General features: G+C 45.4%; 2 protein-coding genes and 1 long non-coding RNA gene across 7 annotated transcripts in view; 1 reads left to right on the top strand and 2 right to left on the bottom strand.

The window, feature by feature from the left end:
- Positions 1-8,039, top strand: part of LOC140530083 (uncharacterized) — a 19,416-nt gene extending 11,377 nt beyond the window's left edge. The window contains exons 2-5 of one of the 2 annotated variants that reach the window (XR_011975789.1): positions 4,487-4,568; positions 6,554-6,696; positions 7,168-7,318; positions 7,701-8,039. This is a non-coding gene — a long non-coding RNA (uncharacterized lncRNA). The remainder of the gene's footprint in view (positions 1-4,486; positions 4,569-6,553; positions 6,697-7,167; positions 7,319-7,700) is intronic. The other variant, XR_011975790.1, reaches the window with a different exon arrangement.
- A 26,944-nt stretch (positions 8,040-34,983) lies between these two features.
- On the bottom strand, positions 34,984-93,332 carry LOC140530082 (vitamin D3 hydroxylase-associated protein-like). Of its 4 annotated transcripts, XM_072649317.1 has the most exons (16): positions 67,050-67,173; positions 61,468-61,842; positions 50,119-50,232; positions 49,695-49,844; positions 49,106-49,239; positions 48,313-48,519; positions 43,546-43,586; positions 43,173-43,297; positions 41,292-41,417; positions 40,243-40,340; positions 39,725-39,824; positions 39,451-39,494; positions 38,723-38,762; positions 38,184-38,292; positions 37,065-37,210; positions 34,984-35,202 (listed from the first exon to the last, which is right to left on the bottom strand). In XM_072649317.1, exons 3-16 carry the CDS (start codon positions 50,125-50,127, stop codon positions 35,002-35,004), a joined length of 1,530 nt encoding a protein of 509 aa, XP_072505418.1. In that variant the 5' UTR covers positions 50,128-50,232; positions 61,468-61,842; positions 67,050-67,173; the 3' UTR covers positions 34,984-35,001. The 4 variants fall into 4 exon arrangements, with proteins under 4 accessions (XP_072505418.1, XP_072505419.1, XP_072505416.1 ...); XM_072649318.1 differs by lacking the exons at positions 61,468-61,842; positions 67,050-67,173 and adding an exon at positions 93,159-93,332; XM_072649315.1 differs by lacking the exon at positions 61,468-61,842 and having other exon boundaries at positions 67,050-67,969.
- A 17,088-nt stretch (positions 93,333-110,420) lies between these two features.
- On the bottom strand, positions 110,421-123,940 carry LOC140530081 (fatty-acid amide hydrolase 1-like). Its single transcript, XM_072649314.1, has 16 exons — positions 123,758-123,940; positions 122,344-122,544; positions 121,265-121,378; positions 120,452-120,598; positions 120,124-120,257; positions 119,708-119,914; positions 119,019-119,059; positions 118,385-118,509; positions 118,002-118,127; positions 116,786-116,883; positions 115,718-115,817; positions 115,407-115,447; positions 113,794-113,833; positions 112,676-112,784; positions 111,334-111,479; positions 110,421-110,801 (listed from the first exon to the last, which is right to left on the bottom strand). The coding sequence occupies exons 1-16, from the start codon at positions 123,758-123,760 to the stop codon at positions 110,673-110,675; spliced, it is 1,761 nt and encodes a 586-aa protein (XP_072505415.1). The 5' UTR covers positions 123,761-123,940; the 3' UTR covers positions 110,421-110,672.
- Between the last annotated feature and the right edge of the window lie 19,810 nt (positions 123,941-143,750).

Genomic DNA, 143,750 nt, shown 5'->3' with positions numbered 1-143,750 from the left:
CTGGGAGCACAGAGCTAGTGGAAGAGAATTTAGGCCTAATGGGGCATCTTAGGGACCCACCCTCGCCCCCCCCCCCCCACAATGCTAGGAAGCATAGCCAATGCCTTTCTCCAACATGTATGCATTTACAAATTCCCCTCTTCTCTCTCTTCCTCTCAAAAAGTGGAGATGAGGGAGGAAGGGGTCAGAATAATTACAACATTATTAAGCGTTAGGTGTTCAAATGTTAAGGCAGTGAGGGCACACAGAGTCCTAGATGTAGGGTCAGGAAGACCTGAGTTCAAATCCTTGCTAGTTAGTCAATCCTGAACAAGCCACCAAACCTCTCTTGGCCTCCATTTCCTCATCTGTAAAATGGGATAATGATAGTATCTACCTCACAGGGTTGTTGGGAGGACCCAAGCACTCTATAAATGCTAGTTGTTCTTGTGGTCATGAAAGTATTAAGATAGGGCAGTAGACCAGGCAATAAGTGCCTGGATAAGAGATCTTCTGGCAGGTGGGACATGACATCAGTTATAGAATGAAAGTCTATCTGGGACCCTGAGTGATGATGGAGAATGTGGAGCGGAAATGGGATCCAGAGGTAAACAGAGAATCGTTTGAATGTATCAAAAGAAGGAATCCCCTCTCTGACTTTTGATGGGCGATGGGGGTGGGGGGAAGGGTGCTGCAGAAAAGGGAGTTCTAGCTCCTGAATGTTCTTCATGGGAGTTGTCGGCTTTGGGGTAGGGGTAGAGGTGACCTGTAACCAAGGAGTGACCCTGTGGCTCAGACAGAAAGGCTTTGGGGTTCTTGTGACCCTCAGTCAGAATTCCACCGAGGCTAGGGATGGATGGAAGAACTTAAACCAAGGTTAAGGATATGATAAGATCAGAGAGGAGCCGCTGAATGGGACTGATCTGGTTCCCCATGGCTTCACACCCTAGCCAGGTGGCCATGCTCTAATTGGGAGATGATCTTGACCTAGGCCTTCCCATTCCTTCTGTCTCCACCCTCTACTCTCCCAGGACTCAGTCTTGCCCTAAACCACAATCCCGAATCTGCCTATTTGGTCCCCTTCTCCTGACACTGCTCCCTGGGAGCCATTGAATTCAAAAAGAATGGAAAGAACACTCAGTTTGGAGTCGGAGTTCTGGGTTTGAATTCTTTCTCTGTTCCCACCAGAGTTACCTTGGACAAATAAGTCCATGCCCTTCTTTGGGCCTCAGTCTTCTGTTCTGTAAAATGGTGAGGCCCTGGACTAGATGAGCCCCAAAGTCCTGTTTTAGCTCCAAATCCTACGACTCAGACATCTGCTTGCTCCAGGATATTCCTTCCTTTAGATAAACTGGATGATGAGGTGTGCAGAATAGAAACCCATCCATCCATCCATTAATGAGGATTTATTAAATGTCTGTTGTGTGTTCCAGGCATCACGTGAGACTCTGGGAATTCAAAGACAAAATCAAAGCAGTCTCTGTCCTCAGGGAGCTCATGTTCTCCCCAGGACAATACATCCTGTTCATAGATAAGTACCTTTCAAAAAATATCAAAAATAAAAACTCAGTGATTCAGCAGAGGGGGGAGGGAGAACAGATTGAGATGGGAGGTGGTATTAACAACTGGAAGAATCAGGAAAGCCCTCCTGTAGGGGGTAACCCTCGAGCTGAGCCTTGAAGGGCAAACCCAGGAGAGAAGGAGGAGTATTCCAGGCTGAGTCTATGGCTTGTCTGAAGGTTTGAAAAGAGGAATGTAGCATATGGATGAACAGACAAGCAAGAGCGCGTGAAAGGAAATAGTGTATAATCAGCCTGGAAAGGTAGGTGGGACCCACATTAGGAAGGGCTCTAAAGTTCGGACTGAAGAATTTGTATTTTGTCCCACAGGCGCTATGGTGGAGGGATTAAGGGGGGACAGGAACTGGACACAGGGAGACCATGGTGTTGGAAGGCTTTGGTAACCATTGACATAAGAAGGAATGAGAATGAGGCCGAGATTGGCTGTGTATTAGTGAAGGGAACAGGTGGAGGAGATAATTAGGCACTGAGGATGAGGACTGGCAGTCCTGCCCCGGCTGCTTCCTGCGCCAACTACCAGGACCTTCCTGGGTCAACTGTCTCATCATATCTGATCTCAAGATCCTGGCTATCTTGATGCTCACACTTCCATGCCCATTTATGACAGAAAGGCTCCCAAACCAGTTGGCATCATGTGACTGGACCCCAGGAGACGTGGTGGAAAGGATGTGGGCAGGGGTCTTTGAAGGAGAAACCATGAACTGGCTGCAAACAACTGCGTGACCTTGGAACCCTCACTTTGGGGACTGCCCCAGCTTAGTTCCTCCCTCTCTCCTTCCATATGGAGGGAGACATTCAACATTTTATTACCAGCACATGTAAAGGTAGGGATGTGGGTCAGAGATTTGGAAATTAATGTTCTTGCTTTCTTCACATGACATGTTCTGGCCCCAGCTTCATCTGTGTACCTGTCAATTGTAACTCACATTCTAGAACTTTTTAAGGTACTTTAAGGTACAGAGTACTTTTCAAATACATTGTTTGACCCTCACAACAACCCTGTGAAATAGAGACTCTCATTATCCCCATTTTACAGATGAGAAAAATAAGGTTGGAAGAGGTTAAGGGGCTTGGTCACATGGTTAGTGTCAGGAGTAAGGGTTCAAAATCAGATCTTCCTGATTCTCAAAAAGGATTTTGGAAACAAAGATCACTTTGGTGCCCCAGCCTCTTCACAGTTCCTGTGGGGAATATCTTCCCCAATAGGTGCTACCTTCTCAAAGGTGTTGTATGTGCCCCGTGCGAGATGGCTGGATACATTTTTCCACTTTATTTGTCATGTTGATTGATTAAATGAGGATTAGCAGGATTTAGAGTCAGAGAAAGCAGAGAGGATATAGTTTAGGGCTCAGTCTATGATCCAAATTAGGGTCAATCTGTGAAGAGCCTCTCCCTTGACCTACTGTGATAGCCTCCTAAATGTTGTCTCTGCTTCCAATCATTTTCCTCTTCAATGGGCCCTCCATTGCACTGCCATAATCATTTTCCTAAGATGTGGGAAAATTGGAATACTAATGCATTGTTGGTAGAGTTGTAAACTGATGCAACCATTCCAGAGAGCAATTTGGAACAATACCCAAAGGGCAATCCAACTGTGCATACCCCTTGAACCAGCAATAGCACTACTATGTCTGTATCTCATTGAGATTATAAAAAAGGGAAAAGGCCCCACATGTACAAAAATATTTATAGCAGCTCTTCACGTGGTGGCAAAGAGTTGGAAACTGAGGGGATGCCCATCAATTGGGGAATGGCTGAACAAGTTGTGGTATATGAATGTAATGGAATACTATTGTGCTATGAGAAGTGATGAACAAGATGCTTTCAGAAAAACCTGGAAAGATTTACATGAACTGATGCTGAGTGAAGTGAGCAGAACCAGAAGAATATTAAACACAGCTGCAGAAACATTGTGTGCTGATCAACTGTGATAGACTTAACTCTTCTTAGCAATGCAATGATCCAAGACGATTACAAAAGACTCATGATGGAAAATGTTATCCCCATCCAGAGAAAGAACTATGGAGTCTGAATGAAGACTGAAGAATGCTATTTTCACTTTCGTGTTTCTTTTTCATAGTTTTTCCCTTTTGTTCTGTTTCTTCTTTCATAACATCACTAATGTGGAAATATGTTTCTGTGGTTGCACACATATAACCTATACCAGATTGCTTGTCATCTTGGGGAGAAGAGGATGAGAAAGAGAAAAAAATTGGAACTCAAAATTTTATAAAAAATGAATGTTGAAAACTATATTTACATGTAACTGGAAAAAATAAAATACTTTTTAAAAATCATAATCATCTTTCCAAATCAAGGATTTGGTGGTATCACTGACCTGCTCAAAACCTTCACATTGCCCATTGGATAAACCACAACAACATCCTGGTTTCTTTCTTTCTTCCTTTCTTTCTTTCTTTCTTTCTTTCTTTCTTTCTTTCTTTCTTTCTTTCTTTCTTTCTTTCTTTCTTTTTTTTTGGTTAAAGCCTGGGTGTCCCTATTTCATCCAGACTAGAAGTGCAGGGGTCATTCTCAGACCTGCTCCCATTACAGATTGGCACAGGAGTTTGGACCTGCTTTATTGCAGACATGGGCCAATTTGCCCCTGCTGGTAGCCCCTGCTCAACAAGGCTCTCCATATTGGTGCCAGACTTAGTGAGGACACCAGACTGGCATGACCCAGTGAAGCTCAGAACCCCTGAGCTTAAGAGATCTACCAGTTGCAACCATCCCCAGTCTCTGGGATTATAGGCATGCACCTCCACACCCGGCTGAAATTCTGTCACTTAGGACACTTCCAAATTTGGACCCAACCTGCTTTTCAAAGCTTCCTTTGCATTATTCATGTTTATGAACAATATATTCCTATCGAACTACCTACCAATTGTTTCCTGAACCTAATCTTCCTTCTCTCTATGTATTCATAGAAGCTGTCCCCATGCCTGACATGACCTTCATCCTCATCAAGGCCTCTAAATTAGGGCCACTTACCACAGCAACTGGAACCAGGTGACTCTGGGGCTGAGGAATTTTGAAAGGAGGAGAAGACTTGCTTGGTTTCTGCTACTTGTTTCAATCCCTTTGTTTGGTGGCAAATGACTTTCCAAATGAGTGATGATGGAATAATACTATATCCCCATTCAGGAGGGGAAAAGGAAACCCATGCTTAGGACTTGTGTATTTGAATGAATGATTAAAGGATATTCTTTCAAGAAACTGAGGATGGAAGTGGGACACTCCCCACCTCCAAATCAGAGTTCGGATTGGGGAGATGGTGGGTAAGCTCCTGAGATGCCTTCTCAGCTTTCCTATTTTGTCTAGGAAAATGACCTTGGAGCTCTTCTTGGGAAATGGAAGATGCTCTACTGGTGCTCATGGTTTGGGGTTGTTTTTTCCTCCTTGAAGTTCTACATGGGCAATGCTATATCAGCGTTCACAGAGTAGGGGGAATGGCTTTCCTTTGCACACATACCCTAACAAGTGGATTGCGAATTATTAATAGAACTGAATGTAAATGTATGTATATATTCTAGAGCAAACAATATTGACCTGTTTCCTTCCTCAAAGGGAGAAAATATAACACATATAGCTCCCAAATTCTAAAAAGTGAAACTATAGACCTACAGACAGACAGAAAGCTTTGCAGTAGTGAACGTTGTTGGATTCTCCAATCTCTTAGAAGCCCCATCTTCCTTCAGAGATCAGGTCTGGGGCCATCTTTCTTCCTCATTGAAACCTTGCCTGTTCTCCCTCTCCCTATCAAACCCAAGTTAATGTTCTGATCCTCTCAAATTACCTTGTGTTCAATTATTTGTATACATACAGTATTCTTCCAGTAGAATATAAGCTCTTTTTAGAGCAGACCTTCTATCATTTTTGTCTCTGTGTCCCCAGAGCTTAGCACAGTCTGGCATGGGATGGTAGTAGGTCTATTAAATGAATGTTGAATGTTCTGTGGTCAGGTCTGAGGCCAAAGCCAGGGGCTAGACGAGGGAATTTCACAGAGTCATGGAGAGACAAGAAGGCAACAATTTCCTGGGAAGAAAGAGAAGTCCCCCAGATGGAGAGAAGAAAGGTTTGCCAGGGTGGGCAAGGCCTTCCCCCACTTCCCCAAACGCAGGCAAAGTAGAGCATCTAGCTACTTTCCTACAGTTTTCCCTGGCCTGGTCTACAGCTGGGATTCCTAGGCTTCCAGGCTCTGTTTCTAGAGTCATTCTGGGTTCCCAAGCTGTCAGAAGAAGACAGGTTGAAAAAAAAAAAAGAAGACGGGCTGGTCCTAAGGGACCTGTAGGGGAGGGGAGTTGATGGGACCTGTCTGTTAAGGCATCTGCTCTCACCCAGCATTCAGTAAATATTTGTTTAATGGATGGATGGATGGATGGATGAAGGAATGAAAGAAAGAATGTAGGAGGGAGAGTGCTTCTGTTGGCCCCTTGGCACCATCTGCAAGGCATAGAAGAGGTAGGACAAAGTGCTGATTTTAAAGGGAGAGAAGCTCAGCTCAAATCCAAGCCCTGGTGAAAGTGACCTGAATGCATCACTTGACTGAGAAGAAAATGTCTTGTAATCCTTCAGGGATGTGAGAATTGTTCTGATGTTATGTCATGAAGAGCCAGAGGTCCAACTCCTACCTCTCCTGAGAGCAGCTTCAAGGGTCTCAGCAGGGTGGAGAGATGAACTAGGGGAGACCCCCCCATTGGAATGTTCCCTTTGGAGGACATTAGGAGAGGTCTGAGAAGACTTGAAAAAAGACCGATAATTCCTAAACATTGGCTAATCAGGAACTCTTGGGTACATGCTATATAGGGGATACATGGATATAACAAATCATGTGATCCCTCTTGGCCTCAGTTTTTTCATCTGTGAAACAAGCAGATTGGATTCCATGACCCTAAGTTCTCTCCCTCCTCAGCCATTCTCTAGTCTATGCTCTTAGTGTTCTCCCAGACCTGACATTCCCTGTTCTAAGCTCCCTCTCAACTCTGACATTCTAGGTTCCATGTTCTCAGGTCCTTTCACACTCTGACCTTCAGGCCCTAAGCGTTTCCTTGCATCAGTGTTCAAAATTGTTGGCCGTGGGCTTTGGAAGGGAGACCACAGTCTCTCCTGAGTGGGACTAGACATCTCCAGGATTCAGGTAAAGTTGGATCAAGCTGTGGATGGAAAGAAAGTGCTTTAGTCTGTGAGTCCAACTCTGTGGTTCCAGAAAATCTCACCTCCTACATCTAATAACTGTGTGACCTTGGGCAAGTCTCTTTCTTTTTCCTCTGCCAAAGGGAGATTAAAAACCCTGTCCTCCTTCCCAGAGATATTGGGAGGAAGGCGCTTAGCAAACCCTTCAGGTCCTATGGAAAAGGGCGGTGTTATTATATCTCAAAAGAGCTGAGCAGCCGAATTTTTGAGCCTCTGCATAATGTTGAGCCCCTGACTTTGCCCCACTGTCTAATCCACCGCAGCAAATAATCCAATGCCCACTCTTCCTGCAAAAGGGGAGCTCCTTTTGGCAGCTCCCCAGACCCAGCCCCCCTCAATTCTCTCCTTCCTTCTGCCTGGACGTCAATGTGACAAAATGAAGTCAAACAGTTAATGAGTATGCTTTCCCTTGGAGGCCTGTGACTGACAGCACCCCAGGCCTCTATCCGTCCACCTGGAGGATGGAGGATATGTGACCGAGAGTGAGTGTGCACCAGTGTGTCTGCCTGATGAAGAGGAGCAGCTGGGACTCTCCCCCTCCTTCATGAGCAGAGAGAGGGCCTAGGGTTTGTGTCTGAGTATTCACCCCAAAGGAAGGCTGGGGAGGGACTAGGCCCCCTGGGGAGAATCTGGGTGATAACCTACGAAGTGCTTGGGGGAGAGCCTTGGGGAGAAGACCTGAGAAGAAAGCCAGAAAGAATCTGGGGAGAGTTGGGAGGGAACCCAGTAGTCTAACTCATGGATGACCGGAACCCCCACCATAACCTATATCCAAGTGATCACCCAGATTCTGCTCAAGGCCTCCCTAGCAGAGCTCACTGCCTTAGAAGGCAGCCTGATCCACTTTGGGACAGCTCTCTGTGTCAGGAAGCACTTTCTGACAGCTAGCCTCAGTCTTCTTTGTAGTTTCCCCCCAGTGTGTCTGTTCAGTGCTTTTTTTCTTTCCAGGGCACTTTCCGTTGTCTAAGGGAGCCCATCCTCATCACACTGCCTCACCAGCCCCTGCAGAGGAGACCAAGTTACTGAAAAGCAGAGATCAGTGAACCGGGAGAGGGGCTGAGGACAGGTGGGGCAGTGGGCAGAGCTGACCTCTGCAGGCATGTGCTTCCTGCCCTGACATCTCCCCACTGTGTGACTGTAAGCAGATCCTTTGGCCTCTGACTCCCAGTTTTCCCCTCAGTAGAACATGCATCACTGACCCTGCATGCACACACTCACTCCCTCCCAGAGACACATGGAGGAAAGTGATTTCTTCACATTAAAGTCCTCGAGAAGGGGGATCAGTGAGCATGATTAGAGTGATTATCTCACCGGGCCTGGAGAGAGAAGAGGGCGGGGGGGGGGGGGGGGGGGGGGGGAGGCAGTGAGGAGAGGGAAGCTGCTGCAGATCCTGGGAAGGGGGGAGTCTCTGGACTGCACACAGGAAATCACAAACTCAGAGATGGTCAGAGCAGAATTAGAGACCACTTTGTCCAATTGCTTCATTTTACCAATGGAGAAACTGAGACATAGAGAGGGGAACCCACAATCCCAAGGTCACACACATGCTGAGGCAGTAGCAGACCTGAGGCCAGAACCCAGGCTGACTCCCAACCAGCCTGTTACCTCTACCCCAGCAGTCTCTTTTTCCCTCCGAGTCACCCTGGGTAAGTGAGAACAGAGAGGTGAGCCAGAAAGAGCCCCCGGGTCTATGGTCAGGAGACCTGGACTCATCTTCCCCCTGATACCCAAGGCACTTCATCCTAGTCCCTGCCTCTTCTCTGAAGCTCAGAGAAAATTCTAGGAGGCGTGCTAGGCTGCCAGGAGGCTGCCAGAGAGACCACTGTAGGGCCCCCAGAGGTGCCCCCCAGTGCCCAGTAGCAGTTCACTATGAAGAGGGTGGAGAGTAAACAGCCGACCTCAGAGTCAGGTCCAGGACCCCTCACCTTCCCTTTGGACAGACAAATGCTAATGACATGACAGGGATTGACCAGAAAGGGATAAATAATTCAGATAGACTATTGACAAGCCCAGGTCCCCGCTTCATTAGCCCCCGGCTCTGGCCTCACATCGACCATTGGAACGTCCTCCGCTAAAAACAAACACCCTGTGGTATTCCAGCCTCCTGCAGCCCGGCCTTGGCCCTCAGGCCCATCCTAGCACCCCTCAACCCCACCTTGCAACAGACTGGACGTGAGGTGTGAAAACAAAGCTGGGTCCCGCGGATGTCCAGGGTCTCAGGCCCCTGTTCTGCTCTTGGCTCCGACCCCCCCCCCCAGAAAAGGGGATGACACCAAAAGTTCTCCCCCACTTCTCTCCCAGGTACTCCTCAGATTCTCCCTGGCTTCTTCCCCTGATCTTCTCCAGATTCCCTCTAGACACTTCTCTGATCTTCCCCAGGTGCTCCTTAGATTCTCCCTGGATGCTTTTTAGGTTCTCCTCCAATTCTCCCAGCTCCTCTCCCCCACTTCCCCTCCTTTCTCTCCCCACATCCTCCCCATATTGTCCTCAGATTCTTCTCCATACCCTCCCCAAGTTTTTCCAAATTCTCTCCCACATCCATTGTGCCAATTCTTTCTGACTCCAGAGACAAGAGGGAGGTCAGAGAGGAGCCTGGTCTAGCCTGTGGTTCTGGAACTGCTCCATGAAACTTTGCCCAGAGCAGAGGTGTCAGTGATGGAAGGCAAGGAGCCTTCCTGGCCTGGTCTCAAAGCCCTGCCTTCCTGCTGCAGAATTTTAAGAAAGTCATTGCTCTGCTAAGCCTCCATTTCTTCACCTGTAAAACGGTACAAAAAATCTTGTCCTACCTCCCAAGAGAATGCTGTGACACCTTGTGCATGAGAGGGACAGGAGCTGACACTGTTGTCTTCATTATTTCTATCATGGTTGCTGTTTTGTAATAGGTGAAGAAAGGGGAGGAGGAGGATGGGAAAAGGAAAATAAGGGAAAAATGAAGGAAAGGAGAGAACAGTAAAGACTTAAGAAAAAGGAAGAAATCTCCCTTTCCCCTTCCTCCCCCCAAAAAACAACACAGGAGAAGCTTTCATTTTGCTTCATTTGCTGGAAGGGATGGGGACCTGAAAGGGCCCATTTTTCCAGGGGCTCGGTCCCCCAGACCATGGTAAAGGCCAAACCAAGACAGCCAGCCCAGCTGGCTGCCCCTCAGGCACCAGGTAGCCTGTCTCCAAAGCCTGTCACCTCTCTCCATATTCCTCAGTCAGGAGCTGGCTCCAGGACCCAGATTCTGATTACTCTGTAACCACACAAGGTAGGGGTTCTCTCGTTCCTTCTCTCTTCTCTCTCCCTGCTCTCTGATCTTGCTCCAGGTCACCCCCCGACCCCATCCCTGCCTTCCTCCATTCTACTGTAATAGCCCACTTCCCACCAGAAGGCTTCCAAGGGTAACTTCCTTTGAACCCAACTCCCCAAATGCTGTCATAACTGGGGCTTTGTTCAGAACTCCTGTCCCCAATATCTGCCAGAACCTGGTTATTCTATGGGATTTGAGGTGTGTGTTCTCAGGGTCCTCCCAACTCTACCCCACCCCAGACTTCCTAAGTGGGGGGCGACCTAAGCAAACACACTCCCACATAGACAGGCTCACAATTCCTGACTCTCCCCCACTGCCCCAAATTTCAGCCCCAGGTCCCAGAGAGAACCAGTCTCTCCTGGCACAGAATGACCTGGAGCAAAGATCTTGCCTTGGAAATCCAGCCTCTTCTCAACACATTCTAATCTTCCGCTATTCTCTTGTTCCGTGGATTTAACAACAAAAATAACCCTGTAATGTATATTAAGAGGGGGGGCACATGAGGGCAGAGTCCTGTTTTCTGGAGTAGGGTGGGGTTAGAATACTGCCTCCCACAGAATAACTGCTGGGCAGGGGCTGAGGCATGCTAGGCATTGGGGAGACCTTGAGGGAACTCTGACTGGCAATGCTGCCTTCTTCCAGAGCTAAGTGGAATTAGACTCCTCTTTTGAGGAGGGTCCCGCTCCCTCCAGCATCCCCCAGCTCTGCCCTAATCTCCTAGCTCCCTAATCCGCCACCACTTTCTTAGGATTAGCCCTGGGATCTCAGCTCCCTAAGCACCAGCCTTGAAGAAAGAAGCGAGGCAGGCAGGCAGGCTGGCAGCGGGAGGGAATTAGCCAGACTCTGAAGGATGCAGCCCCTCATCCTGGATGCCTCCCTTCTGTCCTCTCCCCCTCTCCCTTCACTCTGCTCCTCTCCCTCTATCTCTTTCTTCCCCTGCCTCCTATCCCTTGTCTCTCTCCTCCCCATATCCTCATCTTCTCCCTCCTCCTTTACTTCTTCTCTCCTTTTTTTTCCTCTTCTTCCTTGGGAAGAGGCTGGTCCCCCCATATCTGAGATGGTTCTTAGTCCATCTAGCCTGGGGAGAAGGAGGCGAATCAAAGGCCTCCCTCAATATGGCTTCTCATAAGAGGACGTGGGAAGACGCACTATCTTCCCAGAGCCCCCCATACGCGTGGAGTCCCTCATGAGTTTGGCCTTCTAGGGTGAGGCAGGGGAGTAGAGGGTAGAAGGCTCAGGCCCTGTCCTAGGGACAGCTCCCAGACTAGGAAGTGACAGATCTCACCTACAGATAGAAGGAAAGGTTATATCATCTGGGCCGGGGGGGGGGGGGGGGGGGGGGGGGGGGGGGGGGGGGGGGGGGGGGGGGGGGGGGGGAGCGAGGAGGAAGAACTTCTACAAGACAATTGAAAGGGGGAAGGGGAGACCTGAGGAGGCTTCCTAGAGGAAGATTGGCGCTAGCCTGGCAGTTTATCATGGAATTCTGATATCACACACACACACACACACACACACACACACACAACTGTTACTTGACAAATATTTGTTGACTGAACTGAACTGGACTGAACTGGAAAGTTAGAGAGGGCATATACTAGGAAGCAGCTATTGTAGAAACCAGCTAGGGTGAAAGGGAAAAGGAGTTGTACCCTGACTCTACTATGTGCTTCCTTTGGAATCTTGGGGAAATTTTCCCCCTTAGAAGCTTCAGTTTTACCTTCTGTATATTGGGTGTATAAGTGGACTGAGTCCCAGGATTCCTCCCAGTTTGGCTATTCCCTATTCTAAGTTCTTAGATCTCTTCTAGCCCTGACAATTTATCATCTGTGTTCTAAAGTTCTTGCCAGCTCTGAAAATTGCTTGCTCTGTGCTCCAAGGTCCCACCCTGATCTCCCACATTCTCGATTCTACCTTCTAAGGTCAGTCAGTCAACAAGCATTCATTACTTCCATTGCCTTCTTCTTCTAACTCTCTCTGTTCTAAGGGCCTTCCCAGCTCTGACATTTTGTTCTGTATTAGCTTCTAAACATTCACTGAATTGAACTGAAACCCAAGCCCTCTGGGCCCATAGAGCACTCGTCCACCAAAGACGGTGTTTCCCCACCCATTCTGGGGCCCAGGTGGCAGATGCCGAGATCCAGCTCCAAGCTATTAACTCTAAAGCTGCTTCCCACTCTGCAGCAGAGGTGGCTGCCCCTGAGCAGGATAATTCTCCAACCACTGGGAAGGTGCCCTTAAATCCCAGGAATTTTCAGAGAACTGGCTGGGGTAAAGGGGCAACTCTCCCAGATGGGCCCTCTATGGGCTTACATCTGCCAGAACCAGGGACAGTGATAATAACGATCCCAGCTTCCATTCCAATCTTTCTCTCAGAATGATTTCTAAAAATCTACTCTTGCGATACTTCATCGAGGAAGGCAGAATCCCCATTTCATAGCCTTAGACAGTAAAAGTTAGGGAGGGAGGTTCCACAGGGCTCGAACCCAGCTCTCCTGACTCCAGGCTCAGGGTTCTTTGTCCTAGTCTTCAGAGCCATCTACGAGTGGGAGTGGGCAAACTGAGGCCACATCATCATAGATCAAAGAATACAGGACTAAGTTTCACTATTTGTACAATTAGGGGGGTTGACAGACTGCTAGATTTGAAGTCAGAGAACCTGCATTTGAATCTTAAGTCTACTATTCGCTACCTGTGTGACCTTGGGTACACCCCTTTTCTCTCTGGGCCTCGGTTTCCTTTTCTGTAAAATGAAAGGGGCTGGACACAGCGGTCTCTAGTTCTTATCCTGTACCACCTCATCATCCCAAGACTCATCCATGCCCTTCTGAGTTGGAAGGTAGGAGGGTAAAAGTCAACCTTAAGCAACTCCGTGTCTCTCATGGGTGCTAGGGTAGGAGTGAGGGAATGGTTGTAGGAGGGCCGACCTTAGGCAAATACACTCCAGGAAGGTTTGGAGAAATCCCAGGTGAGTGACAGGAAGGAATGTGAGGGGGGATTAGGGAGGAGAGTGACCAGAAGGAACCCCAAATCCCTCTAGGACTGCTTGCCTTATGGAAAGAGGTAGCCTCCTCCCCCTTACTCCCATCACAGAACCTGAATTCTATAATTAAAGACAATAATACTTTGGTTTGATGGAATTTATCCCTATCAGAAAGAGTTCTCCATCCACCTCCTCTTTAATCTTCCAAACAGTGGGGAGGAGAGGAAAGAGGGGAGGGAGCAGCAGAGATAAAAATGATCAATCTCAACTCACATTTCAATTTAAAGGTTTACAAAGAGGAAGAGGGAGCGAGTATGGTTATCCTCATTTTACAGAGGAAGAAACTGAGACTTGCAGCTAATAAATATAAGAGTGGAGACTTGAAACCATGTCTTCTACCTCCAAATCCAGCTCCCCCCCAGTCTCTGTCTCTCTTTGTCTTTGTCTCTCTCTCTGTATGTGTGTATGCATGTATGCATATATATATACACATATATCCCCCATTCTATTGGGGAGAAACTGAGGCCCCAGAGGGTCACAAGGTCAATTAAAACTGTCCCCCCAAAGAAGAGGCTGCTTTTCCAAGTGGGGAGCACCTCCCTCATGGGAGGTATTCAAGTAGGGACTGGGGTGTTAGCCCAGCATGGGCTAAACCTGTGGACTTCAGGCTCTGGCCCACCAGGATTCTGTGAGGGAGATATGTCCAAAGTCACCCAGTGAGACAGGGGTAGAGCACCTCCAGACTCTAGGGGCTCTGAACCCTCTGATAGTAGTTCTGAAGGATCTCCCAGCCTGGCATTGACCCCCGAACCCTGGGGCATCTGAGTTCATAAGTGACTAGGTTTACCTGACCAGCCCTTGGAGTCTGGTGGGATAAACAAGGAACGTACAAGGGAGAGGAACTGAGGAAAGTGGGGGCTCTACAAGGAGAAAGAGAAGGATGAGAAGAAGGTGAGAAGGAGAAGGAAGATGAGGAGGAGGAAGAAGAGAGGGAGGAAGAGCACCTTTGGTAGTAGTCAGGGGTGTTGGGGTCGGCCCTGCAGCCCTGGAGCAGCCAACGCTTGATCTGAGGGAAGCAGAGGGCATGGCAGGGCAGGGGAGGCAAAGGGAAGCTGGATGCGGTGTGGCAGCTGGATAACTGGGCCCAGCGGGCCAGAAGCTCCGCACAGCCTCGTAGGGCCCCAGGCAGGCAGGGCCTCAGGGTCTCACCAGGGCGTAATTAGCTTTCCAGGATTAGCGCCTCCCGCGGCTCGAGTCTCAGTTGACTCTGTCAAATCTCGTTTGCATTTTAAATGGGAGTTTGACAAGGTGGCCAATTTATCTGCTGACTGGGTTAATGGGTGTTCGCAGGCCTGGGAGCCGCTGCTTGGGGCAAGGAGAGGGGAGAGGGCTGGGCTTTTGCCCTCTTGCACCCCCTGCTTTCTCCTTCTGCTCCCGGATCCTCCTGCCTTCCGCCCTCCCTGAGCCCTGAACCTCCATCCTTGCGGTCCTACGTCTGTCTTAAGCGGGCCCACCGCCTCGGATCCCTGGGTCTTTGTTGCTCAGGAGAAAAGGAAGGACCCAGACGCTTAATCTTAACCTCCCGCCCTACTTCACCCTGGCTTTAGAGACACCCTTTCCCTCTAGGTAACTTTCTCTGATTGTCAATCCATGAATAAAGTGATAAGCTCCTAATATGTGCCAGGTGCCACCCACCCTAACGAACCCAGCGCTCTGAGAACTCTCAGCTCTAGAAAACCTGGCCTAAGGGGGCCGGTGCAGTCAGGCCTTCCAACCATCCAGGACTAGTCAGTTTCCCAGAAGGGTGGCCTTATTTTGTCCCACCCTACCCCCCCGCCCCCGAGACTCCAGGAAAGCAGAGGCGTGACAACCCCTCAAATCAGGTCCTTTTCCTCCAGTTTGGTGCAGATCTACGCCCTGCCGGTACATACAGATCGTCTCCACTGGGTGCTCAGGAGCGGAGGCACAACCTGAAGTCTTCGTGGAGGAGGGCTGCTCCCCTCTTCCCAGAACCAGGTCCAAAACTGGGGAGATACCCCCTCCCGGGTAAGGAAGGGTAGTCGCTGCCCCCAGGACTCCATGGCAGGGCGCTCGGAGCCACTGCCAGGGAAGGGAAGCGCAGGAAGAGAAAGGAGGAGGCAGGAGAAGACGCCCCCCCTCCTACAGCCCCCGCAGCCCCAGGCCCCTAGTTCGCTCCCCCCAAAGCCAAGCGGCCCCCGCCTGCCCGGCCGCCCGGCTAATGGGGCCCAATTACCTCCTAAGTGCCCAAATAAATGGGCGGGCTGGGGAGGGTGACAGTCTCCAGGTGATGGATTCGGGCCATCTCGGGCTGCGGGGCCGCCGGGTGGGGGGAGAGGGAGGCGGGGGCCGGGTGGGGGGGGCAACACTAATATTGTACCAGCGCCGCCCGCCCGCCCGCCCGGGCCGTGATGAATATGTGTCACTTTCGACGCCGCCGCGCACTCGGGGGCCTGGCCTAGCAAGCATGGAAAATGGAGTGGCTGGGATTAATGATATTGAAAATGATAGAGAGCAGATTGGAAATGGCTTCCCCGAACCGGCGAGATTGAAACGTACCTCACAGCTATCTGCCCGAGCCCGCCCCCGCTTCCCCCGCCCTGTTCCTGAGACACACACGCACCTCCGTGTGCGCCCAGCACTGGCGCCGCCTCCCTCTTTCTGCTCCTCATCCCCACCCCCATCTTAACCCCCCCCCCCCCAACTCCGCTCCGCTCCTGTCCCTCCCTCCCCAGGCAGAGAGCCCTGCCACACTCACAGGACACACACACACACACACACACACACACACATATCCCTCGGTGTGTGCCCCGCACCCAGCACAGTCTCGCCGCGACCCCCCTCCCTCCCACTCTCTCTCCTACCTGTCCACCCCCTCACCGCCTCCCAGCTTAGCTGCCCTCCTGTTCATCTCCAAGTAGCAGAATCCTAACACACACACACACACACACACACACACACACACACACACACACACACACACATACACACACACTCCAAAAAGCTCTCATACTGACTCAAGTCCTGGAGGAGGGAGTCTGGTTTGCACTGAGAACAGGTATGGTGCCCTTACTGGGGTGAGGGGAAGAGGATATCTGTGGGCGATCTCCCTCTCTCAGTGTATGGGTACATGCTTTGGTAACTGTGTAGGTGTATTTTTTTTTTTTTGGAGTGAGCATCATGCCTTCTGAAGCCTGGTAGAGATGAGGAATCTTAGCCCATCAGACCTGGAGCCAACCTCCTCCAACTGTGCCCTAAGCTCCTCTAGCACTTAGCACCATGTCTGGCACACAGTAGGCAATTAATAACTGTTTATTGACTCTTCTTGACTCTGTTAAGCATCCTGAGGAGAGACACCTGCTCCTCAGAGGGGGCTTCAAGTAGGATCTCAGAAGGAGAGGTCATTATGATGACCCTACCCTTAGGGAAACTGAGGTTTAAGGGGAGAGAGAGATTCCATCCGAGGATGTCTTTCCCCACTCTAGACTACGCAGTGGGGAGAGGCTCTCATCCCGCCTCCAACACTTCCTAGCTGGGGACCAAGTTAGCACCTACCTCGAAGGGTTGTTATGTGGATCCAATGAGATAACACACATAATGTGCTTTGCAAACCATATATAAATGTTAACTATTCTTGTTAAGTGGCTGGAGGTCAAGAACTGATTTCCATTATTAAAGAATCCCAGAGCTGCCTAGAGCCCCGGAAGGCCTTCCCTCTGGGCCATGACTAAAGAACAACCCACCCTATAGCCCAGCCACAAGTGTCTGGGGAGTGGGGGAGGGAGGCCCATTCATTATCTCTCAGGCAGTCCCTTCTACCACCATTACCTTGACTGCTTTGGCAGTTTTTCCTTCCACAGAATTTTAATTGCTCTCTCTGCTGCTCCCCTCTCCCTCAATGGCTTCTGGTTCTGGCTCCCTAGAACCAAGCAGTACAAGGCTAGTTCTTCTTTGGGCCAATGGCCTCTCTAATGCTTACTTGTAGACAGCTCTCAAAGACCCCTGAGAGGATTCCCCTTTTCTCTGGCCCTTTTCTTTTCCTAGTGTGGGCCATACTTGGGTTTCTTTGCCTGTGGAGGTCACACTGTCTCAGCAGTTTGGGAAGGCACCCCTGAGGGCACTACCAATCTCTTCCCCACCCTACACTCAATCCACCACCTCATTCCTGCTGTAATTGGCTTGAAAGTGGGTGGTAAGTAATGGATAGAGATTGAGTTTGGTGTCAGAAACCTGGGGGACTAGCTGTGTGACCTTGAACAAGTCCTATCCTCTCTGAGCCTCAGTTTTTTCCTCCGTAAAATGGATTTGGAGCAAAATGTCTCCAAGATTCCCACATCCAGAATTGTATGATGCAATAAATCCCTTTAAAGATGGAGGAATGTATCTGGAGCCTGGACATATCCTTGCCTCTCCCCATCCAATTGGATAGTGCTATGCAAATTGCCTTGAACCCCACCCCACCTCCACTTTGCTAGTGGAGCCCAGAGCCCTAACTTGGGCAGAAATCATGCCCTACCCTCCTCTATCTGGCACCAGGAGGCAACAAGAGGCAGTGAGGGCTGGGACTGGCATCAGATTCCCAGAGAAGGGAGAAAAATAAGCACTTACTGTGCTAAGGGCTTTAAAATATGATCTCATTTTATCCTCACAACAATCCTGAGAGGTAGGGGCTATTATTATCCTCATTTTACATTTGAGGAAACTGAGGCAGACAGTGGGTAAGTGACCTACCCAGAGTCACAGAGCTAGTAAGGGTCTGGGGCTATATTTGAACTGAAGTCATCCAGACTCAGGCTCTATCCATTTCACCACCTAGCTGCCTTTGCATTCGAGGGCCTCCAAAAACACTGGTTCTGTCAAAAGTTACTGATATGACCTTGGACAAGTCATTTTCCCTCTCTCTGCCTCAGTTTCCTCAAACATAAAATGAAGGAGGCTAGACTAGACAATCTCTAAGGTCCCTTCCAGCTCTGAGTCTACGAATTATCTTTTCCTTTCAGATCTGAGACTTACAAAATCACAAAATGCCCATTAGAAGAAACCTAAGAGGCTTCTAATCCAACCCACCTCTGAATGAGAATTCTTTCTACAACACATCTGACAAGTGGCCATCCAGTTTTTACTTGAAAACCTCCCGTGATGAGAAGCTCACTCCATCCAAAGGCAACCCATTGCCCTTTGGGGTCTATCTAACTATTGTTAAAAACTCTTCCTAGTAACTGATGAGTGACTGATCAAGTCTGTTTAGTTCCGAAAGTCCTCGTCCACATTCCCCTCTCTGATGGTCCTCAGGAAAGAGGCCCAAGGTGTTGGGATAGATACCTTGGGTCCTTTCTCTGCTCCTCTGTGCTGAACTTCCTTATCTGGGCCTCTGGGTCTTAGGAAAGAATAAGTGGGTGAGAGTGAGTGGAAACATTTGCCATCTTTCCATGGAAAAGGAACTGAACTCATCAAAAAACATGACTCAGTCAGTGCTGGTCATCCAGTTTAACCCCCTTATTTCACAGTTGGGGAAACCGTAGCCCAAAAAAGAGAAGGACTTTCCCAAGGTCACACAGTGATCCAGAGGCGGAGCCAGAATCTAGAACCCAGGTGCCCTGACTCCCAGTCCTGTGTCCATGATTGAAACAAGGTAGGGCTGTTCAAGAATGCTTTTTGGAGGAAACGAACTTGACTTTTGAAAGAGAAGGGAAGGCAAAAGAGAGGGATGGAAGGGGGAAGAGAAAGAAAAGGAGAATTATACAGAAGAGGAGGAGAGTGGAGAGGAGCCAAGGGAAGGGAGGGAAAAGAGGGAGCAGAAGAGAAAAGAATAAGATGGAAAAGGCAGAAAGAAAGAGGAGCAGGAGGAGAAGAAAAAAAGGAGGTGGTAGAAGATGAAGGCAGAACAGGGCCCTTCTCTGTCTTTCCATCTCCCCTTGCCCCTCCCCCGGCCCCTACCTCCATCTGTCTTTCTCATTTTCAGGAGCTCAAAGATGGCCTTACCCATCTGGGATCAAGGGAGGGAACTAGGGCGGCAGTGACGAAAGCGCAGGTAATATAGCCGAGTGGAGGAAAGAGACGTGGAAATTTATGACATTGAGAATGACTGAGGGGGATGGGAGAGGGGGAACTGGTCAGGCAAGCATCACACACACACACACACACACACACACACACACACACACACACACACACACTCCTCCAGCCCATGGAGACCAACCTTGTACAAAAGGAAAGGGCATGGGAGGAGAGCTCCCCATGAGAAACAGATAGGAAGATGGAGAAAGGGCCAGAGGGAGTTTTCACAGGCAGATTACTGAGCAGAATGGAAGCCAAGCCCCGACTCGGGGGACAGATTGGCCCTGAAAAGGGTAGCAGGGGAAGGTTCTGCTTCAGCCCATCTTGGTGCTGGTGAGGCCTGGATAAATATAAATCAAGTCTGCCTGGGGTAGCCTCCCATTTCTGAGGCTGGACTGCCCATGGCCCTGTCTCTTGCCCTTCCTCTTTCTATGAGTCACTGTGTGTATATTTGTATGTATATAGAGGCATCATCCAGTCCTTCCTGTGCCCTTGGGGAGCCCAGAGAATTCATACATTCAAAAAAGCTCATATAGCGGGAGTTGATCTAAGGAAATATCTTAGCCAACTCTTCATTTTACAGATGAGGAGTTTCAGGTTCCCTACCATTCAGCCCAGACTCCTCTCCTCACAGCTAAGGGAGGCCAGTGAGTGACCTGAATTTTATAGCTCCAGATCTCATAGAGAAGGTTGGGAGTGAGTTCCAGTCCTGCCTCTGGCCAAGTGATCTTGGGCAAGGCATTCTCTAGGCCTCAGTTTCCTCATCTCTAAAATGGGAATAGTAAGCAGAGGACAAAATATCAGAACTGAGAAGGGGCCTAGAAACATGTAGACGATGGAGCCAGGGAAGACCTCACTGCAAAGCCTTCCTCCTCCCTCCTGAAACAGCCCATGCCAATTTTAGATAGAATGATTGGGAAGAAGTTTGTCCAGATTTCCAGTATCAGTTGCCTCTGGGTAATTCCCTGAAGCTTTCCCTCATTCTGCCCCCTGGGGCCAGCCTTTCCACACGACAGCCTTTCTCTGAAAGGCTTGAGCACAGCGAGAAGGCTCATCCCCATTCCACCCATTCCCAAGTCTCCTCTCCTCCACCCCTGGCCTTGATGGAAGTGAATATAAGACTACAGATAAAGATGTGACCAGGAAAGGTGACAGGGATGGCTGCTTCCTTCTTTATGGAACCTGTCTTCCTGCAGGCTCCTATATTGAGCCTGCAGTCCCAGATCTGGCAGTCTGAGCCTCAGATTGGGTGTGGAACAAAGTTTTAGCATCATGGCACTGATTGACTGACTTTTCAGCCCTACTCTCACCACCTCTCACCCTCCCTTCTCTGTAGGGATGGTCAGGTAGCCCCAGGAGCTGGGTGGGTTAGACTGGGCTGGGTTAGGCTGAGCTGGGCTGGGCTGGGCTGGGCTAGAAAGCTTCCACAGCTACTGTCTGGAGCTGTTAAAAGGGATCATTTCCCATCATGTGTGAAATAACAAATAGTCAATGCCCCACCCACCCACCCTCCAGGACCACCCAGGCAGCTTAGAACTCTGGGCTCCTCTTCTTGTTTCTTATTAGGTCATGAACAAAGAGGATGGTCCTGATCAGGACAGGCATTCTGGGAAGGGACTCTGAGGCCGAAGAGCAGCTCCCAAGAGCTTGATCCCAAAGGCAGACTCTATGCACACTGTTCTTCTCCCGGGTCTAGGAGAAAGAATTCTGCTTTCCCTGAACCAGGTGCCTTCTCTCTGCATCTCCCCCAACTCTAAGACCTCTGTCCCTGCCACCATGACTTTCCCTCGAAATCTTATGAGATAGATGCTAGCCATTTAAATATCAGTTTAAGGTTTGTAAGGCACACTGAACATACCGTCTCCTTTGAGCCTCGTAATAACCCTATGAAATAGATGTTGTTACTATTCCCATTTTACAAATGAGGAAAATGAGGACAAGAGAAGGTAGATGACTTGCCCAGGGTCACCCAGGTGGTGTCTGAGAAGTTGGTCTGAGTCCTGGTTGTTCCTGTGTTCTATCCACTGCTCCACCTTGTAGCCTCTCTAGGTAATGCAAGCATTCTTATCCCCCATTTTACAGAGGAGAAAACTGAGGCTGGGAGAGGGGAGCAGATTTGCTCAAGGTCACCCGCTAACAATGGACTCTCATGCCTTCTTTGCCTCCCCAGCACTTACTTGGCACAGTGCTTGACACATAGTAAGCACTTAATAAATGTTTGTTGATTGGTCAACTGATCCTCCACCTCTGACAGGGGGAGATTTATTTGGGGCTTCCAAGGTTGTAGGAGCCCTGATAGAATAAGAACTTCTCTAGTTTTCCAAGGCTGTGGATTAAGAGGACTGACATAGGTTCAGAGTCATCTCCATCACTGTGTGACCTTGGGCAAGTCACTTAAATTCTTCAAGCCTCCATTTTCTCATTTAAAATGTGAGGTAGTTGGACTCTATGGCCTCTGAGATCTCTCCCAGCTCTCAATCTATGGACCTAGGGTTCTAAGAAATATAAAACACCTCCCTCAAAATGATCCTGTGAGGTTGACAGGGCAAGGATAATCACCCCCATTTTATGGAGGAGGAAACTGAGACCCATAGTGATAAATGGGGGGCGGGGGGAGAGAAGAGGCAGGAATCTCTCACCCAGGATCACACAGCTAATATATGTCATGCATAGGACTTGATCCCAAGCTGATTGCCCTCAGTTACTGCACCCATTCAGTGCCCCCCACATTGTTCCAAGTGGCCTTTTTTCAGCTTGGCTTCATCCAGGAGTCCTTCAGAGAATAAAGGCTGCAATCCTCAGCAGCACTCAGGAGAAGTTGGAGCCCACCTTTTCTGAATGGGGTATCTACAGACAGCCAGCTGGGGCACTTCATGTTTTCCCCAAACCTTTCGCTTTTCCTAACTTCCTGATTACTGTCCAGGGCACTGCCCTCTTCCTAGGCTGCCATCCTTGATCCTGGCACTCTCACTCCCACTCCACATCCACACTGTTGCCAAGTGTTGTCTTTTCTGGCTTGCCAAGGCCTCTTTTCTGACATTGACAACTGCTGGTGCAGGCCCCCATCACCCCAGCCCTGCACTATTATTACAGACTTCTGGGGAGGGAGGGGAGTCTACCTGTCTCCAGACTGTTCCCGTTTCAGTCCATCCTTCAGTCAGTGGTCCAAGTGATCTTCCTAAAGGGCAGGTCTGAGCATGTCACGCGCACACACACACACACACACACACACACACACACACACAGCCCCTACTATTCACTATTTCTCTCAGAATTAAATAGAAAGTTTTCTACTGGACATTTAAAACTTCACATCCTGACCCCTTCCTGTCTTTCCAGTCTTCTCACACTTTACTCCCTCTCAGGCACTCCATTCTATGTTCCAGCAATAGGGTCCTGCTTGTAATTCCTGAAGCAGTATGATCCATCTCACACCTCCATGTCTTTGCACTGGCAGTGCCTCATGCCTGGAATACCCTCCCTCCTGATCTCTTACTCTGAACGTCCTTGTCTTTCTTCTAGACTCAGCTGAAGTGTCACCTTTTACAGCCCTTTACTCATACTCCTAGCTGCCAACTCCTTCTCCTTACAAATCACTTTCTAATTGCTCTCTTTCTATCATATATGTACCTAATTATTTACATTAGATCTCCTCCATTAGAGGGCAGAGACTTTGTTTTGTTTTTTTCATCCTCAGCCTCTAGCATAGGGCCTGACACATAGTAAATATTAAATTAAGTACTCATCGACTGACTGATGGACAGTTTACACTTTCAGCATTGTGAGAAAAGCTCTTTGTAAACCTTAAAGTTTATAGGGATGTGAGTTATTAGATCATTCCCCACCATCAACAGGACATGTCTGGAGGGAGGTACTTGGGCAGGGGGAGGAGGTAAGGGAGAGATATCACTCTTATTCTGCTTTGCTGTGCACATGCTATGTGACTTTCCAGAAGTACCTGGACTTCTCTGCTCCTGAGTTTCTCCATCTACAAAAGCACAAGTGAGATACTCCCAAACATACACCCAAGGTCTTTGGCCTTTCCAAGCTTGCCCTAGCCCTGGATAACCCTTGTTCCCATGATCCTCCCTCCTCTCTCTCATTCTCAGCACTACCCTCCTCCTCCAAGAAGTCTTCTGGATTGACCCTCTCAGTTCCAGCTCCTCTATGCTGAGGATACAGGGTTTAACCTGCATTGACTAGCCCCTGGGCCCTCTAGTTACCGTGTCTGGACCCCTGGGTCTCAGCTCTTCTTGGGAAGAGTCTGCATTTTCCTAGAGCTGGAATTAATAAAGAGCCCTTTCTCTCTACCTTTCCAAGTTGGCCATGCTCAGAGGACAAAGATCAACTCCTATAATGAGACGGATTATGGGATAGTCTAACAAGAAGGAGAACAGAGCTGCATTGGGAAGAAAAGCCCATAGAGAAATGGAGAAGCTTCTGACAAACAAAAGCCAACAATAACGAACCAACTGTCAAGCATTTATTAAGTTCCCACCATATACCAGATACAGGGTCAGAAGTGGAAAAGGAAATGGGCTTACAATCTAGTTGGAGTCTACATATATGGATACAAAGTGGCAAGACTGAGAGAGCCCAACACATTTCACCAACACCAAGGTTTTCCCAGTCTTTGCCTGCGTTAAGTACAAAGCAGACAGATGCATAAGAAGACAGACCTACTTAATAAAGACACACACACACATGGGAGGGAGGGCATGGCTACCTAGCTCTTCAACTGAAGAGGATCTGGGGGTCTTAATGTACCAAAAATTTGATATAAATCAACCCGATCCAGATTGGCCCTAGAGGGCAGAACCTGGGACCATCAGGGGAAGCTGAAAAGGGCCAACTTTATATTCAATGTAAGGAGATTTCCTAACAATCAGAGCTGTCCAAAAGTGGAATGAGATGTAATTAGCTGCTCATCATTGGAGGGAATTCTAGGAGAAGTTTGTTGGTTGCTTTTCATCTCCAGTGCAGGGGAAGATTCCTTTCCTAGTGTGGGTTGGTGATAAGCTGTGAGGGCCTTCCAACACTAAGATTCTCTAATTCTATGACCCTTTCGAAGCACTTACTCAGCTTTTAATTGAAGATTTCCATAGATGAGGAAGTCACATTTCCAGTTAGTTTAACACGCCATTATCTGACCCCTTCACTTTGACAAAGTCTGTGAAAAACCAACTCCCTCAAACATAGATGGGTGGCCGTGGAGGGTACTGAACTCCCCATTATCTCAGAAGCAGAAAATGCATGACCATATGGTCAAGCATATCACAGAGAGGATTCCTGATGGGCCTGGGGAAGGGCTGGCCTAGATGCCCTTTGAGATCTCATCTAGCCCATATTCTGGGACTCTCTGTATGCTGGCCCTAATATCCCAGGGACTCCTCTGTGTGTGGCTGAGCAGGGGTGAAGAGTTCAGCTGGCCCATGGAGCAGAGCTCTTTGGGACTTGGGGTGGCTGCCTGCCAGGGTCTGTCTCAGACCCACCCCCCTATCACCCCTCCTGCCTCAGCAGCATAAAAGGTGACAAATGGTTAATGGGGGAGATAACAGGATTCATAAGGGATAATTTATCGGCCACTCCGGGGGTATAAATATATTTACACCAGACGGGGGGAAATGAAGTCACTGATAAATCATGACATATATACCAGGACACTAATGGTAGGAGTGACCGCTGGAACCACCAACATTTTCACATGGCAGGTGCCCTCCCCCTTGCCTGTCTGCCCACCCAGCCCCAACACCCCCTCTGGCTGCCTGATAATGGGAAGGAAGGCCAGCTAGGCCCTGCTAATGGGAATCAGGCAGACTGCCTGACATGGTCCTGAACAAGGCCTCAGGGATCTGGCCCCTGCCCCTGGCCCAGGGCCCAGCCCCCCCTCCCCTTACTTTCCGCTTTCATCTGGCTCCCATCACCCCCTCCTTCTCTGGTCCAAGACAGAGGGATGGATGGGCCTACTGGGGGGCTTCTGACCAGCAATCCAGAAAATCAGGACTTGGTGCCCCCAAGACACAGATCCAGTCATCACAGCACAGGGTGGATGTCTGGGAGATTCCCTTGTAACCCTCACATCCTCTAAGGCTTGGCTCAAGCAGCAACAGAGGACAAGATCAGAGACAGCTTTAGGGAGAAGAGCTTTGGAATCGAACCACAAGGACTTCCTCAGTTTGAATCCTGGTTCAAGCCACTCACTCCTCTTAGCCTCAGTTTCCTCATCTGGAAAAATAACATAATCCTCCCATTACTTTCCTTAATATCACAGGATTTTGGTCTTGAAGGGACAGTAAGATCCACTAATTCACACACACACACACACACACACACACACACACACACACACACACACACTTTATAAATGGGGCAAAAGACTTGCCCAAGATAGCAAGTAATAGAAGTTAGATTCCAACCCCAGGGCTTGAGAGTAAGTCTCACTGTCCCTGTTTTGCAGATGAAGAACCTTCAGTTAAGGCTAAGGTGCTCACCCAGGATCACACAGCCACTTAAATGTTGGGGCAAGATTAGAACTCAGACCTTCTGCCTCCAAATCCAGAGCTCTTTCCACTGTGCTAAGCTAGTATATGAAGACAAAAGATAAGGAGGTTCTGTTTTTGGGGGGAGTCTGTGACCTAAGACAAGAAGGTCAGAAATTCAGTTCAAGCTGGAAGGCCTGAAAGTTACCAGAGCAAAACAAGAGGCTGGGATAGAGGCCTGGGATAGGGAGATTCACAGTAAGCACTGGCAGGAGAGAAGCAGGGAGCAAGCACCAGGGGTGGGGGGGTCCTCTGGGAGGCTTCTTCCCTGTGGTACCACAGCTGGGCCCTGGAGCAAAGGGAAGATCCCCCAAAAGAGCAGAAGGAATAGTGAGGTGACTCTCCATTTAGAGTTAGGAGGGCCCTTAGGGGCCAGAGGGTCCAACCCCCCCATTTTCTAGAGGAAATCAAGCCTTCAGCCTGGGTCACGTCTATAATAAGGGGCAGAGCCAAAATTCACCTCCACAGTATCTGGTGTGCTTTCAGTTTTTCCTACTGCACCACCTACCTTCAGGTTTACAGAGGAACTTAAAAGCATGATGACATTTAAGTCCAGTTTTAACACTTGCATTCACAAATTTGAGTTGACCAGAAGATGAGGGAGGCATAGCTAAATATTAATTCATCAGAGAAAAAAAAGACCTTGGGGTCCTTTTGAGGATTTCATTATCAAAATAAATCACAGTCGGTAAGGTTGCTAAGAAAATTAGGTGATTTGGGGCTCATTGAGAGAGGCAGCGAGTCTCAGGCATAAGGTAGAGACAGACACAGCCTGGCCTTAGTTGGACCACATCCAGAGAATTGGGCGCAGTTCTGAGTACTGAATATCAGCTAGAGGTTATTTAGAGGATGGAAGTTGGGAAAATGGAGGAATTGAATGTATGCCTGGAGAGGAGATTTAGGGAGGCCATGAAATTTGCTCTGCTTGGCCCCAGAGGTCAAAACCAAAGGGAACACGGTAGGGAGAGGTTCCAGGAGGTAGGGTTGGGTGGATTTAGAAGCCAAAGTGAAGCAGGCTACCTCTGGATGTGGCAGGTTCCCCTTCCCTGGTCACTTCCAGGGATATTGCCTTTGACTCTAAGGATTTTTGGGTAGGCACAGGTTGGACTAGATGTCCCTGAGGTCTCTTTCTTCCAAGCCAAGATTTCTTTTTTTCTGAGTCCATTCTTAAGTGTGATTTCTAGGGTTTTATTCAGAGGGCATTGAGATATCCACTCTGATGCCTTGGGGTTCTGGGAATGGAACCATGGAGTCGATTAGCTAAATGGGCACAGACCTGGCACCAGTGGTTGGACCATTAGAGAGCAGTCACCCAGGATGCTTCTTTAAAACATCGAAGGCTTCATGGAACAGTTTAAGTAACGGTTAAATTACTTAACACTTTCACCTCCCTCCTAGTCCTCCCAAAATAAAGGCACAAGAAAGATTGGATCTAGGCCTTTCTAAGCAGGGACCCAGCACTGCATCCACTCTCCCCAGAGAAGGGCTGCAAAGTCCGGAATCTCCTCATGGGGATGGATGGCCTAGCTCACTGTGCCCAATCTCACCCTGAAGCCATGAATGTTTCTACAACTCCCACGGCCCTCTTGGCTCCGGGAAACCAGTCCTTGAAAACCTTAAAGCATTCTACAAAAATCAGCACCCTCCTTCCCCCTCCCATCTAATCCTAGGGCCTGAGGTCTCCCTGTAGAATTTGTTTAGAGAAGGAGCCCCTTAGGATTTTACGGTCAGTTAAAAAGCACCTCATCTTTCAGATGACAGACGCCGGTCAGAAAAGAGAAGAGAGGTGCCCAAGGTCACGTAGATACGAAGTAGAAGTTACTAGAAAGCCTTATCTATGGGCCTCCATCCAGATCTGGTGTTCTTCCTTTTCTCCCATGGGGAAGTCAGCATCCTCTCCTGTACAGTACCCTCCCTATCTGTAGCTACCCCGACTTTCCTTGGAAACAAAGAGAATCACTTTACCTGGAGGGGAAACCCCAGAGACTAGGATAGGATGGCGCCAGTGAGACTTCAACAGATACCTCAAATGATTCTGAAGTCAAGATCTGTCCCAATAAGACCCAGAATCTCAGAGACACAGTAAGTCGTAGAATTCCAGGACCAGGAAGAAAGCTAGAGACGTGGGATCAGAGACCTGGGATTCCCGGATTGGTCACAAGTCAGAGTCACAATCAGAATATGGGTCAGGGTTCTGGGACTCAGCATCCCAGAGGCCCTAAAACAGAGTCTCAACCATTCTCTGGGCCCCTAAGCTCTAAACAGCCCAGGGAGGACGGAAATATTTTCAGCCCGAAGGAAGACTTCTCCAACCTTCTTCAATCTTTCATTTAAAAACCTGCCCGACAGGTTCTCACCCAGTCCGGGGAGGGACTACCCCCTCCCCAGCTTCCTTCCGAGGGGCCTTGGGAGTTCAAAGGTCTCCCACTGCCACCCCTCAAAAAGAAGGCGAGTCATTCTCTTACACCCCCTTCTTTCTCCCTCCCCTATTCTCTCAGTCTTCCCGGGCTCCTTCCATATCTCCCCATATCTTGTCTACTTCTCCCCCTACTTCCCTTCATTCGCCTTTCTCTTCCCATCGCCTCGATCTCTTCTTCCATCTCCCTCCATGTGTCCCCATTGGCCCACTCCCTCCACCTCCCTCCGTTGCTCTCCAGCTCCCCGTCAGTATGGGGTGGGAGGTGAGGGGTGTCCTCCTGTACTTGAGGTGAAACATTTCCCCCTCCCCTCCAGTCAGACGCAAGTAGGTAAGGCCAAAGTCCTCCCTCGCCCTCCCCGCCCCCGCGCTTCGAGCTTGGGGAGGGGCCAGCTAGGCTGCGGGAGGGAGCGCTCTTGGTCGTCCTCCCCCGGGGCGCCGCGGTCAACTTTCATCAGTAAACCTATTACCGCCGCCTCATTTCCCTAAGCGCCCCTCTCTGCCCCCGGGAGGGGAAAGGAGAGAAGATGGGGAGAGAGGGGGCTGAGGAAGCGGGGGTGAGGGGTGTTTGAGAGGGCATGGGCCAGGCAAGAGGCCTGAGAGCCGCTGTCTCTGAGTCCCAGTCTGAATTCGTTTTCTTAGTGAACTCCCAGAAAGAATGCGTGCGAGCTCGAGAGCTTGTGTCCGTGTGTGTGCATTTACAAGGCTCGACACTGTGTGTGAAGGAGAGAGAGACAGTGAGAGAGAGAGAGAGAGAGAGAGAGAGAGAGAGAGAGAGAGAGAGAGAGAGAGAGAGAAACAGACAGACAGAGAGACAGAGAGACAGAGACAGACAGAGAGAGACAGAGACAGAGACAGAGAGAGAGAGACAGAGAGAGAGACAGAGAGACAGAGACAGAGAGAGACAGAGACAGAGAGACAGAGACAGACACAGAGAGAGACAGAGAGACAGAGAGAGACAGAGCCAGAGAGAGACAGAGCCAGAGACAGAGACAGAGAGAGACAGAGACAGAGAGAGAGAGAGAAAAAGAGAGAGAGAGAGAGACAGAGACAGAGAGAGAGAGAGAGAGAGAGAGAGAGAGAGAGAGAGAGAGAGAGAGAGAGAGAGAGAAACAGACTGGCAGACAGAGATAGACATGAGACAGAGATGTAGAAACACGGAAAAGACACGGGGACAGATACACAGACAGAGGCCTAAATAGAATCCTGAAGGGGAACTGGACCGCTGCGGAGCCGCCCCTGCCCAAGTTCTTTCATGCCCCGCCTGGTCTTATGCCCCCGCTTCTGGGGTCCCTCCGGCTCTCCCACAAAGACAGGAGCCCGACACAGCAGCCCCGCAGTCCCTCTTGCTCGCTTGCTCGGGGCGATCGCGCCCAGACGCGCTGGGCAGAGCGGGTAATTGACTCCTTTCAGTTGATAATTCATAGGTTGCATATGCGGCTTTAATGCGGGCGAGGGGGGGCTGGAGGGGGAGGGGCGGAGGCCGGAGCGGGCGGGGGCGGGGGGGGGGGGGAAGGTGGGCGACGCCCATGATGGATGGGCCGCATTAGGGCTTTGGGAATGAGATCGCGCCGCTGCCGAGGCCGCGGGCAGGGAGGCGGGGAAGCGGGAGACTAAGAGACTGGGAGGGGGAGACGTGAGGTGCTGAGTTAGGGAAAGAGGAGTGGGGCAGGCCAGAATCAGGGCGCTTCCTGCGGCCTCCAGCCAAGGCCACCCTGAAAGGGCCTGCGCCCCTGGGTTCACTGCTAGCGTTTTTTAGGCCGCTGTCGTTTTCCTGAGCCTGGCAGCCACCTCCCCAAGGCCTGACTCTGTCCCTGTGCGTCCCCGACGTCCAGCACCTTCTCCCCTCCAAGAACCCCTTGGCCTGTCCCAGTGTGGCCTGAAGTCCAGTAAATGCTCCTTTTAACGCCCGGCGCCCTGCGTTGAGGGGCTGCCCCTCTGCACCAGGCCCCGTCACCTCTCCTCTGCGCCTAGTCCCTACACTTTGTCTTTTCCAGAGCCGAGTCGAATGTGAGTACCTCAAGCCACGGACCTCTCCCTGGGTCTTTGCTCCGCCCCCGCTCCCCCCTCCCAGATCCTGGGCTGAGGCCTTGACCGAGGGTACCCTTGAAGCTGCTCTCCAATCACTGAAACTCTAAAGCAGACCGTCTAGGTGTGGAAGCCTCGGCCAAGAGCCTCTGGGTTGCGCGGTGCCACAACCTCTCATCAGCCCGGAGAGGGTGCGAGGGGCGACAGCATTTGGAGAAAGGCTCGGCTCGGAGGGCCTCAGTGCACTTTCCCTTCACAGTGCGCTTTCTCTTTCCCTGTACCCACCCAGAGGGTGGGCCCGTTGCCGTCAGGCAAGGAAGGTGCTCTGAGATGCAAGTTCGAGTTGAAAACACCAGAACAGGGTATGAAGGGTGCAGGAGTCCAGTCTGGTCCTCACTGTCTAGAACACAGGGCCTGCGGTGGGGGTGGACAACCTTTCGCTGAGAGACAGTAGCTCCTCAGAGGCTCTCGGAGAACCTCCTAGTGGGCGGGACCTTTGAAGTCTCCAGATTCTGTCCCAGCTCTGGAGGATGCCAGGGTCAAAAGACGCTGGAGAAGTGGCCTCAACACCTCCACCTGCCTTCAGGCTCCCTTACCTCTCACCCTGGGAAGTTCCTATATCTTTCTTGCGGCAGTGACCTGCGGCTCAGCCCCTTTTCCCCCTTCGTGGGCTAGAAAACACCCCCTGACCAATTGGAGGCGAATCCTAGTGAAGTCAAAAGTGCCTAAGGACCTGGAATGTGTTCTGGCCTGAGGAGAGTCTGCCTAGTGCTAGGAATTCTTCCTCGAGCTGTTTCTTACCTCAGTCTCCCAGAGTTTATTATTATTACTATTATCAATATAATCTTCCATTTCTTTTTATCACTTTAAGGTTTGCAAAGTGCCGCTGCCCCACTTTCCAGCAAGCAGCCTTCCCAAATGCACAGTGCAGACATTGTCTCTACTTTATGGAGGTGACAGGCTCAGATCAGGAAAGAAAGGGACTTGCTCAGAGGTCAGCCAGTGTCTGGTGCAGTGGGAGGGCAAAGCTAATTTGGAGTTAGCCTCAGAGCTGGAATTCTAGCTATTTTCATTCTTATGTCCTCTCCCTTCTCCAGAAAATGCCCAAGGAGACATCATGGGCCTCCCTCACCCTTTTCTCCTCCCAGTGAACTGTTTCCTTCAACAGATCCTCTTGTGTCTTCATGTCAGAGAATTCTCATAGACCTCCAGAGATCATACCTCCAAGGAGAAAGATGACCAGACAACCCCACCTCCAGATGTCGGATGGACTGACATGTAGTAATAAATGTGGGGAATGAAGGGGACAGAGATACTGTGACTTCCCAGGGTTTAAACCCATGCATTTAAAGTCCTGTGAGAAGGGAAGTGTCCTTCAGCACCTCACATCTCACTGAGCCCTATTCCTTCCCCAAGCTCTCCCAACCTCCTTAAGCCCCCAATTCCTCATGAAGCCCCTATCTTCTCGTTGAGTTCCCACGAAATAACTAAGTCCCCCAAAATTCCCTTCACTAAACCCTATCTCGTCACTGAGTCTTCATCCCTTCCTGAGCCCCCTCTGTTGCCTGACTCCCTAAATCCTCTCTCTGAGCACCCATCCCTGAATTTCCATCCCATCGCTGATTCCTCCTTCCCTACCCTGAGTCTCTATTCTCTCAATGAATCCCCATTGTCTCCCTGAGACCCCATCATCTCATTCCTGGTCCCCCATTTCTCTTAGCTCCCCTCCACTTACTGAATCACCATGGTCTCACTGACCCCTTCATTCTCACTGAATTTCCATCACTAAGACTCGAATATTCTCACTCCCATTCCTTCTTTGCCACATTGAGGCTGATAGAAGGCACCATGGGTAAAGTTCTGGACCTCAGTCAAATTATACTGACAATTGCCAGCAGTGTGACTCTGGGCAAGTCACAACTTCTGTCATCATCTTCTGAAAAATGATATTGAGGCAGGGGGTAGGGCTGGGAGGGGTACGTTAAACGGCTTTCAATGTCCCTTCCAGCTCTAAGCCATAGACCCTAGGATTCCCGCCCCAAATCCCCTTCCAATGCTCTCGGCCCCAGAGCTTATCCCTCCCCAAGCCCTCACTTCTTCATTAGCCATATGGATCACCAGGCTCAGGCTTTTTTTTGGAGGGGAATAGCCTTCTATTCCTAGCACAACTGTAGGAAGAGAGAGTAGGTCACCTTGTCCCATTTCACAAGCGCTGTTCTGGGGCAGATCTGCAACTCAATGCTGCCCCTTGGTGGCCCAAACCAGGCCTCGCCTCTGCAGAGCTGGTGGAAGCAAGGTTGGAAGAAAAGCAGGCAAAGAGGAGAAGGGATGTATGGCATTAACACCAAGACACGGTGCATGGTCTCAGAGGGGTTCAGCAGTCATCGCCTCTCTGCGCCCAGAGCCTACAGCCCTGTCCTGAGCAGGAAGATGTGACCCCTGCATTTGGTGAGGGAAGATAGCAGCCGGCTGAGGAATCTGGACTCTGTTTCTTACTTGTTGTAAGCTTGGCAGATGGTCTCCCCTTCTACAGGCCTCAGTTTTTATATCTGTGTAAAATTCTGTGTGTGTGGGAGAGGGCAGAGACTGGATTTCATCTCTAGCCCATTTAACCCCTTCCCTTGGCTAAGAGGGGAGACATGGGGACGAGAGGGTAAGAGAGTGATGAGATACCAGGGCAGCAAAGTAGAGGTCAGGGGCAGAGAGAGGGGAAGGCCCAAGCTGGCCGATGATTCACTGATTCCACTGGGCATGCTCTGAGGGGTGGGTTGGGGAAACCAGATGATGTCAGCAAACCACCAACCCTTTTAAGTTCCACCATTTCCTGGATCCCACTTCTGGTTTGCTTGTCAAGGGTGATCTTCAAAGGCAGATCCTACCTCTTCATCAGATGACCAGACATCTAGGAAGTGTATGTTAAACATACTGAGGAAACTGTGGTTGAATTTCATTACCTGCCCAAGGGAGAACTAGACCAGTTAGATCCAAATCAATCCTATGTCTGTGAAGACTCCTGGGGTCTAGGACAGCCTCAGTAGACACTGTTGTTTATTATTACAAATTGTCTCCTTGAAAGCAGACCTCCCTGTGTAGGTTTTTGATGGTGTCTCAGCATCTAGCACGATAGGTGGCTTTTCATGCATTATTAAGAATGGTGTATTGACTTATTGGTTCTATATAGCTGGATGTAACATACCTAAATGGATGTCTTCTAGGGTGAGAAGCTAGAAGGGGAACCCTCCTGTTATATTGAAGTCAAAGAAAGGGAGGTAATGGGAATGGCAAAGTTCAAAATGAGGCAGGTTAACACGATGAGGGGGGAGGGGATCAGAGTTGTTTTTGTTTGGGTAGATACAAAAATCAACAAAGTCCCTGTCGGGAATGGTGCTATGGATTTAAGAAATAAAGGGTCACTGGATCTCTCTTATCCAGAGAGCACAGGGTGTGTGTGAACTGAGCCAATCAGCTTATGACATCCAGCAAACAGCTTTCAGAGTGCCACCTATTGGCTAACTGTAAAGGGAGACATCCGAGGCTCTAAGGTACTCCAAGACCTGCTTCCTTCTACCCCTTCTATGCTCCTGGTTTCTCAGACATTCCCATCCTGTCGTAACTGCCTTCTCACCCTGGAGATGCCTCCACTCTAGTGAGCCCCCTCCTCCGATGAGTAAGTTTCTGCCCAGAACATCCATCAAGGAAAGTCAGCCATGCTCACTTCTAACTTGGCTCTCCTCCTGACGCCTTGGACTTTACCCCTTAGAAGGCGGATACCTTCCCACCCGGTAGCCATCATTTCAACTTTTCAACTTCGGTGTTTTGTCTTTCCTTATTAGAATGTGAGCTCTTTAGGTCCTGTCTTGTGTGTGTGTGTGTGTGTGTGCGTGCGTGTGTGTGTGTATGTGTGTGTGTGTGTGTGTGTGCGCACGCGCGCGTGTATTCCCATCACTTAGTAAGTACGATGCCAGGCACATAGTAGCTACTTAAGAAGTGATTTATCTATCCTAGAGATATCAAGGTTGTGCAGTGGTTAGAGCGCCAGAACTGGATTCAGAAAGACCCATCTTCATGAGTTTAAATTTGACCTCAAATTATCTGTGTGACCCTGGGCAAATCACTTCACTCTGTTTGCCTCAGTTTCCTCATCTGTAAAATAAGCTGGAAAAGGAAATGGCAAATCACTCCAGTATCTTTGCCAAGAAAACACCAAATGGGGTCATGAAGAGTTGGAGACATGACTGAAATTATTCAACAATAATTATCTATCTTAATCAATGTTCTACTTTTTTTCACCATCTATCTAGCTTCAATATTACATTTTCCATGTTCTAAGATCCTTCTCAGCTCTAACATTTTGTATTCTATGTAATAAGATGTCTCAGTTCTGGAGTTTCTATTCTATGTCCCAAGGTTCTCTCCAGCACTGACCTTTTCTCATATTCCCTCAACTCTGATGTCCACCCTCCCCTTCTTCACTTGTTGATTTCCTACTCGACCCTCCAAGTCAATTTCCAGGAAGCTTCTCCTGGGTTTTGGGTAAAAACCATTTCCTTTGCCCCTTACAGAGCAAGCTCACTGTTTTAAACTTAGTATGAAAAAAATCACATCTTATCACTCTGTGATTCTTATATCCTCTCCCTGCTAGGTGGAAACTCCAGCAAGGCAGGCACCATAGCTGATCTACACTATTATCTCCCCAGTACCTACAGCAAACTCAAACATGTAGTCAGATCTTAGTACCTATTTGCTGAACGAATGAATGAATGAGATAAAGAGGTTGCCATAGGCATCATCATCCAAGCAAGAGAGGATGAAGGCAAACTCTGTCATCATCTTCTCAGATTCCTTCACCAGCTAGAGCTGATGGGAACCAAGTTCCTCCCCTGATAAAAACAAAGGTCTTTAGGCAGCTGTTTAGAAAACTTTTATTGACCAATCCCCCTACTCCCACTGAGCTCCTGTGGGCCCTGGCACATTGGGGTCCAAAAAGAGGCAGATTCACTCATTTGTGTCTTCCCATGGACCAAGGTCTCCACCTCCTTCATAAAGCGCAGGCATAGCTCTTCTTGCCAGGGTAGAGACACGCACTGCACAGCTATAGGAAGGCCCACTGATCCAGCAATTGCCTGCAAAGCAGAAGTCTTCTTAAAGTTCTTGGGCCTGCTGCATACTCCCAGGTCCCCTCAGCAGCCCTGTCCCAATCTCTACACCTCAGACTCAGCCCTGGAAGGACCATCAGAAGTTTTGAATTTTCTTAGCATTCATCCAGATAATCAAGCCTCTAGATTCTTCTTTTTGTCTAGCTGAAGCTAAGTTTATGACAGGTAGGTAGGTGGAGAGACCACTCAATTTGGAATCAGGAGGATCTGAGTTTGAGTCCTGCCTCACACACTTATTAGCTATATGATGCTGAGCAAGTCACTTAACCACTGTCACCTTGGTTTTCTCATCTGTAAAATGGATCTAATAATAGCACCTATCTCCCAGGGCTATTGTGAGGATCAAATGAGGTAATGATTATAAAGCATATATACACACATGCACACGCACACACACTATATATATGTATGTATACACACACACACACACACACACACACACACACACACATATATATATCCCAATGCCTGGCTCATAGTAAGTGCTATACAAATGTTAGCTGTTATTAGCTATTACTTCACCCCTCTGTGCCTCATCTTTAAATGGAGATAATGAGTGTACCTCCCTCACAGCACTGTTGTAAACACCAAATGAGAGGATGCAGGAAGATTTTGTTAGCTATCATTATCTCCAGGAGGTCAGGCCAGAACGTGCCCTTGTGTCTTCAACCTTAGTTAGAAGCTGGCATCAGATATTTACTAGCTACGTGACCCCAGGCAAGTCACTTAACTTCTGTTTGCCTCAGTTTCCTCAATTACAAAATGAGGGTGAGGATAAGAGTAGCACCCACTTCCCAGGGTTCTTTCAAAGATTAAATGAGGTCATAATTATGATTAAATGAGGTAATAATTGTCCTTCCCTCCCTTCCTTCTCAAATCCATAATCTCCCCTAGAAGGTGAAGAAAGGACAGATCTTTCCTTTATCCAGAGGCTGATTCTTGTCTAATTTATCTGCTGGCAGGTTGACATAGAGTGAGTCCTGGCTCAGGAACCAGGTGACTGACCCTGGGCAAGTTATCTTGACTCCAAGCCTCAGTTTAGTCATCTGTAAAATGGGGCTGGTAATATCTGCCATTCCCCAAATGATGGGAACCCTTTCAGTTTCCAGTTCTTTGCCACCAGAAAAGAGCTGCTACAAATATCTTTGTACATATAGGCCCTTTCCTTTTTGTTTTTTTTAAATCTCTTTTGGGATACAGACTTAGTAGTGGTATTGTTAGGTCAAAGGATACATGATTTTTTAGCTCTTTGGGCAGAGTTCTAAATTGCTCTCTAGAATGGTTGGATCAGTTCACAACTCCACCAACAGTACATTAGTGTCTCAATTTTCCCACATCCTTGAGAAGATTTATTCAAAGAAGCAGTCATTAATGCTGGGTATACAGTCCTTAGTTTCCTCTTCTACAAGAGGTTAGACCATCTTTAAGATCCTTCCCAGCTCCAACATGCTTAACAGATTCCCACCTACCCAGCCCCAAAAACTCTCAGCTCACCCTCAGGAAGGGTAACATGCTACAGTCAGACTTTCAGAGCTTCTCCTTCTCTGTGGATATAGCAGGTCTCCGTAGGGAGGAGCCATTTTCAGGCCCTACTCTTCCTGCTTTGGACAACAGCTTCTGGCATGAAGCCAGGAACTCATATGTAAGCAGTTTCCATTAGTGGACTGGATTCATTTTTTGGTACTTGGATTCCCAATGCCTACAAGAACCCCATTATACTATAATCTCCTTGAGTAGCATGGGCCAGTTTCCCAGGAAGGGTCCAGCTAGCTTGGGGCAGGAGGAAGTGTGAGCAGACCATATAGCAAGGGTTCAGAAGGGCAGTTAACCTTTTTGAAGTTTTTGTCTATAGAGTCTTCATAGTAGCCACGATAGGAAGCCAGTTCTTCTTCATCCTGCGCATTCACTGTGCCCACAGGCACAACACCAACTGGGAAGTTCAATAAATTGAACAGAGCCATGTAGGACATAGTACCTGGATCCCCAAGACAGGAGAGAATCAGGGAGGAGCCTAGATCTCCACCATTCCACCTCCAAACCTTCCTCTGGCCAGGTCCCTCACACCTCTGCCTAAGGGAGCCAGGTTCTCCACCCAACAGAAGATGTGAGCTCTGATGCAAATAATCCCAAACAGTAAAATCATCTCAAAGTCATTTCTACAGGACTATGTGTCTTGGACTGGCTAGCTCTCTAGATATTCTGGAATGGATTTTGCTCCAAATGCACTTGCTTGGTAAAGACCTGACTTGGGAGAAACAAGTTATCCATGGTCTGCACTTCTAAGAACAGTGAGAATAAGATCATTTAGGAAAATAGTCCAAGTAGAATTGTGCTCCCCATCTGTATATCTCTAAGATTCCTGCCTTTCTGGTTTATATTCAGGGTGAGGATAGGGGGAGCATCATTTGGTTTGCATTTTAAAAAGTTCCTCTAATGAGAATGAACAAAGGTAGGGATTGTGACAAAAGACTTCAGAATATAGGCAGGGACTTAAAACCCAGCTGTCCCAATACCCACATGAACAAAACTCTTCCACTTATTTCACAAGATCCCAACCTTTGCTTAGAGACCTCTGGGAAGGGCTACCATGGTTCTTCCCAAGGCTGCCTTCCCATTGAACAGTCCTTAATGGCACCAAAATTTTTCTTTTAACAACTTCCTTCAACGACTTCTAATTTACATTAGGGAGGGTGGTTTAGGATTAGGTTTATGGTAGGTTTTGGGTTTCATTGGAGGCAGAGTTGGGACTAAGACTGGGGTTAAGGTCTGGCCATGGCCTCAGCCTGAGGTTGGCTTTGAGTTTCCTTTGGGTTAGAGTTGGCCAAAGGGGTAGGGTTAGCATCACAGACACAGAAGTTGAAGAAGTCACTGCCAAACCCCAAACATGTCTCCTTTCCTTGGGTTTTGGCCAAGTGCAAGTGGGTTTATCAAACTCTCAGCCTTCCCACCTAATGCTTTGCTGGTTGTCCCTTTGTCAAAGGCAGGGCCAAGAGCTGGGTACAGCAGCACATCCAGATACTGAGCTCTCCAACTGGCCATAATCTCCTTCTGAAAGTCCTGGGAATATGAGGTGAGAGAAGCTCAGGAAAGCACGGCTTGCTAATTCAAGTCAGACCCTAGAAGGACCTTTCCAGAATGGAACTTGTGGGCCACCATAACCAGGAAGGGAATAGGTTCTCTCAGAGAACAAAAAGGCCAAGTGCCTTTGATATGGGAAGTCTGTAACCTGGGGAAAGTGGGGGAGGAGGGGCTGAGCAAAGAGTTTTCCAGTCCTGTGTAAGGACTTCGAGGCTCCCTCCCTTCTTGGACCAGAATGTCCCCAAGGGCATGGGCTGAAGATTCCCCTCAAACCAGGGACTTCTCAAGGACTGGGGACATGACTCTCCTTGATTCAGAGGTGAGTGTGCTTATTGTGAGGGGATGGGGTCTTCTTCCTTCTCCTAACCCTCCCTTGAAGCCTCCCTGGGGTCTGCCCTGGTTCATCTACCTCCACATTCACATGTTGCTCCCAGAGATTCTTGGGTGACCTGGGAAGGAATAAGATCCAGGGTGTGAGATCCCATAGATTCTCTCACACCTTCTTCTTGGTCTACCAACCAAGGATAGAGATGTTCCCTAGTCCTTCAAGGAGGACCTGCCAGTCCCCCAGGGTCAGGTCTTCCCAAATTCATACTCCCCACAGGCTTCATTCTCTCTTAAATGATGAAAATGGTCTAGATGTCTCACATTCTGCCTGTACCCTCTGAAATGTCTGGGCCATCCTTGAGTGCCTTCCCTACCCCCAGGGTGCCTGCCAGACTCCCTTTGGGTTCTATCTAACCACTGTCTGACCACCTTATGGAGAGCTGAGTTCCCACCTTGGACAATGTGATCATGTCATTCTGGCTATTTGCACCAAACCCCCTCCTACAATGTGAGCCCACATACTAGGGCTACCTCTCTACCACTCTGTATGGCCCCCAAACTTTGCCCAAGCCTCCATACATAGTCTCTTTGTTAATAAATGTCTGTTGAATGAATCCTAACTATAAACTCACCCTGGACCTTCTGTCCTAATCCCATTCAAAACTCAGCATTCACCCCAATTCACACACTTATCAGAACCTTCGTCTTAATCCCAACACTGGCCCCAGTTGGTATCACTGCTATAACCAGGTGATATATCCAGGGATTCGGGGAATGCTTGGTGGAGGGAGTGGAGGGCTGCACACTCACCCCACCCCTCGTAGAACAGCTAAAGTCTTTGCTGCCCGTGTATCCTATGAAGGAGAAAAATCAATCAAAATTAACCCTCATTCTGAGACCCTAATACCTTTTCTGAGGTGCTATCCTGTGCCCTCACTGACTCAGTCTCTGAGCCCCCACTCCCCACTAAGCTGTCATTCATCTCTTCTCAGCCTCATCCCCATCCTGAGCCTCTATAGCCTTCATTGACTCTCTATCCCCCATCCCTCTGGCTGAGCCTCTGTCCTCTATTCTCAGGACTTACCACAGGCCTCTGGACCCAGGAGAGAAAGCACTTTATGAAATCCGGGAGTCGGAGAGTGGAGATTACAGATGATATGGTAGGGTCTATGATGTCCCCACGACTGGCCAACAGAGAGAAAAGATCAGCAAAGTTTCTCCAGTGCCAGTCCTCACCCTGCCTATCCTCTCACCCCTAGCCCAGGAACTGCTTCAGGACTTCCTAGCTCCCTTAACAGCACAGAAGGGGATCCAAGGAAACAGGAGGATTGGCACGTAGACCTCAGGAAGGCCTTCCCATTCGTGAGGATTATCAGAAGTACTGGAAGCCATGGCATCTATCTGTATATTTTGGGGAGAGGGTGGGGCCCAGTCACTTGACTAAGGTCACACAGTAGGTCTGTCCGGTTTTCTGGGTAACCCCACCCCTTCCACTCTCTCGCCTTGATTTCGCCTTCTGGCTTAGTGTCTAGAGCCTGAACTTCCCCTGTAGCACGGATCCTCCCTCTACCATGTCCTCATCATCCTTGAAATTCCACTCACAGTTTTTCCAGAAGTGTTTCACCCCCATCAGCATAGAGCCCTCCTGTATATAGCTTTATCATCGCACACTCAGGTCGAAAGATAGAGAAGGGAATGATCTAGTTGGCAAGAGAGAGAAGGATGAACTGAACACAGAAGCCAGAAGGTCCACCTTTCCCGGAAAAACCCGCCTCCCCCAGGGTCTCAGTCTTGCCTTGCAGTGCCCAAGCTCTTCACCCTAGCCTTCAAGGCCCTCTCTAGCCTCTTCTGTCCCTGAGCCACATCCCAAATATAACTCTCAGGCCAAACAGGACAGCCCAGTATCCCTTCAGTAACTGCTGCCTCCCTCTGTCCACCTCCATAACCCTGCCAGTCATTCCCGGTTTGGTTACAGCCTCACCTTCCCTGGTCGTGAAATCTCTTACCTGCTGTCCCAAGCCTCTGTTCAGACTTGGACTCTAAACCTGGATTGCCCACTCTCCTATCTCCTCCAGTTATCTCCTAGGAGTGTGGGGAGTGTGGCAAGTCTGATATGTCCCAACCCTGAGAGCTCTCTGAGGGTAGGAACCAGATCTCTTCTCCCTCTAGGTCCTCCTGTAGCCTATCTCATGGATGGGGACTTGGCAGGATTGGAGCAGATGGGCAGAACTGAAATAGAGGCCTGGAGTGGGCTGGGGGCTAGGCCAGAGACAAGCCAAGCTGCCTGCCAAATGAGCCCTGAAGGCTAGGCAAGGCTTTCTGGGCATCTGAGTTACTGGAGAGACAGTAGGATCATCCCCTTCTTCCAGACACACCCAACCCACTTTGGGAATCAGCACATCAGGCAAGGACTGGATGGACAGCAACAATCATATCCACTGATACTTCTGAAGGCTTTCAGGCTTATAAAGTACTTCCTTGTTTGGGCCTCACAACAGCCTAGCAGCAGAGGACAAGTCTTATTATCCTCATTTCACAGATGAGGAAACTGAAGTTCAGAGAAATGTAGTGATTTGTCCAGGGCCAGTCTCTCCTGACAGCTTGTTCCCCCCTGTACCATACTGCCCTCTCCCCCAAACTGTACAGGTTACCTGGTGTCCAGCAGCCTGAAGTTTCTTTGAGACCTCTCGGATGGCCCGAACCATACTGGGGGATGGCTGTGTATAACCATCTGTCTCTACATAACCAATTCGAAGGGGCTGGGTGCTGGAGTATACCTGGGGGAAGGAAGGAATCTAGGGATTCCCCACATTCTCTCCAAGTCCTTTCCCACATAAATGCTCCTCAAATTTCCTCCTCAAATCCCCCCAAGTCTCTCTTCCACAGTCTCCACTATCTGTTTCCCTAGGTTTTTTCCCAGGGACTCCCCCATAACCCCATTGATCCTACAGACCCTCTCCAAGGTGATAGACAGACAGGTATTGATAGACTGAGTAATTAATGAGAGATGACAGAGCAATCAATGGTGATGGATAAGGACAGATGAGGAGAGACAGCAAATGTGATGACAAGTGATGGATTGATCCAGGTGGTTAGAGATGAGGGCAGGTGATTGATCCACTGGGGACAGAGGACAAAAGATGGTCATAGAACAGGGAAATAAACTGTTTGAGTTGGAAGAGGCCTTCGAGCACCCCCATTTTACAGAGGATGAAATAGCAGCCCAGAGAGGTAAAGGAACATGTTGTGAAGTGTAACCCAGAACCCAGGTCTCTGCCCTTCTCTGTTTGGGACAAGGTCCTGGCTTATATCTACAAGGCAAATCCCATAGAGGCATTGCCTCAGGTGCTCAGTATAGGCAGGGCCAAGGCCAAAAGTAACAACAGCAAGGCTCTTCATGAGCTTGAGCAACCAGACTCAGAGAACACTGCCTTTTCACACAGTTAGCATCTTGTTTAGAGCACCTGTAAAACTTTTCAAGCTGGTGGCTTCTCCTAGAATAATCTTTTTTACACAAAGATCTCCCATGCCTCTCCTCTGCTTAGAAATCTTTAATATCTCCCTAAGGCATATTGAGTAAAGTCCAATTCCCTGTAGTTGGCATTCAAGGCCTTCCATGATCTGTCCTTTCTAGTCTTGTCCTATCTCACTGCCTTCCATATAGTTTATACCTCAGTCAAGCTGCACAGCTCTGTCCTTCAAATAGATCCTGGATTTTCCCACCTCCTGGTCTTTGCTAACATTGTTTCCAATGCCTGTAATATCATTCCTACCGCTTTTTGGCTCTTGAATTCTTTAGTAGTTTACAAGACCCAACTTGAATGGTACCACCTCCAACAACTCTTCCAGATCTCCCTCAGACCTTCCCCAGAACATTGCTTCTTCTCAGTGTCCTGTGGACTTGTCCTAATTACCTCCCAGTCCAAGGGCTCCTTGAGAGCAGGGACTCATCTTATCTAAACTTGGCATCTTCCCTCAGCCTAGCTCAAGGCTCTATACTTAGCAGGTCTTCAGACGAAGACTGGATAACTTCCAGTTGAAGATGGTCTAGGTCAGACCAGATGCCTCTGAGGTTCTGGGAGGTGTTAGTGAGAGAAGGAAGGCAGGAAGGCAGGAAGGCAGGAAGGCAGGAAGGAAGGAAGGAAGGAAGGAAGGAAGGAAGGAAGGAAGGAAGGAAGGAAGGAAGGAAGGAAGGAAGGAAGGAAGGAAGGAGGGAGGGAGCGAGAGAGAGAGGATAGGTGGACATTGATGATGATGACCAGAAAGTACAGAGACTTTTTTTAAAGAGCCAGTCCTATATCCTTTCTTCCTCACCTCTGTCAAGTAGGCTTGACTGGGGAGAAGGGAGTGGGTCTTATGGAACTCTGTCCATTAGAGCACTAGGGAAATTGGACCCAAGGAGATTCAGCCCCTACCTGAGCTCACAGAGAAGATCAACAGTAGATCCAAGAATTAAACCCTGGCCTTCTGTCCCAGGCTGTCATCAGCCTTCAGAGGTTGCTCCTTCCCCACCATCCCCCATCACCACTCACCTCCTCCCTGAAGGGCATGGGGGGCACCATGGGGTCCAACTGGAACATGTATTCAGATAGCAGCAGCCGGAAGATAAGAACCAGGCTGTCTACATCTCGAGTCATGGGGCCAGCCATGGTGATTACTAGGATGGGGAAGGGAAAGATGGTGAGAGAGAATGTAAATGCTCCCTAGCTTTCACCAGGACAGGAATCACTATGTACAGCAGAGGGAGATGATTCCAAACAGCGAGAAGGACTTCCCAGGAGGCCAGAACCAGAATCCAGGGCTGGGGGTAGAAGGGTATGATGGGTGCACAGGTCAGATTTGATTGATCAGCCAGGTATTTTGGGGGCTGGAGTGATAGGAAAAAGAAAGCTAGAGAATACTTACTTGACTTCTTCCCCTTTACAGCTGAGTTGATGCCATTATAACTATAAATTTGAACAGTTGAGGTTAGTGGTGGGAGCATGGAGCAGTACCCTAGACCCCAGTTACCCTCCCCTAGACTACGAACTGCCCCCCCCCCCACTGGAATCCATCCCAATATCTTCATGACCTAGGGCAGGTTTAGTAAAGCAACAAAGGTTTGGTAAACAGGTTTAGTAAAACAACAGTCTGCCCTCCAAATGGAGTGAATTCCTCAAATATAGAGAGAGCAAGAACAGGAGTGGAGGAGCACAGGTGGGAGGTCAATTGAAGAATGGAGAATGTTCAGTTTGGAGAAGAGAAACCAAGATGTGACCTTGTGGCTAAAGTATTCGAAGGCTGTCCTGTGGAAGAGACAAGAGCGTTGTCCTGCTTGGCTCCAAGAGGCCACAACCAGGACCATAGGGAGGAGAGGGGCAGGCAGAGAAAAATGTTTAAACTCTTCACCAGCACAAACTTTGCAATAATTACAATTGTCAACCAAGGGAACAGGAGGCGTAAGGATGGAATTCGCCCAAAAGAAGGTAGTAAGTTCCTCCTCCTTGGAGGTCTTCAAGCAGAGGCTGGCTAGTCACTTGTCAGAGATAACAAAGAGAAAATTCTTGTTCAGGTTCAGAACTAGATGCCATTGAGGTCCCTTCTAGCTCTGAGGATCAATGAGTCTATGGTCTCTGATGCATAGCTAACCAGCCTGCACTTGAAGACTTCCTGAATGGACTGATTTGTGAGGAAGAAGAAATAGAGGAGGAGGAAAATGAGGAGAAAGAGGAAGGCTCCAAGGGTACAGTCAGGTGACAGACAATGGAGTAACGATCAGAAGAAGAAACAGTGATAGTTGGCACTTCCTTCTCAGAAGTAATGAGGCAGCTGTTTGTCAGCATAATAAGGATAGAAGTCTGTTGCTGTCTTCCTAAGGAACATATTCAGGTTGTAGCAGAGAATCTTGAAGACTCATCAGAACAGATGTCTATCACCTACATCTAATGATTTATGTGGACATAAATGACACTGCCAGGAGGAATTTAGAAAGCATTACTGAAGTTTACAAAGTCTGGGGAAAGAAACTGAAAATCTTAGGGGTGTAGAAATTGTTTCCATCACTGCTTCCTTTGAAGATAAGGATTGCGGAAAAGAGATGAACTGAGGGAGTGAACAGGTGGTTAAGAAAATGGTGCCTGAAAATAGAATTTGGATTTCTGAAACACAGTTTAAAATGTAGGAACGATAGGCTCCTGGCCAGGAAAAGAGGGTCCCTAATGAGGGCCAGAAAAAACATATTTGCCATAGCCTCACAAGCCTGATCCAAAGAACTTTATACTAAAAAGAAAGGAATGTGGTGGAGAAAATTGCCTATTTAGCCACCAAGTTAGATACCATAAATTAGAGCTATAAGGTAGAAAGAGAAAAAGAACCCACATATACAAATATTTATAGAAACTCTTTTTGTAATATGTCAAAGAACTGGAAACTAAGAGAGTGCTGGTCATCCTTTAGCGGAATGATGGAACAAAATCAAGAAAGAAGCTAGCAGCAAAACTCATTGCTTTGGATATGGATATATAAATTCATAATATCTGAATCTGTAGAGAGGTATCCAGAAAGATTGGTAGATTCTTTCAATTTCTATTTTACCCTCTGGTTCTACAATATCAGGGCAGTTTTCCTTGATAATTTCTTGGAAGATGATGTCTAGGCTATTTTTTTGATCATGGCTTTCTGGTAGTCCAATAATTTTTAAATTGTCTCTCCTGGATCTGTTTTCCAGATCAGTTGTTTTCCAAATGAGATATTTCACATTATCTGCTATTCTTTTATTCCTTTGGTTTTGTTTTATAATTTCTTGATTTTTCATAAAGTCATTAGCTTCCATCTGCTCCATTCTAATCTTTAAGGAATTATTTTCTCCAGTGAGCTTTTGGATCTCCTTTTCCATCTGGCCAATTCTGCTTTTTAGGACATCCTTCTCTTCATTGGCTTTTTGGATCTCTTTTGTCATTTGGGTTAGTCTATTTTTTTAAAGGGTTATTTTCTTCAGTATTTTGGGGGGTCTCTTTTAGCAAACAGTTGACTTGTTTTTCATCATTTTCTTGCATCACTCTCATTTCTCTTCCCAATTTTTGTTCTGTTTTTCTTACATGATTTTCAAAATCTTTTTTAAGCTCTTCCATGGCCTGAGATCAATTCATATTTTTCTTGGAGGCTTTGGATGGAGGAGCTTTGACTTTGTTTTCTTCTGTTTGCATGCTTTGGTCTTCCTTGTCACCAAAGTATGATTCTGTATTCTGATTCTTTTTCTAGTTTTTGCTCATTTGCCCAGCCATTTACCTGACTTTTGAGCTCTTTGTCAAGGTAGTTTGCTTCCAGTGATGGTGGGGGGGTGTACTGTCAGCCACTTGATTCCTCCACAATCTGTGTGCCTAGAGCTCCAGAAACAGTCCCTGCTGCTGCTCCTGCAGTTTCCTCTACCCCCTCCCCCTCTGCCACCCTGGGGCTGGGGCTGAACCATTCTACTCTCCCATACCTGTCCCACTGACAGGTTTTTTCCACTGACCTTCCAATTTGTCCTTAGAATTTTGGGGTTCTGAAGTCTGGAAACCACCACAGGTGCCTGAGATCCCAAGAGACCTACTCAGGTCCCATCTGTGCCAGTATGGCCCATGCTGGACTGCACCCTGCCCCCAGCATGGGGCAATAGACACTTCCCGGTAACCTTCTAGGCTATCTTGGACTGGAGATTTGCTTCTCTCTGTCATTCTGTGGGTTCTGCAGCTCCAGAATTTGTTTAGAGTCATTTTTTTTTACAGGTATTTGACTGGACTTGGGGGGAGCACACTAGAAAATCCATGGTGTTACTCTGCCATGTTGGCCTGATGAAGATTTTTTCAAAGAAGCATGGGAAGATTTGTATGAACTGATGCACAGTGAAGTGAACAAGACAACAATTTACACAATAACAACATTGTAGAGACAAAAAAAATCTGAAAGACTTAAAATTCTAATAAATAAGATAACCATGATTCCAGGGGACTCATAATAAAATAGAGAGACAATGAACTCAGACTGCAAATTGAGACTTTTTTTTTTCAACATGGCCAATATTAGGATTCATTTTGCTTGACTCTACATCTTTTTTGTAAAGGTTTTGTTTTGGGATTTTTTTCCCCAAAGAGGGGGAAGGTGGTAGGGAGAGAAAGTAGAATTTTGTTCACTGAAAATAAATAAATAAAATCTTTATGAGACCTATACTCCAAAGAGATCAAAGAAAAAAGAAAAGGATCTCTGTGTACAAGCATATTTACAGTAGTTCTTTTTGCAGTGACAAAGAACTAGAAACTAAGGGAATGGCTAGCAGTTGGAGAATGGCTAAACAAACTATGACATATGAAAGTAATGGAATATTATTTTACCAAAAGAAATGATGAAAGAGATTATCTCAGAGATATCTGGGAAGACTTGTATGAACTGATGCAGAGTCAGGTGAGCAGGACCAGAACAATGTATACAGTACCAAAGACATTATAAAGAAAAACAACCTAATAGCTCTGATTAATGACCTGACTAACTGATATTACAGAGGACCAATAATGATCCATACTAACTGCCTCCTGTCAAAGAAGTTTTCCTTACTGTAGACAATGATTTTCGGACTCAAAAGAACCAAACAACAATGTGTAATGAGGAATTGAGAAGGAATTGTTTCATTTATTATGCTTTTATCTCCCACACCTGGTCTGGTGCCTGGCATTTAGGAGGAAGTTAATAAATATCTGTTGGTTGATTGGAAAAGAGCACTTGGTTGCCCAAGATGAGTTCAAGTCACCTCTTCCAAATAAACTGGGGAGACAAGAATTATTGTCTGTGATTGCTTAGTCACTCAGTGATCTTTACAGCATTACAGAGACCAGGAAAGATACTACAAAACTGAAGAAAATTCAATATGATCCCAATGTTGAAAAGAACATAAGGAAAGGTGTCTGCAAACTGTGACTAGTGAATTTGGTTTGAATTTCTGGTAAAATTACAGACTATATAATTAAAGGGATGGTTATCAAATGCCTAGAAAAGGAAGTGATCACCAAAAGACTTCAGCGAGAACAAGTCGTACCAGACTAACCCCATTTCCTCTTGAACTGTTTTTAATATCCTTGTTGACCAAAGGGATGCAGTGGGTATGGTTTATGAAGACTTAACAAAGATATTCTGCAAAGATATATTAGAGACATTCATGCCATTCTTGTGGGAAAGATAGAGAAGTAAAGGTTAGGTTCATTCAAACTGTTTAAATGGATGGACTCACAAAATAGTCATATGGAAGAAAAATTAGATTTGTTTTGTTTGGTCCCAGTAGACAGAGATAGAAGCAAGGAGAGATAGAAGTGGGGGTGAGGAGGGAGGTGTGCAAAGAGGCTAGAAATCAAGAAAAACTTCCTAACAATTTGAGTTTTCCCAAAGCAAAAGGACGTCACTAGGACTCTTCCTGCAAGGGCTGAAATGGCTTCCTATCAGATGTGATCTCAAGGGGCTTCTTTTTTTCCTGGTGAGGTTAGACTAGATACTGGCTGTTTCCAACTCTGAGATTCTTGGGTTCTGGATCTGGAGGATTCTGTGTACTCGTCTCTTGATTTTAAATCATATCCCCTGTCCATTACTCCACTATATCCCAGACCTCAGAATATCCCAGTGCTGCCTTGAGTGGAAGAAAGAACACTCATGTCCCAGCCAGAACTGCACCTGAGTCTATAGCCAGTGGGTTTCAGGCCATAAATGCCACAGAAGGCCGAGGGGATACGGATACTCCCGCCAGAATCCGTGCCAAGGCCGATGATGGAACCCCCAGCAGCCAGCAGTGCTCCCTCTCCTCCAGTGGAACCTCCTGCAGTTTTTTTTGGATTCTGGGGGTGCAGAGTCTCACCAAAGATAGGATTGCTACATTCAAAACTACAGAAGGAAGCAGAGAGCCAAAAGTGAATCACAGATCAGCGCTAGACCCTCCCCACACCTGAAAGTCATCCCAGAATCAGCACTATATTGGCCTTCAAGGCTCTTTGGGGCTACTCCTGGGACTTCCCATCTCTTTCAGGGATGGAGGCTAGGCTACATAAAGAAAACCAACTTAGCTCCTTAGAGTAGGACACAATAAAAAATTCCATTAAGTAAATATAACATATTACATAATGGGTCCCAGACTGTGAGAGCTGGAAAAAAAAAAACTTAGAAAAGGGAACATTAACACAGCTTAGAACCTAAATCACTAGACCATAGTTATAGATGTAATGTACAGCATTAAAATAGATTGTTGAGCAGGAAGGGATGTCAGATGCACAACAAAGCTTGTTAACATACATAATAAAGGAATGTTTGGACTAGACTATTGACTGGAAATGACCAGAAACTCTGGAGTCCAGGCGTTTCCTTTGACCAGTGGGGAGGGAAAGGCTCAGAGCACAGGACTAGGACCTCCCAGGCCATCAGGTGCTCCTCCCCCTCCTGTTCCTCCCTCTCCCCCAAGGTGCTCTCTGTCGACCTGAACAGGGTCTGGGGGATGTTCGTCTTGACAAAGGGCACTGCTCCTTGGCTCTTCAGAACCTTCACTATGGTGGCATCTTCTTCTGCAGGCTTCCCCAGGAAATAGGCCATGCCGCAGGTGGAGTCATGGCCCTAAAGAGTGGGGAGGAGACGTTTATGAGCTACCTGACTCTGCCCTCAGGAGACCTGGGGACCTCTCGACGCTCCCTCCCCCACTCTTCTGGTCCCCCCCAACCCATGCGGATACATAAATGTTCATGACAATGTGTAGCTCAAACCCTCTATCCTTTTCCTCCCAATGACTTCAAAGGGCAGGCCCTTCCCTTCACACACACACATGCACACACTCACACATACATACACATACATGTACTCACATGCATGCACTCACACATTCACACTCATGCACATACATACTCACACACACATACACATTCACACACTCATTCACATATTCACACACTCACACACACATACTCACATAGTCTCACACACCCACATGGCCCCTCCTTCCTCTGTTTATTCACCAAACCCTAAGGAAGCAGCTCCCTGTGCAAAGCCCCAGGTGAGGTTCCACTCAGACTCACCTTGTAATCATAGGGGTCTTTGATGCTGACAGGGACCCCATAGAGTAGGCCCCGTTTCTCCTTGGGCTGTCTTTTCAGCTCCTGCAGTCGAACCTCACAGTCCTCCAAATAGTCAGTGAGGCAATTCAGCTCATGGTGCACCTTCAGGGCCTGAGTTCAGAGGGGAGGAGAGGTAGCTGTGTGTGGGGTGGGGAGAACTAAGAGGTGGCCTTCCCTCAAGGAGCCTCTCCCAGCTTTTCTTCAGGAGGTCTCCCCCAAGACACAGACTTAACTCCCCACTCCTTGGCAGCACCCCAAGATTTAGCCTGAGATTATGGACCTGTCCCCCTACTGGATGACTGTTCAGTCATCCAGTGGGAGGGTGGGATTGTTGAGAGAGGTGAAGTGATTCACTCTTGACCTCACAGTCCTGAAGGCCCCTCACCTTTTCCATGTAAATGCAGAGGACACTCTCGGGGCTTAGGGAACCCTGGCGTAACTGGTGGGCCAACTCTCTGAGGGACAGAGAGAGGATGTGCTCTGGGTCCAGTTCAGGTGCCTAGAGAGGGAAAGAGAGAGACAGAGACAGAGAGAGGGAGAAAGAGAGAAAAAGAGAGGGGGCAGAGAGAGAGAAAGAGAGAGGGGGGAGAGAAAAAGAGAGAGGGGAGAGAGAGAGGAAAAAGAGAGAGGGGGAGGGAGAGAGTGAGAGAGAGAGAGATACAGAGATAGGAAAAGAGAAAAACGGGAAAGGGAGGCATCATTTGAGCTCCATGTAGGCAGATTGGGTGGAGATGAAGTCAAATTAATTAAATTCAATTAGCATATGGATAAAAATATGCAGATAAAAAAATATGACAAGGGACTGACTAGCCGCTGATTCCAGTCCTTAAGACCATGTTGATGCAATCCTCTTCTGCATTTTGGAACATGTGAAGAGATTCTGTAACTGGCTTCTGGTCCACTATGTGATCAAGCGTCAGGTGGCTGACTGGCTGTGTGTCAGAGGTGAGGTGAATTCAAAGGCATTCACTTACCAAAGTCAAGAGGTGAGAGGATCTTCATTCCTCAAGTGAGGAAGCAAGAACCAAGCCCTTGGAGGGATGAGAGGCCTCAAGCCTTTACCTTTCCCCTCCCCTCCTCTGAGGACAACATAGCTTATGAGCACATGGTTCTGTTGTTTCTGTCTGTTTTGACTATTATTTTCCTGCTTTAAGGTGAAGGAGGGTAGATATAGTTATGCTCTTATGAATGTCAAAAAGTCATGAGAGAAAGCCACCAGGAGCCTGGAAGTCCATGCCTGGATTTTCCAGAAGTCAGAAAAAACCAGGGCAACCTGTTTGACTGCCAGTGTAGCAGAGATTCCGATTCCTCCATCCATTGGCCATGACACATTTGGAAAGAAGTTTGATGGGACAAATGCTATGTAGGAATATTGTTACCTGAGACCACTCTTCCCAGGATCTGATGTGATATAGCAGAGAGTGTGTCACAAGGTGTTGAGGAAAAATAATTGTAACTTCCGTTCTTGTTATATCTTTGAAGTAAATATCCCTTTTGAAAAATTAATTGATCTTTTTGTGGTGGTGAAGAATTGGAAATTGAGGGGATGCCCATCAATTGGGGAATCCATATGAAATGATGAGCAGGCAGCTTCAGAAAAACCTGGAAAGACCTACATGAACTGATGCTGAGTGAAGTGAGCAGAACCAGGAGAACATCGTATACAGTAACAGCAACATTGTGCGATGACTAACTTTGATAGACTCGGCTCTTCTCAGCAATACAAGACAACTCCAAAAGACTCATGATGGGAAATGTATCCTGAAGATTGAAACATACTATTTTCTTTCTCTTTTTGTTGTTATTGTTGTTTCTTCTTTCTCATAGTTTCTCCCATTAGAATTCTCTAATTCTTCTCTACAACAATGTGAAAATATGTTTAACATGAATGTATATTTATAGCCTATATCAGATTGCACACCATCTTGTGGGGGAGAGAAGGGAGGGAGAAAAATTTAGAACTCAAAATTTTATGGAAGTGAAGGTTGAAAACTAAAAATAAATAAAATATTTTTTAAAAAGAAAAATTAATTGATGCCAATTGGGTGAAGGGAATGAGAGTGTTAATTGGAGTAAATTCCAAGGTTAAATGGAATTGGAGTGTAAATCATTGATGATAACAGTGGTAAGAACACACTGGAATGGAGGCTTGAGCTACCAAAATTAGAAAAAGTTACTCCTAACCCCTTTGGGGTACCCCTAGAACTCGGAGGGAGCAGTGAAGCTATCCTTACTATGATTGAGTCCAGAGTCTCTCTTTCATAGATAGACAGAGAGACAGATAGATAGATAGATAGATAGATAGATAGATAGATAGATAGATAGATAGATAGAACTTCCTATTTCTTAAATAAATATTAATGAAAGGGACAGAAAAGAGACATTCATGTGAAAAACACATGAAGAGAACCTTAGCACCTAATTAACTTCTAACCCTGACTAATCCTAACCCCAAACACAGACAATTCTGAGAGAACTGGGATAACAGCGAACACTCAAAGGGAAAAACATCAATTGTAGAGATGTCTAGAGCACATTGTTTTCCAGTAGCTAATTTTAATATGACTGTTTTCAGGACTTTGCAGGTTATTTCTGGAAATCTGTCAAAGAAATGCTTTGGGACTATTGTAGAATAAAAACTTGTGCCCTATCTGAAAAAAAAAATGTACATTTAGAGTTTCTGAACTAAGAGATAAGTCAGTATACACTAAGCAGCCCTGACTTGAGGCATTAGCAGTCAGATGACAATCAAGATCAGAAGAGCAGGAGTCAGTAACCAAGAAAGCTGAGGGCAGGAAAGACATCTGATAAACCCATGAGAAAAGCTGCTTACAGAAGTTCAGAAATCAGAAGAAAGAAAACAGAACACAGAAGCTACTAGAAATTGAGGTCAGCTAACTAGAGGGTCTGCCATTGATGTGGGGAGATGATCTGATTGGAGGAAATCTGTTGTGTGAGCAAGTTAACCAGAAGAAAAGGGAATCCTCTACTCTGGGTGAAGAATCATCTGGAGGAATGTTCTCTGATTTGTGAGAGAAGAAACCCCTCAAAGCCTTGCCTACATAGCACTTTTTCATTTTTAAAAATTTGTTTAGTATTTTAGTAAACACAATTTTTATGTTCATTTTTAAAACTTTGAGTTTCAAATTTTCTCCCTTCCTCATTGAGAAGGTAATCAATTTGATATGTTATACACGTTTAATCACGTAAAACATTTCCATACTAATTATGTTGTAAAAGAAAACATAGACCAAAAAAAAAAAAAAAGAAAGAAAGTTTTAAAAAAGTAGGCTTCAATCTGTATTCAGACAGCATTAAGGTCTTCTTTGAGGAAGGATAGCATTTTTCATCATCAATCCTTCAGAACTGTCTTGGATCACTGTATCATTGAGAACAGCTAAGTGATTCACAATTGATCATCTTACAGTCTTGCTGTTACTTTGTATACAGTACATTTCACTTTGCTCCCACATAACCCTTAACTTCCTATGTCTCTAGGTGGGAAACTTCCTCAAAGCCTCAAGCAAAAACTCATCTCCTTTCCATATTTCAGTATTAAAGAAAACAAGTTCAATGTTGCCTCAGCATCTAGCCAAGAGAAGTAACCCTGAAGATGCTGGGCTTAATGCTACTAATTTGTTAAAAGAATTTAACAGGACGTCAGTGATGCAAGAGTAGCCTAGAAACAGCTTCATTCAGCGGGAGAGAAAAGACTCGGAAGAGGAGTGGTCTAACCCAGCAGAAAGAAAGAAGATCGTTTCTGCTCTCAAAGGGTTTACAGTACATTCTAACAGGGGAAGACCACAGGGAAAAGGAATCTGAATACCGGGGAGGTGGGGGCAAAGGGGAAGGTCTCCAAATAGGGGAATTGTAGAGAGATTCTGGCAAGTTAGGAGTGGAACCTGAAGAAGCATGAAGACATGGCTGGCTTGGGCGTTTCCTTGAAACAAAGGTTCTGGAAGGAACCATCCATTTAGAGGAAAGGGTTTCTGGGAAGAGTATGGGAGATTACTTTCAGTGAGAGAAATTCAAGGCTGGATGAACTTCCAGGACAAGGAAGCTTCTGTGACATGGTATAAAAAGTCCAGAGAGTCAAGACTGAGACCTGAGGAGGAGTGAAGGCATGGCTGGCCTGGACACGTTCCTTAAAATGGCAATTCTGGAAGGACTTAATCAATAATAGGAAGGGGCAACAAGGGCAAAGAGGACTTCCAGTGTGAGAAATCCAGGAGTGAAATAAAATTGCTGGGTGAGAAATTAATGGTGTATAAAAGAGAAGCAACTGGTGGGGCCCTGGTTAGGAGAAACAGGTATGAGCATAGACATATGGCTCCTCCCACACCAGGGTTACCCTTAAGACCCTGAAAGTGAACTCTAGATGTGTTATAGCTGTACCCTGTTGCAAGATCTGCTAGTATGAGAAGATAGAGTGAATGAGCCAGCCAGAGAGAGCAGAGGGGTATAGAATATATTTTGTCCATTATAGATGTATATCTATGTATATACAAATATATATGTAACATCTAACTGCAGCTCATAAGTTGGACAACAACTTCTTTCTCCCACTTCATTCACTTGGTTTTTCCTGCGTGATGGTTAAACCACACTCTTGGGTGGTAACAAATATCTTCCAGGAGATTCTGCCATGCTCTGGAGTTGGATGCAATCAACATACCACTATCTCCAAAAATGAGTATGTCGAGGACCTCCCAATCTGTAGGGATTTACAGTCTGTGCTGTATGTCCTCCATCACAATGGTCAGCACCTTCAGTGAATATATGTATGTAATGTAATATGTCCCTGCTGTATGTCTCACCTGATGTTTATGATCTGAGGGTAGTTGAATGAGGTTATTTTGCTGTTATGTCTTTCAAGGAATCTTGAATGACATTCATGTATGAATAGGAGACACCTTTTTGGAGAGGTTTTAAGGATGCATTTTCTTTTGCTGAAGTAAATTCTCTTTCATAATCAACAGACTACAATGAGAATTTGTATTTGCTAGAGCTTTCTATCAATTGAGTTATGGTAAAGATGTTTTCTGGGATATCATTAATGAGAGCCTGCCTGTTCCCCACTAATATCCTCATTGAGGAAGCCCCCAGTGACTCATTGCTTAGAAGACTCATCCACATAACATGTACCCATATAGTAAATGCAAAATAGATACACAAGTCATTTCAGTGGGGAGGTAGAAGGGAAGCAGCACCAACCAGAGGAACTAAGGGAGGATTTGTGCAGGGTGGAGCACTTGAACTGAGCATTAAAGGGAACTAGACACTCCAAAAGGTAGAGATGAGGAGAAAGAATATTCCAGGCTTGGGGATAGCTGTACACAGGCACAGAGATGGAGGAATAAAAGGAAGGAAGGAAGGAAGGAAGGAAGGAAGGAAGGAAGGAAGGAAGGAAGGAAGGAAGGAAGGAAGGAAGGAAGGAAGGAAGGGAGGGAGGGAGGGAGGGAGGAAGGGAGGGAGGAAGGAGGAAGGAAGGAGGGAGAGAGGGAGGGATGAGAGCAAATCAATAAATGAAGAATAAATGGAAAGCCCACTAAATTTGGAGTAACAGGTACTGAGTTTAAAACTGAATTCTGCTACTTAATACCCCTTCAGTAATGATAATAATAATGATAGACATTTGTGTAGCGCTTTTAAAGTCTGCAAAACATTGACCCTCCCAGTGAGATGACCTATGAGTTACATACTTTTTTATAGGTATTATTTTCTGGGTTTTATATATGAGAAAACTGGTGTTCATAGAGGAAAAATTACTTGTTATGGACCCGTAGCTAGTATGTATTAGAGGCAGGTTCTGAAACCATGCCTCTTAACTCCAAATCCAATACTGCATTCCTATATCCCTCTGGTCCTCGATTTTCTAATCTATGAAATTAGGGGGTTGGACATGGTGATCTCTAAGGTCCTTCCAGTTCTGAATATATGGTCCTACAAATTAATAAATGAGTGAATAAATAAATTATTTTGAACGAGGAGGAAAATAAGATGGAAATAATTATAAGGTTTAAATACGTTAATGACTGGTAAAACTTAATTGGACAAATGTAGAACTCCAGAGGGAGACTTTTCTACTCCCAAAATACACATAGATCAACTGTTCTGACTGAGTTCACTACAAATTTATGTTATACAACCTTGACCAGGTCCTCACTGCTTCTAGACAATCCTACTATGCCTCCCTTATCAGCTCCCTCTCCTGCTTTTCACAGAGGTTCTTCCAAACCTTTTCATCCTCCCTCAAACTTCTATGGCTCCCCTCTCTCACCCTTTTAGCTGAGAACTTTGTCTCATATTTTACAAAAAAAAAAAAAATAGATGAGACTATTTGAAATGATCTCTCTCTTCTCCCCTCCTCCTCATCTCCTATCACTCATATGCCTTCTGCCACTCTCCTCTTTCACCTCTGTCTCACATGAAGACATGGCCTTACTTCTTACCAAGGCTGACCCTTCTACCTGCACAAATGATCCCATTGCATCCCATCTCCTCCAGCAGATTGCAACTCTATCACCCCCATTCTATCACTTATCTCCAATCTCTCCCTGTCTACTGGATCCTTCTCTACTGACATTCCTATTTCGTCCCCATCTTAAAAACAAACAAACAAACAAAAATCTCAGTTAATCCTTCCATTCATTCCATTAACTTCATCCTGTATCTTTGTGGCCAAACTCCTTAAAAGCCCATCTACAATAGGTGTCTCTACTTTCTCTGTCCTTTCATTCTCTTTTAAATCTCAGCTTCTTGACCTTATCATTCCACCAAAATCTGTCTCTCCAAAGTTACTGATGTCTTAGTTGCCAAACACAGGTGGTCTTTTCTCCATCTTCCTCCTTGACTCTGCAATTTCTGACACTGTTGATCATTCCCTCCTCCCTGATACTCTCTTCTCTCAATTTTTGGGTCATAGCTGTCTCCTAGTTCCCTTCCTCCCTCTCTGATCACTCTTCTTTTTCTGGATCCTCATCCAGATCATGCCCTCTAATCATAAGTGTACCACAGGGTTCTGTCCTGTGCCCTCTTCTCCCTTTTTTATTGGATGTCCGGAACATTAGATGTCCTTTATATATTGGACATCTTAAACCTACCATGTTCAAAATTGAACTCATTATTTTCACTTGGTGATCTCATCAGCTCCCATTGATTTAATTACCACCTCTATGCAGGCAATTCTCAAATCTATGAATTCTGCCCCAATCTCCCCGCTGACCTCAACCTCACATCTCCAACTTCCTTTTAATCAATGGATGTCCAGTAGACATTTAAAATTCAACATGTTCAAAACTGAATCTTTCTTCTTAAATTCTCCCCTCCCCAACTGCTCTATTACTGTCAAGGACAGCACCTTCCTCCAAGTCAATTCCTCAGGCTCACAACCTAGGGGATCATCCTGGACTCCTCATTATCTCTCAACCCCCACATGCGCAGCTAGGTGGTGCAGTGGGTAGAGCACCAGTGTGGGAGTCAGGAGGACCTGAGTTCAAATCTCACCTCAGACACTTGACACTCACTAGCTGTGTGACCTTGGGCAAGTCACTTAACTCCAATTGCCTCATCCTGGATCATCTCCAGTCATCCTGATAAATATCTGGTCACTGGACCCAGATGGCTCTGGAGGAGAACTGAGGCTGGTCACTTGCACAGCCCTCCTTCATTCAAAACAAAGTCAAGTGCAAGTCATGTCATCATTTCTCTGATGGCATGGTCTTCTTTGGCAACAAAGGGTGAACACCCCCCACACACATACATCCAGGCTGTTGCAAATGGCTGTCCATTTCACCTCTGGTGCATCTCTCCAATACTCCCCCTCTCCTCCTCTGACATTGCCCCACTCTGGTGCCCTCATCACCTCACACCTAGACTATTACAATAGCTGGAGGGTCTGCCTGCCTCAAGTCTCTCCCCACTCCAATCCATCCTCCATTCAACCACTAAAGTGATTTTCCTAAATCAAAGGTCTAATCATGTCCCTCCACCCCACCTCTACTCAGTAAATGCCAGTGACTCCCATAGGATTCAATATCAAATCCTCTGGAGTTCAAAGCCCTTCATAACTTAATTCTATGCCTTTTCTAGTCTTCTTCCACCTCATATTCCTTCCTATGTCATACTTTCCCTCTTTTAATTATTTCCTATTTATCTTGTATATATCGTTTGTACATATTTGTTTGCTTGCTTTTTCCCCATTAGGATGTAAGCTCCCACAGGGTAAGGACTGTCTTTTGCGTTCTTTTATCCCTTGCATTTACCACAGTGCCCAGCACACAGTAGAGGCTTAGTAAATCTGCACTGACTGATGGAGATGTCAATAGAGTTGTTTCAACAATTCAAATCTTTCATTCTAGGATAATCTAGAATTCTACCATAAGACCCTAATACTTTGCTTTTCTTTGTTTGGCCCAGATGTGGCAGTTCCTTATAATGGGGAATTCTCTTTACCAAAGAAGACTAGTCTCTGCTCAGCAAGTTACAGTTTAGGGAGTGACCTGGGACCTGGAGTCAGATCAGCTTCTAGAGTGCTTTGAGTCTTGTAAAGTATCATATCATCTCATTCAATCTTCACAACAACCCTTTGAGGTAGGTTTTGTTATTTTACAGATGAAGAAACTGAGGCAGAGAACAATGACTTGCCGAGGGTCTTACAGCCATTAAGTGACTGAGGCAAGATTCAAACTCAGGTCTTCCTGACTCTAGGTCCAGTAGTCTATCCACAGCATCACCATATCCATTATAGACAGCATTTAGAGAGCACTTTAAGGTTTGTACAATACTTTACCAATATGACCTCATTTGATCCTCACAGCAACCCTGGGAGGAAGGTGCTATTATTATCCCCTTTTTACAGATGAAGAAACTGAGGCAGACAGCAGTGAAGTGACTTACCTGAGGTCACACAGCTCGTGTTGGAAAGCTGGTTTCAGATCCAGGTCTTTCTAAGTTAGGAAGCGCTCTATCCACTGAACCATCTAGCTGACACTCTGTATCAGAGGCAGGACTAAAAACTCAAGCATTTCATATCCTACAGTTGCCTTTCTATTTACTGCTTCCTGCTGCGAAGGATATTGCTGTTGAGTTGTTTTTCCAGTCTTGTCTGACTCTTTGTAGCCCTATTTGGGATTTTCTTGGCAAAGATACTGTAGTGGTCTCCCATTTCCTTCTCTGGCTCATTTTCCAGATGAGGAAACTGAGGCAAAGAGGGTGAAGTGACTTGCCCAGGGTCACACAGCTAGTATAGTCAGAATTGAACCCAGGAAGATAAGTCTTCGTGATTTGAGACATGACACTCTATCCACTATGCTACCTAGCTGTCCACGTTGAGAATATTACCAATAGTGAATTTCAACTCCTGAGGAGAAAGTACTATATGGACATGTCACTTTTTTTAAAGAAAAGCTGATATCCTGGCCCTGTCCTGGGTATTATCTTGTTAAGTAATATCTCAAATAAAACTAATGACAGGAAGAAAAAAAAGCTTTTGCCCACATAACTGAATCAGAGGTATCATCTGCCAGGATCTAAGACTGAGCAACACTTAGTGCATCTTTAGCTAGATAGACCAATACTATTTGGGAATCTCTCTGTACATCAAGTAGCAGGAACTGCTGGAGAGAGACAGACAGACAGACAGAGAAAGAGAGAGAGAGAGAGAGGGAGAGAGAGAGAGAGAGAGAGAGAGAGAGAGAGAGAGAGGGAGGGAGGGAGAGAGGGAGAAATGGCAAGAGGAGGCATAATCTTGGAAAGAGATCTTGGATGGAATTCTAAAGATCTGGGTCCCTTCCCCTTTCTGAGCTTGTTTCCACCTCTAAAAGCAAGGGAAGTTGATGACATGGTCTCTGAAGTCTCTCTTAACTTTGATGTTCTCTGATTCTATGCGAGCAGGGTAAGGAAGGAGCTGGTCTGTTAGTGAGAGACCTCTGGTCCCTAGAGGAGGGAGGAGATAGGTTGACCCAGGACACACTAGCAGAGGGAACCCCTTTTCTCCCCATTTTCATTCATCTCCATCCCCTCTCCCCAGGGTCACAAAATATAAAGTTGGAAGAGATCCAGAAATTATCCAGTCCTACCCCCTTCATGTTACAGAGGCAGAAACTGAGACCCAGGAAAGGTAAGTGATTTGCCCAGGGTCACACAGGTAGTTTCAGTGGTGGGATTTGAATCCAGATCCTACAACTTTCTTCTGTTTCTTCTACTATCTCCTCTTCATGGCTGATCCTGAGACCAGTCTCTGCCAATGCTTATAGCTCTGAGTTAGGGCCTTCCTTACCTCTTAAGTTCCTCTATCCAATAACCCTTGCTGTCTCACTGGTCCTTAGAGATAAGTCCTACCACTCTGGACAGACTAGGACTCCCCTCCAGGCCCAACCTAGGCCTCACTCCTCTCCTCCTCCTATCTCCTTTTGCACAAGACTAGGCCCCTCGAGGGAGGAGCCAGAAAAAGCTCAGTGGGATGAGTGCCAAAGGACACTGTACAACTTTAGGCTTGGGGTCTGGTTTTAGGGGCTCTGCAGGAATAGAATTGGGGGGTGAAGGGGAGGCAGAGCCAGGAGCCCTGAACCTAATAAAGTGTTTTCCTCCAACAAACCTATGAGGTGGGTCTTGTGAGGATTGTTAATCCCACTTTACAGATGAGAAACCTGAGGCTTGAAGTGGGAAAAAGAGCTAAACCTGTGGCTTTCCAGACTCTGTTACAATCACCCCATCCAGCAATCCCAGCCATACTGTGCACCTCAGTGGTTGCCTATATTGTCTTATTTGAGCTTCCCCACAATCTTGGCAGATCAGTGCTATTATAATCCTGTGTTTCTGCTTGAGATCACTGAGGGTCAGAGGTCAGGGTCACAGTCATTAGGGCTCAGAAAGAGAATGCAAGCCTGGGCTCCCCACCCCTAAACCCCAGAGTGGTTCCATCCCCTAGGCAAGACTGACTCTTTTTCCTCTGTGCATTCACAATCCCCCCCACGCAGATGCAGCTGTTCACCATCATACACACATACACACACACACACACACACACACACACACACGGAAACATACTCCCTACAACAACCTCATTAGACCTGTCTGGACTGCTCCAATCCTGGTGGGAACAGCCCAGTCTCTCTGGGCAGATTGATTTATCCAACTAATTAGCCCCAATTAATATTAATACACATTCTTCTCCCAGGCTGTCAGAGCCTGACAGGAGGGCTTGGCTATAATCAATCTCCCCATCATGGGCATCCTGGTGACGCTACCAGCTGGGACAGCCGCATGAGGTTGGAAATAGCCTGACCTTCCTGGCCTGGGGCTCCCTGGACTTGGCTCAAACACTGGGTTCCTCACTGCTCTGTCTGAGCCAAGGCCCTCTGGGGATCCCTACCCCAGGGACATGGAGTTGGTTATAAATGCTGACCTCAGCCTGTGAGGCTCCTGGACTCAGAGGCCTTCCCCACAGCTGGAGGATCTGAGTTAGACCTAGTAAGGGCCTCCCCCATGGCAAAGATAATCTGACTACAGCTGATGAAGGTCCAAGAATACTCTGATGACACAGAAGGAGAAGGCTGGGCTGAGAAGGAGCAGGGAATGTGAGGCCCACTTGTTGGAGGCACTGTCCCAAAGACCAGCTTCTAGGCTGCTTCAGTTGGTCCTATGGGGCAGAACCAGGAACAGTGATGGCGGGGCGGGAGGGGGGGAAGGGGGGACGGGAACCAATTCGGGCTGGACATCCAGAGAAACTTACCACCAATTAAACATGTCCAGAGTCAGATCTGGTGGCCCAGAGGATTGGTCAGCTCCGCATTCTTGGAGGTCTCCAAGCAGAAGCCAAGGCCAGATGGGCCCTTGTCCAGGGAGTTCTTAGGGGTGATTCTCACTCAGGTATGGTTTGAAGCAGAGGCTTTTCAGGTTCCTTCTAGCTGTGAGATCTAGAACTTTGTGAATGTGACCCCAATATCCCAGCCCAGCTGAATATTCACATCTACCTCGAGTGGCTCAGGGGAGAAAATGATGCAGTAGAAAGAGACCACCTGGGTTTGGAGTCAGGAGACCTGATTTCGAAACTTGACTTTGGTATGGCTGTGACAAATCATTCTCTCTCTGGCCTTGGTATCCCCATCTGTAATATCAGAAGATTGAACCTGATGCACTCCAAATTTCCTTCTGGCTCTAAATCCTATGTTAAAGCTTAGATCCCTTAGGACTTGTTGCAATTAGTGCTCCCTCACCCCAGACATATCCCAAGTATTTCCTACAGGTTTTCTCCCTCCTTTGGGGTGGGAGATGTGGAAGGGGCAAGCATCAGTGGAGCCTAAGATTACAAGCCTTCTGTCTTATCTGATTTTCAAACTGAGGTCCCAAGAAGAGCTGGGAGGGGACATTCTATTGATTGATGAGTGAGGAGTCAAAGTCAGGGCTCTGAAAATGACACTCCCCTGTTCTGAGATCTTTGTTGGCTCCCATTGATTCAGGACAAAACCAGGTGCTTCCATCTGCCTCCAGCCTCATCTCGTTCATTCACTGATGATTCCCCTTACATAGCCCCTGCCCCATCTAGGTAGACTCTATTATCCCCATCCCTTATACATGTCAGATTCATCTCTCCTTCCCAGTGTTTGTTCAAATCCCCCCAAGGTCCAAAGCACTTTCCTCTTTCTCTATTACTGGTAGCACAATGGATAGAGCTCTGAGCCTTGAGCAAGTCACTTAATCTCTGCCTGCCTTAGTTTCCTCACCTGTAAATCAGAATAATAATAATAACATTTACCTCCTAGAGTTGTTGGGAGAATCAAATAAGATTTTATTTGTAAAGTATTTACTTAGTATAAAGCCTGACACATAATAGGTGAGCAATAAATGGTTTTTTTTTCCTTCTTTTCTACTATTATAGGAATTCCAGAGATCCCCTGACTTTTGGAGCTCCTTGAGGAAAGAGCTGGGTCTGTTCCTCCCCCACCTCATCTCCTGCCCTCCACATACACTCACAGGGTGCATAAGTACACAGGAAAAAGAGGAGCTTAGGGAAGGCTCAAGGTGGGGAGGAGGAGTGAGGTAATGTAAAAACCCTTGATCTTTCCATGGAGGGTCAAGCCAACCTCAGCCAATCCTTGCCTGCCCCTGCATCTTTCAAAGGTCCCTGAGAATGACTAGGACTCTGTGCCCCAATTTTCCCCTGGATAATGAACCAAAACCCCTTAACCAACCAAAAAGTAGACTGAGCCTACTGCCTCTGACTCATCATAGGGGACAGACAGAAGACACTCTAGACTAGATTTCAAGGGTCAAAACTCAGCAGAGGCTGCACTCCTAGGGGATGAGAGCTCTGGGCTAGCAGCCAGCATCTCCTGACTCACTGTGGGACTTTCAGTAAGATCCTCTTCCTCTCTGGCTTCCTGCTGGGCAAAATGAAGCTAATGATATGGGCCCTTCCCTGGGTCACAGCTGCATTGTGGACAAGATCCAAGGAAGATGATTTATAGCAACTCTTTTAATGATGGCAAAGAATTGGAAATTGAGGGAATGTCTACCAATTGGGGAATGGCAGAACAAGTTGTGGTATATGATTGTGATGGAATGCTATTGTACTAAAGAAATGATCAGCAGAATGGTTTCAGAAAAAAAAACAACATGAAAAGACCTATATGAGCTGATGGAAAGTGAAATGAGTAGAACTAGGAGAACATTGTACACAGTAACAGCAATATTGTATGATGATCTACTATAAATGACTTAGCTATTCTCAGCAATACAAGGATCCAGGACAATTCTAGAGGACTTATGTTGAAAGACGCTATCAATTTCCAGAGATGGGTAGCAGAGTCTGAAAGCAGATCAAAGATACTTATCTTTTACTTTATATTTCTTGGCGTTGGTTTTTTTTGGTTTGTGTTTTCTTTCACAAAAGGAATTACATGAAAATGTGTTTTGTGTGACTACACATGTATAACCTGTGTCAAATTGTTTGCCTTCTCAATGGAAGGGAGGGGGAAAATTTAAAACTTAAAATGTGAAAGGAAAAATGTTAAAATTGGTTTTTAACATGTAATTGGGGAAAAATAAAATATCAGATAAGATTTTTTTAAAAGATCCAGTAAGGATGATGGATGTCAATTATCATGTCTTAAGTTCTTACAGAAACTGTGCTTGTATTTATTCTAGAGAGAAGAAGGTGTAATAAAAAGAGTCTTGGACTTGGATCCAGAAGACCTGGGACTGGAACCTTGAATCACTCCCTTCCCCCCTCAGTTCTCAGTTTCCTCCTCAGTAAAAAGAGAGGCAGAATATTTACACTATTGCCTTCAGGAGTCCATCATAAGGAAAATGTCTTGTCAGTCATTAAAATCCTAGAGAAATGGGAGCTGGGAATTTTCCTTATGTCCTTGGTCAAGCCCTATCCTCTCTGTGAGCCTTGGTTTTCCCTCTGTCAAATGAGAGACTTGGTGTAAGTAGTCTACAAGGTCTTTGCCAGGGTAGAGCCAAGTTGGCAGAGCAAAAGCAGAGACTTGCTAGAGTTTTCCCTCCAAACTCACCCAAATACATGTAAAAAATGACTCTAAACAAATTCTGGAGTTGCATAACCCACAGAATAATGAAATGAAGAAAATCTCCAGCTCAAGACAGCCTAGAAGGTTGATGGAAAGTGTCTATCACACTGGGAGCAGATCACAGTCCAGTGCTGGCTGTGTCAGCACAGACAGGACCTGAGAAGGCTTTGAGGGGACTGAATCTCTGGCACTTCTGTGGTTTCCAGACTTCACAACCCCAAACCACCCAGGACAAAATGGAAGTTCAGTGGGAAAAACCTTTTGGGCTTGTGTGAAAGTAGAGTAGTCCAGCCCCAGCCCCAGGGCTGCACAGAGGGTGGAAGAGTCTGCAGCAGCCACAGCAGCAGCAGGGGCAGAGACAGCAGCTCTTTCTGGAGCTCTAGGCCCACAGATTGTGGGAGGAACAAGAAGCTGACAGTACACCCCCTTCAACCCCACTGGAAGCAAAGAACTACCTTGACAAAGAGTTCAAAAGTCAAGTAAATGGCTGGGGAAATGAAAAAAAAACTGGAAAAAAATCAGAATATAGAATTTTACTTTGGTGACAGGGAAAATCAAAATATATAAACAGAAGAAGGCAACAAAGTCAAAGCTCCCATATACAAAGTCTCCAAGAAAAATATGAATTGATCTCAGGCCACAGAAGAGCTCAAAAAGGATTTTGAAAATCAAGTAAGAGAAGTAGAGGAAAAATTGGGAACAGAAATGAGAGTGATTCAAGAAAATAATGAAAAAGTCAACTGCTTGCTAAAGGAGATCCGCCTAAAAATGCTGAAGAAAATAACATCTTAAAAAATAGACTGATCTAAATGGCAAAAGAGATCCAAAAAGCCAATGAGGAGAAGAATGTCTTAAAAAGCAGAATTATCCAGATGGAAAAGGAGGTCCAAAAGCTTACAGAAGAAAATATTTCCTTAAAGATTAGAATGGAGCAGATAGAAGCTAATGACTTATGAAAAATCAAGAAATTATAAAACAAAACCAAAAGAATGAAAAAATGGAAGATAATGTGAAATACCTCATTGGAAAAGCAACTGACCTGGAAAATAGATATAGGAGAGACAATATAAAATTATGGAACTACTTGAAATCCATGATCAAGAAAAAGAGCCTAGACATCATCTTTCATGAAATTATCAAGGAAAACTGCCCTGATATTCTAGAACCAGAGGGCAAAATAAATATTGAAAGAATCCATTGATCATCTCCTGAAAGAGATCCAAAAAGAGAAATGCCTAGAAACACTGTGGCCAAATTCCAGAGTTCCCAGGTCAAGGAGAAAATATTGCAAGTAGCCAGAAAGAAACAATTTGAGTATTGTGGAAACACGTTCAGGATAACACAAGATCTAGCAGCTTCTTCCTTAAGTGATCTCAGAGCTTGGAATATGATATTCCAGAGGTCAAAGGAGCTAGGATTAAAACCAAGAATCACCTACCCAGAAAAATTGAGTATAATCTTTCAGGAGAAAAATGGTCATTCTATGAAATAGAGGACTTTCAAGCATTCTTGATGAAAAGACCAGAGTTGAATAGAAAATTTAACTTTCAAATACTAAAATCAAGAGAAGCATGAAAAGGTAAGCAGGAAAGAGAAATCATAAAGGACTTATTAAAGTTGAACTTTTTACATTTCTACATGGAAAGATCATATTTGTAACTCTTGAGACTTTTCTCAGTATTACAGTAGTTGGAGAGATTAGAGAGAGAGACAGCACAGGATGAGTTGAATATGAAGGAATGATATCTAAAACAATAAAATTAAGGGGTGAGAGAGGAATATATTGGGAGAAGGATAAAGGGAGAAATAGAATGGGGTAAATTATCTCTCACATAAAAGAGGCAAGAAAAAGTTTTTTCAATGGAGGGGAAGAAGGGGGAGGTGAGAGGGAAAGAGTGATCCTTACTCTCACTGGATTTAACTTAAGGAAGGAATAACATGCACACTCAATGTGGTATAAAAATCTATCTTACACTACAGGAAAGTAGGGGGGAAGAGGATGAGTGGGGGGTGAGGGGACGACAGAAGGGATGGCAAATGGAAGGAGGGGGTAATTAGAAGTAAGCACTTTAGAGGAGGGATAGGGTCAAAAGAGAGTTAGTCTTTCACAACATGATTTATGAAAGTGTTTTGCATAACTACACATGTATAACATATATTGAATTGCTTGCCTTCTCAGTGGGGATAGGGAGGGAGGGAGGAAGGAAGAGAAGTTGGAATGCAAAGTTTGAAAAACAAATGTTAACAATTGTTTTTAGATGCATTTGGGAAATAAGACATGCAGACAATGGAGTGTAGAAATCTATCTTTTCCTACAAGAAAATAGAGGGGAAGAGGATAGGAGAATGGAAGGGGTGTGATAGAAGGGAGGGCAGAATGGGGGAAGGGGTAATCAGAATGGGCAGGTAATCAGGAGTGGGCAGAAGGGAGAGATGGGGAGAAAATTTGGAACTCAAAATCTTGTGGAAATAAATGTTGAAAACTAAAAATATATTAATTAATAATAATAATAATAAAAAGGTCTTTGCAGGCTCAAATAGTTTCTGATTGAACTGCCAATACCTGTGGTAGTGCACAAGGCTCCTGCCTCCTCAGAGGGTCCCTTTGTGCCAAAGCTTACCCTGTCTACTCCAAGCTGCCTCTGGAGCCTGGAAGGGTCTTGTGCAGAATTGTTCAAAGTAGAGTGGGCCTTCCAGGTTCCCTCCTGGTCCCTGTGCCTGGGGAAAGGGAGTGGAGGAGGGCAATACGAGTGTGTTTGGGTGGGGCCGACAAGGGGGGTTACCTGTTGCTTTAGCCGTTCTATTGCAGCCTCCATTTTCTTCAGGGCCACCTCTCGTCTCTTCTGGGCATCTCTGATCTTCGCCTGGGCCTGGGCTTTGGCCACCCATTTTCGAAGCAGACAAGTGCCAACCACAATGACCAGCAGGGTCAAAAAGAAAGAGAGCAGGAACTGGCTTAAATTCTGGAGGGCCTCAGAGATTCCTTCCTGGTAGGACATCCTGCAGCTAGTCAGAGGAGAGAACTCTGGGCTAGGCTGGGCTAAGCTGTGCTGGGCTGCCTGGACTATTCCACTTCTCTACTACTGCCCCAGGCTCCCTGGGCCACGTTGCTCAGGTGAGGAAGGGAGGTGTTGGACTCAGTGACTTCTAAGCTCTGATGATTTGGATTCTCTGGAGCCAAGTTCTGCAACCATGGAGCGGAAAATGATAGGGTGGACAGCGAGACTTCTGTATTGTGCCTTTAGGAGAATTCTGAACATCCCATTTATGCTTGCCAACCTGTGATGCAATCAGTCCTGACCCAGTGTGGGCTTTGCATCAAGGGTAGATCTCATCAGAGGTTGGCCCCAGGATCTGCAGGTGACAATTCCCTGGCAGTACTGGCCATCCTTATTTCTTCCCCCTCCTCTGCTGTCTAGTTTCTCTATGAGCAGGTTACCAAGTGCTAGAACTGGATAACATCTAGCCCCAGGCTGGCATTTAGGATTCATGGCTTTCTGGTGCCACACACTCAGGCTGTTGTTTGGAAAAAGGGGGGGCCCCACCCCCACAAAGGGAGGCAGAGTAGGGCAGAGTTCAGCTACAGTGAGAGGAGAGCAGCAGGGAGAAAGGAGAGAGGTAGGGATGGGGAGGACCCCAGCCCAGCCCCAAGAGTCTAGGTGATGATTGAGGGTAGAAAGGAGACTCTCCTGAGTTAATGTCCTTTGTCCTTCCATCTCCAGCATTATGCAATTGACAGAAAACTGAGGTCCCAGATAGAGAGTAGGGCAGGTCAACATCTTTCCCCAACTTGTCCTCTTCTGGGACTCAAGACCAAAGGGTTATCAGGCAGTCAGTAAATCAACAAGCAATGATTAAGTGCTTACCAGGTGCCAGGCACTGTGGGGTCCCTGGTCTCAAGGAGCTCCCAGTCTACTGGGGGAGATAACAGGTACATAACTAGGTACACACTTGGTAAGAATAAATGGACAGTTATGTCAGAGGGAAGCCACGAGAGGGTAGACACTACCTGGAAATTCACCCACAGAGTGAGACATGAGCTCCATTTAAAGAGGGAGCCTAGGAGAGTCAGTCCCTCCTCTGGTACCTTCTCTGCCCTTCCCTTGTCCAGTTTCCTTTTGTATGATGTCTTAACCCATAAGATTGTAAGGTCCTAGAAGGGTTGAGGGATGTTCATTTGTATTTGCATCCCCAGAGTTTAGCAAAATGGCTGACACATAGAAGGAACTTAATAAATGTTTATTGACTGACAAATCTGAGTCTTAAAAGAAACCAGGGAAACTGAGGCTGAGATAAGGAGAGCGAGCATGCCAGATGAAGGCAACAAGTTCAAAGGCACAATAAGGAAATCTGAAAGCATTGAGTCCAACAGGCCCATTCTACAGATGGGGAAAGTAAGGGTGCAGAGAAAGGAAAGACATTTACCTAACATCTAACAAGTTAATGGTTATAATTTCATTCACAAGTAGAGATTCTAAGAGGGAGCTGTGAGGAGAAAAAACGTTCCAGTAATGGGGTCATGAAAAATTGGATGTGGCTGAAGAAATGAACACAACAACAAATAAATCTTAGCTATTCTTACTACTGTTCACTTTAATGCTATCCACTTGAGCCCCCTTCTGATGTCTTTTCCCCAATATCAGTCAACAATACCCCTCTTACATTATTGATGACTCATTATTTTTTAATCACCCAGGATCATTTAATCAATTAACTTTTTTAAAAGAGCTGTTTTCTGAGAAAATATAAAAATACAAATGTATCCCCCCCAACTCCCGAAGGATACACTCTCAGCTAGACCACCTCAGTCTCTGAGAAAGTAGGATCCACCTTAAATCAATATACTACAAAGAATTCACCCCACCAAGTTCACTTCCAAATGCAACTTGCACTAGGACAGAGTTGGAATTTTGCTGCAAGAGGACACAGTATGTCAAGTTCATCTGGTGCTGATGTTGGCAAATACTGGCATCAATTCCATTTCCTGGATCTTTTGCAATACCATGGGCTCCATACCAAAGGAAAGATAGCCGAGTCAAGAGAAAGAAGCAGTGCCTTGCTGGATACTCACAGGCTATATGCTTGATGTATGGGCTGAGGAGGGTGAAAGGCCCCTATTCCACCAAGAGGCCTACAGCAATTCTTGCCTCACTCACCACCAGGCTGGAACAAGTGTTCACTTTGGCTGGTTAGTGTCCTTTTAAATATACACTCAGGTCTGGCTCAACAGCAAGCCAAAAGACTTTTTCAATAAAGAAGTAAGGTTTGCATCAGGCTGAGCACACTGCACATACTCATGAGAACTAGACTTTCACTGACCAATCCCCCATTATTCATATATTTCTATAAAATTATTACAAGATGACTTTGATGAGTCTTAGGGGAAAGAAAGGGAGAATTTGTCAACCAATTTAGATGTTACAAATCTTTCACAAAAAAATAAGACTACCTTCCTTTGAGAAATTTATATAGCACCGCAACTTGTACTCAGATTTATCCCTAGAAAGTGGCTGCTACTATGAGTTTTAGGAGACAACTCTTTTGGGCTGTACTTCTAATTAAAACTCACAAGCCCCCACCACTATGCTTTCCATTAACAGAAAATCATTAGACTCATTAGAATTTAGCAAAAACATTTATTCAAATGACAGTAGTTCATCATCATCATAGCCATTATGTAGCATTTAGGATTTGCAAAACACTTTACACTTTTCTTGTTTGATCCTAACCTTAGAGTTACTCTGTGAGATGGGTGCTATTATCTTCATTTTATAGATAAGGAAATTGAGGAGGTTAAGCAACTAGCCAAGGGTCATATAGCTAACAAGGGTCTGAATTCAAGTATTCTTAATTCCAAGACTAGAATTCTACTCCCCATGCCACCTAGCTACCTCTAATTTCAAAATGCCACCCCACCACCCTAACTCCTAAGCCTTGTGAGGTGTGAGAGAATTTTTCCCACAAAGAGAAACAGCATCCATGAGAAAAGTGGAATCAAACTTAGAGGACATTGGTAGTGAGGCAAACTCTTAGACTATGATGCACGTGTGGCAAAGACAACTCATATTTGCTGACATTATCAGTCCTTTCTCCTTATAGAGTCCTAATGTGTTTCCTCCTGGGGGCAATATTTCTGCAACACAGTTCACTCAGCTAAGTTTCCATCCACTCCTCCCTCTGTTCTCTCTGTAAGCTCAGTCACTTCCTCACTCAGTTAACTGTCTTTTTGTATCCACTGTGTTCTATGTCTTTCTACTGGTCGAGTACCTCCCCTTCAAAGCTACATGGCTAATGTGATGGGGGTGGAGGGAAGTTTAGAAAGAGAAATTCTCTTTTTTGACAAGTCTTAGCTACTTAAAGGGACTGTGGCATGGCTAATTTCTTTGCTCAGTCAATCATATTATTCCTTTCTTGGCTCAGAGAGGTGTTCAAACCTCAGGAAGTAACCATAGAGAATTAAACTTTATGAAAACTTCATGTGTGCCTACATTCCATGACCACATCAATTAAATGTGGTTAGGGAGTGAATCGCATACCTCTTCCCTTCTATTTACAAAACAAATCATAGGAACTAAGTACTTGTACGGGAACTACCAATCCTCAGCTCTCTTGGACAGCGTACACCAATCACGGCTCAGGTAAACTAAGGGGAGATTGGTAAGGCATGAACAAGATGGCGCTGGGAGGAAGGGTTCCACCCCTGTTTACTACCAGATACTTCCCGAAACGTGGCTGGAAAGTAGGAGCAAAACTTGCTTAAACTAGTTTAATCTTGCTTGAGCTGCTTACATAACTAAGGCATACATGATACTATATAAGTGCCTGAGCTAGTTTGAATAAACAGAGTTGCCTTGCATCTTGGCCTCCCGCCTCATCCATTACTCACAGCGAGCTCCTTCAGGGTCAACAGGCTCTACTGGTCAGATAAGACCTGTTGACTCGGGGTGAACAGCCCCCAAAAACCCCATTCAAGTACTGACTCTTAAGAAAGAGGGAGAACAATAAGAAAGAAGTAAATAGAAGGGGAAAATTTCTCTTTTCACCTCCTCCCCTTAGCTGCAGGGGTCTCTTCCCCAGGCAGTTCCCAAATTGCAAACTTAACAATTATAACCCTAAATGCAAGCGCACTAAACTCCTCAATAAAATAAAAGAGAAAGGCAAAAATGAATAAGAAAATAAAACCAAGGAGTTTGCTGCACACAAGAAATATGTGGAAGTATAAAGGCAATCTAGAGAAAAAAGGAAGGACCAGAACAAAGTTTACTTTGCTTCAGATGATTCTAGCAATTGTAATTAATGTTACAAAGCTGGGTTAGTATAACAGAAAGATAAACAAGAAAACATAGAACTTCAACAATCTTTGAAAAAATTAAATTCAAAAGAAATGTCAGTTTCTGAATAGGGCTATTAAATAATATAACTATTTCTCAGTGTCATATGATATCTTTACCAAAAAATTATAATGTTTTAGGAAAAAAGAAATAAAAAACATGAAAATACGTAAATATCAAACATACTTCTTATAGACTAGTCTGGAATAAAACTAATTAATAAAGGAAGTTCAAGCAAATAATGAAGACCTAGGTGGAAAATTGACATTCTAAATAGTGACAAGATTAAAAAAAAGTCACAGAAACAATAATTAGCTATGTTAAAGAAAATTATAATATACAGCTCACCAAAATTTATGAAATGCGGCTAACACAATTTTTAAAGGAAAAACTATATCTCTATATATATGTCAAAATTCTTAGGACCTGTGATTTTGTCAGGGTGGGAATTTCCGATGTGGGAACTCCCTCTATTGACATATCACAATAAATCTATAATTCATAGAGTTACCTGAGGCAACATATGTTAACAAAACAAATGACCTAAATAAGAATTTTTAAAAATTTGAAAAATCAACAAATTAAGAACTCCAAAACAAGTACACACACCAAGAAAACACCTTGAAATCTAAAGGAGAAATATCTAAAAAGGAAAATAAAGAGCATAGACCTGATCATTAGAACAAAGAACCAATTTCTAAGACTAACAAAATCAATAACACATTGACTATTTTGACTTGAAGGAGAGAAAAAGGGAAATCAAATTATTAAAATCAAAATGAACAAAATTATTCCAAATTATAAATGAAATAAAGAGAATTACCAGGATTTTTTTCACTGTTAAATGCTAAAAAACAAAAACAAAATTTAAAGGAAATGGGTAATTAGCTACAAAAAAGATAAAATAACCAAATTAATAAAATAAGAAATAATTATACTAATCAAACTATGAAATAGTCACTTGGTACAACTAGACAAAAAAAAAATTCATATGGACCAACAAAAAGCCTAGAATTTAAATAAAAAGAATGACAGACTCAAAGAAAGCCTAGCATTACAAGTTTTCACATGATATTATTGCCCTGTTACAATAAGTAGCTGATTTTAAGCATAGAAGGTAATATAATTGTCCCTACGTCCCACGTAGTTCTCTCTTCTTAGGGAGTTTATAAAGTATGAAAAATTATGAGTTCAGTTACAAATTACTCTGAGCCCCCAACTTGGAAAATTCCTATCATTTAGGCAGAGGTTAGTCTCTTTACCTAACTTTACATTTATAGCTATCTCAAATTAACTTCGGCTTCTTTGTGGTGGAAGCTAACTTACTTTACTGGAAATACTTGGATGTTGCTGTTCATCATTCCTTTTTGAAAAGGACCAGTGACATCACAGGGTGATATTGTGACTTGTTCAAAAATTGGATTTAAGTGAGACAGAGCCACACAAAGTCATCAGCCTCACTCTCTATTCCAGAGTCACAGAAGTCCAGTTTTAAGACACAAATCAGATTGACTGTCAATGGCCAGGGATGCAGTGGATGATCTTGGTCATCTATGTCTGAATAAGGTCTAAACATTCCACATTGTCTGCTTCAACCACCTTCATAACCATTGGAACAAATAGTTCTCATCTGCCCATTTCACTTGGGGGGAAGTCTTCACATGCTTGGGGTAGATATCCTCCTAAATAACCAACAGGCTTGAGGCCTGTCAATTGCCATCAACCTATTTTAGCATATCTACTGAGACAGTTTTACCCAAGTGTGGCTGCTGCCCATACTATAGCTTCTTGGAGATGTGGAGTTGAGTGGATCAGGTGGACATCAAAGGTGGATGAGCAGTCCTGAAAAAGGATCGATAGGCTAGTCCTCCTTGAATACCACATACACCCAGCAAGTAATAGGATGGCATTCCACCATATCAGGTAAGCCATAGGCACTTTAGAGTTTGGATGGTGACCAAGTGGTTATGACTGTGTCAGGCTCCTCATTTGGAAAACTTAAATGATATAGGGTTGTATACATCAAGTCATCCCACTCTTACACAGTAATCATCAAAACTTGGTGCTGGTTGAAAATATCAGAGTGGATCAATGGAACAGAATAGATATAAGCAAGACCTAGAAGCAAATGAACACAGTAACCCAGTGTCCAGTAAACTGACTCTCTGTTTGACAAGAGCTCCTAGGAAAACTGGAAAGCAGTTTGCCAAAAAGGAGATTTATTAGGGCAATTAGAAGGAATATACATAGATAGAAGATTTGGGTGTGAGTTCACTATGATGGGGTGATATAAAAAAATTAAGAAAAGAAGATTACTAGGAGAAGAAGGAAGGGAGAGATTAAATGAGGTAAATTATCTCACATAAAACAGGCAAGAAAGAACTATTACAGGGGAGGGGAAGAGGCAGGGAGTAGTGCGGCAGGTAATGTTTGAACTTCACTCTCACCAGAAATGGCTCAAAAAGGGAATAACAAATACGCTCAGTTGGGTATAGAAATCTATCTTACCCTATAGGGAAGTAAAAAGGAATGGGGACAAGATAAGTGGGGTGGGACTGATAGAAGGGAAGGTGAAACAGGGGAGGTGATGGTCAGAAGTAAAATACTTGTGAGGAGGGATAGGGTGAAAGGTAAGAGAGAGAGAGGGATTAACAAGGGAAAGTAGGACAGAGGGAAATACACAGTTATCATAACTATAAATGTGAATGAGATGAACTCATCCATAAAACAGAAGCAGATAGTAGAATGGATTGAAAACCAGAATCCTACAAGATTCCATCTAGAAACAGTCTGAAGCACAGAGATACACACAAAGTAAAGGTAAGGGGCTGGAGCAGAATCTATGATGTTACAGCTAAAGTAAAAAAAAAACAAAACAGGGGTAGCAATCATGATCTCAGACAAAGCAAAAGCAAAAATAGATCTAATTAAAAGAGATAAGGAAGAAAACTATTTTGCTTAAAGGTACACATAGATGAAATAACAGCAATGCAAAACATACGTACAAAATGGTATAGCATCTACATTTTTAAAGAAGTTAAATGAGTTGCAGGAGGAAATAGACAGTAAAACTGTAACATTGGGGGACTTCAACTTTCCTCTCTCAGAACTAGATAAATCTAATCACAAAGTAAATAAGAAAGAAGTCAAGGAGGTGAATAGAATTACTTAGATATGATAGACCTCAGGAGAAAACTGAATGAGAATAGAAAGAAATATACCTTTTTCTTGTGTATACATGAAACCTACAAAAAAATTGGCCATGCATAATAACCTCACAACCAGATGAAGAAAAACAGAAATATTAAATGCATCTTTTCAGATCATAATGCAATAAAAATTACATTCAATAAAGGGCAGTAGAGAGATAGATTAAAAATTAATTGGAAACTAAATAATTTAAGCCTAAAGAGTAAGTGGGTCAAAGAACAAATCACAGAAGCAATCAACTATTTCATTAAAGAGAATGACAACAATGAGAAAACATACCAAAATTTATGTGATGCAGCCAAAACAGTACTTAGAGGAAAATTTATATTTCTATATGCTTACATTATTAAAATAGAGAAAGAGCAGATCAATCAGTTTGGGCATGCAACTAAAGAAACTAGAAAAAGAATAAATTTAAAATTCCCAATTAAACACCAAATTGGAAATCCTGATAATCAAAGGAGAGATTAATAAAATTGAAAGTAAGAAAACCACTGAACTAACAAATAAGTAAATAAATAAATAAAACTGATTTTTTGAAAAAAAAAACAATAAAATAGATAAACCATTGGCTAATTTGATTTGAAAAAGGAAAGAAGAAAACCAAATTACTAGTATCAAAGTGAAAGAGTAAATTCACTATCAATGAAGAGAAAATTAAAATAATTATTAGGAGCTATTTTATTCAATTATACGCCAATAAATCTGACAATCTAAGAAAAATGGATGATATTTTTAAAAATATAAATTCCCCAGATAAACAGAAGAGAAAAAGAGAATACTTAGAAAAAGAATTGAACAAGCCATCAATGAACTACCTAAGAAAAAAATGTTCAGGGCCAGATGGATTCACACACAAATTCTACCAAACATTTAAAGAAAAATTAATTCCAGTACTATATAATCTATTTGGAAAAATAGGTGAAGAAGTTCTGCCAAATTTCTTTTACAACACAAATATGGTGCTGATACGTAAATCAAGAAGAGCAAAAACAGAAAAAGAAAACTACGGACTAATATCCTTAATGAATATCGATGCAAAAATTTCAAATAAAACACTAGCAAGCAGATTACAGCAGTACACCACAAGGACCATACACTATGACCAGGTGAGATTTATACCAGGAATGTGGGGCTTGTTCAGTCTTAAGAAAATTATCAGTATAATTGACCATGTAATAACAAAACCAACAGAAATAATATTATATCAAAAGATGTAGAAATAAACCCCCTCCCTTTTTTTAGACAATTGAAATTAAGTGACTTGCCCATGGTCACACAGGTAGTAAATGCCTGAGGCCAGATCTGAACTCAGGAGTTCCTGATTCTACAGCCAATATACTATCCTCTGTGCTACCTAGCTGCCTCAAGAAAAAGCCTTTGATAAAATACAACACTCCTTCCTATTAAAAACACTAATGAGCATAGGAATAAATGGAGCTTCCCTTAAAATTATAATTAATACCTGTCTAAAACTATCAACAAGCATCATCTGTAATTGGGATGAGCTAGCAGCCTTCCCAATGAGATCAGGAGTAAAACAAGGATGCCCATCATACCACTATTATTCAATATTATATGAGAAATGCTAGCTATAACAATTAGAGAAGAAAAAGAAATTGAAGAAATTAGAATAGTCAATGAGGAAACAAAATTATCACTCTTTGAAGATGATATGATATACTTAGAGAATCCTAGAGAATCAACTAAAAACTAATTGAAATAATTAATAACTTTAGCAAAGCTGCAGAATATAAAATAAACCCACATAAATCATCAGAATCTCCATATTTTACCAACAAAATCCAGTAGCAAGAGATAGAAAGAGAAATTGCATTTAAAATAATCACAGACAACATAAAATACTAAGGAATCTACCTGCCAAGAGAAACCTAAGAACCATATGAACCCAATTACAAGACAAATTTCACATAAATAAAGTCAGATCTAGACAACTGGAAAAAATATCAGTTGTTCATGGGTAGGCCAAGCCAATATAATAAAAATGACAATTCTACCTAAATTCATCTACTTATTCAATACCATACTAATCAATCTACCAAAAAATTACTTTATAGTGCTAGAAAAAAATAATAACAAAATTCATCTGGAAGAACAAAAGGTCAAGAAATCAAGGGAATCCATGGAAAAATGTGAAGGAAGGCTACCTAGTCATACCAAATCTCATACTGTATTATAAAGTGGTAATCATCAAAACAATCTGGTGCTGATTAAGAAAAAGAGTGGTGGATCAATGAAATAGATTAAATATACAATACATTGTAGTGAATAACCATCGTAATTTAATATTTGATGAACCCAAAGATCTAAGCTTTGGGGATAAAAATTCACTATTTGACAAAAACTCATGGGAAAACTGGAAAAAAAAGTACAGAAATGTTATATATGATTGCACATGTGTAACCTGTATCAGATTGTTTACAGTCTTGGGGAGGGAGGGATAGAATTTGGAATTCGAAACTAAAAAAAAATGAATGTTAAAAAATTGTTTTTATATGTAATTGGGGAAAAATATAACATTTTTTAAAAGTAGGGTTAGTACAGCATCTGCAACAAATGTTCCAAATAGATAAGCAATCTAAATACAAAAGACTACATTATTTTTTTTTTAAAGTAGAGAAAAAAATCAGTATCTTTTACAACTTTTCTTAGTGGGAGGATTCATAGCTTTATAAAATGATGAAGCAAATCACAGAAAATAAAATTCACAATGTTAATGGAAATCACCTCTTCATCTTTCAGTCTTTATAGACTCTTAGGAAGTGACCTGGGACAGTTAGAAGGTCAGTGATTTGCCCACATTTATATGTGTTTCAAAGTAGGACTGAAACTTTTTTACTTCTGACTCCAAAACCCGTCTTCCTTTGACTACGCATCACTTAAATTAAATGAATCTGAATTTTTAATGTCTGATATCCAAGATATGAAGAATGGAATTAATAAAAAAAATGCAAGATAAAAACAGCTGAGTGGTATAGTAGATAGAGCACTGGACCTGGAGTCAGGAACACTGGAATTCAAATCCAGACTCAGATACTTCCTAGTTGGGTGACCCTGAGCAAGTCACTTTACCTTGTTTGCCTCAGTTTCCTCATCTGTAAAAGGAGTTGGAGAAGGAAACAGCAAGCCACTCCAGTATCTCTGTCAAGACAGTCCTTAATGGGCTCACAGAGAGTCAGACATGACTGACCAACAACAAGATAATGATGATGGTGATGATGACAACGATAACTAAGAACTACCCTTCAATAGATAAGTGACCAAATGATTTTGAAAAAAAGAGACACAAGCTATCAATGACCATGAGGAAAATGATACAAATTCAGTTCTACACATCTGATCACAGACTAAAACTCTTATTGCTTCTGTCTCTACAACATCTCTATTACATCTTTCTCTTTTTTGAAATTAGGCTGCATTCTCAGTTTGAATCCACAGTATGGCATGGTGGCTGAGAAAGATAACGAAACCTAAATGTTACTGAAAGTCCAGTCCCAAAGCATATTGGTGTGAGAAAGTCTCCTCCCTGCCTCATCCTACTCCTTATGCAGGCACAGGGCATTGATCTCCACCAACGAACAGAAAGTCTCATGCCAATGGACTTTGAGACTGGGATTATATTGCATTTAAAGTAGCATCTTGTCCAAGAAGAATGGGGTAGTCACAATCCAGTAGTCTCTGCTTTGATCATACCACGTACCAAACTCTACACTCCATCCTAAATACCACAGTTTGAGGAGGACTATACTCACTGCAGTTTCCAGAGCCACCTAACTGTCCCCAAGGTGTTAGCTACCTCCAATGCTACACCTAATAATAAGAAAAACAGAGGCCCATATAGACAGGCCACATATTTACCCCAGGTGGGGAGGGTCCAAGGCCTCTTACCATTCAGGGCCTTATAGCATATTTCTGAAGCAAGAGAGAGAAAATTCCCTGGACAGTTAGTGCCTTTAAATTTTTTTTGTGCATGTTTTGACTGTTAACTACCCCCTAAAAAGAGCATTTCCATACATACAGAAGAACATAAAGAAGGATTCTTTATGAAACTATAAATCTCTACTTCATAATGCTTACTTAAAAAAATAACAAATTTCACATGTTACTTTCAAAACCACCCTGCTCTTCTATGCCTCCTTCCAAACTGTCTTCTATTTCCTCCTGGACATTCAAAAAAACAAGTTGCAATGGTCCTTTTATTTTTGACATCACTATTCCGAATTCTTCCCCTCCCTCCTTCCCATCACCATTGAAAAGGGAAAGAAAGAAAGAAAGAAAGAAAGAAAGAAAGAAAGAAAGAAAGAAAGAAAGAAAGGAAGGAAGGAAGGAAGGAAGGAAGGAAGGAAGGAAGGAAGGAAGGAAGGAAGGAAGGAAGGAAGGAAGGAAGGAAGAGAAAGGAAGAAAGAGAAAGAAAGAAAGAAAGAAAGAAAGAAAGAAAGAAAGAAAGAAAGAAAGAAAGAAAGAAAGAAAGAAAGGAAGGAAGAAAGAAAGAGGGAGGAAGGGGAAACACTTTTAACATATAAGCACCATGAAGCAAGAAAAACTCACAAGATGACAATGTTCTTCTTTACACACAGAGGACACTCTTCATCTTAGTTCCTGTGGTACTGTGTGTGGTTGGTGATTGCTTTGATCAGAATTCTTGAGAATTCTTTCAAAGTTGTTTCTCTTGACAACATTGCTGACCTTACATAAATTGTTCTCCTAGTTCCAGTCTCTTCCTTTCACTGTATATCAATTCGTACTACCCAGGATTTTCTGAAATCATCACGAGTCACGGAGAATTAAAATTGTGTGTAACTAAATAGCTTGGTGGGAGTTTGTCTAAACAATGATTTGAAAGAAAGGCAGAAAGGACATCAGGACTTAAAGGAAGTGGGTCAGTCTACCTTGTATGAAGGAGGGAGAATCAAGAAAGATACTTCCAGCACAACATAGGTAACTTCTTATGCCTTATTCATGGCATAATACCCTCCACCTGCTGCAATTGATGCAACAATACCTTCAACTGTCTTAGAATCCAATTCTTTCCTTCCCTCCTACTCAGTTTTACTCCTTTTCAGAATTATGAAGTTTGTTTTACTTGAGGTTATTCCTTCCCCTGGATCATCCTCCCTCCCTCATAATCCACCCCCTTCCTTGATTATTTTCCTGTTGAATTTGACGTATTTTTATGCCAAACTTTTTATTGTGTTCAAGCCTCTTTTGTCCATTTCAGATAAGAATGAGCATCTGATGTTCACTCCTGTCCCATACTTTTGCCCATATTTATGTATTACCACATACTTCCCATTATAAGAAGTAGCAAGACGTTTTTCTTCCTTTTTCAATTTTTTTCTTTTTATTCTATTGTCTCTTTCCCCTCTTCAAGATTCAGAAAAGAATCGATTTGCTCTCTAGGATCATTTTTTTCCTTATTTAACTCCCTCAATATTCTTTGAAGACACTAACATTCCAAAGGGGGGTGTGTTTCCTCTTTTCCTATGCAAAATGTTAGCATGACATCATCATTTTATATTTCCTAGACTTCTTTGGACTCTTTTTGTATATGAAAATTCCTGCTCAGTTCTGGTCTTTTCATCAGCAACGCTTGAAAGTTCTTTTTTCCATTAATAATCCATTTTTCCCATGTAGGATTACACTCAGTTTTGCTGTGTAAGTTATTCTCAGTTATAAACCTACATCTTTTTTCTTTTAGAATGTTGTATTCTAAAATCTCCTCTCATTCTTAGTAGTTGCTACCAAGTATTGTATGATCCTGATTGTGTTCCCTGTTACTTAAACCTCTTCTTCCTGCTCTCCAAATTCATCTCATCAAACCTTTCTGGAAGCAGACTCCCAAGTCATTTCCACATGGGCTGGCAGTGCTAGTGGTCATACGGCCTGTGAACCTAGACCTCTCTTAACTTGATAGTGCAACGAATAGGTTGCCTTGGGAGTTGTTAGGTTCCCCCCTAACTGAAGGTCTTTGAGCAACAACAGAAGGCAGAGTTTGAGATAGATAGCCCCTAAAGTCCCTTCCAATGAGTTTCTGTATTTCTATGACTTCAAATCCAGTCTTCTTTATGCCTCCTACCTCTTCCCCCTACTCCACCTCACTAATTCCATATCCTTATTTTTAAAATGCAAATTATCTCCTGAGGAAAAAGTCTGAAACTTAGCTGGGACACCTGTGGGGCTATAATTTGCATTTTGTCCTAGCAAGTGTTTTGAATCAAATGAGGGTGCGGAAATATCCCAGCATGTCAGAGATGCTGGGAGTTGAGCAGAGATCTGGAGGGGTCTCTGGGAAGGATATCCTTTTGAATTGTCTAGAAATCAGTCAGAGTAAATTACAGTTCTGAGGTTTTGACCAGTCTGAATTCTAATTACACATTGGTTAAATCGTGTGCACTTTATCTCGTCAAAAGTCTTATCTGTGTGTTTGTGAAATGTTTTATGTTTTTTGGTGAGAGATTTAAAATGCTACCAGAAACACCTTTAAGGAACTTTTAAGGTCTATGAAAAAAAACAAGGAAAGACAGTCTAGAGGTCAGAGGAGGGAATTAATTAGCAAAACAAAAGATCTCAAGCAGACAGTCTAGAATGAGAGGCTGAGAGTTTTGAAACTCAGGTTTAATTAGTTCTCAAAGCTAAAGTTTGTACTGATAATATTTAATATAAATTTTAGACTTTAATAAGGGCCAAAGTTTGAATTAAGAAGAGCCTGGACCTAATAGTCTCCTTTGTTTAGAGGATGCCTTTTGATGGGCAAATAGGACTTCCTTATCAGACTCTTCTTCTAGCATCCTAGTATTAAGAGAAAAACACAAACACCTTGGGGTATGACTTCAGCTTTTGTCAAACTCTGTTAAGATAAACAACTTCAAAGGCCTGTTTAGGACAGGATACCTGTTATCTGGGTGATGGGACCTTTTCCTTATCTTAAATCACAGAGATATGCTACAGAAAGAAGATGCCCATAGCTTGGGATCATAAAACCCAACTGACGCCACTTTGTTTACAATGTGTTTATCTAAGAGAACTCCTTCCTCATGGCAAAATGTACTTAAGACAGTCAATTTCTGTGCTAAGGCAGCCAGTTCTGATCCTGGCTCCATAGCGCTATGATCGTTGTCTTTAAGAGAGGATTAATTAAATAATAACGCATGCTTATTAGCCTGATGTCTTTTATTTAACCAAGTTTTCAGGTTAACAGTACTTTGTGTGTAAATTAAATCATTGTATTTGATATCAGGCTAATGTGTTTAAAATTTCAAAAATAAGGGGTTTTTCTATCTTTAAAAAGTGATCACTTTAGGATAGAAAAAAGTTCTTTGCAAAGGGTCGGGAGAGAAATGGGGCTCTCATTATGTAAATTGTTAGGCATTTAACTCCCTCCAGTTTCTAAGGTGCAGAAAAGCTTGATGAAATTGGGGTATGTTTTTTTTTATTTTATTTGGAATATAAAGGAAAATGGAGGTACTCTGAGTAAAGATTAGGAAAGAGAGAGAAACTTGAGCAAATATATGGAAAGCAGAAAAGAAAAAGGAATGGTTTGGAGGAAGACATGCGTAGGCAATAGGGAGCCCCTGTGCTCTCAGCCATTCCCTTCCCCATCCTTCTTCAGATGATTTGTGTATGTTGAAAGAGTACAAGGAAGTTTTGGTTTTTCTCTAAGTATCAGGGGCTGAAAATGAAAATTTGTAGCCTGATTTGAAAACCAGTAGACAAAATTAAAGAAAATTAGAAGGAATTATGTCTATCTGCTTTTGGGGATGAATCCGCTGGAGAGTTTTATTGAATTTACTGTGGGTATTGACTATGGTAAAGATATTGGTTCAATTAATTATTAAGCTCCAAAGGTGTGGGCTGGGAGCTGAAGTTGACCACACCTTGTTAGCATTGATTCAAATTCCATAGGTCTTTTTGTCTGGGCTAAACCCTTTAGCTTATCTGATTCTAACTTTTTTTGTAAAACTTTCCCAGAGGAATGAGAGTAAGGAGTTAAAATACCTGAAGCAGCTCTTTATTTGAAGTCTAAATGGTGACCAGACCTCAGCTTTTTAAGGAAGTAGAAGTGATGGGGCACAAGTCCAAGCTAAGACCTTTTTCCCTTGGATTGGGAGGGCTTTTGTCCCATTTGTCTGAAGGGTCCAGAAAGTCTGGCCTGGGGGTGGGGGCTCTTGGATTCCCCTTCCATTTCTCCCAGCCCAGATACTCCCTATCTTATCAAAATCCTGTAGTCCAGAATATTTAACATTTTTTTGATATTCCTCCCTTTGATCCCATTACCCGCCACTCCCATCAGGATCTTCCCCATCAGGATCTTCCCTAGGTTTGATCGACCATCCCTGGGACCCTAGAGTACTTGGCGACACCTGGATTCTTCCCTCAGTCTTTTTCTGTATTTAAGTTTCATCTCACCTCCATGAAGGTGCTCAGATTCAACTTAGCTCTGACTCTGCCTACCTGAGATTCTATCTGGCCTGCTTGTTAATACAAGCGTTACAAATGCTTAGGTTCCTTAAGAGGCAATCCAGTATGGAGAATCTTTGACTTTAAGAAGACTTGGGTCAAATTCATTTGAGTAGGACCTGGTGTGTCAGAACCTCAACATATGGTTCCCTGACCAGGAAGAACTCCTAGTCTCAAGTTCTTCTGCCAAGACTGGAAGGTATGTAAACCTCCCTCTCTCGCTATTCCTTTCTCACTCTTCAAGTACCTTGGAAGCGGTTTTCCCACCTGACCTCTCAGGTCCCAGTAGGTCAGGCAGCTAGAAGGCTGTCTTGCACTCAGCCTGATGCTCTCAGGTTGTCAGTCCTGTGGCTATGCTAGAGGCCATGGACCTGGGCACATCCTCCAAAGCACAGAGGATGGATGCCCTATGGGGAAGTGGATGCCCAACTCTCTCAATTTCCTCAGCGCTAGGGAATTAGGAAAACCTCAGTTACTTTTTATTTTTTTTCCAACGCTTACTCCCACATCCTCCTTTACAAAGGTAGAGATTTCCAGCCCCAGGTCTGTAATGGATCAATCCTCTTCAATCTTCAAAAATTCACCTTTGGGTTGTCTTTTACAAAATTGGAAAAAATTTAGCTTCCCTAGAGAACTTAAAAAGATAAAGTTCGTGTTCTTTTGCTACACAGTTTGGCCTCAGTATCACCTGGAGGACCATAAAGTTTGGCCCATTTTGGGGACCTTACGATGTTAATTCTCTTTTACAATTAGTTATATTGTTGCCAAAAAGGAAAATGGATAAAAATACCTTACATACCGGCCTTCATCAAGCTCTCTCAGGACCCCATTCTCAGAAAAGATTGTGAGATGCTTGTAGCCAGAGCCACCCCACAAAAGGGTAAGGGGGGTGAATTGGAAGTTGGGGCTTTGGCCTCACCTCTTTCCCTATCTCCATTCCCACCATTCCCAATTCCTATACCCACCTCAATCTCCCCCAGCCCCTCCTGCTGCTCCCTTACCTCCCCCAACCCTGGCCTCCCTGCCTTGGCCATCTCTTCCTTCCCTTGGTTTCCCTTCCCTTTTCCTCTACCCCAACCCCCCTTGATTCTTACTTCATTTACCTTCCAAATCTCCTACGCTGTATCTCCTCCCATTGTCCCTCCCCCCTAGGCAACCGCCTCTCAGGTCCCAGTCCCACGTCTGGCTGAGGTGCCTTCCTCTGCAGCCCCATTCCCTGAGGCAACACCCACTCAGGCCTCAGGCCCCACTCCCATGAAGTCTCTGGAGTATCTCTCCCTCTAACCCCTTCACCTACACAAGTGCCAGCTGATCTTTCCCCCTGCCAGTTCAATCTGTTGACCTTGCAGCCCAATTCAGTACAGTCAGCACTCCCCAGCCCCTCCCTCACAAGAAGTGAGACTTTTTATCTCTCTAAATGAGCCCCTGACCCCACCGCACCTTCAAGGCTTTTTCCCCTGAGAGAAGTGCCTGCCTCTAGTGGGACTATTAGAGTGCATGTCCCATTTTCCTTCAGATTAAAGAGAAACTAGGGAGATACTTGGAAGAACCCACTAAGTTTACTGAGGGTTTTAGGGAATATCCCTACAATTTGAGCTTTCTTGGAATGATCTACACATTCTTTTCTCTCTGTCGTAGCACTGAGAAGGGGAGAATTTGGGAACATGCCCAAAAGTTTAGGGATCATTTGGCTAGCGATGATTGCACAAAATACCCCCCAGGAGCAGCTACTGCTCCCACTGGTGACCCAGGATAGGATTATCAAAAGAATGAAGATAGAGGAAAGAGAGACCTTATGGTAATTTGCCTAAAAACTGCATTTCAAAAACAAGTAAATTTTCAAAAAGTTAGGGAAATTACTCAGAGGGAAAAGGAAAACCCTGCCCTTTTTCAAGACTGGCTAGTGGAAGCTATTAAAAAGTATATCAGTTTGGATCCTGACTCCATAGAAAGGGCAGGAATCCTTAGAATGTAATTTTATTAATCTAGGAGAAAACTGCAGAAATTGGCAATGAAACCCCAAACACCTCAGGCCCAATTAATTACTGGAGATGGCCTTTGCAGTCTTCAACAACAGACATCTAGTCAGAGCAGAGGAAAAAAAGTGCAGAGACAGAGAACATGCTTAATTCTTGGCTGTTGCCATGGCCAGGAATAGACCCGGGGAGCACCCCTCCAGGGCACCCCCTTGGAGGAAGGCTGGCTACTCAGGCAGTGGGGAAACCTGCTTTCGATGTCACAAGGAGGGTCACTGGTCCAAGGAGTGCCCCTCCAGGGCACCCTCCCAGAGGGAACCCCAGGAACCAATGCTTAGGGAACTGTGCCCATATGACCAGGAGAGACACTGGAAGAAAGATTGTCCCCAAGGTTGGAAAAGTGGTGGAGCCACCCCCCAGTACCCTGTCCTCCAGTATTCTCAAGACTTGAAGAAATGCGGAAGCCTGGGGCTTGGTAGCACTCCCACTTTCTCCACCTCTCTCTTCAAGCTCTGGGCAAAAATTGAGGCTGAAGGTAAAGTTACCCTCTTTAACTTGGCTAAATTCTCTGTTTTAACTAAATACCTTGCCCCTTCACGGGGTCATGGGCATTGAAGAGGAAACTAGGCAATGTCTTCAGACTTACCCTTCCCCAGCCTACTTGAGGATTTGTTGTTTAAACACTCCTTCCTTAATGCCTTTCTCTGGCCCTGCCCCCTTGTTGGGAAGGGACCTGATGGTGAGATTGGGGAGTCAATTTTCTCTAGTTAAAACTCCCATCTCCCTTTTGCCTCTGTTCACCAGGTCTCCCCATGCTCGTTTGAAAGTGTGGGAGACAGTTGAGCCAATTGTTTGGGATCTGGAAATTCCAGGGAAAGCTACTTCTGCCACCCTATCCATTGTTAACCTCTCAGACCCTCAAGTGCTCCCCCATCTCGTCCAGTATGTGATTAAGCCTGAGGCCTGAGAAGGACTACAACCTTTAATTGAAAAATTCCTTAAGTATAAAATACTTGCCAGTTGTTCATCTCCAAGCAACACTGCAATCCTTCCCAGAAAAAAAGGCCTAATGGAGAATACCCACAATTTATTTTTGCCTTTGAATGGACTCTTCCTGGAAAATCATGTCAGCTAACATAGACAGTTTGGCCCCAAGTGTTTCAAGATGGTAATGTTTAATATAAAATTTTGGAATAATCTCTTTGCTCTCTCTGAAGCAAACTCAGAGAATGCCTCTTCCTATGTCAACAAAAGCCAGCCAAAGCTGACTTAACATTCCTTTAGAGACCTTTAACCTAAAACACTATCTTGAATAATAGGACATTTTCCATTATCTTAATATTTGTATGTTGGGGTGTAAGCTCAGTTTTCACATGAACGGTTTCAGGCAGGTAAAAGTGAGGGCTTGTAAACCTCAGAGCTCTCACGAGGCCCCCCAGGGAACAGCTGGGAATTGAGGAGTAAAACACCAGCTATCTTGTATTTCCACCTATTCTCAGTGGAAACTTGCTGGGGAGAGCATCCCACCCTTGAGATTGGTCCATGGTCTGAGCACACCTGTTGTTAATTAGCTAGGGACTGAGAGCACGCACAGTTTTCACATGCAAACTATGCAGCTGGGAGAGCTTAAGTAGGGACAGGAAAGCCTGAGGCGGCCCTCTTTTGCTTTGGGGTCCTTGGAGGGAAGAGGGTCCCTCCCTTCTTCCGCTCCAGTCCTCTTGCGGTATGATCCTTGCTCCTTGGGAGGAGGAGGGTTCCTTTCTCCTGGGGAAGAACTTGCCCTGCATATGGATATGTAACTAAGACCCTGAATAAAGCCTACCACCTTGTTTGACTCTGGAAAGTCTCTTCTCTCAATATGTTTATCCGGCTGATCACTGAAGACCTTCGAAAGGTAAGCAGACTCAGGTAGCCCACAGCAATTAGGCCAAGCATTTGTAGACATATACTATGTTACGGCACATTAATGGTAAAGTAAATACAAACATCTCAGGTCATAATTTCTATTTGAAACTTTGTCAAATTTTATTGTATTTACAATCTATCCAATTAAGAAATTCCTTTCTAATGGTCTAGTTAATCACTCATGGAGATCATAAATCTGAAGGACACAGAACACTTCTTTGTCCTAAAACAGATTTAAGGCTGCCCAATTCTTTGTATCGGCAGCCAGAACATTTTTCTGGCTCCATAATGCATTATGTTACCGTTTTCTTTAATAGGAAATCGATTAATTAGTTAAATCATAAAGTGTATGCATTTAGCCTGCTGCCTTTTCTTTAACCAAGTTTTCAGGTCAACAAAGACAACCCTCTTTTATTTGTCCAGGCTTTGGGAAGGGATTTAAGGAACCTTTTCAGGTTTGTCTCTTCCAGGGTTAAGCCATCAACTTTCAGATGACAGCTCAACCTCTGACTAAATCCAAGGTCTCCAGCCCCACTGCACCTGGAACCACCCAGGTTCTGAAATCTGACCCCTTGAACAGGACCCAGAGAAGCAGGGACAGCTCTATGCCCTGTGCCATCAGGAAGCAGTCTTAGAAGCTGAGACCTTCGCCCCTTACCACAAAAGAATGACTGTTCTGCATGAACTGAGGTAAGATTCTTCTGACTCAGTCTCCTCACTAAGACACCTGGCAGACTTTAAGCCTGGCTTAATGCAGTTGGCAGTCTACACAACTTTCTCCTAGAAAACTTGTTTTCTAAGCACGATAACAAATCTATTAAATAATAGCTTAGTACTGAAACATCTGAAGTTACTATGGTAAGATGTAAGTATATGATTGAGCTATTTGACTTAGGATTTTAGCCCAAACAACAACTAATTATTTAGCATTGACATCTATTTCTAGTATATATTTCTGTATAAGTTAGGGTCCTTTAATTGTTCATAATAGTATGGAAACGATTAAGCCAAGGGCTTGTGAAAATATTATTACAATTAGTTAATGTTAAAAGAAGAATGGCTTGTGGTCTATTTTGGAAATGCCTTAAAAGAGGCGTAACATGACCAGAAGTTGGAAATGTTTTATGACTTGATATGCACTGTGTTAAAATTGAGTACTCAGTGTATTTATGTATGTACTGGAACCTGTTATTATTAATACCTTAGGGGCATCTCATTCTCTTGATGAGGGAATGAATAATGGATTAAAGTAAAGCATAAAAAACAGGGTTCTAATGTGGGTTTCTTGAACATGACAATTGGTCAAGGTTCCAATCTTTTTTTTTTTTATTTTAAGTTTTCAACATTCATTTCCACAAAATTTTGAGTTCCAAATTTTCTCCCCATCTCCCTCCTCCCCCCATCCCAAAACGCCTTGCATTCTGATTACCCCTTCCACCAATCTGCCCTCCCTTCTAACACCCCTCCCTTCCCTTATCCCCATCTTCTCTCTTGTCCTGTAGGGCAAGATAAATTTCTATACCCCATTACCCATATTTCTTATTTCCCAGTTATATGCAAAAACAATTCTCAACATTTGTTCCTAAACTTTGAGTTCCAACTTCTTCCTTCCTCCCTCCCCATCCCCACTGAGAAAGCAAGCATTTCAATATAGACTATATATGTGTAGTTTTGCAAATTACTTCCACAATAGTCATGTTGTGTAAGACTGACTATCCTATCCTGACCCCCATTTCTTCTATTCTCTCTTTTGACCTTGTCCCTGCCCAAGAGTGTTGACTTCTAATTGCTCCCTCCTCCCATTGCCCTCCCTTCCATCATCCACACCACCCTGCTTATCCCCTTCTCCCCTACTTTCCTGTAGTGTAAGATAGGTTTTCATACCAAATTGAGTGTGTATGTTATTCCTTCCTTGAGCCAAATGTGATGAGGGTAAGTTTCACATTTTCTTTCTCACCTGCCCCCTTTTCCCCTCCATTGAAAAAAAGCTTTGTCTTGCCTCTTTTATGAGAAATAATTTGCCTCATTCTATTTCTCCCTTTCTCCTCCCAATATGTTCCACTCTCACCCCTTAATTTTATTTTTTTACATATGATCCCTTCCTATTCAACTCACCCTGTGCTCTCTGTCTCTGCCTCTGTCTCTCTCCCTCTCTACATGTATATATATACAAATTTGCGTGTATGTATGTGTGTGTGTGTGTGAGAGTGTGTGTGTAATTCCTCCAACTACCCAGATACTGAGAAAAGTTTCAAGAGTTACAAATATTATCTTTCCATGTAGGAATGTAAACAATTCAACTTTAGTAAGTCCCTTGTGATTTTTCTTTCCTGTTTACCTTTTCATGCTTCTCTTGATTCTTGTGTTTGAAAGTCAAATTTTCTTTTCAGCTCTGGTCTTGTCATCAAGAATGCTTGAAAGTCCTCTATTTCATTGAATGAACATTTTTTTCCCCTGAAATATTATACTCAGTTTTTCTGGGTAGGTGATTCTTGGTTTTAATACTAGTTCCTTTGACTTCTGGAATATCTAAGATGCTAGATCTTGTGTTATCCTGATTGTATTTCCACAATATTTGAATTGTTTCTAGCTGCTTGCAATATTTTCTCCTTGACCTGGGAACTCTAGAATTTGGCTACAATGTTCCTAGGAGTTTCTCTTTTTGGATCTCTTTCAGGAGATGATCAATGGATTCCTTCAATATTTATTTTGCCCTCTGGTTCTAGAATATCAGGGCAGTCTTCCTTGATAATTTCATGAAAGATGATGTCTAGGCTCTTTTTTTTGATCTTGGCTTTCAGGTAGTCCCATAATTTTTAAATTGTCTCTCCTGGATCTATTTTCTAGGTCAGTTGTTTTTCCAATGAGATATTTCACATTATCTTCCATTGTTTCATTCTTTTGGTTTTGTTTTATAATTTCTTGGTTTCTCATAAAGTCATTAGCCTCCATCTGTTCCATTCTAATTTTTAAAGAACTATTTTCTTCAGGGAGCTTTTGAACCTCCTTTTCCATTTGGCTAATTCTGCTTTTTAAAACATTCTTCTCCTCATTGGCTTTTTGGACCTCTTTTGCCAGTTGAGTTAGACTATTTTTAAAGGTGTTATTTTCTTCAGCAATTTTTTTGGGTCTCCTTTAGCAAACTCTTGACTCTCTTTTCATGATTCTCTTGCATCTCTTTCATTTCTCTTCCCAATTTTTCCTCCATCTGTCTTACTTGATTTTCAAAATCCTTTTTGAGTTCTTCCATGGCCTGAGATCATTGAATATTTATTTTGGATGTTTGGGAAGCAGAAGCCTTGACTTTTATGTCTTCCCCTGATGGTAAGCATTGTTCTTCCTCATCCAAAAGGATGGGAGAAAATACCTGTTCACCAAGAAAGTAACCTTCTATAGTCTTATTTTTTCCCCCTTTTTGGGGCATTTTTCCAACCAGTCATTTGACTTTTGGGTCCTTTGTCAAGAGTAGGGTATACTCTGAGGACCTGTAAGTTCTCAGTTTCTCCAAGATGGCACAATCAACGGAGAGGAGTTTACTCTTCAGGGGCCTCCAGCTCAGCCACACCTCAGAACCATGCCCTCAGGGCTGAGGTTCAGATGAGCTGCTCATCTTAAGCCCCCCAGGGGCTTTAAGCTGAGCCTCTCCAACAATGGAAACTGTCTGCTGCCTGCCTTGGTCACCAGCATGCAGTGCCACTACCTGCTGCTGCTACTACCGCCGCTGCCTGGGGGCTGGGCTAGGGGAGGACCTTGCTTCCTTGTCAACAAGGTGAAAAAGCCCTCTCACTGATCTTTGAAGCTTTATTTGGGTGGAGGGGTCTGGGAAATTCTGCTTCTGCCAGGGATTCTGCCCCTGAGGCCTGCTCTGGTCCTGCTCCTCCTGGTTCTGGGCTGGGCTCTACGCTGCATCTGGTGCAACAGACCTTTCCTGTCAGCCTTCCAGGTCACTCTGGACTGGAAATCTCCTCCACTCTGTCGTTTTGTGGCTTCTGCTGCTCTAGAATTCGTTGAGAGTCATTCTTTACAGGTATTTTGTGGGCTGTGGGGAAAAAGCTAGAGTATGTGTGTCTTTCTACTCAGCTATCTAGGCTGCACACCTCTCCCCCAAAGTTCCAATCCTGACTGTACAAGAATAATAAGGGCATAAGGGCTGAATGGTCATTTAAAATTGTGTGAAAATCAATTTTGTAGGAGAATGGGCACAAGAAAGTAGATTTCTACAAGAAGATGCTGTGCTGGAGATGGCTGGAATAATATCCAGACCTCTAAATGGACAGTTCATTGATTTACCTTTTCTTTTGTGTCTCTGTATCTGTGCTTACAAAGGGAACTGCCACCTTTGATCTGTCAACATATTGATCAGCTTCTCTCCCTTCCACTTCCCATATTTATTAAGCCCACTTAAAGGGGAGATGGATGAGAAGAATTCATATGAGAGAGTAAGAAGTATTAACTAGATATAAGAAAAGATGTGTAAATAGAATTTGAATAAAAGAAAAGAGATGGAATTGTGAAAAACAAAGGAAGAAATTCTATTTCCATAGGAGAAGTGATAACAGGATGTAAGTCAGAGGTAATTGATTCTAATTGGAGTTGTGACCTCGCAGAACCAGACTTCTGATCAAGTGAAAGGTCAGAAGATTGTACACATATTTAATGAGCTGTTTGAGGGGGAACATATCAAGGAGAAGAACATGAAAGAGGTGGTCCAGGAAGTTGCATCTAGCCAATGGGGAACAAAGGGTGAAATTCAAATTGGGGACAGGACATAAATAGCTTTGCAGTTCTCTGAGTCAGCATGCTGCATTGGGGAGTTACCCATTCACAAGGAATGTAAAATAAAATAAGAGTTTTCCTGGCTTCACAATTGTTCTTTCTAGAGCGAGAACACTTCTCACATGATGGGTAGAAGGACCTGAAAAATTTCTCCCAGCTCTGACATTCTCAGAATTATCGTCTTAGAGGTCCAAGGGCACCCAAGAGTATCAAATCCCATGTAGACCTGAACAGAAATGCCTTCCATATGATCACAAAAAATGACTGTCCAGCATCTGTGTGAAGACATCCAGGAGACTGAACTCTACAAGTTTCAGAGGTAGTTCATTCCTCTTTTTTAGACAACTACAATTGTTAGGAACTATTTCCTTTATATAGATCCTAAATCTGCTGAGAGAGAAGAGTGGGGTAAGAAAGGAGGCTTGCTAAATCCTCAGAGCTGGAGTTCAGTACAAAAATCTAGGAGAACCCAGGGTGAAACCAAGTAAAACTAACCATCTCCTCTCAAAAGCACATCAAGGGGCAGAGCCTGGCCCTGGCACAAAGTCCTAATTAAGGAACTAAGTCCATGAATAAAAAATTCAAGAAAAATAGCTAGAAAAGCTGGAAGATACTTTGTTAAAAAATAGGTTTGGACCACCATCTCATGACATATACCACAATAAATCCCACAGATTAGTTCCAATGGACTAATAACAATTAACTAATGATACAAGTTGGCATCAACTCTTCCATGACTGGGTCATAGGTCTTTGGAGTAGATTATCCACCCTTCTGCTGCATGTAGCTTGGGTAAGAAAAAGGAGGGTGAGTAGTCATTGGGGTATTCACCACTAGTTGTAACGTAGTGACTTTCTTTCATTTTCTTCCTGATAATAAATTGTCAAATATCTGAGAGAGTGGAGACATCCCTTATAAGCATGAAAGTGTTTAAAGAGTAGACTGCTGGCATCATGTAGATTGTCCAGTCATAAGGTGAGTGCCTATTGTCACTGGACCTAGACCTTCCTTCAAGTGTCCATTCCATCATTCCACAATACCTACTGCTGGTTGGTATGGGGCACAGAAGACCCAACTTATGCCCTAATTTCAGACTCATTGCTAAGTCTGGGTTATGGTAAATGAGTGAGTGACAAGTGTGGCCACCCCATACCCCATGCTGTTGTCAAGGTATATCACAGGTGCTGGTGTCATGAAGAGGGCCCATATCACCCACCTGCCAATATCTGGGCAGCTGCACCTCTCTCTCCACAGATCTTCCCTAGGAGTCCCCTTTCTACTTGGCAGTGGAGTTGGCAGGAAGTTCACCTAACTCTCCCTTTCTTGGCTTCTTCTTGAGTGAGGAGGCCTTTCTTGATCCTACTCCCACATAGTCTGTACATTTCTGTGACTGGTTCAGGAATAAAGCCATTGTGTAACAGTGAGACTACTTGTCAGAGGCAGGCTTAATTAGCCGTGTCATTCCATTTGGGTTCTTTGCGAAAGGTTTTTAAGTCTTGTGTGAATCACTTTGTAAAGCAGTTAGCCTAGTGCCTGGCACGTAGTTGGCACTTCTTTCCTATCTTCTTTCCAAAAGATAAAGAAATGTACTTTCCTTTCTTTTACTGACGGACTTTGGATATGGAACGTTCTGTACACTTGAGACCTGTGACACAATGATTAATATACTGATTGGATTTATTGAATTGTTTCTTTCCTTTGTTTGTTTCAAGGCTAGTGAGAAGGAAGGGAAGGTTGTATCTGAAAATGAATGATCTAAAAGCAAAAGGCATTATGGATTGACTCTCTTCAAGACTACAAAGACCATGCCTGAGCCAGTGAGTTCTGGTTCAGAGGCACATTCTTCCCTGCCTTTTTAGGACAAGGTGTCCTTCTGGAAATATCTGCCATTCATCCTCAAGCATTCTGACTTAGTTAATATCCTCGCTTCTGTTGTTGTGGTGGTTGTTGTTGTTGGGTCATTTCAGTCCTGTCTGACCTTTAGTGACCCTGTGGATTACATTGTTCAAGGGTTCTATGCAAGTGAACCCAGGTAAAAGGGCTTGGTGTGCCCATGGGCCAGAATGGAACTGCAGAGGGACCTCCCCTCTGCCCCTAGACCAGGTAGGAATCACAACAATTCAGCAAAGCCAAGGGAGGCCTTAGAACATAGAGCAGAAAACATAAGATCTAGGAGGGACCTGAGAACAGAGAAGGTCAGAGCTGAGAGGGGCCTTAGGACACAGTAATTAGGATACCCTACTTGACAAGGATCCATCCAGCCTCTTGAACACCTACAAGGAAGGGGAACTTACCACTTTCTGAAGTAATTCCTCTCACTCTTGGGACAGTTCCCATAGTTAGGAAAGCCATCTCTTGACTCCTATTCCTACCTTTTGGTGCCAAAGAAAACAAGGTTAATCCTCTCCTGGATGTGACAATCCTTCAAACACTTGACCACAGCTACCATATCTTCCTTCTACTCCCCTAGCTTTCTCTTCACCAAAGTCGATGTGCCCATTTACTCCAGCCAATCCTTCTAAAAGTATGGTGTCTACAGCAGAAATCAATGCTCTAGACAAGGTCTAAACAGAGGTCATACCTCTGTTCTCATCTCCTTAGTCCTATAAATGCTTTCAATTTCTCTCCCCCCCCCCCCCAGGAGATGTCATCAGCTCCCCAAAATTCAAGTATCTTCCCTATGCAGATAATTCCAAAAATCTCTATATACCTACCCTAAACTCTCTCCTGAGCTCTGGCCCTAAATCTCCAACTTCCTAATGTGTGTCTCTACCTAAATGTTCTATAGACACCTTAACTCAACATGTGCAAAGCAGAATAGCTCGTCTTCTCTTCTAAACCTTCCACATTCCCAAATTTCTCTCTGGTGAGAGCACCATGATACTTCCAGAGATCCAGATATGTGCTTCCCAATAGTCTCTGCTTCTTCCATTTCTCCCACTCCATCCCCCCATATCTAATCAAGTGTCAAATCTTGTCAATTTCTACCTTCACAACATCTCTTGCATCTTCCCCTTTTTCTCTTTGCTTTACTAAAGCATGGATCTGAACATGCTCAAGAAACTACAATGACTCCCTATTGCCCTTGGATAAAAGACAAAATCCAGGTTTGGATTTTAAACCCCTTCACAATCTGGCCCCAGAAATACTCCCCTTCATACTCTACCAAGCTGGCCTGCTGGCTATTTCCCAATCTCCTACCTCTGTGCCTTTGCACAAACTATTGCCCCCACCTGAAATGCATTACCTCTTTGCCTCCACCTTCTAGAAAAGTTAGCTGCCTTCAAAGCTCAGCTCAAGTACCACTTCCTCCCAGAAGCCCTCCCTGAGCTCCTCATCCCCATTGGTGAGGAGACTGGTGTTCTTATTCCATGGAAATTATTTTGTATATATTTGTATTTATTTATCTATATTTGTATTTATTTATTTGTGTCTGTGTTGTTCATAATCAAGAGACTAATCTCCTTGAGGGCAGGAGTTGCTTCCTTCATGTCTTCCTATCCCCATTGCGCAGCACTTGTGTTAAACTGTTGAATTCATACAATCACCACCCTAGTTTAGGTTTTCATGATCTCTTTCCTGGATTATAGCCACAACCTCCTCTTCACCCTCCTTGCCTCCATTCATCCCCCCTCCATTCTTTCTTTCTCACAACTGCTGGGATAATATTGCTTATACACAGTCTACACTCAGTAAATGCTTGTTGAGTCTAGGGGAGAGAAGGATGAGAATGGTAGATGGCCTGTGATCTGTACCCCTGGAGGTGGTGCCCACTACAGGGATTGTAGATCCACCAAAGGGCTTTGGGGAGGGGTCCTTCCTGAAGTTTTGCACAATGAGCTGACTCTCCAGCTGTTAGGTAGGTGCTGAGATGTCACAGGGGATAAAGCCCTGAGCCTGGCGTCAGGAAGACCTGAGTTCAAATCCTGCCTCAGACACTTACTAGCCATGTGACTCTGGGCAAGTCACTTTGTCTCTGTTTGCCTTAATTTCTCCAACTATAAAATGGGGATAACACCTACCTCTCAGGGTTTTGTAAGGATCAAATGAGATAATATTTGTAAAGCACTTAGCACAGGGTCTGGTACACTGTAGGCACCAGATAAATGCACGCTGTAGTTGTTGCTGCTGTTGAACTGTGCTAAGTCTGAACCCACTGTCCCCAGAGATAGAACAGAAGGTTTTCCACAAGGTGATCATGCAGTATTGGTACTTTTGTGATCACCATCTCTCAAAGTAAGCCTCATGTTTAGGGAAACTACAAAAAGATAAAAATGTTCACTTCAAAGTTACCAGTGATTGGGGGCAGAGCCAAGATGGTGAAGTAGAAAGACATAGATGGTGAAGTAGAAAGAAACACATGCTAGCTCTCCCCCCACAGCCACAGCCCATAAAATATCTGTAAAGAAAGACTCTCAACAAATTCTAGAGCAGCAGAAGCCACAGAACAACAGAGTGGAGGAGACTTCCAGCCCAGGGTGACCTGAAAGGCTGATGGGAAACATCTGTCCCACAGGATGTGGAGCAGAACCCAGCCCATCCTTGGCCTGGGTGTGGCTCAGCTCTGGGAGGAGGATACGATCAGGGCTCGGGGGTGGAATCTCCAGTAGCAGTGGTTCGAAGATCCCTCAATCCACAGGTGCCAAAGGTCAGCTGGCTGAGAAGGGAAAAGGGTGAAGGGCCTTCCCATAGCTTTGGGCTCAGGCAGAGGGCCACATCAGCCAGGTGGCAGCAGTTCCCACAGCAGCCCCATTGTTGGATCGTAAAACCCCTGGGGGCACTGAGGCAGCTGATCTCTATCTCACACTGAATGGGGGCCCTGCCCCCACAGCTTATCTGAATCTCAGCCCCCAGTGCTGGCTTGGCAGAACTGGAGGCCAGGTGGTTGTGAAGAGGAAACTCTGCTAAGGTTCTAGGCACAAAAATCTCTGGCTGCTCCCAGACAAGTGTACATGCTTGATCGTGCCACCTTGGAGGAACTGAGATCTTACAGATCCCCAGAGTATACCCTACTCTTGACAAAGAACCCAAAAGTCAAGTAACTGGTTGGGAAATGCCCAAAAAAGGGGGAAAAAATAAGACTATAGAAGGTTACTTTCTTGGTGAACAGATATCTTCTCCTATCCTTTCTGGTGAGGAAGAACAATGCTTACCATCAGGGGAAGACATAAAAGTCAAGGCTTCTGCTTCCCAAACATCCAAAATAAATATTCAATGGTCTCAGGTCATGGAAGAACTCAAAAAGGATTTTGAAAATCAAGTAAGACAGGTGAAAGAAAAACTGGGAAGAGAAATGAAAGAGATGCAAGAGAATCATGAAAAGAGAGTCAAGAGTTTGCTAAAGGAGACCCAAAAAAATGGTGAACAAAATAACACCTTGAAAAATAGGCTAACTCAATTGGCAAAAGAGGTCCAAAAAGCCAACGAGGAGAAGAATGCTTTAAAAAGCAGAATCAGCCAAATGGAAAAGGTGGTTCAAAAGCTCCCTGAAGAAAATAGTTCTTTAAAAATTAGAATGGAACAGATGGAGGCTAATGACTTTATGAGAAACCAAGAAATTATAAAACAAAACCAAAAGAATGAAACAATGGAAGATAATGTGAAATATCTCATTGGAAAAACAACTGACCTAGAAAATAGATCCAGGAGAGACAATTTAAAAATTATGGGACTACCTGAAAGCCAAGATCAAAAAAAAGAGCCTAGACATCATCTTTCATGAAATTATCAAGGAAGACTGCCCTGATATTCTAGAACCAGAGGGCAAAATAAATATTGAAAGAATCCATTGATCATCTCCTGAAAGAGATCCAAAAAGAGAAACTCCTAGGAACATTGTAGCCAAATTCCAGAGTTCCCAGGTCAAGGAGAAAATATTGCAAGCAGCTAGAAAGAAACAATTCAAGCATTGTGGAAATTAGGATAGCATTAGGATAGCACAAGATCTAGCAGCTTCTACATTAAGGGATCAAAGGATATGGAATATGATATTCTAGAAATCAAAGGAATTCGGACTAAAACCAAGAATCACCTACCCAGCAAAACTGAGCATAATACTTCAGGGGAATAAATGGTCTTTCAATGAAATAGAGGACTTTCAAGCATTCTTGATGAAAAGATAAGAGCTGAAAAGAAAATTTGACTTTAAAACACAAGAATCAGGAGAGGCATGAAAAGGTAAGCAGGAAAGAGAAATGATAAGGGACTTACTAAAGTTGAACTGTTTACATTCCTACATGGAAAGACAATATTTGTAACTTTTGAAACTTTTTTCAGTATCTGGGTAGTTGGTGGGATTACACACACACACACACACACACACACACACACACACAGAGCACAGGGTGGATTGGATAGGATGGGATCATATCCTAAAAAATGAAATTAAGGGGTGAGAGAAAAATATGTTGGGAGAAGAAAGGAAGAAATGGAATGGGGCAAATTATCTCTCATAAAAGAGGCAAGTAAAAGACTTCTCAGTGGAGGGAAAAAGCGAGGAGGTGACAGAAAAAACATGAAGCTTACTCTCATCACATTTGGCTCAAGGAAGGAATAAAATGCACACTCATTTTGGTATGAAAACCTATCTTACAATACAGGAAAGTGGGGGGAAAGGGATTAAGCAGGATGGGGGGGGATGATGGAAGGGAGGGCAATGGGAGGAGGGAGCAATTAGAAGTCAACACTCTTGGGGAGGGACAGGGTCAAAAGAGAAAACAGAAGAAATGGGGGGCAGGATAGGATGGAGGGGAATATAATTGGTCTTACACAACATGTCTATTGTGCAAGTCATTTGCAATACTACACATATATAGCCTATATTGAATTGCTCGCCTTCCCAATGGAGATGGATGGGGAGGGAGGAAGGAAGAGAAGTTGGAGCTCAAAGTTTTAGGAACAACTGTTGAGTATTGTTCTTGCATACAACTGGGAAACAAATAGAAGTAATGGGATACAGAAATTTATCTTGCCCTACAGGACAAAAGAGAAGATGGGGATAAGGGAAGGGAGGTATGTTAGAAGGGAGGGCAGATTGGTGATAGGGGTAATTAGAATGTTCAGCACTTTGGGGTGGGGGAGGGGAGAGATGGGGAGAAAATTTGGAACTCAAAATTTTATGGAAATGAATATTGAAAACCTAAATAAATAAATGAATAAAAAAGTTACCAATGATCTTGTCATGTTGGGGTTTTCTTTGAAATTCATCCTTGTTAACTACTTTGGAGCATTTCACACAGCTGATCATCCTTTTCTCTAGGACACTCACTGCTCTCTAGGCTTTCTGAGGCAGCTAAGTGATGGATTGAGTTCAAATCCTGCCTCAAACACTTACCAGCTCTGGGACCTTGGGTAAGTCACTCAAGTTTCCTCATCTGCAAGATGGAGATAGTCATAGAATCCACCTCACAGGGTTGTTGTGAGCATGAAATGAGATCATATTTACAAAATAATTTGCAAATTAAGTGTCATATAAATGCTAGGTATTATTTCATGATGCAGCTGTCTTCTCATCTTTGCTGAATTGTCGTTCAGGTCACAACCACTAACCACAGGTATTCCTCAAAGTTCTATCCTGTGTTTTCTTTTCTGTCTCTGCACTCTCTCATTTGGTGACCACTTTATCACCTCCCTTGGGTTTAATTGTCCCTTTGCTGGTGACTCCCTGATTCTATCTCCAGAACTAATCTCTCTGCCAAGCTCTGCTATCACCTCATCAACTGCCTAGGGGACATTTTGAACTGGATGCCCCATAGGCATTTCACGGAACAGAAGTCATTATCCCAGTGTGGAACATTCCTGTTTCTGTGCAAGTCACCACCTTACTTCCAGTGTCCTGGGTTCACAAACTCTATATCTTCCTGGACATCTCAGTCTTCCTCACCCTGTACTGATAATCAATTACCAAATTTGGTCATTTCTAACCCAACAACATTTCTCCCTTCTATTCCTTTATCTTAATTCACTCGGACCCCAGTTCAGGCCTTCATCCTCCATCACCTGCAATAGCCTTCTCATTGCCTCCAATGTCTCACCCTCTCCAATCCATCCCTCACACATCTACCAAAGTAGATTTCCTAAAGTCCAACCCTTCACCCTCCCCTACCCCCAACTCAATAAAGTCTACTGGCTCTCCATTGCTTTTAGGACAAAATATTGTTTCAAATTCATCTCATGCTTTTAAAAATTTCTATTTTGCATACATTTTATATTGTACATGACTATTAGTAGAGTAGTACATGTAAATAAGTGATAAATACCACTATATTGGAAGTTCCTAAACAAAAATTTCTTACTGATAAGAGTTTGTGATCAAAAGAGTTTACAGACCACTGATGTGAAGACCCTTCACCACTCTGTTTGCTTCCTCTGAACAGTTGTCAAGGTTCTTAAACCAAGATGCCTTGAGAGTCTCATCTCTCTAGGGTTTCATGACTTTAATCTCTCTGGTTCTCTGCTACCTGTCTAACTGATCTTACTCTTCTTCTTGAGATCTGCATCCAGGGCTCACCTATTAACAGTGGGCATGCCCCAAGGATCTATCCTAGGCCCTCTTCTCCCTCTCAATGAATGCATCAGCTCCCATGGGTTTAATGATCCCTTCTATGCTGATTCTCAGAACTATTTATCAAGCCTTCATCTTTCTGCCAGTCTCTAGTCTGGTACCTCCAGCTGCCTATTGGACATCACCAACTGGACAGCCCATAACTATTTCACACTCAGTATGTCCAGAACTGAACTCCCGAACCCCTCTAATGGTGAGTGAATGGGAAACACCCTTCTCAGGTGTTAGGGAGAGGTGAGGTGGATAGAGAATTCACCCTAATTCAGGAGTGAACATTAGAATGTTGGTGGAACTGGGCAATTAGTGGGTAGTTCCCTCAATGACTAAGGATGGTATTTGTGTGAAGGCTTTACCCTCATTTTAGTTTCTCAGTCACCCAGATTCACAACCTAGGTGTCATCCTTGACTTCCTCCATATATAATCTACTGTTAAGTCCTGTAGATTCCACTTTTGCAACATCTCTCACATACATCCCCTTTTGGACATGGCCATCACCCTGGTACAGACCCTTATCACCTCACACCTAGACTATTGCAATAACCCACTAGTGGGCTTCCCTGCCCCATGTCTCTTCCCCTCCAGAGCATCCTCCATTCAGCTGCCAAAATGGTCTTCCTAAAGCATAGGTCTTCCCATGTTACCTCCCTGCTCAGCAAGTTCCAGTGGCCCCCTATCACTTCCAGGGTCAAATAGAAATTCTCCTGTTTGACTTTTAAAGCCCTTTATAACCTATAACCTATAGTCACTCCCTATCTAGTTTTCTTATACCTTACTTTTCCCCATGTACTGGCCAGGGTGGGGTTCCATAAATCAAGCAATCCATAAGTACTTATGCACCCACACTATGGCAGATAGTACTCACTGGGGGATACAAAGACAAAAATGAAATATATACAAAAGGAATGCACTATAAGATAGGCAGATAACACAGGTGGGGTGGGGGGAATAAGGAGAGTCTTAGAGAAGAACACTTCTGAGCTGAACTTTGAAGGAAACTAGAGACAGAAGTGATGATGGAGAACATTCCAGGTTTAGGGGACATATCAATGGGAAATGGAGTATCATGTGTGAGGAACTGTAAGACAAGGTTGACTGAACTACAATGTGTCTGAGGGGGAATAATGAATAACAAACCTGGAAAGGTAGGTTAGAGATGGGTCATAAAGGGCTCCAAATACCACACAAAAGAGCTCGGTTTTGATCCTAGGAGTAACAGGAGCCTCCGAAGATTACTGAGCCAATGACATCATCAGACAAGGGATGTAGGCTGCCCTTCAGAATTTCTGAAATGCAGAAAGTATCAACCTGCATCCACATTCTCCCCAGGGACTGAGTGTGTAGAAGGCAGAGTTCACTTAGCAGAGGAGACATTTTGTGCTTCGGTCTTTGCTGTGTCTTCTCAGTAAATTTTTGCAAAGCTAATTGATGATGGGTATAGCCAAGATGTCAGAGTAGAAGGAAGCGGGATAGCTGAGCTCTGCCTTCAAAATTCCTCCAAACAGATCTAGAAAATTCATCAGACTGACTCATGATTGGGAAATACAGGAAAAAGCTCACAATGGCCATTTTTCCAGCCCATATTGACACAGGAGACAGACAGAGAGGTCTTTAGACACTGAGGAGTAAACCTGAGCACCCCAATGCACCAGAGCAAGAAAAGGTCCCGTCCATGTACTAGGGCACCACAATTGGAGTAGGCTGAAAACACTTTCACCCATTACCTAGTTCTGGGTTACAGGTCCAGGGAGGATTGAAAAGGATACCTGCACCCAGGAATGGCATTCTGTTCTGGAATAAGATGAAATTGCAGCCTCAAAGCTGCATACTGAGAAAGAAGGTTCAGAAGTTAGAGGCAGCTATGTAGCTTGGACCCCACAAGCATAATGTAGTCTCAATTCTAGCTTCTAGCCCAGTATAAAGTCTGCAGTCTAGGTCAAAGGGAATCCTTCAATTATGTCCCTCTGAACCAGCAGTTTTTCTCACTGCTGATGGTTCCTTAATCCAGCAGTTATCTACTATTGTTCAGACCCAAACCCAGATCAAAAACTGCAGGGCTCAAACCAGGAGGCCAGTGATCATACCTTGCCCTGGATCAGACCACTGTGGGAACAGTGAAAACTTGCAGGTTCTGAGGTTGAGCTCTCCCTAAAATCCTAGAATAATACAACACACCATACCACCAAAAAAGAAATAGCAGGACCAGTCCCGAACTGTCCTCCAGAAATTTGCAAAGCCCAGTTCCAACAAAGTCCAAAAGCAAGAGCTAAGCTGAAGAATGAGCAAATACAAAAATAATTCTACCACAACACACTATTATTGTAAGGAAGCTCAAGAAAGAAACCCAGAAGAGAATGAGTCCAAAACATCTAGGAGCAATGTCTCAGAGCAAAACACAGCTTAGGCACAGGTTCAGCAAGAATTCTTGGAGGAGATGAAGCAAGAGTCTTGAAAACTCAGGAAAAATTTTTAAAAAATTAAAAAGTATGCTTCATTCTGTGTTCAGACAGCATCAGTTCTTTCAGATGACTATAGATAGCCTTGATTACTTCATCTGAAAACTTCATATCTTTTGATCATTTATCTATTGGGGAATGGGTCTTGCAACATTGTAGGCAAGTCCAGCATGTGTCAGCAGGAATATATGCATTTAATGACTTGTTTACAATAGGATTCTATATGATTACATGGCACAATATTGCATCAACAAAATTTCAATGCAGGAAGACCCCCACAAGTTTATAAAAAATTATTAAATTTTTTTATTTTTTTAAATGAGAAATTTAAAAAAAAAAAACATTAAACGATTAAAGAAAGTAGATTTCAGGTGGGAGAGCTCCGAGTAATTTTTTTTCTTTGAAAAGGTGGCAGTAGGCCAAATAAGTTTGGGAACCTCTGACCCCTGAGGGGTGAGGAAGGGAATCAGGAAGACCTGAGCCATGTGTTGTTGTGATTGTTCAGTTGTGGTTGAGTTTTCATGACAACATTTGGGATTTTCTTGACAAAGATCCTGAAATGGTTTGCCAGTTCCTTCTCCAGTTCATTTTACAGGTAAGGAAACTGAGGCAAGCAGAGTTAAGTGACTTGGCCAAGATTTGAACTCTGGTCTTCCTGACTTCAGGCCAGGCACTCTATCCCCTGCTCTACCTATCTGCCCATTAGCTGAATGATGACAATTAATAGGGAAGTTTAGAGACGGGGAAATTTGGAGTAGGGAGGGATTATGAGTTTTCTGGTTTTGGATGCGTTGAGTTTGAGATGTCTGGGTCAACTAGCTAAGATGTCTAAAAGGCAGTTGAAGATGTGAGACATGCTAGATAAATAGATCTAAGGGTCATGTATAGAAAATTGATCATTCAACCTATGAGAGTTGTGATAACCAAGTGAAATAATTTAGAGGGAATAGGGAAAGGGGAAAATTGAGTTGATAATCATTTAATATCATTTTTTGGACTTTAAAAAGGGCCAGAGCCTGAGTTAATCAATCAGAAGAGCCTGGACTTAACAGTCTCTTTGTTTTCTGAGTATATTTGGAGAATACTTCTTCCTTTGTCAACAAGGCCAGATGAGGCTGACTTAAGAGTATTTTTCCTCTGTTTGGGATGTGACCCTCAACCTGAGACACTATCTTGAATAATGGGACTTTTTCTGTATCTTACAATTTTTTGGACATATACTATGTTATGGTATGTTAATGGTAAAGAAAACACAGATATCTTGGGTCATCATTTCAATTGACACTTTGTCAACTCTCTTATCTTACTGTATTTACAACTTATTCAATTGAGAAAATTCCTTTCTTGTGGTATAGTTAAACACATATATAGAGACCACAAATCTGAGGGACACAGGCATCCTGGGATTGTCCCAAAATAGATTTAAGCCTGGTCATTCTTGCATCAGTCAGTCAGAACTTATGTTTTGGCTCCTTGTACAAGTTCACTATCTTAGATTAGTTTAAAGGGAATAAACTATATGTATCAACACATTGCCTAGACTTTAACCAAACTTCCAGGTCAACAGAGTCTATTAGAAAATAGAGAGAGTGATTTCAGGTGAATGATGAAGTAGGAAGTCAGACTGAAGAGAGGTTAGAAGAGAGTGACAGAAGTGATTACAGTTATTGAAAACCACTTTTTTGGAGGGAGTTTGGCCACAAACCAGAAGAAAGACCACAGGTGATGGCAGGTGAGAGCTTGAAGGCTGTGAGAGGCAGCAGGGAATGAACTGACAGGGAGAGAGGAGGGTAAGTATGAAGGGATGGCGAGTCCAAGCAGAGTGGTGAGAGGGAGGTCCGATGGCAGAGGCAGATGGTCAGACTGTTCAAGTCCTCCCATCAGGTGGACATGTTGAGTCCTGTGAGCTCCATGGGCAGACTCACAGCAGGAAGGAACAGAAGAGGCTAGATCTGGCAATCCAATCTCCAGAGCATTGAAGGAGGTTAGGTGGCCCAGGTCAGGACCAACTCGGGGCTCCCTGGGAAGTCTCTGGAGCCAAGGGGCTAATCAATGACATCTTTTTTCTACCAGTCTCCCCCCACTCACCCTCTCTGCTGCTATGCCCCTGGTACTGAATACACTGTACAAATTTCTGGTATCTCATTTCTGCTGGTTCTCACCACTGCATGGCAAGTCTTTTATTTTTCCTTGTTTGACATTGCATCATGATCTCACAGGATGGGAGACACCTCCCCTCTTAACCCCCAGCCCCATCTCATTCTCTCTGTGGACATCTCTGTCTGCTCTTCATCTGAGCCAATGGAGGCCATTTGGCACAATCCTTCTTATTCCCCCACTCCCTGTGGCCAAATCCCTCTCTAGTTCTGCCTATCTTCTCCTTTGTTTTAACCTTTAATGATAAGGCTTCTCTTCTCTTTTCTAAGGCTGATGTTTCTACTGGTTTCTTTGATCCTACCCCTCACTTCTCTTCTAGGAGGCCACCACCATGAGCTAGCGCTCTCTCTCTCTCTCTCTCTCCCTCCCTCACTTCTTTCCTGTCCTCTTCCCATCCACACTCCTTCCATCTCTGTCTTTCTCCCTCCCTCCCTCCCATTTCTTCCTGCTTGCATCTCTCTCTGTCTGTCTCTCTCTCATTTTCCATCTCTATAACTGGTAGTTTCTTCTTCACTGCCCAAATCAATTAATCAAAGAATATTTACTAAGTGCCTACTACCTTCCAAGTATTGCTAGGTACCAACGATACAAGTACAAAGAATGAAACAATAATAATGACAACTATAGGTTGCATTTATATTGTACTTTCAGGTTTAAAAAACACTTTATAAATATTATCTTAGCACACAGTAAACCCTTAATAAATGCTGGTTGACTTGACTGTCAAACCATATCATGCCAGGTGCCTGGAGAAATGGGAAAACCCAGAACATCCTAATCCATACAGCTGAGGATGGTGGGGGAAGGGGAAAAAATAGTGTAGGGTATGGGATGACAAGTCCTATTCCATCAGAAAGTGTAGACCTGACTTATATGAGTCAATGGTGCAGAGAAAAGGTGATCCAGAAAGAGTTAGTAGAACAGGTTGACAGCAACAGAAAGTTTGTGAATAGGGCTGTGATACAGAGGTATGTTTGGATATTTCTTATTACTAAAATTTCAAAATATCTTATTAATCAATAAGCTAGCATCCTAGTTCTAAATTTGTTTATTTTATATGCATTTGTAATCTGTTCCTTCCCTTTCCCCCTCCTATTGAGCAAAACAAATTCCCCCCTGGGCTCTACCCCCAAATACTTCTCTCTCTGCATGACTCCCCTTTGTTCTGGGCTGTGCCTGACTTGGGCCAGGCCCTCAGTAGTTTATTTCAATATTGAAACAAAAGGAAACATTCAACAATGAATAAAAGGAGATCTATTTAACCACAGCAAAAAAGATATTTAACAAGGATAGGCATTGGTGGACACCTGAAGTGAGTTCAACTGAGACTTCCTTGACTGAGTGAAAGAATTTAGGAACTAGGAATTTAGTTTGTTATGATACTTTTGGAATTTATTTTACTTAAGGACATTTTACACCAACTTAGTTTTGATGAATTTCAATTTTAAAGGTTTATTTTTACTTTGAGATGGAAAAGAGAGCTATCATTTTAAAAGGTTTCAACTAATTTTCTTCATAAAAGTTCAGTCATTATTTCTCAACATCAGGATAAATCTTAAAGTGTTTTAAAAGAAGAGGAAATACTTTTAGAAGAAATGTTTTGAAAAAACCTGAGTGATTTTTAGAAGGCCTACTAAATTTTCATTTGCAAGATAACTTATTGCTAAATTAATGTAATGAGCTGCAAAGCAGAAGTCTGGATGTTTTGATCTGAATTTCTAGTCATTTCCTGGCCTAAGTAAGAGTTAAATTAGTATTTGAATTTATCATATGTAAAAGACTCAATTTATAAAGTATCTAAGATTGTGAAACAAAGATGTGTATCTAGCTTTGAGGCTGAAGTCAAGAACCTCTTTAGTTTAAGGCAGTACGATTATATTAGTGAAGAATAATAACTTATGAACTACCTTTTTTACGGTTGAAATGTAAAGGAAAGTTGAATAATCTGAGTAATAGGTTCAAAAGATTTGGAAAGATAAATAAAGGTCTGACTGAAAATATGGAAGGCAGATAAGAAGGTCTGGAGACAAATGAGGGTCATCCAAGTCCCTCTTGTCCCTGGTTGGTTGCTCTGGGTACATTTAGGGCAGTTTCAGATGGTTTAAGTACGCTTATTGTGATGAAGTTTGACAGTATTTAAGAAGAAAGGAAAACTATGTAGCTTGATTTGAAATTTAATAGTTCAATCAAATTTGAGATGGCCCTATCAGAAGGGTACCAGTCCATACTTACCCTGCTTCTGGTCATTTTCCTTCCACTCCTTTTTGGCCCTTGTTTGCTTAACCTCCTTGCCAGATTTGTCTCTTCTATGCTCAGTGCACTCCACTTGTAGATGACAGCTCAGGCTGATATCACCCTCTGTCTGAGACCACAACCCATCACCCTCTGGACCTGGCCCAATTTCCATATAAAACCAACCCCTTGAATGGGGGGACACCATGAAGCAGGGACAGCTCTACATCCAATTCCAGTACAAAGCAGTTTCAGAAGCCAAGAACTTCGTCCCTTACCCCAAAAGATTTTGGGTCCCATTTGTTTGAGGAGGAATGATGGGGTGCTTGTGCTCAGACCTTAGCCCTAAGATCATGTCTCTGCTTTGACTAATTTGAGAAAAGATATAAATGCTTATAAATTGTTCAGCTGGACTTCTTGTTCACTACAAAATACACGTACTTTGATAGAGAAAGAAAACGTGCAAAGATGATTGAGTACACAAAATGAAAAAGTATGGCCTAACATGTTTTCCCTAAATATACCAAAGACCAATTGAATTTCGTTACAATTTGAGAACTTCAAATACTTATTGTGCAGAAACTAGGACACATTATCAGGTCCTTTCATCTCGTATGATGTGTTCATTTCCTCTTACTCTTTTGTTTTGTTCTATGTTGATCATTATAATAACACTTATTTCTTATCTGATTGTATTACTACCAGCAAGGGTAAAGTATGTGGTATGATCACTGGACAGATGGAACCCTGTCTATTGAATCATTTATCCAGTCTCTGTGATCTAACCTTATACCTTGTTTCTAAGTTCTCTCTGTTTCAGACTGCTTACAAGGAACTGATTTTCTCCACTTTCAGCGTGGTGACATTTCAAACCCTGAACAAGTGTTAAGTCTTTATGTTAAATCTTTCTTGGGTACCCATTTCTTTACCTTTACCTTCTTCGTACATCTTTACAACCCTTAATAGACATACTTATTTCTTCTAAGAAAGTAAAAGAGATATTAATCAAGAATCAGCTATTTCTAAATCAATATATAGACTCAAATGGTTGCTAATAAATTGGACGTATCAGTAATTACTGATACTAATGATCACTGGTATCATTTCCTATTCAAATTATCTTCTGCACAGAAATATTTTTCTGCATTGTTTAACTTTATATTGATTTTTGCAACTATTCTAATTTTCCTATTCTTTTGTAACTCCTGTCTTACAAAATTCAAGATTATATGTATGTGTATGTATATATGTACATATATGTGTACGCGCATATTAATACACATACATATTATATATATATTAATAATACACACATATACATGTACATATTAAAGTCCCTTCAGCTTATGTAACGAACATGTCAGATCTTGGGGCCAAATGAAAGGTTAGAGAAATATTAAAGATCTTCCCTGTCCATTTACACGTCAACATGAATGCTTATCTTGTTCTTTCTCCTTGGAAGAGGGGCTGTGTTCCCAGGACTATAAAGTTAACCTTGCCCTGGTTCCCAGGACTAACAGTTCAACCTGCCCTTATCCAATTCCTCTTCCTGCAAGTGTTGGTTGCCTTTCTAGAAACAAACGGAATCTACCTTGTGTCCTTTTGAATACAGATGTTTTGCCCTATCCATTAGATGTTTTGTTCCTTTGGACTCTGGCCTGGTCCAGAGCTGCAACACATCCAGTGCAGTTAGTTACTCTAAGTCATGTTAAGGTTCTTACGACAAGGCAATTAAGTGGCTCAACACCTTCTGTGTCTAAAACTGGATATAACCTAAAGAAATTCACCTACTCTTTGGAGTTCCCCTGTGGGGAGGCCGCTCTGCCTGGGACATTTTCCCAGCTGGGCCTCTGGAGACTAAACCAGAACTCCCCAGTCACAGGACATAGATGTAGGTGTCTCCCCATTTGGTGACGTATGTAAATATTTCTATTACTCTAAATTAGGCTTTATCTTCTTATGTATATTTCTTTAATCTTGCTTTATACTGTCCTTGTGAGCAAAATGTTATACTGATTCTAATCTGGCGTGAGCACATTCATTACTGTGCAATCCAATCCTGAAAGCAGCTGCACTGAACTGCTCGTCAGACACACTGTCCCTCCCCTTTCCCGGGTCTTCATAGGTGCTTCAGACTTAGGCAATGAGGAAGTGCCCAAGGACTTAGTCCCCTGAGTCAACCAAGTCTTGGATAATGTCTCAATGCCTTTTAAGAAAGAACTAGCCATATTAATATGGAAAATTTTTGCATGGCTCCAAATGTAAGATCAGTATAAACTCTTGCCTTCTCAAGGGATGGGGAAGGGGCAAAAGAATTTGAAACTCAAAACTTTTTTGAATGAATGTTTTTAAAAATGTTTACATATAACTGAAAAATAATTAGCAAAAAAAAAAGCTTTTTAAAAAAAGATAGAAAAAACTAGTCTAACTGTCACGGGGGGTGGGAAAGATAATGCTCCTAGCACAGAGTCTGGCCTGGCCTAGGGTGATGCTTTAAGAGTGGAGAGAAGGGGATGGACTGACATGTTAAAGTGATGTAAGTGAGGTCTCTGTAAATCTAACATGCCCACATGTAACCCCCTACAGTTTCTTCCAACAGGAGTTTTGAGGCTCCTTAAATTGGTTCTGTATCTTTCTTTGCTAAACAATGCCTAGTTTGGGTTGTCTCCATCTTGGAATACCCTCTTCCTATTTCCCTTCAGCCTGGGCAAACCACAGCATTCGCAAATGCTTGAGAGTAGGGACAGCCCTCAGACACGGTCTGGTCCCACCTATCTGGACTCCATCACTGCTCCCTCCTTTCTCTGCACTTGTATTGTATCTCCTACCTCATCACTGCCTAGTAACTTACAGAGAATGAGGTCCAAGCTCCCCCTTAAGAGGCCCTCAGGAAACTCTTCAGTCTACGCATTGTCACATATTGGGATAACTGTGTGCAAGCCAGACATCAGTGCTCTGGAGAGATGCGTAAGAAACTGTCCCTGGTGCGCCCATCAACACCACTCCCATGTCCCCACCCTTGGACCCCATCAGCGCTGACCTAAGTGACCAATGAACACCAAGACTCCCAGCTTGTTCCTTGTAATTATTATTGTGAAATTTCCAGTCACTCCCACCTGGGACCATTTCTGGTCTGTAACATTCATGGGGGGACTGGGGGAGAGTGGGGAGGGGAAAGGGCTTGTCCCTGAGAACTGGACTGGGATGTCTGGGGGGGAAGGGGCTGTCTGAGGCTACTGAGGCCCCATTGGAAGACTAAGACTGACAAGTGAAGAGGCTGCTGAGAAGGGAGGGCCAGCGCTGAATTCGGGGGCTGTTTAGCCTCTATGTCTGCTTCCTGGCCTCTTGGCTCACCCTCTCCACCTCATGCATGAATCGGAGGCAAAGCTCATCTTGCCATGGCAGAGCCACACACTGGACCGCCACAGGCATCCCCACGCTGTTCTTCAGGCTCTGCAAGTAAAGAAAAGGGGTGGCACCTGGTGCCCAAGAGAAAGAGGGGAACACCCCAACCCATCCTGATCCATCTCCAGCCCACACGACTTGAGCATGGCAGAGCTCTCTCTCCAAGTCCAGGGCCATGATGCCACTGCTTCCAACAAAGACTCATCCCTCACCCTTAGACTGAGAGCTAAAAGAGACAGACTAAGCCCTAGAGAACTGAGGTGACCTGCCTCGGGTCACAAGGTGAGTGCCCTACCCTCTGGACCACACTTGTGCTCTCTCATGGGAAGGACTGAAGTGAGGGAACATATCAAAAAGCCATGGCAAGACCAGCTACTTAAAGGAGTCTGACCAGGTTCTGGCTATACACCTGACCCTGCTCTGTGACCTAAGGCCAGTGCCCACACGGACCCCTCCCCAAAGCTCTCTGAGTTCCACTGTACCCATAACATAAGGGGGGCTGGACTGTGTGACCTCCCAGGATCCCTCCCACTCCAACAAGCAGAGTCTGGGACCAGAACCTGCAGACCTACAGACTCACCTTGCGGAGCCACAGGTCCCAAATGTCCCCAAAGCAGCCCTGATACTTCTGCAGCTCCTTCTCATCCTCAGGAGTCACCGTGGAGACAGGGACCACCCCCGCAGGGAAATCCAGACAATTGTAGAGCATGGTGTAACTGACAGCCCCTGAAACAGGTCAGCCAGGGACTCGTGCCACAGAGAAGGAAGCGGGGGATTCCACTGTGGCCCAGATGGCCAAATCAGCAGTGGGGAAGGGGATGACTATGCCACAGAGGAGAAGGGAAGAGATTCCACTGTGGCCCAGGTACAGGAAGGTTACCCTCTGGTCATTGGACTCCTGCTGGAAACAATGAGGCCCTCCAAACCTTCAGGGGTAGGGGGGGAGGGTCACCTGCAACCTGGTATGGGTGGGACAGACCTTCCTATACACAGGGGACAGAGACGAAGCCAGAGGGCCAGGCCCTTGGAGCTGGCACTGGGTCCTGGAGGAAGGGTCAGCCTCCAGCTCAAGGGAAACCCCTTCCCTGATTGCTACGTGACCTGGCCCAGCCCAGCCCCTCTCTGTGCACCCAGTTTCTCCACTTTACCAAGCCCTGACCTCCCAAGCCCTAGGTTAGCAGTTCTCAGATTTTTTGGTGTCAGGAACCCCTTACACTCTTAAAAACCGAGGATCCCCCAGCCAAGACCTTCTGTTGATGTGGGTTATAGCTGTCAATATTTCCAATTTCATTAATTATAACATCTTTGCATTATTATAGGGCACCTAGGTGGCGCCACAGTGCACACAGCACTGGACCTGAAATCAGGAAGACCTGAGTACCAATTCAGTCTCAGACACTTATTAGCTGTGGGATTCTAGGCAAGTCACTTAACCTGTTTGCCTTAATCCACTGGAGAAGGAAATGGCAAACTACTCCAACATCTTTGCCAAGAAAACCCCATGAACAATGTGGTCCACGGGGTCACAAAAAGCCAAACACAACTGACACAACACAGTAATATTATGACAATAATTTTGACTTCATGGCCTCCTTGAAAGGGTCTTAGGGACCCTTTGGAAACTGCAGCTCCAGACCCTTGGGTGTACAGTTCTGACCCTCTGACCCATGATAACCAGATGACCTTGGGGAACAGAGAGGGAGTTGGAAAGTCGGGGTTCCTGATGCCAGCCTCTCCAGGCCTGATCCCCAGGGAGGTTCCTACCCAGTCTGAAGTCCAGAGCACAGAGCCTGAGCTATCTCAGCCCTCCCCTCCCCTGACTAGAACTGAGCACACAAAGGAGGAAACCAGGATGAATGGTAGGTCCAGTCCAAGTGATGGGGGGAGGGTCCTTGGGGTAGGCTGGGCCATAGAAGTCCCACCTGAAACTTTGCCTGGGTAGTTGATGTTCAGGGCAGGGCTCAGCATGGGGGTCAGAACCACATCCAAATTCAGCATTTTCCACTGGGTGATGACACTGTGTTGGTATTCCTAGGGGGAGAAATAGGGATTGGGGGACAGAAGGACAAGCAGGCAGACCAAGGGGTTTCCAAGTTTCCAAAGCACTTTGACCATAACCCTGTAAGGTCAGTATTTCATTTAACAGAATGAAACTGAGGCCTGGAGAGAAGGGACTTGGCCAAGGTCACAGGTGTGGGTTAGAAGCAGGAGACAGACAAGAAAGCCAGAAGACCACTTGACACACCCAGCGTCCCCTCCCTTGTCATCTTGGAAACAATAATTAACTTTGGGGAGGAAAGTATCTGGACAGAAGAGACAGGAGGTAGGGGTGGCCAGGCCAGGCCAGGGGGTAGAGGAGATGATGAGAAGAGGAAAGGCAGGAATGAGTCAGAAGTCAGAAAAGGGCCAATTCAGACCAGGCTGGTGGGAATGGAGGGGAGCCTGCTGCTGCCTCCCAGCCTGCCCTTCACCTCCTTCCGGAGTGTCCCAGCCTGCACAGAACTCTGCAGCCCTGACTAACATATCATAACCAGGGGCATGTCTTGCCTCCCAGATCAGACTAGGAGTTCCCAGAGGGCAACCCCACTCTGGGAAGTCTCCATATCTCTCACAGCAGGTCTATACCAAGGGCTGGGCACTATTAATCCAGAGAAGCTGGGCCAGGAGAGAGGGTGCAGGGACAAATTCCTTTGGAGCTGAGACAGAGAGGGTCCTACCACCCAGGGGGCACAGCCTAGTGCCCCTCACAGCAGCCTGGGCTTCTCCATGGGATGTGGGAGAATGGAAGTAAAAACTCCCAGGAAGGGGGGGAGATGGGCTTAGCTGAGTAGAAGACCTGTCAGTCTTGCTCATCTCAATTATCCTGAGTCAGTCCCACATTAAGGTGGGGCTTTGGGACTCAGGTCTCTTTAGCCTGGTAATCCGGTCTGACCCTGGCTCTGGCAAGGCTAGCCTACCATCTTTGGACTGAGCTAAGCACTGTCACCTTGTGCCCCAGAGGTCAGCCCAGCCAATCCTGGGGCACTTGGCCCTCCCTCACCTCAATCTTGTGGTGTAAGTTCCAAAGCTCCCCAGCAGACCTGGAAGAGAGAAAGAAACCCCACCCAGAGAAATGACACTCCCTTCCCCCACCCTCTTTGGGTCTGGTACCTCATCCGTCTAGAGTGGGTTGGACTAAAATTGGTCCCCTCCAGCTCTCAGGTCTATGAGCCCCTGCCAACCCCTCCCTCAGTCAAGCCTCTATCTGCCTCAGTTTACCTCTGTTAGGGCCCTTGAAAGGATATCTCCAGGGATAAAGAACCTAAGACTTAAGAGATAGAGGGGAATCCTTCCTTTGGCCCCCAAGTTGCAGCAAAGCAAATTCAGGGATATCCCAACATTGAGAGCTGTCCCACAGTGAAGCAGGCTGCCCCTGGAGGCTGGGGACATTACAATTTGACTCCTCTGGGGCATGAGGAGGGTCTTTTAGCCTCCAACTATGAAATTCTGTGACTCTGCCCTCCCAAATGAGCTCTTCCAGACTGCCATTTCTGGTGTGTGGACCTTGAGGTAACGGAAGTCTGGAGACCTCGACCTCCCCACTCTCTGCATTCCAATGGACAGTGCTTTTTGTTCCCCTGTCCTTGGGCTCAGGACACAAGTTGGAGACAAACAGGCAAACCAAGGATGAACAAGTACTGGCTAGTCACGCTGAACCCCAGTTCAGGGCAGAGCCAAGACCCAGAGCTAAGCTCCTAGGGCCTAAAGGGCCAAGCTGACCTGATGACTTTAGCTCTCATGGAGCTAAAAGGAGGCTAAAGGGTTAGGACCTCAGGGAGGATCCTGCCTCCCATAGCCCCTACTTAACTGGAGCTTTTGGGGTCCTCCTGCTGCCATGTCCACCACTCACACCGAAGGATTCCCCCAATAGCATCTCAGCGTGGCAAATATGTAAGCTCTGCTCTCTACAAAGTCGGATCTGGAATTTCTGAGCCTGACTCAACTGGCTTGGGCCACCAGAGGGCAGCCAAAGCCAGGTCCAGCCCAGCCCAGGCAGACTGGCTCAGACCAATGGAGACCTAAGGCAGTCGCCATGGCCCTGGAAGGGATAGCAGGGTCCTCAGAGGCCACGGTGCCCCCACCTTGACTGCTGGCCCCATGGCAGGAGAGGAGGGTAGGGGGGGAAGGAGTGCCCTCCCTCCAGGAGTTTCTAAGAGGTGTCCAGACTCTGCTCACTTTCCAGTTTGCCAAGGTCTCAGAAATCAGTGGCTCAATCCTAGAAGGAGCTTTTGTCAAGTCACACCTGGGTAGGAAACCCCTCTATGGCATACTTGGACATGTGGTCACCCAGAATGTACAAAAACAAGGCCAGATGCTGAGCCTGGCACCAGGAGGGCTGAGGGTAAACTTCAAGGCTTTCTCCTATCTCTTTAGGGAAAAGAAACTGCCCTTGATTCCCTATCCTGGGCCTGACTTGAAGTCACAGACTTTCAGAGAGCACTGGTTCAGCTCGAACCTGAACAAGAATTCCCTCTTGGACTTCCCAGAGAAGAGGTCAGCCAGCCCCTGCTTGGGTATCTGTAGTGACAGACATTTCACTACCTTTCTGGGCCTACTTCCCTGATGGGGAGCTCCCAGGTAGGAATGAAGCTGGGGCCAGGACAGCCTCCTTACCGGGACTTCGAGCTGCAGAGGAAGGTGACCAATCTTGGAAACTAGAGGGAAAAACATGTCTTGCTTATAGGCCCAGGCCAGACCCCTGCCACTGGCCACAGGAAAAGAAAGGGGACTAAGAGAAGCCCTTCCCATTCTTCTTCCCAAAAGCAGGGGCTCCTCCCACAGGCTCGTGCAATGCCCAGAATACAGCAGGGGCCCAGAATTGGGAAACAAAAGGTGGGGGAGGAACAGGGGCCCAGTGGCCTCCCCATACATACCCACAAAAGAATGGGAGCAAGTCTTGGGGACCACCCTCAGTCCCAGCTCACCAAAGGCCGGAGGAGAACAGACAACAGTCCTTTGATCCAGTTAGGCATTCTGAGGATGATGGTCAGGTGCCCCAGGCACGGATCTACAGAGTCACCTTTGCTGAAGAGATAGAGAGGTAACAGGGCAGGAAATGAGTCTCCCTAGGCCAGGAACACTAGCCCCTACAGAACACAAGTGGCAAGATACAAGTAGGGTAGAGGGAGACATGGGAGCTCCCCTGGAGTCAGGCTTCCGGCAAGTGTCAGACCAGAGCCCTTAGGAGGCCAGGGGCTGGGAATTCAAAGGAGAACTACCCGCTCAGCTCCTGGAGGAGAGAAGGAGTGAAGCCAGTACCAGGCACGGGGCTTGGCACACAGGGCCTTTGTGCTCCAGCTGCCAACCAGGCAAAGTGGGGGAAGGAGCTGGAATCTCTGGAGTTATTTTAAAACTGGCAAAACACTTTACAGACATTGTCTCAAAGGAGCCTCATAACAGCTCCAGGGGGCAGGTAGCCCCCATCCTCAGTCCCTATCTGTAAAATGGGCATCATAATAGCACCTACCTGGCCAAAATGTAGTAAGGTACGGAGATGATCTATCTTAAGTGTTCCGCTAACTGTAAAGCACTTTATTAAAATCTGAGCTGTTGTGACAACGATCATGCAGAGGGATTAATGACTCACCCAAAGTCACACAGCCACACATCAGAGGCAAGATTTGAACCAGGGGTTTCTAACTCTACCCACTAATTCCAGGACTCTCCCTTGAGAGGAGAAGCCCAAGCCCAACAGAGGGGAAGGACTTGCCTTCAATCACTTAGCCCATGGCTTTCTCCACCAGGAAATGGGGCTTCCAGAATCCCCCAGGGCCCACTCCCTCAGTTTATCTGCTCCCCAGCCTGCAGGAAGGAGAAGGCCTGGGTTCTACTCTGGTACTTCCTTTGCTGTGACACCCCAGAAAAAGCCTCGGTCCCTCTGTTCCCAGTAAACGGGAACAATTCATTACACCTGCCCTTTCACAATACAGGCGGGCTGTCCCTTATATTCTCAGCCTCCTGGAAGAAGGGGTGCAGCCTAAGCCCATACTCACAAATTCTTCAGGAAGGCCTGGCCTCCATCACTGAAGAGTCCACCGGTGAACAGCACCTCCATGGCATGATCAATGTTAGAGGGCATAAATGGGATGAGCTAATGGACACAGAAGAGGTCACCTTGGGCAAGCGGTCCCTAAGCCAACCAAGGCCATCTCCCTGCCAGCCACCACCAGGCCTGCCTATCTGCCCAACTCCCTGGACTCCTGCACCTCAGAATCGTTGCCCCCAGTCACAAACAAAAACAGGGCAGATGCAGTCTCTAGAGGACTCCTGGGAAGTTAAGGTTCCACTTGGCCTGGCTATGGCAAAGCCTTGAGGAAATATGCCTCCTCCCCTCCCTGTGCTCCAGTCCACACATGCTCATATCGGGGTGGGTTATTAAAAAACCTTTGTTACAAGGGAAGGCTGAGAAGGGGAGCAATCTGTTCAGAAATAAAGGTGGTATAAAAAAAAGTATCAATTTAAAAAACGAGAACTCAGTGCTAGAAACGCCCTGAAAAATCAATGACTCCAGCCCCTCGTTTAGAGGGGTGGAAAATGAAGTGCAAGGAGGGGAAGGGTTAAAGGGAAGAAAATCAGCACTTATTAAGCACCTGCTGTGTGTCAGCCCCTGGGCTGAGGTCTTTACAAATACTAACTCATTTGAGCCTTGGGGAGGCCCCAGTGAGACTTCTACCACATATGAAAACCAGTCGGTGAACTTCCAGGGGCTGCCACAGCCGGCAGCCTCCCTGCTGGCCCTGCTGACCAGCCCGGCCTTCTGTGGGCAATGTCTTCTCCTAAGAACCAGGTTGGAGGGGTGGGGGGAGGCCAGAGGCTCCACAGGCAAGTTCTACACCTGGAAGCCCAGGAGTCAGCTCCATCTGCCCAGGGAACACAAGGGAGACTGTCCTCATAGTACAGAAAAAGGACTTCTTCCTTCCACCTCCTTAGCCTGAGGGCTGGAGAGAGGCCAGGGTCCTCAGGCTGGTACTGGGAGGATTCTGAGAATGACTTCCCTCTGAAGCTGTGTGATCCTGGGCAAGTCCCTTCACTGCTAAGAGGTGCAATGCCTTCTTCTTGAAAATGGAAGTAATAATCTTGATACTCTGTTCCTCCCACCACCCTTTCCAGCCCATGCCCAGTAGAAATGAGACAGATCTGCAATGGGCTGAGGCTGGCACTTGGTCAGCCAAGCATCTCCCCAGAAACAGGACAGTGAGGGTGACATACCGTGTGACCAGCGGCCTCCAGGAGTGCCTTGGTCTCCAGCACAGCCCGCTTCATGGAGGGACTGGGCATGGTATACCCATCAGACTCATAGTAGCCGATCCGCAGAGGTTTCGTGCTGGCATAGATCTGGAAAGAGATGCAATGGGCCCCCATGCCCTCCTTGAGCCCTCCCACCACCCTTTCCAAGGCTCCAAAGAAATTGGACACTGGACAAACATCCAGAGACCTGATGCTGCAGAGTCCACAGGAGCATGGGACCTGGAAGCACCTAGTCTACAGATAGATCTCCTCTTCCCAGGTCTGAGGGGCCCCTCCTCAAGCCCCTGCCTTCATCCCAGCCCTCTCTGGCAGCCCATTCCCCAGTGGCCCAGGCCCTCACTCACTGTCTCCCTGAAGGGCACCGGGGGCACCATGGGGTCCAGGAGGAACATGTCCTCAGATAGCAATGCCCGTAAGCACAAAGCAAGGCTGTCGACATCCTTGGCCATGGGCCCCACAGACGTAAGGACTGGGGAGAGAAGGCTCCACATCACCTGGCTGCTGGTGTGACCACCCAGCCCACCCCCATGAGCCTCTGGTCAGGCTGGGTGTGGGCTAGGGAAAGAGTGATGCAGGGGGGGCTTTCATAAATTAGGGGACTACCCTTTTGTGGTCTGTGGGTCCCCAGTGACTGACACAGGGCCTGGGTGCAGCTTTGGCATCTCTGGCCACTCTGCTGAGCCCAAGCTCCAACCCAAGCTGCAGCAGGATAAGCAGAGAGCTCTCAGGTCCCCCTTTTCTGCCTTTATCCAAGGTCTACAGACAAGAAAACTGAGGTCCTGAACACTTCAATGCCTCTGGGTTCACTCAGTGGGCCTGCCTGCTGGACAAAGCTGTCCCCACCTGGAAGCGGGGAGGGGCAAGAAGAGCAGACCTGTCTGCAATGGGACAGCTGTGGGCCAGAGCCTGCCCCACGCCCTAGGACCATTCACTGAGCTTCATGCCCCCAAAGGAGATCCCGCCCCCTGCACGCCTCACCTGCCAGCTGCCCACTGACACAATTCTTCACTCCACGCTTGCTAGAAGAGAACACAAAGAACATCTGCACAGTGTGCCAGCTCTTTCTGAGGCCACAAAGAGAACCTCTGAGGGAGGGAGGCTGGGTGGACCCTCTTACAGAGCAGGACACCAGCATGGGGCAGCCTGGGCACAGCGGGTCCCCCAGCCTCAAAACCCCTTCTCTGGGTAGAGCAGCTGCAGACTCCACCTCAAGAGAGGAGAGGAGACATGGGAGGGGAGGGAGGAGGAGAGAGGGAAAGGGGAGGAGACAGAGAAGGGGGGAGGGGAGGGAACAGTGGAGGGGAGGAGAAGGGAGCAGAGAAGGGGAAAGGGAAAGAGGAGGAAACAGAGAAAAGGGGAGAGAGGAGGAGAGGGGATAGTGAAAAAGGGAGATAGAGAAAAGAAAAGGGGCAGAGGGAACAGAGAGACAGAAAAAGGGAGAGAAAGACAGAAAAGGATGGGGGAGAGAACAGAGTGAAAGAAAAGGAAGAGAGGGAGAGAGACAGAAAGATTGGGGAGAAAGGAGCCAGAGGAGAGCCTCAAGGTTCCAGAGAAACACAGGCTTTAGCCCTGAAAGGGACCCAGGGGCATATGAACTATACCCCTCACTCCTTGCTGAGGGAGCCTCCATGGGATCTCCCTTCCCCCAGGGTTCCCCAGTCCAATACCTGATCCTGCCTGAAGTAGGCTTGAGGCCACAGATGCCACAGAAGGCCGCAGGGAAGCGAATGCTGCCCCCAATGTCGGTGCCCAAGCCCAAAATGGACCCGCCGCCCGCTATGAGGGCACCTTCCCCACCTGAAGACCCACCAGGGCTCTTGGAAAAATTCAGGGGGTTCAGCGTACGGCCAAATATAGGGTTGCTGCAGTCGTAGCTGTGGGAAGAAATCCACAGCTGGGACACCAAAGAGGACAGCTCCAGGCAACCTCCCCACAGCCCCAAGAGATCACCAAGTCCTGTGGGTTCTCCCTCTCCATCCCCATGGCTAGGGCCCTTACCACCACTAACCCTCCTTGCCCAGCCCACACCCCCAGCCCAGCTCCCAGCTCCTGCCCACACCCCGGCCCAGCTCCTGGCCGCTACCTGAGCATGGACTGGGGCACATTGGTGTGCACAAAAGGAATAGCCCCCTGCTTCTTCAACACCTGTACTACCACGGAATCCTCTGTGGCAGGGAAGCCAATGTTCTGGCACAGGCCCAGAGTGGAATCCTGGTCCTAGGGAGGGGGGGGAGAGGGAGGAGGGAAGTACCAGAGATCACTGCTCTCCAGCCCAATACTCATTACAGAGTACACTAAGATCTTCTAGATTCCCCAGAAAACCCACCCTCTATGCCAGGATGGCACACACTCACTTCTTCCATTTAACATGAGAACAGGAGGTCCGAAGGGTGGGGGAGAGGGGGTCATACCTTGTACTGGAAACACTCCTTGAGGCTGATAGGGACCCCATAGAGGAGGCCGCCCGCCTGGGGCTGCCGGACCACCTCTGCCAGCTGGGCCTTGCAGTCGCGCAGGTAGTTGGTCACGCAGTTGATCTCTTTGGTTACCTCCCAGGCCTGGACGGCACGAACACCAAATCAATTCCTGACCATGACCTGGGCTGAAGCCCCCCATCCCACCAAGCCCATGCTCCACGCCAGTACAGTCAGTCCTTAAAACCCAGAATCCAGAGCAGGAAAGAACCCAAGAAATTGTAAGCCAGTCTCATCACAGTAGAAAAGGGTAAACCGAGGCTCTAGAAGGGAAGAGAACATCCCCAAAATTCTTGCTCACGGTCCAGCTGGGACCTGCCCTGGGGAGCATCCAATGTAGCTAGGGAGATGGCATCCCCTAAGCTAGAGGAAAGAAGAAATCAAGGCTGAGATAAGGAAGGTCCACCCCAGAGCACTTAGGACATGATCACGCTCCCAAACACAGTCACCCACACACCACTGACAGTCACCCAGATCCTACACAAATGCATGAAGGACTCCAGTCTCATCCTGGCACATCCTAGGCAGTGCCCAAGTTCAGACAGGAACCAGCCTGGGGTTTCCTGGAGCTTGGTGTTTGTGGATTTGAGGGAGCCCCAACCCCACCCAGTGCAATGGTCAGTGTACCCACCTCCCTTTAGCTCTGCCACCCTGGGATCTGTTCCTGAGGGTCCAGGAGTACTGCTGCCTGGCAGACACTTGAAGGACCATGCCAGGTTCTGTCTGTTTCAGGGCACTCAGCCCCCTTACCTTGCCCAAATAGCTGTAGAGGGCGACTTCTGGGGACACTTCTTGGTTCTTGAGCTTCTGGACCAATTGGGCCAGGGGCAGGACCAGTACACTCTCTTCGTCTAGCCCTGGGTTCTGAGAGCCCCAAAAGAGGGACAAGGCTCAGCCCAGCTGTGCGGCCTGGCAAACCCTGGTCCCCTGTGCCCACATGGGACAGTTCCCCGTGGGCATACTGCCACCTCCCTGGGCTCTGGACTGAGGGGAATGATGCCAAACAGTGCCCCTCAGACCAGACTGGCAAAAAGAAGGATGGGAGGGTCCCATATTACAGGTAATAAGGAGAATATCATGTTGTGAGCCAGGGTGATCCCCAAAGATCACTGAGTCCAATGTCTACATTTTACAAATGAGGAAACTGAGCTTGCCCAATCACAGGGCTGCTAAGTGGAAGGGGCAGGACTCAAACCCAGGCCCCATGTTCTGTCCACACTATTCCCTGTTGTTTCTCAAGAAGAAGCAGAAGAGCTGGGTTTGAATTCTGACCAACATTCACTAGCTGGGTCATTCTAGACAAGTCACTTAGGCTGACTGAGACCTGTCCTCCTTCCTCCCTTGAGATTCTCCCTCTACACCATCCCTGAGAGAGGGGCATCTGATCTGGATACATCAGGTGATGGGGGGCTCACCCCCTACCACCGAAGGCCATGGTACCGGGAGACAGCTCTGGTTGTTCTGGAGATGACCCTCTTCCTGCCCCTACCGTGCCCAGTTCTGCCCTCTAGAGCTCAGCAGAACGTTCCTAAACACCACCGAGCCCCCCAGGATCAGACAGCTATTAGACACTGGGCCTCCCCTCCCCCATCCTGGGGCCGCCTCTGCCTCTTCCTCCGTCCGACACCTGCCCGTACTAGGCCAGAGCTGTTCCAGCGGGACTAATAAAGGCCAAAGGTCAGGGGGCGGGGCTGTGGGTGGGGCCTGGAGTAGCGGAGGCGGGGAGGAGGGACTCGGGTGGGCTAGCGCTGCAGGCTGACCACGCCCTCCCCGGGGCAAAGATCAAGGCCACGGCCAGGCCGGCTCCCGACCCCCCAGGGAGGTCTCACCTGGCGGCGGAAGACCCCCACGCTCTGGCCCATGGCCTCCAGGGCCGCCTCCTGCTGGCGGGAGCCCCGGCTGAGCGCCTGGCGGCGGCCCCGCACGACCCAGCAGCGCAGGGTTACGGCCGCCGCCACCAGGCAGCACGCCAGGGCTGCCCCCCCCAGGCCGGTGCCCCCGAGCAGCTGCTCCCGGGCCATAAGGGCGCTCTGTGCGGACGGACGGATGGACGGGCGGAAGGACGGACGGGCAGACAGCCGGCGGACCCGACAGAGAGACGGAGAGCAGCCGAGCAGAGGTACCAGAGGGAGGGGGGCAATGGTTAATGCGCCCCGCCCCCAGCCCCGCCCTTCCCCACCCCCGCCTCGAGGCTGCTAGGTGGCGGCCAGGGTTGCCTGGACAACAGTCAGGAGGCAGGAGAAGAGAAGGGACGGCCCGGCGTGCACACACGCATACCACACACCACACACACCAACCACACCACGCACACGCGCACCACACACCATACACATGCACGCCCATATGCACACGTGCATACACCACACCACACACATGCATGCACCACACACGTGTGCACACACGCATACCACACACCACACACACCATGCACGCACGCACACACACCACACCACGCACACGCGCACCATACACCACACACACCGAGCACACTCACTCAGGCACCACACAGGAGAACACATACTCAGGCTCCCACCACCTGCAGGCTCGCACAGCCACCCTTACCCCTTCTCACAACCACCAGTTCACACTCTTCTCCTCCCCCACTCGCCCTCTCAGCGTTCACACTACCCCCCCACCCGCTTCTTAGAGTTCACACTACCCCTCCCCCACTCACGCCTCTCCTAAGAGTTCACACTACCCCTCCCCCACTGGCCTTCTTAGAGTTCTCACTACCCCTCCCCCACTCACGCCTCTCCTAAGAGTTCACACTACCCCTCCCCCACTGGCCTTCTTAGAGTTCTCACTACCCCTCCCCCACTCACGCCTCTCCTAAGAGTTCTCACTACCCCTCCCCCACTCACGCCTCTCCTAAGAGTTCACACTACCCCTCCCCCACTGGCCTTCTTAGAGTTCTCACTACCCCTCCCTCACTCACGCCTCTCCTAAGAGTTCACACTACCCCTCCCCCACTGGCCTTCTTAGAGTTCTCACTACCCCTCCCCCACTCACGCCTCTCCTAAGAGTTCTCACTACCCCTCCCCCACTCACGCCTCTCCTAAGAGTTCACACTACCCCTCCCCCACTGGCCTTCTTAGAGTTCTCACTACCCCTCCCCCACCCGCTTCTCAGGGCTCTCACTACCCCTCCCCCACTACCCCCCCTCAGCGTTCCCACTACCCCTCCCCCACTCGAGCCCCCCTACCCCCGGGGTTCCCCCCTTTCCACGCCCCCTTTCCTCCTCACCATTCCGCCCCCCGAAGTCCCCGCGAGCCTCCAGGACTGTGGTTCTGGGCCTTGCCCTCGAAGCTGCCCCGCGCGGCTGCTACTCCCGGAGATGTGGCTGTCCACCGGGGTTTCCCAGGCTGCCAGCGCAGGGGCAGGAGCCCACTTCCGGGACACACCCCTCTCTGCGCCCCTATCACGTCCCTCACGTGGCCCGCCACGAAGCGACCCTTCACGCCTGCGGCCTGGCCTGGGAAGCCCCCCACAGGGGAGCTGGGCGGCCTGCTACAGGGGGAGGGGCCTCCTGGCACGGGGGAGGGGTGGCCTGGCCAGGGAAGCCCCCCGGGTGGGGGGGAGGGGCAGCGCCCCACCTCCCTCGGCGAAGCCTGCCGAGGCCTCGCTGTACCCTGCGGGGAAGCAGGGAAGCCAGGGCCACACTGGCTGGGCCTGGGGCGGGCAGGGTCACCGCCACTGCAGGGAAAGGCCTCGGCCCGAGGGCGCCTCCCCAGAGGCCTCCCCCCCTCCCCAGCCTCCCCGGGTCCTCACTCAGGTATTCCCGGACGTGCGGGGGGCAGCCCTCGCTGCACCGCCAGACCCGCGTGGAGCCCGTGCGGACCGCGCGAGGTTTGGCCGGTGACCACGCTGGTTTATTTTTTAATGTCTGACCATCGGTGCAAATCCAAAGATCACTGGGCAGGTGAGAGAACAGGGACGTCACCCCCCCCCGGAGCTCCCTGGCACGTTCGCCCAGCTTGCCCTTGGCTGACCTCTGCCATCTCACCCGCCTTCCCTCAGGCCTGGCACTGGTCCGTCCTGAAGGGTCAGCCCGCACGGGCCAGCTTGGCCACCCTTCGGTGAGTGCCTCACAAGCCCGGAGAGTGAGCTAAGGAAAGCGTGTGCTCTGGGCACCCCCCGACAGGGGCGTCCGAACTCGGAACTGGTGTGCCGGCCCATCTGGGGTCCGGCTAGTACTGTGACCTGGCGGGGGACTGTAACTTCAGGGATGAAGGGTGGCCGGAGGGCAGTGGCCGTGCAGCGAGGGTCCGCGTCCGCAGATTCTCTCCAGCCCAGCTCTGACCGTGACACTCTCCTTAAACTCGTCACCTCTGGGATCGAACCTGGAAAGCTCCCATTTAGCTCTTACGACTCTTCACCACCTAGCCAGCCCCGCTGGGCAGCCTGGTCACACTGACCAGCTCTCGCACCGTCTCCCATCGTCCTGCATCTTCACCCTTCTCCCCCCATGCTCTGCTCCTGGAGTCGTCCTCCTGGAGGCACGGTTCAGACACCGCCTTCTGCACGAACTCTCCCCATTCCCACCAGCGGTGCCTCAAAGACACTGAGCTCCGCCCTGGGCTCCCTCTCAAACGTCCTGCATTTAATCATTGTGGATGGATTTGAACTGGTTCACTTTATAGTTAGGTGGGTTTGTTTAAATGTGTCTTTTGCTGCAACCCTTACACCACTCCCACCCCCACCCTCCATCTCAAGTGTATTCAGTTCCTTTGAGTAGGGACTGTTTCATTCTTTGTAGCCCCAGTGCCTGGCATGCAGTAGGCACTTAATAAATGCTTGTTGGTTAATTTCCATAGTCCTTTATTATTCTCATTATTATGCCCCATCCCAGGACATTTGGAAACAGCCAGAGCTTCCTCTGGACCTTGTCCCCTCTTGGCAGGGGTCCAAACCGCCTTCTTGAACAAACTCCAGGGACCTGAATCTATTGCACTGGGGGGGAAGTGCATCCCTCCCTGCTCTGCCCTCCTGGTGTGTTGGTGGCTTCCCACCTTCCTCTTCTTCACCTACTGATTTCTACTCAACCTATAAAGCCCAACTCTCATGCCATCTCATGCAAGAAGTCTTCCTTGCTCACCAGTCAGAACTGGGAACCCCATGAAAGACTCAGGCTGTATACAACAATCTGGTACAGGATGGAAAGCAGAGGTGCTGGAGTCAGAAATCCTGGGTTCCAGTCCTGCCTCAAAGATCACTGCTAGCATCCTTCCCTGACTGAAGAAGACCTGGGTGAGCCAAGAGGGGATAGACCAAGGGTCTGACAACTAATGCTAATAGGAGAGGCCTTTAGAAGATGCCTGGGGGTGAGGGGGCGCAGCTGAAAACTCATCCCCCGGGGCCAGCCCAGAGAAAATAAGGGGGGGGGGCAGCCCCTCAGGTCCTGGGACAACAGGGTTCTGCCAGTCTGGGAGCATTCAAACATTAGGACCACCATTTCTCTATCAAGTGCTTCCTTCACAGGCCCCTAAGACCCCAGTAGAACCAGCGTTATTATCAATCCATCAGCCCAACAGCAGCACAGATGAAGCACTAACCCTGCATCAGGCTCTGCGTGCGTGTTCGTCCTTCGTTGCCGAAGAAGACCATGCCATCAGAGAAATGATGACGTGACTTGCACTTGACTTTGTTTTTTGAGTGAGGGACAGCTGTGCAGGTCACCAGCCTCACTTCTCCTTCAGAGCCATCTGGGTCCAGTGACCAGATATGCATCAGGATGACTGGAGATGGCCCAGGATGAGGCAGTTGGGGTTAAGTGACTTGCCCAAGGTCACACAGCTAGTGAGTATCAAGTGTCTGAGGTGAGATTTGAACTCAGGTCCTCCTGCCTCCTGCACTGGTGCTCTACCCACTGCACCATCTAGCTGCCCCTGTGTCAGGCTCTGGGAATTCAATGAAAGCGTCTCTATTCACAAGGACCTGATATTCTAATGGGAGAGAAACTAAATGGATCAAAAATTATATGGCATAAATATAAAAGGAAGATGTTCAAGGTGGTTTGGAAGGCAGAGTACTAAGAGGTAGAAGATCAGGAAAGACTTCATGTGTTTAAGCTGCATCTTGGAGGAGGAGAGGGAGCTTGATGGAGTGCCTTCCAAGCATGAGGAAATTCCCCATTGAGATAGCAACATGCATGGAACAGAAGGAAACAGCCAGTTGGGCTGGATGAAAGAATGCGGAAGGGAGACCCATGTCCATTGAGGCTAGAAAGGTAGGGTAGGGCCAAACATATGACACAGTGGTAATAGGGAGCCCCTGAAGTGTAGGAAAGTGGTCAGGCTTGAATTTGAGGAAAAGCCCTTTGGCAGCTCTATGGAGGATGGACTAGACTGGACTGAGAAGGGCCAGGAAGCTGAATAGGCCACTACAGTAATCTAGGTGAGAGGGAATGGGGACCTCTAGGATTCACAGCCTGGCCTCCTCCAACCTCTCCAGGCTTTTTTAATTCCACTTCCCACCAAGTACTCTATGAAGCAGCCATAAATTGGATTCCTCTAACAAGACCCTCCATCTCCCAACACCATGTATTTGCCCTGGCTGTACCCCATGCCTGGGATGCTCTCCCTCCTCACTCCTGCCTTCCTTTGACTTCCTTTAAGACAGCTCAAATCCCATCTTCTTCTAGAGAATTCTTCAGGACCCTCCTCCATTAGTCCTTACCCTCTGACGTGGCCTCTCATTTACACTGTGTATTCTTGTATGTATGGGTTATTTGTGTAGAATATAAGAATAGGCACCATGTTTTTCCCTGTCTTCATATCCCCAGACATAGCCCGGCATATAGTAGGTGCTTTATGCGTGCTATTGATTGACTAAGAAGGATGAGAGCTGAAAAAAGACCAGCAGATTTTGCAATTATGAGTTCACCAATAACTTTGGAGAGAGGAATGGGCGAGATGAGAGAAAGTGAAAACTCGGTTTCTCTAAGAGTATGGCTGAGAAAAAGAAGAGAAAACAATAGCTTGAGGAAAGGGTGGACATGGTGTAATGAAGGCTTCTAAAGGCCAAGGAGACATGGGCATAGATGAAGGGAGTGAGGAGGGAACCACCTGTTAAGAGTGATTATCTGAAATAAAAAGGAAACTGAAGACCAAGTTACTGAACCATGTGTGATTTAATCTGCAAAGCTAGCGTTGGCACTTCAGATCAGCTCACCGGACACCTCAAAGCTCAGAGACAAGGAGTGATTTACAGAGATGGATTTTATAACAAAAAAAAAAAAAAAGAGGAATTAGAAAAATTACAAAATCTTGTTGTGAGCATAGTTCTATTGTACAAGGCAGGTCACCTGACTAGTTAGCTTCTCCCAGACTTTCTTAATCCTCTGCCAGACTCCTTTCCTTCAGGTGGTACTTTTTTTGTAACCAGAACTTGTCCTGGGAAATTTAAAATTTAAAAAAATTACTCAGCACCCTCTCCTGGAAATCTACTTTCTTTTAACCTTTTAAGCAGTTTTTTAAAAAAATCTGTGTCATTTCCAAAAAACATAAAATATTTTTAAATGATGCATCTGAAATTTAATAATTTATTATAAATTTATGGGGTTTTCTCTGCATTTAAATTTTGGTGATGCAATATTGCATCATTTAACTGTGTATATTATCATATTGTAAACAAATCATTAAATGCACACATTCCTGCTGATGCACGCTGGACTTCCCGACAATGTGTGACACCCTAACCTGCCAACCCTCCACCTGTCAGTGGACTTAACCCACTCAGTGATCAATTATAACTTGTATTTCATATGTTTATTTGGAAAACAATGTAATCCTTACAACATTACCTGATACACAACAGATAAATCATGTACAAATATTTTTTCAAAATTTTCTTCTCTTCTTTCCTTATGCTTCCACCGCCCCCTTATTTTTATTCAACATCCCTCAGTTGCACCCAAGGCTAATACTGCCTCCCGTTGCTCCAGTGCCTCCCAGGGCTTTGAGAACGTCTGGATCACTGAAGCATTCTAAGTGCTCAGAAAAGAAGAGAAGGAAGTACAGAAGGAAATACAGACCACCAGGACAGGTTTGAAAGCAGCACGCTGAATTAATTATGTAGCACCCACTCTGAGCTCAGTTTCCCAACTCTCACTGTATTAGCAGGTTGAGTCCCCATAAAGCAATGACTTCTTTTCCCCTCATGGTTCTGTGTGAGATTGTGGGGTGGGAGAGGTTTCTAGTATTATCCCTCATGACCTCCCCAACTAGTGTGCTCCCCTTACTTCACTGATTATCAGTCAACTAGAGTTAGTTAAAATTTTAGAAAGTGATATTTACTGAGCAGGAATTACAAGAGCAGTTGTTCCAGAAACAATCCCCTCTAAACTCATGATCATCCTCTCCCACAAATACATACAGAGTGCTGAGGAAAGTGGGCTCAGGCTTAGAGACATAGGTAGCAAAGGAATAATCTACAGTTCCTAATTGCTGGTGGTTCTCTCCTCCTCATCAAGTTTCTCCTTGGTGTGGGCTCTGAGGGTTATTCATTGCCTTGTAGAGTCCTGAGGTTGCCTTTCCTTGATGTGACTCCCCATATAGACCCTCAAATTGGCCACTGCTATTCTAGGATCTCTGCTATGGATGCTGATAAGAAGTCCAAATCTTCCAACCTTTTGAAACTCACACAGATTTGTCCAGAGACTCTCTACTCCTCCCCTCCCCATAACCTCCCAAGGAACGCTCTTTCACAGGCTTGGCTGGATCAGCTCCACCATTGGGCTGACCTACTATTGTAATGGTTGATTCTGAAATGGTGTGTTAGGGCCAATGGGAATTCTTGCAGAAGAACATGGCAGAGGTAGATGTGCACTCATCCAAGGGACTCAAGAGAGGCAATTCATTCAGAAGGTCAGTTAACAAGCATTTATTTAATTATACACAGTAACAGCCACAGTATGGAAGGACTGATTTTGATAGACTTAGCCCTTCACAGCAATGCAAGGACCTAAAACATTTCCAAAGGACTCATTATACAAAATGCCATCCACATCCAGAGAAAGAACTATGGAGTTGGAATGCAGAATGAAGCAGGCTATTTTCTCCTTTATGTTTTGTTTTTCTCATGGTTTCTCCCATTTGTTTTAATTCTTCTGTGCAACATGACTAATGTGCAAATGTGTTGAATAGAAATGCATATAGAACCCATATGAGATTGCATGCCATCTTGGGGAGGGAAAGGGAGAAAATTTGGAACTTATGGAAGTGATTGTTGCTGAAAACAAATAATAAATTTGGGGGAAAATGTTTAAAATGTAAAAGAAAAGGTGTTAAAAAAATTACAACAAAGTAAACAAAAATACCCAAGCATTTATTTAGTGCTTACTGTGTGCAAAGAAAAGGTGCTAGGAATACAAAAGAAGGCAAAAACACAGTCCCTCTCTTCAAGGAGGATTCTCTTTATTCTAACACAGCATGTAAACTAGTAGAGATACAAAATATAGACAGATGGAAGGCAGGCAAGTGATAGATGGGCAGTGTTCCTGAACTCTTGACTTCTTGTGCACAGAAGGAAAGAACATCAATTTCCTAGGGATCATGATCCCAACGTTGAACTTTCTAGTCAGAGAAAGAAGATTTCTTGGACAATGACAGTTGTAGGGGTCACCTCAAGAACAGGCCCCAGACAGACAGACAGAAAGAGAGAGGGAGATGGAGAGAGAAGACAGAGATGGACAGAGACAGACAGAGAAGAGAGGGAGGGAGAGAGAAAGAAGGGAGAAAGAGTTCCTGAAAAATAATGGGATTGGCCATATAGCCACTGCAGCTGGAGAACAGTAGAAATTTAAGAGCCATACAATGAAGAAGGAAGATTGCCTTTCCAGTAATTCCAAAGAGCCAATGGGATAACTAGGTAGTCACTGTAACATCATTGTTGTCCTGATGGCAATCCCAAGTTCAGTCCCTTCCAAGGGTCCCCACTACTATGAGTGCTTTATGTATTTTTGCATCAGTTTTGGGGGCCCTGTGAATCCTTTGAGTGTCTTGCATGTTTTCTGCATTCATTGACCGATTCCTGGAATCCTTTGTACCTTTCTATTAGATGAAATAAAGGACATTCTCTACTCAACATGCACTTATTGCCTTAAGTGCTTGTACGTGAGCTGAGATCACTTTGACCCGTAGCTACAGAAGCTTAGGCAGGGGAAAGAGGCAAAGAGAAAATTATTCTCTTGGTTTAGTTTGGATTGGATTAGGTCTGTGTGACCCTAGAATTTGGAGTGAAGGAGGCCCTGGGGCTACAGGATACACTTAGTATTTATGGAATCCAGTAGAACATAGCACCCTGAGGACAGGGGCTATTGTCTTGTTTCTTTTGTATTCTCAGAGCCCAGCCCAGAGTAACATAGTAGGTACTTAATAAATTTTTTCTTAAGTGAATTGAATCCTCAGGTGCTAAAGTCTAAAGTGGACCATCTCTTCTGTTCATCACATATATGTGCCAGCCCCTGGAGGTATGCATCATATTTGTGCCTTTCTTTGTATAGCCATCTCTTAGAGCAGTGCCTGGAAGGCACTTAATAGGTACTTAATAAATACACCATCTGTCTATCCAAGTTTCTCTCTCTATCCATTTCTCTCTATCTGTCCATCCCTCCATACATCTATCCATTTATATCACCTAGTTAGTGTGTTACTGTCACCAATTATATGAGAGACCTGTGTATTTCCAGTACTGCAGGCTGTCTCACCATCAAAGCTGTGGATAGAGAGTATTCTGACTTACATGGCCTCCTTTCTTCCCCAGGCCTCCCATCCCAGTTTCTACTAAGGAGTTTCATACTGGGCTCCCAAGACAAAGGCTAAAGCCACAGACCCTTGGGGCCATTTTCCCCAGCCCTCACCTGAGTCTCCAGCTGAGTTGGAGGACTATGGATAGACAGGGACACAATGAATGCTTCCAATTTGTGCCCCAAATGCCAGGCCAAGCCCTAGAGCTGAGTTCCAGGATTAGTCTTCTGGCCAGAGACCTCCTGGAGCTAGCATCTAAGAGGAAAGGAAAGGAAAAGAGAGTAAGGATGGAATACTAAGCTCAAGACAGGCACCCTCTATCTCACTGACTGCCTTGGTGGCCCCCATTGTATGTACCTTGGGTCCAAGTAGGCATGGACATCAGTAGCTTCCCAAGCAGGGATTGTCTCTGCATGCTACCTGTCAAGGAGTCATCCAACCCCTGAGAGAATGACTCAGAGGAGAGATAGAGTGGAAAGACCATTGGACTTGACTGTGTGACTTGGCTGATCATTTCCCATCTCTGGGCCTTGACTTCTTCCTTCATAAAATGAAGCCTGCCCACCCCAGTTGCCATCTTCTCCTCCAAGAATGGTGGTAAGAGCTTTGTAAACCTTGATGCCAGGGTTTAGAGTACAGGAGGACCTCAGGATAAACTACAGGAGCTAGGAGAGATCTGAGAGGCCCTCAGATCCAAGCCCCTCCTCTTGGGAAGTGAGACATTGAAGCCGAGAGAGGAGAAGGGGACCTTCTCTAAAGCTCCTGGGTCTATTCTACCTTTTGTTTCTCCTCTAGCCCAAGGTCTCAGAGTGAGGACTCACATGTCCCACATCCTTCAAGTTCCACATGCTCCATTCCAGCCTGAGCTCCTTCCTCTCTCTTCTCTAAAATTGGGTCCCTGGGGCCACAGGCTGCCATAGGGAGTTGCTCGTGCTCCTCTTTGTACTTCATAAATGCCAATCACGGTCATTGTCAGGCAAGGGTGAGCTCCAGTTCTAATGGCCAGCTCCATCTATATGCCCATTTTTTCTCAGTCCAGCTGTGATCAGACTGCTGGAAGGTCTAGCCTCTGCAGAAGGCAGCATGAGTGAAGGATACAATGGACTCAGTTGGACCAAACACTAGAGGCAGGTGTTAATTGTAGAGGACACAAATAGAAGCCAAAGGAGAGATAGTCTCTACCCTCAGGAGGCTTACATGTTCTAATGGAGAACACATAGATGGGAACTAAGAAGGGGGCAAGGATGGGGAGGAGGCCACAGAGTGAAGAGTACAGCCAGGAAAGAAGTGAGTATGGTCTGAGCACCTGTGAAGTGATGATCTAAGCCAGGGAGTTGCCAACTGGAAGAGATATCCCAGGGTGAAAAGGCTGCTCCTGGGAGGAGAAGTCTGGCAAGTGCTAAGTGGCAAACCCAAAGTCCACCAGTGCCCAGGAGGTGCCACACCTAGCCAGCAGCAGCCTGGATTGCAATTTGTACATTTTAAAATTATTTTTTACAAGAGATAACATGGTGTATGGAGAAAGGGTGCTGTATTTGAGGTATTTGCTGTATTTGGCTGTGAATCCTACCTCTGTTATTTCCTACACGTGTGACTTTAGAAGCTAGAGCTAGATCCAGGAGGAATCTCAGAGGCCAGTATGCCCAACACCCTCATTTTACAGATGAGAAAACTGAGGCTCAAGAAAATAGAATGACATCTCAAATCACTTAATCTCTTTGGGCCTCAGTTTCTTCACCTGTAAAATGAGGAATTGGAAAGCTATCTATAGTCATATGCAAAAATGTTCTAAATCACTATTGATTAATTAATTTGATGCAAATCAAAACAACTCTGAAGTACCACATCACACCTGTCAGATTGGCTAACATGACAAAACAGGAAGATGATAAATGTTGGAGAAGATGTGGGAGAGTTGGAACACTAATTCATTGTCGGTAGAGCTGTGAGCTGATCCAACCATTCTGGAGAGCAATTTGGAACTATGCCCAAAGGGCTACAAAAATGTGCACACCCTTTGACCCAGGAATATTGCTTCTAGGGCTGTATCCATAAGAGATCATAAAAATCAGAAGGGTCCCACATATACAAAAACATTTATAGCAGTTCTCTTTGTGGTGGCCAAAAACAGGAAATAAAGGGGATGCCCATCAACTGGGGAATGGCTGAATAAATTATGGTATATGAATGTAATGGAATACTGTTGTGCTATAAGAAATGATGAACAGGAAGACCTCAGAGAGGCCTGGAAGGACTTGTATGATCTGATGCTGAGTGAAAGGAGCAGAACCAGGGGAACTTTGTGCACAGCAACAACCACAGTGTGAGGAATTTTTCTGGTAGACTTAGAACTTTACTGCAATGCAAGGACTTAAATAATTCCCAGTGGTCTCTTAAGGCAAAGTGCCTTCCACATTCAGAGAAAGAACTATGGAATTCGATCACAGAATGTAGCAGATTGTTTTCTTCTGTATTACGTTTTGGTTTGTTGTATGATTTTTCCCATTCATTTTAATTCTTCTGTGTAACATGACTAAGGTGCAAATGTATTTAATAGGAATGTATGTATAGAACCTATATAAAATTGTATGCCATCTCAGGGAGGGAGGGGAAAAAAATCTAAGATATATGGAAGTGATTGTAGAACACTGAAAACAAATAAAATAATTTTAAAATAATTTTAAAAATTAAATTAAATTTAAAAATGAGGAATTGGACACAGTGACCTCTAAGGTTCTTTCCTTATTAGGAAGTTTTTCCTTATTATCAAGCCTAAATATGCATCTTTGCAACTGTCACCCACTGCTCCTTGCTCAAGCTTAACCTACAGAACTGTAGCTCTAAGATTATTAGCCTGGAAGTTAAACTATTTTTACCACCAGGGGGTTCTGTCTATGTCTTGCTTACACTCTCATGCTTATACTGGAAGCTCTATGCTCCACCCAACACCAGAGGTCATTCCAGGGAACCATCAAGTTTTCCCTGGCTCTCTGAGAGCTGGTTACCTCTATCTCTAGCTCTGCCCTTTCTAGGGTGGATGTGTGTGTGTGTGTGTGTATCCCTGTACATGTAGCATATGTATCTTGTATCAGGTTACAGGGGAGAGAGGGGGAGAGGAGTGGAGAGAGAGAGTGGAAGGCAGGGGGAGGGAGAGGAAAAGAAGGAAGGAGGGAAGGAAGGAAGGGGAAAGAAGAGAAAGAAATGTAAGTAGGTAGATAGAGCATTTATTAAGGACTCAGAAGAGATAGGAATGCAAACAGGATAGTCCCCTAGCCTCAAGGAATTTACATTCCAATGGGGGAAAAGCATCAAGAGCAGTTTTAGAGAGGGAGAAGGGAGATGGTGTGCTATGCAGAGCATGACATGGAGTGACTGGAAGTGACTTGGAGGTCTGCCCACCTTGGACAAGTGGCATAGCACCTTACGGCCGAATTTACTTGGATCAAGAAGGCTCCAGAAATTAAAAGTCAAGCATAAGTTCCCAAAGTGGGTGGTACCACCCCCTGGGGGTGCTGGAATGATGGGGGGGGTAGTAGTCTGGGTAAAATTGTGGGGTGTTGAATAAAAATAAAGGGGCGGTGGAAAGAAAAGAAGAGAAGAAAAATTTGAAAAACCATTCATACGTGTTTCATCTGTTACATAACAGAGTTAAAGTCATAGTCATTACATTATTTTCCAAATAAATATAAAATCGCTGGTCAAGTCCCCTGATAGGTCTTAACAAGCAGGTGTTGGTAGGGGAGCGTGTCATGCGTTGTCAGTAAGTCAGTATGCATCGGCAGGAATAAGTGCATGTGATGATTTGTTTATAATACTGTGCTACACAGTTACATGACACAATATTGCATCATCAAAGTTTAAATGCAGGAAAAAACTACAAGTTTACAACAAATCACTAAATTTAAGATGTGTCATTTTAAAAAATATATTTTCTATTTTTTTTTAAAATGATACAAATTAAAAAAAAAAAGGTAAAGGATTAAAGAAAGTGGATTTCCAGGAGGGCAATTAAGTAGTTTTGTTTTTTTTTCTTAAGGGGCAGTAGCTAAATAAGTTTCCGAACCTCTGAGTCAGAGGATTCAGGGCAGCTAGGTGCAGATAAAGCAACTGGCCCTGGAGTCAGGAGGACCTGAGTTCAAATGTGGCTTCAGACACTTACTAGCTGAGTGATCCTGGGCAAGTCACTTTGCCCTGTTTTCCTCAAAAAAAAAAGTCAGTGTTCAGAGTTGGCAGAGGCCTCCAAGGTTCCAAGGTTCCCTAGTCAATCTCCCTCATATAAAGAAAAGGAAGCAGCCTCAAAGTGAGCAAACAGCTGAGGGAAGGATGGGGAGAGACTTGAGATACTGTTTATTTCTATTTCTTTTAAAAAAAAAAAAATCTTTGTTATAAGGGATGGCACTCAGAGGGAGAGAGGAAGGATATAGGGAGACGTCTAGGTGATGTAAAAATATCTGTAAAAATCAATTTTTAAAAAAAGAAATGGAGAGGGAGGAGCCAAGATGACGGAGTAGAAAGACACACATATGCTAGCTCCGAACCCACAGCCCATAAAATATCTGTAAAAAAGAACTCCCAACAAATTCTGGAGCAGCAGAAACCACAGAACAATGGAGCAGACGAGATTTCTGTTCCAGAGGGACCTGAAAACCTCACTTGAAAAGTCTGTCACGCCCGGACCCAGAGCCGAGCCCAGCCCTGCCTTGGCCACGTGGCACTGAGAGGAGCGGATCCAAGTAGGCTTCAGGGATGGAATCTCCAGCAGCCGCGCTGGTCCCTCCACCCACGGGCCCCAAAGGTCGGTGAGAGGGTCTTCTCGGCTTGCCGAGAGGGGAGTGTGGTCCCCCCATAACTCAGGCCCCCTTGGGAGGCAGCAGCAGAGGCGGCAGCAGACCAGGGCTCCCCAAGCAGGCAGGAGCTCCGATCCGTTGTTGAAAGTCTCCCGCATAAACCCCCTGAGGGAACTGAGCTCATGAGGCGGCCCTGCCCCCACCTGAGCAGCTGAACTTAATCTCACACTGAATAGCAGCCCTGCCCCCGCCCAAAGCCCTGAGGCTGGGAAGCAGCATTTGAATCTCAGATCCCAAGCACTGGCTGGGTGGATCTGGAGGCCAAGTGGGTGTGAAGAGAATGCTCAGAAGTCAAGTCACTGGCTGGGAAAATGCCCAGAAAAGGGGAAAAAAATAAGACTATAGAAGGTTACTTTCTTGGTGAACAGGCATTTCCTCCCTTCCTTTCTGATGAGGAAGAACAATGCTTACCATCAGGGAAAGACACAGGAGTCAAGGCTTCTGTATCCCAGCCCACCCAATGGGCTCAGGCCATGGAAGAGCTCAAAAAGTATTTTGAAAATCAAGTTAGAGAGGTGGAGGGAAAACCAGGGAAGAGAAATGAGAGATATGCAAGTAAAGCATGAAAAGCAGGTCAACACCCTGCTAAAGGAGGCCCAAAAAAATGCTGAAGAAAATAACACCTTGAAAAATAGGCTAACTCAACTGGCAAAAGAGGTTCAAAAAGCCAATGAGGAGAAGAATGCTTTCAAAAGCAGAATTAGCCAAATGGAAAAGGAGGTTCAAAAGCTCACTGAAGAAAATAGTTCTTTCAAAATTAGAATGGAACAGATGGAGGCTAATGACTTTATGAGAAACCAAGAAATCACAAAACAAAACCAAAAGAATGAAAAAATGGAAGATAATGTGAAATATCTCATTGGAAAAACAACTGACCTGGAAAATAGATCCAGGAGAGACAATTTAAAAATTATGGGCCTACCTGAAAGCCATGATCAAACAAAGAGCCTAGACATCATCTTTCATGAAATTATCAAGGAAAACTGCCCTGAGATTTTAGAACCAGAGGGCAAAATAAGTATTCAAGGAATCCACAGATTACTGCCTGAAAGAGATCCAAAAAGAGAAGGTCCTAGGAACATTGTGGCCAAATTCCAGAGTTCCCAGGTCAAGGAGGAAATATTGCAAACAGCTAGAAAGAAACAATTCAAGTATTGTGGAAATACAATCAGGATAACACAAGATCTAGTAGCTTCTACATTAAGGGATTGAAGGGCATGGAATAGGATATTCCAGAAGTCAAAGGAACTAGGACTAAAACCAAGAATCACCTACCCAGCAAAACTGAGTATAATACTTCAGGGGAAAAATTGGTCTTTCAATGAAATAGAGAACTTTCAAGCATTCTTGATGAAAAGACCAGAGCTGAAAAGAAAATTTGACTTTCAAACACAAGAATGAAGAGAAGCATGAAAAGGTAAACAGCAAAGAGAAGTCACAAGGGACTTACTAAAGTTGAACTGTTTACATTCCTACATGGAAAGACAATATTTGTAACTCTTGAAACTTTTCAGTATCTGGGTACTGGGTGGGATTACACACACACACACACACACGCACACACACGTACACACATATAGAGACAGAGTGCACAGAGTGAATTGAAGAGGATGGGATCATATCTTTAAAAAATGAAATCAAGCAGTGAGAGAGAAATATATTGGGAGGAGAAAGGAAGAAATGGAATGGGGCAAATTATCTCTCATAAAAGAGGCAAGCAAAAGACTTTTTAGTGGAGGGAAAAAGAGGGGAGGTGAGAGAAAAACATGAAGTCTACTCTCATCACATTCCACTAAAGGAAAGAATAAAATGCACACTCATTTTGATATGAAAACCTATCTTACAATACAGGAAAGTGGGGGATAAGGGGATAAGCAGGGTGGGAGGGATGATGGAAGGGAGGGCATGGGGAGGAGGGAGCAATTTGAGGTCAACACTCACAGGGAGGGACAGGATCAAAAGAGAGAATAGAAATGGGGGACAGGTTAGGAAGGAGGGAAATATAGTTAGTCTTATACAATACAACTATTATGGAAGTCATTTGCAAAACTACACAGATATGGCCTATATTGAATTGCTTGCCTTCCAAAGGGAAGGGGTAGGGAGGGAGGGAGGAAGAGAAGTTGGAACTCAAAGTTTTAGGAACAACTGTCAAGCACTGTTCTTGCTACTAGGAAACAAGAAATACAGGTAAAGGGGTACAGAAAGTTATTTGGCCCTACAGGACAAAAGAGAAAATGGAGACAAGGGCAGAGAGGGATGATAGAAGAGAGGGCAGATTGGTGATAGGGGCAATTAGAATGCTCAGTGTTTTGGGGTTGGGGGAGGGGACAAAAGGGGAGAAAATTTGGAACCCAAAATTTTGTGAAAATGAATGTTAAAAGTTAAATAAAAAATAAACAAATAAAAAGAAAAAAAAGAAATGGAATTTATTATTTCTGAAGTGAATGAAAGGGGATTGAGGAATCAGACAAAACTTCCTGGAATGGAAGTTGGGCAGGATTTTGCCAGTGGGGAAGGGTGTCTCTTGGCTAAGGGGAGGGACAGAATCAAAACATGTCTGAGCTGACAGGCACTGTATCTGGTTCAACCTGATCTTACCGAGAAGGAAACTGAGGCCACATATGTTACCGCTGGCACAGAGCAAGGACTGAGCCAAAGTCTTTGGACTTCAAAGCCAAGGACCGCTGCTGCCTCACCAGACAATGGTGGAAGGCCTGGCCAGGAATGCTCAGAGGAATGTCTAGGCTCTCCCTGGGCTGCCCTTGCTCTAGTACCTTGGAGGCTGACCTTGGACAGGGACTTGAGCTCTGTCTCTGCTGCCTGGGGGTTTGGCACCCAGGATCCCCAAGCAACTTCCCAGCACTCAAAGACCCTACCTCTCCCTTCACACCTCCCCAGACTTACTATTAACGAGATAATAATTGCAAAGCATTTAGCACAGTGTTTGGTACAAAGTAAGTGCTATTTAAATATTAGTCGTGGTTATTGTTAGTATTTCCCAATTACCAAATGATCAAAGGATATGAATAGATTGTTTTCAAAGGAAGAAATCCACACTATCGGCAGTCATATGAAAAATTCTCTAAATCACTAATAATTAGTAAAATGCAAATTAAAACTACTTTGAGGTACCACTTCCCACCCAGCAGATTGGTTAAGTTGACAAAAAAAGTTAAATGACAAATGCTGGAGAGACTGTGAGAAAACAGGTACACTAATACCTTGTGCACTGTGCAGCCATTTGAGAAAGCAGTTGGGAACGACACCTCCACAGCTATTAAACTGTGCAGACCCTCTGACCCAGAGATACCATCATTAGGTCTATACCCTCAATGAAATCAAGTATAGAGGAAGGGACTTATATGTACAAAAATATTTATAGCAATTCTTTCTGTGGTGGCAAAGAATTAGAAACTGAGGGGATGCCCATCAGTTGGGGAATGACTGAACAGGTTGTATTATATGAATGCAATGGAATATTATTGTGCTTTAAGGCACGATGAGCAGGTGGATTTCAGAAAAACCTGGGAAGACTAGTATGGACTGATGCAAAGGGAAGTAAACAGAACTAGAAGAACAATTGATATAATAACAGTATTATAAAGATTGAAAGATTTGGTCACTCTGATCAACATAAATGACTTACCACAATTCCAAAGCATTCACAGTGAAATCTTTTATCTACCTTCAGATGAGAGCTTATGGACTCAATGTGCAGACCGAAAAATATTCTTGTCTTTCTCCTTCCTTCCTCCCTCCCTCCCTTCCTTTCTCTCTCTTCCTCTTTTCTTCCTTCCGTTCTCTTTCTCCTTTCTTTTTTTCCTCTCTCCCTCCCATCCTTTCTCTTTCTCCCTCCCTCCTTCATCCCTTCCTTCTTTCCTCCCAGGGTTCTTGTGAGGATCAAATAAGAAAATAATTATAAAGTAATAAATATTGTTATTACTATTATTGCCTCGAGCACTAAATACAGACTTCTTTGGAATTTAAATCCCTTCGCAATCTGGCTCTAACCTATTTTCCCAACTGTGTTATGTTTTACTGACTCCCGTGGTCCTTTCTGCATGCCATCCTCCGAACTGACCTTCTTGCTCTCCTTACTGAGACTTGACATACCTCTACACAAGCTGCAGCCACACGTGGAATATGCTTCTTTCTCACCTCTCCCTCTTTGTTTCCTTTAAAGCTCAGATCAAGCATCACCTTCTGTGTAAGGTCTTTTGTGATTTCCCCTACCCTCGATCACCTTGCATTTATTTTATATATAAATATACATAATTTATATGTATATCTTATGCTTATAAATGCTTATATATGACATAGAAATTTATATGTAATGTACAACTTACATATGACATGTACTTTACATATAATTCATATATCTTGTATGTAACATAAATTTTTATATAAGTTATAGACCTTACACATAATACAAATTTTATATATCATATATAACCTATGATCTTACATATAACAAATTTTATATTGATAATGTTTAATATAAAATTTTAGAATAATCTCTTTGTTCTCTCTCTGAAGCAAACTCAGAGGGTGCCTCTTCCTATGTCAGCAAAGCCAGCCAAGGCTGCCTCTACATTCCTTAAGAGACCTTTAACCTAAGACACTATCTTGAATAATGGGACATTTTCCATATCTTAATATTTGTAGACATATACTATGTTATGGCATGTTAATGGTAAAGAAAACACAGACATCTTGGATCGTAATTTCTATGTGAAACTTTGTCAAACTCTGTTATCTTATTGTATTTACAACCTATGCAATTAAGAAATTCCTTGACTAATGGTCTAGTTAGTCACTTATGGAGATCATAAATCTGAAGGACACAGAACACTTCTTTGTCCTAAAACATATTTAAGGCTGCCCAATTCTTTGTATCGGTAGCCAGAACATTTCTGGCTCCATAATGCATTATGTTACCGTTTTCTTTAATAGGGAATTGATTAATTAATTAAATTATAAAATGTATGCATTTAGCCTGTTGCCTTCTCTTAACAAAGTTTTCAGGTCAACAATATGTATCTTGTCTATAACATACATTTATATATAACATATATTCCTATATATAACAAATATACACACTATCTATCTATCTTAAGACTACTCAGCTTACCACTAGTTAAAAATAGTCCAGCCCAGCCAGCTAAGCAGCTTTGCCTCCAACAGGAGGAGAAGGAGGGGGAACAAGGAGGAAGGAGGGAGAAGGACAACTGCCCTTTCATAAACACACCCCTCCCCCTCCCAACCTGGCCGTGATGCTGCAAGTCAGAGACTTTCATTTTCTGTCTTAGAACATGAACGTCTTGACAGCAGGAACTGTGTCTGTCTTTCTTTGCATCCTCACTCTCTGCACATCTGATGCATAATAGGTGCATAATAAATGCTTATTGATTTTTTTTTTATTCCCAACATCTGGTATATCTCCAAGCCTTGTACCAGAGCTCAGGTTCTCTGAATCCCCACAGTCCCACAAGGCTTTGCTCCTGCCAGTCATGAGCATGCATGTCCTCTTCCCCCAGATCTCTTGATTTTGGGCTGGGTTATTTTCAGCCAGTGATGCTGCCAGGGCCTCTGAGCTGGAGCAGCTGAACAGAGCGATAGGAAGCTGCCTTTTCTGGAGGGAGTCAAGGAGAAGCTAAGAATTGGGGGCACCTGCTGGGTAGCCCCAGGCATGGTGCAGAGCATCTGGGATACTGAGAAAAAAGGAAGCCAACCCTGCTTTCTTGATATAGTATGTCCACAGATAAATATACCAGGTAGAGACCCAGTGGGTGTGGTCTTGGAGGACTTGGGATGTCCTGAATTGTTGGGGTTGATAGAGATCTCAGGGTTGAGGTCCCTGTCACTTGACACAGACTCAGGGAGGGAAGTGGGGAAGGCTTGAGGTTGCTTATTAGAAGACTCAAGACTTGAACTCAGCTCTCACTGTATACAACTGAATACAACTCAACTGTATTCACTGTACCCTACTATCTTACCCCACTGTTGACAGCTCTGAAGTGGGGGCAGGGCTCAGACCTCAGTTCCATCTCCCCTTCCTCTGCCCAGGAGGCCATGAGAACTCTCAACTAGCAAAGAAGCAAATGACTGTGTCTGGGGTGACTTGTAGCCCATCAAAAAACAAATGAAACAACTGATCTTGTGGGAAAAGTTTGGCCCCATGGAAACCTGGGAAGCTGCCAAAGGATGGCAGGCAGGATACTGGTGGCCACTCAGGTGGTGGAGAAAGAGACAGACGGGAGCACTCAAAATGCACCCACTAAGAACCAGATAAAAAAGTTAGAGCTAGGAAGGACCCTTAGACCGAGCCCCTCATTATACAGATGGAGTGACGTGAGGAGCAGCAGCCAGCTCTGGGGGCTTGGGTTCTGGTCAAAGCTTGAGGCCTGTGCTTGAAAAAGGCTTTCTGTAACTTGTTGGGCAACTTTCTTTAAGTGATTTCAGTTTCCTCTCCTAGAAAAGGAGATTTGAGGGGTGAAGGCACTCATCGAGGCTGCAAAGGCAGCAGTCTGAGTGTATTGGGGAGAGGAGAAGGAGAGAAGTCCCTTCCAGCGGGCAGGAAGAGGTTCCTGGCTTGAAGTTTGACCTGAAGTACTGAACATTTTTCCTGAGACACTTTGGGTCTGGACTGGGGAGGGGGAAGGGAGAGGGGAAGGGTCTTGAGTGCTGGGAAGTCTGCCAGATACTGGACGATTGAGGACTGTGGACAGCAGAGCCCCAGGCAGCAAACAGAGGGCTCAAGTCCTCACAATAACTCTTCAAGAAGGGCTATTATTATCCTCGTTTTATAGATGTGGAAACTGAGGCAAACAGGGGTTAAGTAACTTGGCTGGTGTCATATATCTAGTAAGTATCCGAAGCTGGATTTGAATTCAAGTCTTCTAAACTCCAGGCTCAGTGTTCTATCTCCTGTGCCACCTGGCTGCTCTTGTTCTTAGAAATTTGGCTCAGTTCTATATATGTGTGTGTGTATATATATGCGCATATATACATCTATACACATACATGCATATTTCCCTTATTTCCTTCTCTTCTAATCTAGCTGCATTCGATTATATAGAAATTTTTTACTTCTATAAATCAAAATTATCTATTTTACCTCATGTAAACCTCTCTATCTCTTAATCACGAATTTTTTCCTTATCCGTAAATCTCCATGTTCCTCTAATGTATTTATAATCTCACCCTTTATGTCTAAATCATGTACCCATTTGGAGCTTATGTTGATATATGGTGTGAGATGTTAGTCTATGCCTTTGTTAAGTCATGTCAGCCTTGTTCGACAGTTTTCTTGGCAGAGATACTGGAGTGGTTTGCCATTTCCTTGTCCAGCTCATTTACAGGTGAGCAAACTTGCTCAGGGTCACACAGCTATTATGTATTCAGATTTTAACTCATGAAGATGAGTTTTCCTAATTCTAAACCCAGTACTCTATCCACTGCTCCACCTAGCTGCCCTAGGCTATATCTAGTTTCTGCCAGATTTTCTAGTTTTCTCAAGTTTTTGTTGAATAGATAGTTCTTACCTCAGTGGCTGAGATCTTTGAATTTTTCAAACACTAAGTTACTGCGCTTCTTTGCCTCCATATATTATGTATCTAATCTGTTCTGTTTCTCAACCAG

The sequence above is a fragment of the Notamacropus eugenii genome, chromosome 2 (genome assembly GCF_028372415.1).
Source record: "Notamacropus eugenii isolate mMacEug1 chromosome 2, mMacEug1.pri_v2, whole genome shotgun sequence".
Classification (NCBI taxonomy): Eukaryota; Metazoa; Chordata; class Mammalia; order Diprotodontia; family Macropodidae; genus Notamacropus; species Notamacropus eugenii.
This window is presented reverse-complemented; position numbering and strand designations above follow the sequence as displayed.

Coding starts and splice junctions, on each gene's coding strand:
- LOC140530081 (XM_072649314.1), bottom strand. Junction 118,510..119,018: donor TGTCAGTGGGCAGCTGGCAG/GTGAGGCGTGCA, acceptor TTCTCTCCCCAG/TCCTTACGTCTGTGGGGCCC. Junction 115,448..115,717: donor CTGTTCTCCTCCGGCCTTTG/GTGAGCTGGGAC, acceptor TTTTCCCTCTAG/TTTCCAAGATTGGTCACCTT.
- LOC140530082 (XM_072649315.1), bottom strand. CDS start 67,265: ATGTCCTACCAGGAAGGAATCTCTGAGGCCCTCCAGAATTTAAGCCAG. Junction 50,233..67,049: donor TAGAACGGCTAAAGCAACAG/GTAACCCCCCTT, acceptor TTCCCTCTCTAG/GCACCTGAACTGGACCCAGA. Junction 49,240..49,694: donor AAGACCCCTATGATTACAAG/GTGAGTCTGAGT, acceptor CCCACTCTTTAG/GGCCATGACTCCACCTGCGG.